This window comes from Pavona decussata, unplaced genomic scaffold (assembly GCF_977016875.1).
Source record: "Pavona decussata unplaced genomic scaffold, jaPavDecu1.1 SCAFFOLD_59, whole genome shotgun sequence".
NCBI classification, from domain to species: Eukaryota; Metazoa; Cnidaria; class Anthozoa; order Scleractinia; family Agariciidae; genus Pavona; species Pavona decussata.
In genome coordinates, this window is record NW_028145481.1 from 287411 (window position 1) to 430904 (window position 143494).

The 143494-nt window shown below is 38.4% G+C and overlaps 11 protein-coding genes and 3 long non-coding RNA genes across 17 annotated transcripts in view; 6 read left to right on the forward strand and 8 right to left on the reverse strand.

Annotated features, from left to right (window-relative positions):
- LOC146479271 (transmembrane protein 117-like) overlaps positions 1–8006 on the forward strand; it is an 8990-nt gene extending 984 nt beyond the window's left edge. Inside the window, exons 2-5 of the mRNA XM_085110900.1 lie at positions 604–812; positions 3168–3528; positions 4904–5140; positions 6889–8006. Coding sequence (XP_084967026.1) covers positions 604–812; positions 3168–3528; positions 4904–5140; positions 6889–7602 — 1521 coding nt within the window. The 3' untranslated portion in view covers positions 7603–8006. The remainder of the gene's footprint in view (positions 1–603; positions 813–3167; positions 3529–4903; positions 5141–6888) is intronic.
- Positions 8007–15576: 7570 nt separating this feature from the next.
- On the forward strand, positions 15577–31370 carry LOC146479272 (calmodulin-like). 3 transcript variants are annotated; one of them, XM_085110909.1, is made up of 5 exons: positions 15577–15768; positions 25295–25322; positions 28205–28348; positions 28934–29176; positions 30149–31370. In XM_085110909.1, the coding sequence occupies exons 1-5, from the start codon at positions 15766–15768 to the stop codon at positions 30178–30180; spliced, it is 450 nt and encodes a 149-aa protein (XP_084967035.1). In that variant the 5' UTR covers positions 15577–15765; the 3' UTR covers positions 30181–31370. The 3 variants fall into 3 exon arrangements, with proteins under 3 accessions (XP_084967035.1, XP_084967034.1, XP_084967033.1); XM_085110908.1 differs by lacking the exon at positions 15577–15768 and adding an exon at positions 17014–17179; XM_085110907.1 differs by lacking the exon at positions 15577–15768 and adding an exon at positions 24320–25007.
- A 125-nt stretch (positions 31371–31495) lies between these two features.
- LOC146479273 (neuronal acetylcholine receptor subunit beta-3-like) lies at positions 31496–44780 on the forward strand. The gene is made up of 10 exons (XM_085110906.1): positions 31496–32011; positions 34414–34559; positions 35611–35655; positions 36661–36770; positions 37232–37407; positions 38135–38251; positions 39233–39456; positions 40860–41015; positions 41867–41957; positions 42430–44780. Exons 1-10 carry the CDS (start codon positions 31957–31959, stop codon positions 42642–42644), a joined length of 1335 nt encoding a protein of 444 aa, XP_084967032.1. The 5' UTR covers positions 31496–31956; the 3' UTR covers positions 42645–44780.
- On the reverse strand, positions 39280–47072 carry LOC146479274 (neo-calmodulin-like). Its single transcript, XM_085110910.1, has 5 exons — positions 46613–47072; positions 45930–46073; positions 44984–45226; positions 42934–43018; positions 39280–39394 (listed from the first exon to the last, which is right to left on the reverse strand). The coding sequence occupies exons 2-5, from the start codon at positions 45997–45999 to the stop codon at positions 39367–39369; spliced, it is 426 nt and encodes a 141-aa protein (XP_084967036.1). The 5' UTR covers positions 46000–46073; positions 46613–47072; the 3' UTR covers positions 39280–39366.
- A 5143-nt stretch (positions 47073–52215) lies between these two features.
- Positions 52216–52911, forward strand: LOC146479275 (uncharacterized). Its single transcript, XM_085110868.1, has one exon. The coding sequence runs from the start codon at positions 52216–52218 to the stop codon at positions 52909–52911; it is 696 nt and encodes a 231-aa protein (XP_084966994.1).
- A 4765-nt stretch (positions 52912–57676) lies between these two features.
- Positions 57677–69871, reverse strand: LOC146479276 (uncharacterized). Its single transcript, XM_085110911.1, has 4 exons — positions 69205–69871; positions 67370–68093; positions 61380–62500; positions 57677–57855 (listed from the first exon to the last, which is right to left on the reverse strand). The coding sequence occupies exons 1-4, from the start codon at positions 69509–69511 to the stop codon at positions 57827–57829; spliced, it is 2181 nt and encodes a 726-aa protein (XP_084967037.1). The 5' UTR covers positions 69512–69871; the 3' UTR covers positions 57677–57826.
- Positions 62495–67356, reverse strand: LOC146479277 (uncharacterized). Its single transcript, XM_085110912.1, has one exon. The coding sequence runs from the start codon at positions 66962–66964 to the stop codon at positions 65894–65896; it is 1071 nt and encodes a 356-aa protein (XP_084967038.1). The 5' UTR covers positions 66965–67356; the 3' UTR covers positions 62495–65893.
- A 29063-nt stretch (positions 69872–98934) lies between the features above and the next one.
- LOC146479278 (uncharacterized) lies at positions 98935–112570 on the forward strand. 2 transcript variants are annotated; one of them, XR_014864940.1, is made up of 2 exons: positions 98935–99386; positions 112384–112570. It is a non-coding gene; the product is annotated as an uncharacterized LOC146479278 (long non-coding RNA). The 2 variants fall into 2 exon arrangements; XR_014864939.1 differs by lacking the exon at positions 98935–99386 and adding an exon at positions 109188–109612.
- LOC146479279 (uncharacterized) lies at positions 103405–108984 on the reverse strand. Its single transcript, XR_014864941.1, has 2 exons — positions 108592–108984; positions 103405–103596 (listed from the first exon to the last, which is right to left on the reverse strand). It is a non-coding gene; the product is annotated as an uncharacterized LOC146479279 (long non-coding RNA).
- A 140-nt stretch (positions 112571–112710) lies between the features above and the next one.
- Positions 112711–116341, reverse strand: LOC146479280 (uncharacterized). Its single transcript, XM_085110913.1, has 2 exons — positions 115823–116341; positions 112711–112949 (listed from the first exon to the last, which is right to left on the reverse strand). Exons 1-2 carry the CDS (start codon positions 115946–115948, stop codon positions 112731–112733), a joined length of 345 nt encoding a protein of 114 aa, XP_084967039.1. The 5' UTR covers positions 115949–116341; the 3' UTR covers positions 112711–112730.
- Positions 116342–122158: 5817 nt separating this feature from the next.
- Positions 122159–124757, forward strand: LOC146479281 (uncharacterized). Its single transcript, XM_085110869.1, has 3 exons — positions 122159–123597; positions 124102–124214; positions 124493–124757. The coding sequence occupies exons 1-3, from the start codon at positions 122206–122208 to the stop codon at positions 124755–124757; spliced, it is 1770 nt and encodes a 589-aa protein (XP_084966995.1). The 5' UTR covers positions 122159–122205.
- Positions 124758–125811: 1054 nt separating this feature from the next.
- Positions 125812–127735, reverse strand: LOC146479282 (uncharacterized). The gene is made up of 3 exons (XR_014864933.1): positions 127170–127735; positions 126261–126398; positions 125812–125974 (listed from the first exon to the last, which is right to left on the reverse strand). It is a non-coding gene; the product is annotated as an uncharacterized LOC146479282 (long non-coding RNA).
- Positions 127736–133171: 5436 nt separating this feature from the next.
- On the reverse strand, positions 133172–139518 carry LOC146479283 (neo-calmodulin-like). The gene is made up of 5 exons (XM_085110824.1): positions 139406–139518; positions 137270–137297; positions 136241–136384; positions 134149–134391; positions 133172–133374 (listed from the first exon to the last, which is right to left on the reverse strand). Exons 1-5 carry the CDS (start codon positions 139406–139408, stop codon positions 133265–133267), a joined length of 528 nt encoding a protein of 175 aa, XP_084966950.1. The 5' UTR covers positions 139409–139518; the 3' UTR covers positions 133172–133264.
- Positions 139519–141562: 2044 nt separating this feature from the next.
- The window catches only part of LOC146479284 (uncharacterized), an 8436-nt gene continuing 6504 nt past the window's right edge, over positions 141563–143494 (reverse strand). The window contains exons 9-10 of the mRNA XM_085110825.1: positions 142409–143355; positions 141563–142257 (exon numbers count right to left, since the gene is read on the reverse strand). Coding sequence (XP_084966951.1) covers positions 143294–143355 — 62 coding nt within the window. The 3' untranslated portion in view covers positions 141563–142257; positions 142409–143293. The remainder of the gene's footprint in view (positions 142258–142408; positions 143356–143494) is intronic.

Here is a 143494-nt window from a genome sequence, read left to right on the forward strand (position 1 = left end):
CGATAATTTAAATTCTTCAAGATTACTTAAATTTGTAATACTTGCTTTCACTTTGACCACCTTTCATTTTGGTGAATTCCACTGCAACAGTTTTTTCACTTTCCGTGTTCGTATGTAAGACTAATCATCTAGGAGACTAAAATTATTATTTTAATACGGTTGTACCAATTTTAAAAGCCTAATAATATTATTTATGTGTAAATTTAAGGAGTCCATATTAAAGCAAAAACAAGAAAGAAAAAAAAGGAAGATTGAAGAAGCAATTTGAAACAAAACAAAAACTTATAAGAATAGGACTGCAATCGTAATAATTGAAATATTGATTTAAAATAAAAATGAGAAATTTTAAAAAAATATTGACTACAAATAAATAACCAACAAGTAAAAGCAAATGTTATACACGTATGATGGATCTGGTAATTGGCCTAATTACTTATATATTAAACAAGAATCACCATCTAAATTACCCAAACAATCAGTTTTTAACGACTTCTCTAAAATACACAAGAAGAACTTGACTTTTTGTTGTCATGTGGGTCATACATGTATGTACCCACTCTCTTTTCATGTTCCAAATGGCTTTTTTTTATTTCCTTTTTTTAGACAGATCATGGTGACATTGTAAAGCACAAAGTCCGCATTCAGAAGAAGAATGGAAGATACTATTTCCAGCATCCCTATGCTAGACTATTTGTGGCATATTTTGTGATTTTCTGTAACTTTTTAATCTATGCTGAGGATCCAGTATCACACAGCAGAGCAAACTGCACCATTCCTGTTGTGGGGAATGACTTTGCCTTTGTAACGTACAGGTAAGAATAATTAATAGGCTGTTTCTGATAGCTGAATTAGTTACTGTAAGTTGCGTTGCATTAGATAGCTCAAGTGCCAAAAGTTCAAGTCATGATTAGAAATGGATAAGGGGTTAGCATAATAGCCTGACGAAGGGCTAACGCTTGAAATGTCAACACTCAAATCTCTTTACGGTGGCCAATTTACCTTTAGTTATCAACTCTGTTAATAAAACAAACATTAAGGAGAAGAAAGATCCTTGCAGTTAGTACGCAACTTAAGTAGTTGCGAAAAGAAAGCCTGAAAAAAAAATTCAGGCTTGAACAGGATTTGAACCCATGACCTCTGCGATGCCGGTGCAGTGCTCTACCAACTGAGCTATCAAGCCAACTGGGAGTTGGTCATATTGTGAGTCCGTAAAATACCATTAAAGGATGAATAAATAAACGTAAATATATGTTTATATATGAAACAAACAAAGAAACAATACAATGATTGCTTCACTCAGTCGCAGGAGTGCTCGATGCAAAAACATGCAGAGCGAAATATAAATTTAAGATAGAAAATGTAACACAGTTACTCGAGTTTCACGCACTAAGCGATCATCAGACTGTACCGTTGGAGTTTGTAGAGTTTTAATTTAAGGAGGGCGGTTGGAGCGATCTTGCTTCTGATTGGCTGCATAGAATTTATTTTCATGCCTGCATTTTGTAATTAACTCAGATCGTTTATTGAGGAGGGTAGATTTGTCAGCAGATAGGATGCAGAGCTTCTCAGATAAGCACAAATTGCAGCACGAGGGATGTCCGTGATATGGATTTGCTCGTTTGATAATGGACCATTTGATCGTGTAAGCGGTGCCATTATCCTTCTGGTCCCAGATGTATTTGGAGAGAACAGTGTCATGTGAATGTTTGCGGTGGTTGAAGGAAAGCTTGCGGTTGTTATATTGCGTTTTGAAAGTATGCTCCGTCATTCCTATATAAATCTTATTATCGCCGGATGTGGTGGTGACGTCTGCCCTGTAAACGATACAAATCCATATCACGGACATCCCTCGCGCTGCAATTTGTGCTCATCTGAGAAGCTCTGCATCCTATCTGCTGACAAATCTACCCTCCTCAATAAATGATCTGAGTTAATTACAAAATGCAGGCATGAAAATAAATCCTACGCAGCCAATCAGAAGCAAGATCGCTCCAACCGCCCTCCTTAAATTAAAACTCTAGAAACTCCAACGGTACAGTCTGATGATCGCTTAGTGCGTGAAACTCGAGTAACTGTGTTACATTTTCTATCTTAAATTTATATGTTTATATATGAAACATATATTTTGAACTGCGGATGAAAGATCAAATAGAAGAAAGACCCTTCTTCTATCTTTCATTCGCAGTTCAAAATATATATGTTATATGTTTCATATATTTACATTCATTTAAACCAAACATCGTGATTAGAAATACTTGATTCATTTTGGTTTCTATACTTGAGCTTGTAGGCAATTAAGCTGTGTTATAACTTAGTTAATGCCAGTATATAATTATTATTCTTCAAAACTATGAATGAGTAATTTGGCAAAAAAATACAAACAGACAAAAAAGATGTCAGTAATCCATCTTTCCTATCACAAATAACCAAGCAAACAGAATGCACCAAACTCCCTAGCTGTGCAAAAAGGCAGGCAAGTTTTGTGTTTGTCTGTGTCTTCTTGTCACTTGAATATCCATGAGCAGATACAAAAATGGCATGTTGATCTTAATCTGCAGGATTGTATTCCTGTAAAAGATATAAGACAGTATATTAAATAAAGTTGTTGTTGTTGTGATTGTTGGGTAGCACAGTTGAATGGCTAGGAGCATAACTGTCATGTTTAATTTTAGGTCAAGTTTTTGTTTCACTCAAAAGACTAGTGCTTGAATTTTTACATGATGTGGCCTTCGCTCCAAACTGTCTGTTTTCCACTTGTTTGTTTGCTTTTGGCCTTGTTTTCTCAAAAAATAAGCATAAACCTTCAATTACACCACTCAAACCAAAGAGAAAATGAGTTTGATTGTGCAGTTCCAGAAAATATCCATACTCCCCCCACAGGAGGTTTTTTGTTTTGCACCCCCCTCCCCCCCAGGAAACTCCAGTTTAGCTTCATACTTTGCTTCTAAAATTTTGACTTTTAAGATCCCCCTCCCCCTAGGAATTTCCAATTACCTTCCATGGGGTGGGTATGGATTTTTTCTGGAACTGCTCATTGTAACGCTTCTGACGGCCAGTCATTCCTTTTCAGGATAAATAATATTTAATTACCTACAATAACAGTGAGGCTTGCCTTTGAGTTTTCACAGAGAAAACCGAGTGAGCAATATTATGTTTGTGTTGTACAGGTATCCTCCCGGGGGCTGGTCTGTTCTCAAAGTACTCTTGTGGCTCATAGCAATTGTAGTTGGGTTGCTGGTGGGAAAGTTTTTCTTCCACAAACTTGTTTTCAACCGATGGATGAAGCTGTCGATGTTCTACCGTGACAGTGGATCCTGGATGGTGATGTTCCTGACCACATTGGTATCCCTGTTTATTTTCTCCTTCATCTACAATGGATTCCTGAGCGCTGGAGGTGACGACCTGTCTTTGTACAAAATCACCACCTACCTGGGCCTGCAGAATGATAGCTTTATGAAAGCGGCTGCATTAGGAACATGGATGGGTGATTTTGTCACAGCTTGGATGGTCACAGACATGATGCTTCAGGTACAAAAGACACAAAAAGTTAAATGGTTCATGCTTTAAAAGTAATCTCGATAATATTCAGTGTTGTTTCCTCGTTTGCATAAAAATTAAAACAAGACAGTTTTATCATACAATTGCAAACAGACAAACTGAATTGGTGACAAGAGTCATTCATTTGAACTAGCACGCGTCTTGGTTTCTCGCAGGATAATTTGCCATAATTAATTCCAAAATTTCCATGTTAGTGACTCTCACGACTCTCAACTCTCAAGACAAGAGTCACGTTTCTCAAGAAGAGAGTCGCGTCTATCAAGACGAGAATCTCGTCTCTTGAGAAATGAGACAACTGACTGGTAACTTACCTTTGAGCAGTGCTGTAAACTATGAAAATTGTAGGTTTTCAAAGGTCACCCCTTCAAATCTCAAAGAACAGTCAGCATAAATTATTTCCAACATCAATAAAGGATAAAGCTAAAAAAAGTGTCCATGTTGCTTTATAAAATGAAGCACTTGAAAAATGCCAACTTGATTGAGTTTAAGGCAACTTAGGCAATACTTTGTTGATTTTTTGTCGTAGAACAACAACGGTTTAGTTTCTAAAGAAACTGTGGTGCTGTATTGATGGGTGAATGGAAACAAATATTTGGTTTTATCAACTCAGATGATAACTTAGGTAATTTTGCCACCAGAAAGTGATTCAAGGGCTGATGTTTTGAGTGCTAGACTAGTCTGTCAGAGTGGAGGGCTAGTGCTTGAGCAAAGGGCAAGCTTTCTGACAAAGGGCTAGCACTGAAAAATAATGTCAGCTCTTGAATCTCTTTACAGTGGCCAAATTACCTTTAGTTATCAACCCAGTTGATTAAACCAAATATAAAGATTTTTTTGTTCTTAACCTGATACATCTGCGAGGAAGAATGGCTTGTTACAAGGGAAATTGTTTATCAGACAAGTCTTTTTCAAGAGGCTAAACTGACCAAACAGGTCCAGTAAGGACTATTTTTAAATTGATCAGTAAATGGAACGATCAGTAAATGGAACGAATCAGTGAAATAAATAAATAAATAAGTGGGGGATTTCATTAGCTTCCACAGAGTGGCTCTTTCATCCGCTGTTTCCAAGTCGAATTGGAATTTGGGAATGTTGTTTTTTATGGAGAGAGCAAAACCAGAGAACCTGGAGAAAAACCCTTGAGCACGGACAAGAACCAACAACAAACTCAATGCACATATGACATCAATTCACCGGGAATTGAACCCAGGTCACGTTGGTGGGAGGTGAGTGCTCTCACCACTGCACCATCCTGGCTCCTCAAAATGCTGTTGTAAGTCCATGAATAATTGCCTTTAAATTTATCATTCCAAAACTTCTAAAATTTAATTATTAAAACTTGTTTTAGGACAAGCTCTACCCACAGTGGAATGTTCGTTTGAGAAAGCTTTGGAAAACTGGCTGGACTCGCATATACCTGTTCTGGATAGTACTGGTCATCGCCACGGCAATTGTTGCTACTGGGATAGTAACTAACTTTGTCAAATGGGACACAATGAACAGGGACTTTGTCTCAACCAATGAATTGTCTCGAGCCTTTCTAGCATCAGCTATTCTTGTTATGGACTTGCTGATTGTTATGCAGGTGAGTAGAGAGTAATTTTAAGGGTGAGTCTTTCATGCTTAGTGGCTAAGAAAAGCCCCAGTATCAATGTACATAATTTCACCACATTTTTATTTATTTTGTATGGTATTGCTTGGGAGAATTTGTTTAAATATCAAGGCACTTTATCTTTGGTGATCATTTCTTTTATTCTCATACCTGTATATTTGATTAAAATAGCAATATTGTAAGGAGAACTTTTATGTTGATCACTATAGAGCTTAAAGGGTAAAATCTGACTTTGATGGCTCCATGAAGCAACCAGAAAAGGTTACTACTACCCACAGATGAGATACCCACCCCACCCCCCTCCTCACTCCAATCTCTTAATTTCCCCTGCAGTTTTTCCATTACAGTATATCTCATGTTTGTTCCCTGGCAAAGAAAGGAACACATAATTACAGTCAGTCTACAGTATGTCACGCATGACCAGTATTTCTGAGAATGAAATGAACATTTGAATTCCTCTGTGTAATGTCCGGCATTTGAATGGAATCTTGAAGATTTATCTGAAAATCTTTCCGAAAAGGTGCATTAACTGAAAAAAAATTCAAAATACTTGGGAAACAATTGTTATTTTTGTAATACTCAATGCTGAAGTGTATAAAAGAAAAATTCACAGGTTTATACTGTCAATGAAATTTTGATGGGAACTCTGAAATCTCACCCCAGGGTGATGGTCAAAACTGACATGTTAATTGCAAACCTCTGTTCAAATTTCAAAAATACTGGTCGTCGCATGATGTAGATGTAGGTTGACTGTACATGTAACAGGGACACCCAACGACAACAGTTTTCTCTCAAATCCTTTGAAACGCAATTTTAGGCTATCTGGAGTGTCTTTAAAGCTCTGTAGGTTCATTTCAGGCCGCGCTATAATATTTTTATCTGTTCGGTCATTCTAGGGGAACTTGAGTATTTTCGAAATTACTAGGCCATTTTTGTCCATTTCTCGAAAACCTTAGGTCTTATTTCCTTTCCGAAAATCTTAGCTGACCTTTCTTCGGTACCCGAAACCAAATTTTTATCAATCCGAAAACACTAGGCCTTAAATTTCCCATATCACGAACGTTCGAGTTGAAAATTCCCTTTAGAAAATTGTAGGGGATTAAGGGCCTTCCGAACAGATAATTTACCGAAACGATCCGTTGGGTGCCCCTGATGTAAGTCTCATTTGGGTGGACAATTATACATGTCTATCAGAGGTGACCTCCTTATAGAGAGCACTTCTTTAGAGAGTCATCCATCTTAGTATGGTGTCCATCTTGGAAACATATCCAACATCGAGGAGATGACCGCCCTAGAGAGGCATCCACAAGGTTATAGGCAGAAGGCTGTGTTTCTTAAAGTACATTGTAGCCCACTGTTAATTACATTTTAGGAAAATTCACCTAATTATCCCATCAAAAGCCTTCTTAGGGCAAAACTCCGCTGTCCTCTTGGAGAAGTTTCTAGTGAACAGGGCCCAGTTGTTCGAAAGCCAATTAACGCTAATCCCCAATTAAAAATTAACCGAGGTTCTTATCTCGCTCATTAAAAAATGTTTTTAAAAACTAACTTTGGGCTAATGGTAAAGAAAAGTCGTAAGTGACAACTTACAAACAAAAATCTTTTTTTTTAAATTGAGTCAAAGTTCACTTTAATCCGGGATTCAGTTAATCGGGCCTTGAACAACCGGGTCCAGGAGGTTCTTGTACTTCTTTATTTTTAACATTTTGTCTTTTTTTCAGGATTGGGAATTCCCCAGCTTCCAAGGTAACCTGGATGTCAAACTTCCGGGAGTGGACACTGCGTCCTTCTACTTCCGGTTGCCTCGCTTCTGTAAGAAAGAGAACTGGCAAGTTCACATCACAGGGAAGTGGTTCAACTATGGTATCATTATGCTGGTTATTATTCTTGACCTGAACATGTGGAAAAACCAAATTTTTTACGACCCTTTCACGTTCGGCCAGTATACCGATTCTGAAGGATACATCTTCTCTGTTTTTGATCTGAACTTTTTGAGCACTGCAAACCAGAGCATGCTGTCTTACGAATGGAGATCCCAGAATATCAACCCAGTTACTAACCAAAGCTTCACGGAAACAGATCCTCGTATGAACTCAAAATACCTCGGTTTTCCTTTATCTGTGAAAGGAATCGCCTTCATTCCTTCAATCGTCGCGTTCTTGACTTTTGGTGGTCTTATCTGGCGATACGGGAGAGAGGAATTTGTTGTGGAAAAAGTCGTTGAAGACGTCGATAAAATTGACGACGTGGATGGCTGCATCATTGAAGATATTGAAGTGCATGAAAACCCAGATCAAGTTTGTTCTGGCCAAAAAGATGGAGCCGCGTCTGCAGATTCCTTCCAAGAAGACGGAGGCCACAGGTCAGAGCTACCAATAGACAACGACGAGGGGACACCAGTTCTGAAGAAGATTCACCACGTGTCCTATGTATGAAGAGTTACGAATTGCTGCAGGTTAAATAAGGTAAAGAACACAGTTTGTACTCTGGAAGACGTTAACCCGAAGAGAGCATTTAGCATCAGAATGTGGGTTGTCATGTCTTTGAGTATTTTCTGTTAGGAAAAAAGCTGGTTAACAATAAGTAAAGTGTTGTTAATGGAAAAATAAGCTAACGCAAGGCAAGAGTACATCAGGTAATCGATACAAAGTGAAATATCGCTAAACAGTTACTCTAACTTACAGTTTAGAATCATTCTCACTTATAACAAATACATGATAATGCAATTCTGCAAACCCTGGAACCTGCAAAAAATGTTATCGTCATGTTTCACTCGCGTCAAACATAATTAAAGTCACGGCTAAGAATCCAATCTGCCCTCTGTTGGGCATTTAGTTCATTTACGTCTAAAAGGTCTGCAGTGTACTGTTGTGTTTTAGACTGAGCGTTTTCTAGTTGAATGCCGAAAACTGCGAGAAGTGTCGAAAGTAATTTTGCTTTGGCTTTACTGCTCTCTGTGATTGGCTGTCAAAACTCGCGCCACTTTCTTAGCCAATGAGAAACAAACTTAAACCAATCGTGGCACGCGCGCACGCGTTTTCCCGCGCTTGGCGCCGGTGCCATGTGTTTTTTCCGAATTCTGATTGGTTCATTATGTTATTTACGTTTGTTGTATTGGTTTTGGTTTACGGCACTCAATTGTAAACTGTGCTATTGCATTCATTAACTGCGACTTTGCCAGTTATTTTTTCTGGCCTTGGATTGCGTTTTGACAAGACTACACTGCGACGAACTTAACAACAAACAAAAACGTGTTATCTGTTCTGAACTTTTAACGCTTGTTTTTAGCTAAGGTTTATACACTGTGTGAGTGCGTTTAATTTTCAGAAATAAGACCCTGCTCCACACCTATCGATCCGTTTTTGATCCTTTCTATTTGAAAACTGGGCCTGGAGATTTCAAAAACGGGGCAGTGTAAGCCGATTAACGCTAATTCACGATTAAAAGTTAACCGAGGTTTTCATCTCACTCATTAAAGATGATTTTAAAGGCTCATTTTAAGCTAATGGTAAAGAAAAGTCTAAGGCAAAACTGAGGGGCAAAAATCTTTTGGACTAATCCTTATGGATTAGTAAATATACCCCAATCAAAGTTCACGTTAACCCAAGATTAGCTTAATCGGGCTTTGAACAACTGGGTCCAGGTTTTTAAGGCCAAACCGTTTTCAAAAATGTTTGTTTGTTTGTTTGTTTGTTTGTTTTCAAATAGACTAATTACGATCGAAACTGGATACTTTGGTACGGTGTAGATCAAAGACTAAGATTCAGCATGTATGGAGCTCCATCATGAAAATAGAAGTGTTTTAAGTTTTTCGAAAATTGAGCGTTTTTATCAGGATTAAGCCACAGTTGTAGCAATTTTTTAGGCTTTTACTGGCTGTCAATTTTTTTTACTTATTAGACAAGTTGAAACTTGGCAAGTTTTAAATTCCTAAATTTGTTTAATTGTCTTTAAAGTAGCCGTTAAAATAGTAATATTAAGGTCTGGTGGTCGCATCTCTGATAGATTTTGTTTAGTGGCCTTGTGTTACAAGATGCTCAGAGATATGAATCACCATTTGGTACTGGTTTTGTACCACACTTATTTCATAAGGTATTCCACCAAGATCTTTAAAATTTAGTTCATGAAAATTTGTCCAAGTTTTATTTTTCCTTGTCGCCATTAATATTGTAATTTTGCTACATTAAGACTTAATTTAATATTTTACTTCTTTAAGACTCAATTGGATACACTTGTTTATCACAGTTAAACTATGTGAGTAACATTGTAATTGGACTATTAAACTCCTGAATGACATACTGTTTCAGTGCGAATGACTTTGAATCAGCAATAAACCTGCTGCCCCTAGCAGAACCTTCAACCCGAAGTACCAAACTGCTTTGAAACTGGGGACGAGTTTATGATTATGTGGGATCTTAGCAAGGATTATTGAAATCCAAAAAGGAAATTGGGGGTAGCCAAACATTTTTCAGAGATAATTAAGCTTCAATTTGGAAAGATATGCCCTACGTTGATACGCATTTAAGGGGGGACTTAACCTAAATAATGAAATTTGAAGAGGTTTTAAGAAGGGATAGAAGAAAGAAAATGATTTTTGGAACGCTAACAGACAGTTGATACCCACGCAAGAGCACCCCAGGTTGCTAGTGGACTAACTTGGTGTCCGTCTATTAATTATTAACTACAAATTCTAATTTTAAAACTTCACTAATTCTTCAATATTTCTTATTTCTCTTAATTTAACCAATCCTTCTAGAAAAACTATCTCCTCCCAAATATACCCAAAATTCACAAAACACCCCACAACATAGATTCACGGAATGAACAAAGAGTTTTTGGATTGCTTGAAACGTGAACGAGATATTTTCATTAAAGCCATGTCAAGTGCGGTAAAATGGTGTTTACGTTAAGTCCCCCCTTAACAGCGGTTACTCGTAATTTAATTTTAGGATTCCAATAGCCTTTGGTGAGATCTGCTTTTCCCACAGTCGTAAGCTGTGCAAAGATATCTTTGAATTTGAAGGCACCGTCCTTCAGCAACCACGACAGAGATGGCCCCGAGAACGTTACAAACAAGAGATTGTGGTAGGAATAACGGCTCCGCAAGTGTCTTACACATTTCTTTGCCGCTCTGTTCCGACACATTAAGAACGTGAAATGGTCAAATTCCACATTTAAGTAGGGGCAGATCAAGCACTTTCTTTTTTTGTAAGAAGGGGGTTTTCAGTCGCCACGAGCTTTCATAGGGAGTGAGAGGGCATGCCACACCAGAAATTTTAGAAAAAATGAGTTTTAAAATAAAGCAAATCTTGTTAACTCCTGGTAGTGGTGGATCAAGGGAAACGTGGATAAATCACAATGGATTTTCCTTTATCTGTTTGATCTGGAAAGCCATAAGAAAACTTATTCAGCTCCTAGATATTTTAACCACAATGAACAAATTAACCGCCGACCGGTTAGCTCAGTTGGTAGAGCACTGGACTACCGTGCGGGAGGTCGTGGGCTCAAACCCTGGCCGGACCACCACTCAGGGTCTTTAAATAACTGAGAAGAAGGTGCTGCCTTTGCTCTGACATCTGCAAATGGTTACACTTTCTAGCCTTCTCGGATAAGGACGATAAACCGTAGGCCCCGTCTCACAAACCTTGTTTGTAAATAACTCTGTCGGATGTTAAAAAACCCACTCACTGTTTGCACAGAGTAGGGGACGTAGTTCCCGGTGTTGTGGTCTGGTCTTTGCGCGTATATTCTGTACATCCCGGGTCCGCAATAATTGGCCTTAGCTGTTGCGGTATCCCTGTCCATGTCTATTGGACAAAGCTAATAAACGTAAAAATGTAAATGCAAATTGAACGCGGAGTTGGAATACTGATCTCACTCTATGAGTGCACATTACTAACTGAACGACTGGTATCACCAGAGTTTGCAAGATTTCAGTCGAGGTCAGTCGGAAGTCCTCTTGAATTTAGTTTTTCTATGCGTGCCAGCCCGAACACGCATATATTTCGACGACGTGTCTGACCTACATAGACTGCGAGCAATCTCCGTTTTGCTTGAGAATGCGTGGGAAGGACGCAAGATATTCCTGGGGCTAATTGCGCGCACGAGCGGCAAAGCCGCGAGTAGCGTGGGCGCTGGAAGGCGAGCGAAAGAGTGACTGTTTGTAGTCTACGACATACACCAAACATATCAAAATTTGAGATTAGCTTTTAACTTATTTGTTCTAGAAATAAACAATTCTATCACTTTGTCCTCATATTCAGAATCACGAATTCATTTAGTTGCACACTAATTAAGATGTTTACACTCTTCTAGAAAGCCGCAAAATTAGAATTAGAGCTAAGGAACTTACTATTTGTCCAAAGACACAATACATTCTGATTAACTTACAGCTGGAATACTGGCCCCAGTTGTTCAAAGAGTGGATAACTTTATCCACTGGATAAGTCGCTATCCAGCGGAGCAGATGTACTCCAACTAATGCTTTTGGCAAGTTTTCCACATAAGCCCATACTTAAATTTGACATATGCTTCTACTCTATCGACAAATTATGGGACTATCCGGGAAATCTTGCACACATTTCATCTGCCAGATAGCGACCTATCCAGTGGATAAAATTATCCACTCTTTGAACAACTGGGACCTGGCTTACTTTTTTGTTTGTTCTTTACTCAATTCAGGTTAGTGTTTGGCAAACTGCATAATCCGAGATTTAATGTCGGCAGATCCACTCGCTTATGAAATCTCCACAGAAACCCGTGCAAACAAGTTTTCTTAACCATCGTGACAGAATTTCTTTCTCCTTTGAACAAAAGGTCCTTGTAGAAGGACGATCAGAGGACATGAAATGATCATAAATTGACACGCAGGTGAACGCTTTGTTGACAAATGCGAGAAAGTATTCAAGCAGATACATTCCTTAAATATTGTAAGCCTATGTCTGGTAAACACACCTGCCAGAATGAGCTTGAAAACAGTTCCTTATCAGTAAGACTCGAGCAATATCTTGGTACTAAAAGTTGTACTGATAAAGAGTTTTTTGAAGCCACTAATGGAATTTTCCGTCTGTTCAACAAGGACGATAAAAAAATGAATAAAAACTAAGGAAGTTAATATTTTATGAGCTCATTTCAATGAAGGAGAAAAGCTGACCAAAGAAGGTCGAAATATTAATTTAATTGCTATTTCTGCCTGTTATGTATTGTATTTAAAGTCTAAAGTTGAATAAAAACCACGGAAGCTGTATGTAAAATATCACAATGACGATAGCCGGTAACATGGGATAAAGTGTTGCTATCAAAACATAAGAGAGAGGCACAGCTTTTTTTAATTTGTACCGAAACAAATTTAAAAAAAAAGCTTACCAACAGTTTTGCTTTCTTTGCGTTAACTTGGAGCAGTCTTTTTTTTTTCTTTCATAATAAGAAGTATCACGGGAATTCTGACCTTTTGTGGTGAACTGGTGCGACAACACTTTAACTTAGTTACAAAATTGTTCTAGAACTGAACATGGAGAAAAAAAATCAACTGAATTTATGTAATGTTTAAAACACGAGCAGCAGTGTTTAATCGGAATTTAAAACCTCGAGGCGCAGCCGAGCGGTTTAAGACCCGATAAAACACGTGCTGCGAGTTTTTTGAACGGCTTCAAATACATTCCTGGAAAAGCGTGTCAAGAAAGTTCATAACAATGATGCTTTTGTGAACGTTGGAAATTAGCATCCGAAAAAAACATTAAACACCGCATAGTAAGGAGGAGGTTTTATCGGATATAAAACCACTGCACGTGATGTTTTATTAATCATTTGACAGGTCAATTGGGCTTATGAATTATTAATGAGTTTTTGAAGAAGGAGCAACTCCAGACCTGTTGTAATGCATTTTGGAAACGAAAATGCGAGAACAGTCAGCCTAACGTTTTTCAAGTTGTAGTCCATTCTAACCCAAGCACTCATCAATAGTCATACTGCTAAGATCGGAATGTCAATGTGTGGCATATGCACAATGGAAATAATGTGATGGAATATGTTAAGCCTGGTGAATAAATGAGTAGTGAGCAGTATGCAGGATGTTTGTCCCATGAACCTAGTTTAATGGCCTTAGCTCCCACGAGTCTCCTGTAGCTCAGTGGTAGAGCATCCGAACTAGTAATCGGAAGGTCTTAGGTTTGACTCCTGATAGGAGCACTCGGATTTTCTTTTTCCGATGATGCCTGTGTCATTTACTGATTAATACATCATTCTCATTTTTTCACCAGGCTTAACATATTCCATCACATTATTTCCAAGAACAAACACCTTTATAAAATATCATATCAGTTGATATGCACTCCTGTTGGCAGTGTTGTGTTGTAATCTTAAACTGGTCTGCAGATGAAATATTTAATAGGTGAAAGATCGTTTACAGAGAAATCATACTAGTAATTAAAGTCAATGGTTATGAAGCCTGACAAACTTCTTTGTTATATGTTTTTGTTAGCATTTTTGGCCTTGAACGTGCACAAATCACAATAGATTTTGAAATGTGTTGGAGCAACTGACCCATAGAAACGTTCCTGTTAAGATATTCGACTGTAGTGTGAACGTTAAAACAAAGGATTGTGCACGGTCGCGGCCCTTCCAACATAAATTGCAGCACCATTGTTTTCATGGCAAGGTTTCATAACCAGTCCCTCAATTAACTATGGAGAAATACACCAAGATGTAAAACGCAGGTGTGAAGCCATTGTTTTCCGACGTTCCCGTTTTCGCTTCGTGACCGTTGCCCCTAGTTAATTCCAAATGTTTCTGTAACAATGCTCCCAGTTTCGTTTCCTAGCACTTTCAAAGGCCTCATGTGACACGGGCATTTAAACCGAGCTAGGGCGTATGCGCCTAGTTCCCTAGCTGGTCACCTTGGCAGTGGGTAGAGCGTCGGATTTGTTTCGATATATCGATCGACTGGAATGTCACTAGCCCGATACTGTTTCGATATATCGATCGACTGGAATGTCACTGGCCCGATACTGTTTCGATTATCATTCGACTGGAATGTCACTGGCCCGATACTGTTTCGATATATCAATCGACTGTAAAGTCACTGGCCCGATACTGTTTCGATATATCAATCGACTGGAATGCCACTGGCCTTATACTGTTTCTGTATTGTGTTGTTTTATTGCACAACTGAAAACTAATCTACATTGTCTCCCTCTGACCAGGCTACAGGTCAAATGTTAGGGAAGAAACATAAAATGTTTGAGGTGTCTTTACCATCAGGGACTAGCTTTCCATTTATAGTTGCTTCTCTTGCAGAAGCCGTACTACCGGTAGTACTTTTGACTAAAGTATCTTGTTTGTCCGCTGGACTGAACGACCTCTCGTATGGATGGCCTAATTTCCCTAGTCGCGCTTCAAATATAAACTCTATTGTTACATCTAATTGACGAATTACTCAATTATTGCTCTCGGAGCAAGATGGAGGGCACTTATATTGGCATCACACTGAGTGGGCATGATTAACGCTAATTGAGGCAAATATACCGTGCGGTGTTGGCAAACAACGGAAGAAACCTGATCAGGGTCAGGCTATTGATAAGAACATGTTACGCAATGTCGCATTTCAAATCAGTTTAACTCTTTACTTCATCGCATATTTTGGCATCACACTGAGTGATTAACGCTAATCGAGACAAATATACTTCGTGGTCATAAATGAGAATAACTGAAAAATAGAATCACAATAGAATAAATAATTAACGAAGAAACGATTCGATTTAATTTTAATAGTGTTTGTGGTTTCTGAAGGTGATAATTTGTGGTATCTAATGTTGAAAAAATCTGTTCGTACAAAATCCTCTGTTTACAACTGGATTGTGATTTCAAATCAGAATCAAACGATGAATATTGCGTCGTATCAAAGAAAAACGATGACAACATAGTACTCTAAAACTAGAAAATAAGATTAGCATAAACATAATCAAATTTTAAAAGCATTTTAACACAAAGGAGCCCATTAGATACAATCAACAGCAAATCTTGAGCCTCATGTTGAGTTTAGATATTGACACAAAAACGTTACAGCACTTAAAAATTCTTGGCTTATTTGAAATTCATATTTTCTTTTTTTTACACTGAAAACGCCTGCCTTATTTGAGTTTCCGCTGTCTTAGATGTCATTTGCAGGCAAGCAATGAGTGTTGCTAATACAGCCTCATAAAATAAAACTTTTTTTCTTTTTCCATTGAGCCGGTTCAGATCACTGATAACAGTGTATTCAATCGGGAAATCGCTAGTATCTTAAACTACTCAGACGTCGGTTCTGAACGAGAATTCAAAATATAAATTATGAAATTTTAATCGTAATGAAATAAGAAATAACTCCCTACTGCCGCGATTGGTCACAAGAAAACTATTGTTTCCAGAGAATAGGATTTATGTACACAGACAGCGCGAGTAATCGAATAAACGGTGTTACACCGCAAGCATTGACGTTATCGGAAAGCGTTAAATATCTGGTGCAACCGAAATATATTTTTTTCATGCTGATCGTCTAGCGAAAACACATCGACGAAACAGCCAGGGATTTTTTCTTCGGGGAATTTCAGGCAATTGTCACGATGGTAAGTTGTGATTGAATATTACTGAGAGCGGGATGTACGTTGGCGGTAGGTTTTCCGTGTTTAATTTAGCACTGCACTGCAGATTATAGAAAAGGCTGGCGGCATTTTTATTAACAATTAACATGAGCAGAAAAACCAAACTTACAGAATTAGCGATTTTTTTTATATGACAAATCAATACTGTTTCATCTGTTGTTTTGGTGCAGACTTCTTTATCATATGTAGCTTTTGTGATCGGCGAAATATTCAGAAAAATAGCGAAATTTAAAGAGAGCTCTCGGGCTGTTTCACTTCGGCTGTTTCCAGCTTTTTATTAAATATGGAGATTGCACACTCAACTTCAATTTCTCCTGTCGGAAGTCAATGTACATACTCTGGAGATATGAATATTCATTTTTAATTTGGAAGAAATATTCACTTGGAGCCCCAGCCGGATACAGACCTCGAAGTCGGTGAATTACATGATGTGGGCAACATCTAATTTAACGCGCTTTGAGAAAAGTGAAATCATTAATGCCTAGCTTCGGTAGTTTCCGAATTAAAGCTTAAAGTATCTGTGACGTTAATCATCGGTCCTTAAAACAGTAGGTAAAAGTGATTTCCCTGAATATTTACAGTTGTAAAGCTCCCACAGAGGATTGTCCGAATTTATGAGCCGGAAATATTATTTGAGTATTAAAATTCAAAGCGGACTAATTTCCCTTTAAACGCGCTTCCCAGAGCTTGCTGGCAAAAGCAAGATATTTAATTTGCAGGACTGTAAAGAATAATTGCGCCGCCTGCGGTGTCATCCTCATTTTGTAACAATAAACAGGACGATGTTGTGTCCGTCAAAGATTGAATTGATTTGAAAATGCACTGATCTATCCTGTGAGCATTTTATACAACAAATATTGACCAGAACACGAATGGCTCTTAGCTTCTGATGTCACAAAACCCTTTTTATGTTCAATTGACAGACGCAATAAATTTGACAAGAGCTACCTAACAGAAATCAAACAATATCGCAGGCAAATATAACGATTTAAATCCATGAAATCTTTGCTTTTTCTCGGCGAAAGAGCGAAAATGGCATTCAACGGATAGAAATTTAGTTACGTCGTTGTTTTTTTCTGTTAGTGATGATTTTATTCGACTGGTTACGATTTCGCATCAACTGACTGTTCTAAGTAAATTGATATCCATTTATTTACATTTTGCGGCTGTTTTTTTAAAAGAAAAGGTACTAAAAATATTCAGGAATTAATTAAGTTTACATCTTTTAAAAATCGGAGTAGGCATTTAGCGTGTTTCTCCTCAAACCTCGGTTCTCGACAGCTTTTCCGCCTTGGTATATTTTACAGCATCGACGTTATGTCGCGAAAACATGTCTACTAAAAGACGAGAGAGGCTGGAAATCGAAAAACTCGAGGTACAATTTGAATTCATTGTTTTTCAGTACGTAATGTGAGTTTCGTAAAAAAAAAACTGTCGATCTGTAAAATTTAAATGACCTGAAAGTGCTTCTGTGATCGACAGAAAACTGATTTAAAGTGTAAACCATTTATAGGAAAGGAAATATCTTAAATTGAAAACAGAAAATTTCAGCTTCTACGAATGGGAAGAGAATTTCAGTTCAGTCCAGTGTAGAGCTCTTGCATGGAAATATTTTAGCATATTATAAATTTTCTTGAACTGTCGTTTCGTATCGCCTCCAGTGCTAATGGCAAGCCGCAGAGGTGGATGATTCTCGGTTTTTTAAACCAATCCTATCTGTTTGGATTCACAAAAATTCAATGGTAAAATTACGTCCGTAATTGCTTCGTCGTGATTGAAAGCTTAGGCTAACTTATTTGCGAGCACTTGAGTGGTGGGAATTGTACAAAAACAAAGCCGGCTAATGTTTCCTGGTCGACATGAAAGGTTTTACGAGAAGAACCGAAACGACTACGTACAGTTAATTCAAAATTATTTTGAATATATTTACTGAAAAGTAAATTAAATTTGAGTTTCGAAAACAAACAACATTATTTTTTCAAATGCCTGAAAGGGAAACCTGGAATAAATAATAAAAAACACAAAAATGAAACAGTAATCAAATTTCAAAAATCGACAAAGAAAAACACAAGTTAAATGGCACGGATTGGCGATTCCTGTACTCGAAATGAAATGCGTTTATTCTAGGGAGCTCGCAGCCGACAAAATCAAACAAGGCAACCTAATTTTCATTGAAAAACAAACAGCATGAAATGAAAGTACTTTTCGTGAATAGTGTTCATTAAAATAGCCACACGTCCGTGTTTCATGATCTTTCATCCACGGAATCAAAATTCAGAATCAGATTACGTGCGCGTATGTTTACCCTATCTGGGACGAAAAAGATTTGAAAATAAATGGTCTATAGCTTGCTTTTGTTCTCTTAAATTTGGAGTTATTTTGTAACCGACAAAATTGAACTATTGTTAAGTTCACGCATTTACAGTTAACAGTGGATTTCCATCTTAAAATTAAAACTGCGAGAAAACTCATCTTGATAAGCCAAGTTTTAAAATCTCTTTAAGTGCAATTTTAAATCTGTACTTGTGTTTATTCTAGGTGATTAACTTCTACACCAACAATATTCAGCTTATTAGCAAGTTGGTGATTTCCAATTAGTTTTGCCCTGTGCATATTAAAGCATCATTTTTCAGCGGAAATACATTAACTATTCATGAAGTTTTTTCCGTACAGAGGTAAAATGACTAGTGCGGATAATGTTTGAAGCTAAAACTTTCTTCCAGATGATGTACAGAGAGCAAATTGAAGCTTAAAACATAGAATCTTGAAAACTTCAGCTACATAAAGAGCATAATTCTTCCACCAGATTTGGCTCAAGAGAAAACTTGTCTTTTTCCCTTTTTTTTTTTGTTTCGCTTCCACTTATTTAAGCGAACGTTTTCCAAATCGGTGTGTTCTCTTTGCACAGATTGTTCAAACCTTGGTGTTGGTTTGGTTTTTTAAAAAGACCTGTTTTTCTAACTTCCTTAACATGTGCCATCAAAAAGTGCAAATCTTTGATTTTGTTTTTAAACATCTTCATTTTTAAGAGCGATTGTGGGTTCATCGTTTTCTTGGAAACTATTTTCCTCTGTTATCTTAACGCGTGGACGGAACTTCCAAAACAGAGATAAAAAATATCAATTTCTCAATTTTTAATAAAACATAGTAATCGAAATGGTATTCGAACTTATGGTTGTCTTTCGGAAAAGTTATTTCCCCTAACAGCCGTTTCTTCGCGTTGCTTTGCGTTAATAGACTGCTGAAAATCTTGATGTGCTTGCCGCAAAGCAACACAGCACCATAAAAAGTCAACCTCATGGCGGTCAAATGGTTAAGCATGCGCGCAACTTAGCAATGTCCAGTCACCTTCCAGTTCGAGGCGCTTGGAGTGAAGGCTGCATCGATTTTTGAATCAAATATCCTTGACAATCAGACTATACATTATTAGTTCTGGAAATCTGACTTTTCGCCGTCATGTAAACAAATAATTGAAATGAAAAAGGCAAAACAAGCAGATAACAGAATACACAGAGGCCATTCAACATTGAATCATGATAGTCAGTACTTCCATCGCGCCTTAAAAATATACTTTATACTGTAAAAACAGTATAAACATGAAAGTAAAATCTGCACAACAATCCAACACATTAAATGCCAATTTAAAAAGATAAGCTTTAAGAGAGGATTTCAAATGTTCGAGGGTTCCTCGCTCAGTACGTATTGTGACCGAAACGCCATTCCACAATCAAGGAACCGCGCCAAAAACGATCAGGACTGTTGTGAACATGCAACCAAGTTAGCGACAACAGAGTAAGTTAGAAAAGTATTACGTAACACTAAAAAAGAAGATTTTATTGCCTCTCGTTTAACTTACTGATTCCTCTGTCATCTGAATACAGTTGAAAGGTTGCATTAGAGTTTATAACCGGCTTTTACTGGAAATTCTGGAGTTTTGAATCCTTGTGGAAACAATTCATACGAGATTCATTACGTAACACTAGAAAGATGGTTTTATGGCCTCTCTTTATGACTTACTGACTGATTCCTCTGTCATCTGAGTACAGTTGACAGCTGGTCGCATTATAGTTTATACCTGGCTTTTACTGGAAATTCTGGAGTTTTGAATCCTTGTGGGAACAATTCATACAAGATTCATTACGTAACACTAAAGACGATTTTATGGCCTCTCTTTGTGACTTACTGACTGATTCCTCTGCCATCTGAATACACTTGACAGCTCGTCACATTATAGTTTATACCTGGCTTTTACTGGAAATTCTGAAGTTTTGAATCCTTTTGGGGACAATTCATACGAGATTCATTACGTAACACAAGAAAGACGATTTTATGACCTCTCTTTGTGGCTTACTGACTGATTCCTCTGTCATCTGAGTACAGTTGACAGCTGGTCGCATTATAGTTTATACCTGGCTTTTAATGGAAAAAAAAAAAAAAGTTTATGCCCCCATCTTGAAGAATTAAGAGCGGCGGTCAGAAAATATCAAGCATTTGGTGGCAGAACTCGAGAAATCAATTTCGCTCATTTTCTGGCTACAAAAAGCCTTTAAGTAGAGAACAAATTTGCCGCCTTCAGTTTTCTCTAGGAGCGCTTAACGTTCTAGAAAACTGAGATAAACAAATTTGACCCGCGAGGATCCCGAAAGTACCCGCACGGCGGTGTGAAATTAATATTCTGAACTGACTCTTCATCTGGAAGGAAAGAAGATCCATGGTATTTTTATACTCGGTATTGACAGAGGAAGCACCACACGTTTATAGCAAAGTTTGAACTAGACTTAACCATTATTAATAAAAGCAAACAGACCTTAGGAAAATGTCCCTTTTCTAAACAGGAAAAATCCCGCAAAAACCGATAAATTTTAAAGATAGTTTTTGCTATGTGGTATAAGGCCGATTTTTCTTAAACTTTGCCTTTTAAGTAATGTAACGTTGTTCTTGATAATGTATTAAAGTCAGCCTGGGTTTTGAATTAAGCACTTCACACGACCGTTTTGAAGTCACCATAATTCGTTTAAAATTCCGACAACGGCTAAATAAACAACCGTTGCTGCGTTACCGTGACAATAAACAGACTCATTTTACATATACCAAAAAAGCGTAATGAAAACGAATTTCTTTTAATCTTTAATTACAATAAGGAAAAGTCCGGTCTGGGAACCGATTTTTCTCATTTGCGTTGTGAGATTTTTGCTTATAAAACCATATCTAGTAAGGAGCAGTAAGCGTCTCGATGTCCATTTCTTGAGTTCGCTCAGGTGTCAGATTGCCAATGAAACCGCATCAAAGGGAAATCTGTGGTGTTGAAGTTCTCCCCTATGACTATGGTAAAATGCTCGCTGAAATAAAAATTGGAGACCGGTCAAACTTTCCTATTCTGTTTTTAATTCGCTAAATAGTTAGGGCTGCGTTTTACAAATTCCGAAATCACCAATAATCAGTGAATATTAATAATATCACGCATTGGTGTTTACCAAAGTAAATTGAATTAGTAAATTAAATGTAAGATAAATTCAATTACGGAAACTGGAAAATTTGTCTCTTTAAATTTGGTTTGATATTCTTGTGCTGTCATGGAAGCATGGAGGTGGTCTTTTAGCTCCTTGGTCGGAGGTCCTTGCTCTTACGACCCCAGAGACAGGAGCAGATCAACTGAAGTAAACTAGTGCAAAAGGAACATCGCCGGTCACAAGTCTTCCTTGTCAATAGCCGATGTAGAAACCGAAATTGAACTTATTCTGACAAGAATGTTTATCTCCTTCACCACGAATGTTTATCTCCTTCACCTTTCGGAATTGACGATTTGTCTTCGACACCGTTCGTCTCTGGGCATTGGCTGGCGTCGAGGTCAGTTCAAATAAGTGTCAAATTTCTCCGCCGGTATCAAGCCATGACAGCCAGGCGCAAAAAGTCGCAAAACTAGAACGAGGACTTGGAAAAAATTCGTGCCATTTGCTATGGAAGAAACTAGGACTGTTTATCCCAGTTGGTTCAGGTATGCGTTTACATAATTTCCATTACCTTTTATGTATAATAAACGGTAAAAACGTCTGATGTAACACTTTACTTTTTTGCACATTCGGTCTTTTCCAGTACAAAATATTAGTATTCAGATGTATTTTCAGTTCATCAGATGCGGAGAAAGCCGTTAATTAGAATAAACGTGAAGTTTTCAGTGTTATTTATTTATTTATTTATTATTTTTATTTTTCTGTGCTTGGAACCCTAGTCCTAGTGCTACTGACTGTGGTGGACAACTTTTTGTTCACTACCTCGTAAAAAGGTCCTTCTCTTGAGGAAAGTAAGACATCATAGTTACAGCTTTTCAGGCTTGTGTAACGCCCATGCTAAAGACTTATTATCCCTATTAAAGGAAAGTATTGAAAACTTTTCAATTGAAGGAAAAGAAGCCTGGTCCCAGCTCTTAAAAGTGTGAAGTTTGTGTCTTCACCACGCCCTAATGCTACGATTTTTAGGTGTGCATGCACCTTCCTTTAATCTTTAGAACAAGGGAAGCAGCTTATGACGGTCTAAGTGAAATGAAAAAGCTGAAATTAAAAGAAATAAGGTTATGTATTTAATTAAGCCACCCCCACCCCCCTTCCCCCTCTATCTTAGGGAGAAGTAAAATTTCGCTCTACACTTCAATCAGTGATTGTAGGTTTTTAGGTCTGTTCCTCTGGTGTATCTTTCGCATTGACGGTTTTTGTTGCTGGTCGCTACGAAAAAGAAAATCCAATAAAGAACTACGGGTACTAGTCATTTGCGCAAAAGTTGTCACAAAGAGTTCGTTTTTCCAGATAAGCAGCTGGTATATAAAGCCATACTGTTAAACGCGTCCGTAACAAGGGGAGGGGCAGGGGGGGGGGGGACTCAAGCCCCGACCCCCCCCCCCAGAATTTTAAGAAGCGTAAAAAAACAATGTGTCAAAAAATAAATAATTAAAAAACAGTCATAATGTACAACAATCAATCTGGAATTCTGACGCTGCAAGTGCCTTTTCACAACCCTTCATAAATTGTTTATTATGTACCTGACAGTTTCCTCCGCTAACATTTGGCTTTTATACAACAGCAGCAAAGGTTGTCCTTCCTTGTGAATCGGAAATAAGAACCAAAATCCTCATGACCGATTTGTGTTTGTTAGTAGGGAGTTAAAGATAACATGACGGTGATGGTAGCGAATTCGAAAACATAAAGAGAATTCGCGTTCTTTTAAACTTCATCGCGATAATTCCATTTTTTTTTTATTTCAGGCAAATCTTCCTGCGGACGGATTCTTACTGCCTGATTCCAAGTTCACTGGAAAAAGAGAAAGGGAAATTTGTCGTCGTCTTTTTACGTCCTCCTTTAAACGTGAACAAGTTTGGCAATTTCACGTGGTAGTCCGTACAGTGACGGCAAAGGGTCGAAAAGAAATTTAATATACCAAAAAGTGTGATGCAAGTGCAAAGTTATTGTTTTGCTTACTATATCTGCCCCTTTTTTGATGTTTCCAATTTGCTTTCCCCATCTCAGTTGTTTTAGCCTGACTACGGGCCTGTTAAAGCAATTCTTCCCACCCCCGCCCCTACTGCCATATCTCAGTGACGATCTAACGAATTTGCATATTTGCTGTCACGCAACATTGTTAGACATGTCTGAATCTTTTCGATTTCTTCTCTTCCCGTCGATAATGGTTAAAAGGAAGCGAGGGGAAAACAGAAATCTTTCTGATAAAGCAAGATAGGAGCATTATTGAAGGCCTTGAAGCTGTAATTAGCAGTTTGCCCGTCGCGTCGGTTTGTTTTCACTGGCAGTCATTTGGCCGCCAAACGATGTCGTGGTCGAAATAAGCCAACTTTAACGACCTTTTGTGAAAATCTCAATGGAGAACCCAGCCTGATATTTAGGTATGAAGTACATCAAGGCAATTGTTACTGAAAGCCAAAGTGTGAGAATATTTCGAGTTATACCACATACTGAAATGTGTGCTTGACCTTTGGCACTACATTGCAGAGTAAACCAGCTGTAAAAATATGCCGCTGGTTTTAAATTGTTTAAATTTGCCAGATATCATAACAAACACAAATTCATCGGTTATCATATCAGAAAGAGATTGTCCTTCGATATAAGAAATCCAGATTTTCGCACGCTTCTTCTAGAACAAACGCGGAGACAATTAAAAGTGGCGATTTTCCGGTTTTAAATTCAATCATTTTTCAGTTCGCAAGGCTTCGATCGATTTTCCTGATTTTCTCAAAACGCAAATGTTTCTGGCCAATTTAAGCCACACCATGATTCTTACTTTAGTAAAACCTTATTATGGACAAAAGATGAAAGAAATCGACTCTGCTAAGTTTCGCCAGAAAATTCAGATTTTGCTCGATTTTTCCTGACCGCCGCTCTTAAGTTAATAATCGTTTGCAGGTCGCATGGCTTATGATTCTGAAGGTTAGCTAATAGCTGACACCACTTGGAAAGTCAAGTCAACTTTTAACGATGCAGCTTTCGTAGTAGTTTTAGTTTGAACAGTCTCCCTTCAATATTTCATGATCATTCACAGCTCAGAATGAAAAGTTTGCTCTTTTTCGGTTTATCCAAAACCATTGTTTAACATTTTATGAATATACCATAAAACGACTGACTTAGAAAGTTAGCATTATTTTGTTTCATCAAAGTAGCGCAGGAAACTATTGCTCAACTCACCTTTTAGTAGAAAGGTCACGTGAGTCCGACTGAGTTTGCGTTCGGTCAGTGAGCTTATTCCGGAATAAGAATAAGCGGAATAGCTGTTTAATTTCTCTTTTTAAGAAATTTGGGAGGCCAATTCTGCAAACTATCGCTGACACATGAGAATTTTAAAATTCTTAAAAGAGCCGTCTCGTACTCCAATAACTCCTAAAACCTTTTACTGATGAGGGATTTCGTGTCATCGTTGTATGAATTTCTATTCCGGAATAAGGTCAATCGAACGCAACCTGAAAGTGAGCCATCTGCTGTTTTACAAGTACAAAACAACCAGTCTATAAATAGGTTACTTAAAATGCACCAGGCATAGGTTTCTAGCAATCACTTCCTTTGGCATTCGACAACTGATCAGTGACAGCGGAGAAGAACGCGCAATACAACAGTCTGGCCGCTTGATTAAAACTTATATTTGCGATGCACGCAAATAGATTGAGAAATTGTCACCACGAATCGGACTCCAATATGGATATTGAGGTAATGTTGCGAAAAATAAAAGTTGTAAGAAGGCTTGGACGATGTTCTCAAATGAAATGCAATGTAATTTAGGTGAATTTTGTAAGGGGAATGGTATGTTACATATTATATTAATTAGCAGTACAATACATTCTATAAATCGGATAGAACTAGATTTCTTTGATTTAGAAATAAACCATTCATGACCCCATTAAGATGATTTTTCAAATGTGTAACTCCTTTGGCGTTATTTTAGAATCTTGATTTGCGTTGAAGTAATGGAGGCTCTGTTTTTCCCTTTTTCACAGGACAAACTCACAGAGGAACAGATTGAAGGTATTGTTCAACTCCGTCTTAACTGCTTAAACCTTTGCCATGTTTATTAAAAACGACTGAAAAAACAAACAAACGAAAAACAACATAGATCGTCATCTAAAAAGCGGCACACTTGACTTAAATGTACAGCTGAAAAGGTTTTATACTTTGAGATTACATCCACAGACTCAAAAGCAGCAACCACGTTCTACAATATTAATTGATTCTGATTGGTTTTAATTCGGAATTTCATCCTGGCAATGAAGCCGAGTTTCTAAACATGTCAACTCTTTGTCTGTAAATTTGTACAATTGCCCGAAGCTGTAATAAAAAGTGCCTGGAAAGGGAAACAGAAACCTTTTAATGAATCGTGACCGTGAAATAAATTTCATTAATAAGAAAAAAAAAAAAAAACCCGATCAAGATCGAAATGTTTTCAAGTTCTGTCGTCGACTTGATTCATTGTCTAAAAATGCTTCCTTTAAGTAATGTGAAAGTTTAAACTACACGAACGGATGCAGTATAAGGAATAATATAACTAATAAATGTCCACACATAAAATTTCCGTCATAACATCTGCACATCCACTTATTACAGGAGTCGCTTTCGACAAACTAGAATTTAAAATAGTACGGATAATTTATCGTGAAAACTTTTAGTCAATTTTAAAAGGTATTGAGTGTCGCGAACATTTGACGAAGGAGCAGAGAGCATTATTTATCGTTAAAAAACTGCTGAAAATATTCGTTATTGTAAGACATTTTGTAATAACGATTGCGGCATTTTGTAATAACGTGAAAATTGGGCAATGAATGGTGCAGCATTTTGTAATAAATCCATGCAACCTACGCATTTTGTAATATTTGTAAGTATACGCAAATTTTAATAACGTCTGCTCCAAACTGTAATGAGGTGTTGTGAAAGATTGTTTTGTGAGAAGTTAATTTGCATGACATTTCCTCCTCCTCCTTCTCCTCATCATCATAAAAAAATATTCTTCAAGTTTTCCGAAACTTTGAAATTTTCCGTAGCTAAAGAAGTAACTCGACGAGGAGCTGAAACTGGGATCGGAATAGCCATTTGGGGAAAAGAATAAGGAAGCTGTATCTGGCAATGAAGATCCAGTGCACTTTAAACCTGAATAGAACATAATAGGGGAAATAAACATAAAAAAGGCCTTGATTAGAGCGATAATGAATAACCTTTATGATGAAGATTGTAGTTTTAATACAGCCACAGGCTACTGCACCCTGGGGTCCGCGGCCCATGGCCCACGCCTAATTTAAAACCCGCCATATTGAATATCGATAAACCCTGGGATCGAAGTCGAGTACCAAAGGATACTTTTTTTGCTGCCTGTATATCAGGAAATTGCAAAACAATACGTGGCATTAACTGTACAAACATTTTTTTTTAACATTTTAAATATTCATTTCATACTAACAATCAACAGTCATGAAGATCAGCGGTGTCGGTTACCGACATTTAAACAACATTTGAAATAACTCATTACAACTGATAGGCCATTTCCGAGTTGCTGTGAACCTCACTATAAAAGCGAGGCTAAGTGCAAAACTTTTCATATGAAACTTAGTTTTGTTTGCATATGAATGAAAACTAATTTTCATAACAAAAACTTTAAAACTTTGCACTAAGCCTCGCTTTCATAATGAGGTTCAAAGCAACTCGGAAATGGTCTATTTGTGTCAGACGTTGTTACAATTTGCGTATATACTTACAAATCGGGTTGAAAAATGCTGCATCCCTTATTACACAATGTGCACATTATTACAAATTATTAGAAAATGCCGCAGAGCCCCCGTTACTTTCGGATTTAGCAGGCCAGTGGGGCTGCTACTTTCGGATGGTTAAAAATCGTTTGTAATTTATTAAAGGGTCATTCCGTTTACGATGTTATTTATTCTCTCCACATGAACAAAGCAAACAATAACAAAAAAGGGCCCAAATTCGTACTGTATAGCGCAAATAATCTTCATATGATATGCTGCAACTAATTACTGTATCATTTGACTCCGCTGACACATACAGCTTTTAAATGATAGTTTCCAGTAGGATTCAGCTAAGTTTGCAACAAAATCACAAATGATTCTGCACGTTGTTTAGTCTTTCGTTCAGGCTGTTCCATCGGCATAATTACGTTTGAGAGCAGAGAGTTTCTCTTTCAGTGGCCGCTCAACGTTATCTAATGCAATGTTGATACAAATTGAACGGTAATTACGATCGACGGCACGAGCCTATTGGTGATTTTCACCGCTGTAAGAAAGAAGAGACATTTTTCGTGTTCCAGTTACTTATGCTACGCGAAATACTTTGACCGCATTGTAAGTCGATCGAAATTGACACAATTTATTCGTAGGATGGTGTTATAGAGTCAAAAAGTACTACTTGGAACGATACAATGTGGCATTTTTTTGTCGTTGAGTTGTTATTCATCGAAGGGCCGCTACTTTCGAGTGGGCAGTTACTTTCGGAGTCTGTTTTTGAGGAGGCCTGGGAGGGGTTGAGCAAATATCAAAACCAAAATCGTGCAAAGCTTTTGCAGAAGAAAGCCTTCACATCGTAACAAAGGAAACAAATGTTTTGCAACACAAGGAAAGAAATTTGAGACAAATCTTTTAGTCACAGAAAAATCTGGCGGAAAAATTACCGAGCCTGCTCCCTCCCCCTCCCGGTCCCCTCCCCGCCTCTGAAATATATGGTCCGTCTCTCTGAGGATTAAAATTTAACGAAGTCTGTTTCTCTTGGTTTAAAAGGTTTCCTTTGCTAAGTAAAATGCCAGTTCAGTTAAACGAGGACAGGAATGTTTTCAAGAAATCTTCAAACGGAAGTAAAGGCCTGAATTAATTTGATCTTTTTATACTTATTCTGTTTACTTCCAACAGAATATCGCGATGCGTTCAAGTTTTTTGACAAAGATGGCAACGGGTTTATAACAACCCGCGAGTTGGGTGCCATAATGAGGTCACTGGGGCAAAATCCCACGGAAATTGAACTACAAGATATGGTCAATGAAGTGGATTATGATGGTAAAAATGAATATATGTCTGACAGCAATGTCATATTCTGAAATTGAACCACCTTACACATCACAGTAAACACAGTCCTGCTCAGTAGCTTTTATTTGAGGGGCTAGAATTTCATCGCGGATGCCGACAGGGTGAAAAGATAGAACTAGCTCTAACATAATAAAGAGCATTATAAATTATAGATTTGAATCGTCGCTAGCTCAGCTCTAGGATATTTCCGGCATCTACAGGACCACCACGTGCATCAGGATTTTATCTACAGACTCAAATGTTAGTACGAAAAAATAGGGAATAGCAAACAAATTACCACAAGTACAACTTACTGCTCAGTAGCTTTCATTTGAATGGTATTACCAAGGAATTTTAGGTCGCGTATAAGCGGTATAGCTGTTAGATTTCTCTATTAAGTACATTTGGGAAGACGTTTCTGCACACCCTTATTTTAGAGCCACTTAAGCATTAAATCACAGGAAAGTACTTCTCAACATCTCTCATGTACATGATAGCAACAATGCAGTAGTTCAGTAGCTTGACCTCTTGACTTTTTTCACTGAAAAGTTAAATACTTACTTTCATCTCACACAGGGAACGGTGTGGTGGATTTTGGTGAATTTGTGAACATGATGATAAATCAGAACAATAATACACTTGATCAGGAAGAACTCTTGGAGGCTTTCAGAACGTTTGATGGCGACGACAAAGGTTACATATTCTCCAACGAAATTCGATATGTGATGCGTCACATGGGAGAAAGCATTCCAGAACAAGACATCAACGAAATTTTACAGGATCATCAAGAAAGCAGAAAGAGAAAGATAACATTTGAAGGTGAGAACGCTAGTTTAATGGCCTTAGCTCCCACGAGTCTCCTGTAGCTCAGTGGTAGAGCATCCGAACTAGTAATCGGAAGGTCTTAGGTTCGACTCCTGATAGGAGTACTCGGATTTTTTTACCGAGTTTGCCGGTGTCATTTAGTGATTAATACATCATTCGCTTTTGGTTTAGTTCGCCATTTCATGCGCAGGTTTTCACATTGTACCACAAGGTCGAAACGAGCTTGTGAACTTTATGATGCTTATCATATTCTCAGTGAGTTTTGCTCCACCTCCTCTCCTCCTCCGGTATTTCCTTCGTTTTCAATGGATAGATGGATGGATGGATAGCCTTTATTTAAACACGCTAAGTCTTACAAGTAAAGCTAAAAAGCTTGTTGGGCCGTGTATAAGGTAAAGAAAGACTTACTAATAACAGCGTAACAATGCCTAGAACAAGTTAAATACTACTGACCTAATATATACAGTGTATACATGTAAAAACTTTCAAATATAAATGAAATTGTCATCTCGATGTCTCGCTGTTGAGGCGGAAACTAAATTAAATTTAAAATCATGAAAATGGTAGGATGAATCATTCTAATGCACCTAAAAGATCCATGCATACGCAGCTTCACGAACGACTTAATCAAAATCAAGAGTAAGGCCATACCAAAAACAGTCTTGGCTCTAATTGGCTACACATTTTTACATCCTTTCAACTTCTTTGGTCAGTTGCATAATTAAACAGTTCATTCCAATAGATCATTTCCCAGTTGCTTTGAGCCTCATTACGAAAGCGAGGCTAAGTGCAAAACTTTTCAACTGACAATTAGTTTTGTTTGCATATGAATGAAAACTTAGTTTGATAATAAAAACTTTGCACGGAGCCTCGCTTTCATAGGTGTAATTACAATCTTAGGGAGTAATAATGATGAGAAAAGTAAAAAGCGAAATAATGTTCTGTTTTTTCCTTCTTTTCTTACAGAATTTGTTAAACTTGTCAAACCGGAAGTTTAAAGCTTGCATCTACATTCTCACACTGCATGGATTTACCTTCATGATCGCCCGGAGACGTTATTAAAACAAAGTGACACATTTCTACAAATGTCGCAAAGGCTCATTAGTACCTGAGCACCGGCCTTTGTGACAACACCATGGATACTCCCACGAATTCGCCGATAATTTTTATATAAGGAAGTTTACGCAATCGCTATTGAGACTTCGGTTAGTTGAAATTAATTTTGTTTTATTTTATATTGTTGCATGTTGTAAGTTACCTGGGAACTAGGGTTAGTTTTCGCGTATTGCTACATGAAGACTTTCCGATTAAAAACACACATGGCGACCAACTAACGCGATCTTTCGACGAAACTATTCAAAGTTGCATTTGTAAATTATGTGTTGAAAGTAAATGCCAATGAGGTTTTTCCTGATCAAGAAAATTTTTCTAGTTGTACAAGAAGTCCCGTATAAAGCATGTTGGAAAACCACGACAGATGTCAAGTGTGTAGCATAATTGAACCTCGTGCTTAGTAGCATTTTTTGCGTAAACTTTCTCAAGTCTGAATGGTCGTGCACGTAACTGAACAAGCAATAATTTCAGGTGAAGGTTTAGCGATTCGGGGAAAAGAAACCGGCTTCCACGTATTCATAGAAAGTCTCTCCTTTGGTTTCCAAAATATCCACTCATTTCTCAGTCTGTAAAACACTTTTCTTCATACTGAAACAAAAATAACAAAACTTATTAATGTATAAGTAAATATATAATACTGTTTGTGGGATCAATTGTTACAATATTATCGTAAAACTGTAAAAATGGGCGAAGCACTTTTAGAGGTAAGAAAGTGGTCATGTGTTGACTTGTGTTTCTCTTTTTGACGAGAGGAAATATAATAACACTGCATATTGTATAAAACATTAATCATCATTATTTTTTATTTAAAGCCGGTAACAAGTGAAAATATTTTTATAATATAATTCCGCTTAAGGTTAATTTGTCTCTATTTCGTTTAATCTTTCAAATTAAATCAAGGAGAAATTAATGTTAGGCCACATAAATGTTGCTTTCATTCGGATTGGTATTTTGTTGACCTGATGGGGTCCTTGATAGGAAAGAAAGACAAAGATTGCATCTGTTTGTTATCTGTAAGTTTGGAAATAAATACCCCACCAAGCCAGACAGATCATTAAAGAGATGAAAATTCGTATCTGTTGTCGTGTCGTGTTGTATTGAATTAACCCTTCTCCAAAATGGCGGCCGAAAATTAAAATACGTTAAAATTAAAAACGTATACCAGCACTAGAAAGAGCACTTTTACTTTAGTAACCCTGCAAAGTTTCAGCATATCAGGTGTAATATCAGCTTAGAAAATGTAAGTTGAAAACTGAAAAATTTACAGACGTTTGTATGACTGGGGGTATGACGTATGCCGCCATTTTAGAGAAGGGCCTATTAAGACCACTAGAGCAGGCGCATTTTCGAGCTTTTGTCTCTCCTGCCAAGGGAAGCAAGAAACAGAAAAGGCCTTTTACCTTAACAATCTCTACAGCTGTCAAGGGGGGAACTGCCAATATCAAAAACAGGTCTATGTTACAGGTTAACATGAATAATTGATTAAACATCGCGAAATTAAAAACAAGATATCTACAGTCGTCTTTATTGCGGCTAAAGCTTTGCATATTAAAAACATCAAACGCAATAGTACTATCCGCCTGTCTTTCAACCCGTCTGCTTAAATGCAAGTGTTGTGAGATATTTCAAACTGAAATTGTAGTTTTCCAACTCAAATACTCATGCCTTCTTCGTGGATTATCAAGGCAGCGTTTTTAATGGCAGTCTTCATTCAAGGTACGTAGCGAAACATCTTTTCCTTGTGAAGTTTACAAAACTAGAAATTCACCATTCATGCTGATCAGTTCCCCTAATTTACTCGGCCTGGTTGCCGACTCCACTCCAGTGAAGCGTAAATAGGGGCAAATAGCTTATAAGTAATTATAATAGTCTCATGAAACCTCACTACATCTTCGTTACGAGCTGCCAAAGTGAATTGTAGCAGCTCTAAATTTATTATAGTAAAATAATTTAATTTTGGGTTAAAATGAGGATGCTATAAGGTAGGGTTTTGCATTTTAATGTATGGCTTTATATTTCGGCATTTGCAATATTTGCTTTACATAAAGGAACGAAAATAAATTGTAAAAATTCCTTGCAAGTTCCAAACGGAAATTTAATCGTATTCTACAGTCCTTTGTATCGTGCGTTTAAGTGCATTTTATTATATTCTATGGTGACTTGAAAGGTATCACCGCCCAGAAAAAACTTGGTTAAAGTGATAAATATTACCATTCTTTGGAAATTAATCACTTTCTTTAATTTGCGTCAAAAAGAACCGCAAAATGGCAAACACCCGCAATCAGAAATTGCACCTGGAACACACGCTGACAAAACATAAACACTCAATAGTTTATACAACAGTGTACGTTAAAAATAATGAAAAAATGAAAACATGATTTTGTTTTTCGTTCTTTTAAAATTAAAATGTGTCGGAAAAACCTTGTTATAAAGAGATTTAATAAATACTCTTAAAATCAAATTAAATAGAAATGTGGTTGTTAGGTAATGTTTATTGTGATGGGGAATTTTAGCCGCAAACCGCGACAGGCAGCAATCATCATCTGGATTAAATCATTCAGAGTGGCTTCGGCTGCACGTGCGTTTTATATAGTAGCTCTACACGTGCGTTGTAAATCGCAGTGCAATTTTAAAATAAACTGCCAACGACTAAAACAACAGCAGCAGTCATCAACAAAAACCAACAACGTGAAATGACTCAAGAGTCAAAAATCTCGTTGTGTAATTATTCCTTCTTTTCCTCTGGAAACATTTCTGAATCACAGTATGAGCTTATTCGTATACCTTACAAAAGGCGGCCACTGGTCAACCAAACAAACCTATAGGTGGCTTGCATTGCCGCCATGTTGGTAGACAAAACAAAAGAAAATTTGCTCACAAAGTTTGCATAACAATGGCAGGTAACTCCCAGGGCTGAGTTGCTCGAAGCATGGTTAGCGCTAACCATTGGTTAAGAGGTATTAAAACCTATAGGTTGTCATGGCATTTAACCCGGGTTAGCGCTAACCATGCTTCGAGCAACTGGGCCCAGAGGAAAAAAATCTTATTGTTCTTGTCCACCAACATGGCCGCCATGACGTCACATGCAAACCACCAATAGGTATTTGTTATTTAATTAGTTAGAAAATTTAAGAGTTTTTTTTTTGTTTTCAACGCATAACCAACAGGAGTCCGTTTCTCTAAAGAACCGATACATATGGGGCCAAAATTAAAACTATTTCAAGAGCACGGTCCACTGTACTGAGATCGCGAGTCAATGCATGTTATTGGTTTTGAAAGCTAATTTGCTAAATCTTGCGCTGAAAACATCTTCCAACTGATATAAAATGGTTTTGAAAAAGAACTTATTGGACCCGGGATTTGTTTCTCAAGACTCCCGGAACCATTCTTGGGCCGGAAAATATTTTTCAAACTATTTTTTTCCAAGTGGTGGTAAATTTAAAGTTTTCCTGCAAACGTTTTGTCTTCCAAAATTATTAGAAAATAAACTATTTTCACGCAATTCGACTCGGAAAAAAACGTTTACGTTTACGTTAAATGATTTTTTGTATGAGCCCGAAATGTTTTTTTTTTTTCAGTTTGTTTAAGAAAGGCACGGAAAAAAGCACGGAACTAAATATGTTAAATGGAAAGGTAAAACAGACTGTGAACAGGAATTGTTTCTTCAAAGCAAGTGGGTACGCGTCGCAAGAGTCGAGATTTGAGCCGCCTGTCACCAAGGTTCATGCCATTTTCCGGAAGGCCAATTCTCTCTTGCTCACTTTCTTTAAGGTAACATAACAGCTGCAGCGCAACTTATCGAAAACGGTGAACTCGCAAACATCGAAAACATCAAGAACAAGTCCATTTAGGGCAACATATTTTCTTGTTGTTTTCGTTTTTGTTTTTGGACAACGGAGACGCAGAATGAAAACGCCTAAGTGTGTGTGAAAATGTTTGTCAAACTGATGCATTTTTACAGACGTTCCGTTACAAGATATAAAAATGAACAGAAACGTAAAAATGCGCTTGGAGACTATGCAGACTATAAACATTTTTTAAAGTTCTCTTTGCTTTGGATTTATAGCGCTGAAAAGTTTTTTGCCCTGCATTCATTTAAAATATGACCTGTGCCTCAGTTTCAGGCATGAAAAGCAATCATTTTGAGCGAATGCTGATAGAGAACCTGTTGATGGACTACAACACTGACGTGCGACCAGTTGAGAACGTATCACAAGTCTTGGAAGTAACGGTTGGTGTGCAACCGTACAGGCTGTTAAGGGTGGTAAGGCTCTTGTGATTTTGTTATTTTGAACTGTTAGAGAGGTTTTCGATTGTCAAAAGTAATTTCACGTCGGGTTTTAGATTTTAGTTTTACTGCACTCTGCGATTGGTTGAAAAAAAAATCGTGCACTTTATCAACCAATGAGAATGACCGTGATCTCTTGCACGCCTTTTCCCGCGCTGGGCGCCGGTTACATGCATTAATTTGCTTCGAATTCTGATTTGTTCATAGTGGTTTTTTTACGTTTCTTGTGACTGGCTTGTTAATAGGACGCTCAATAAAAAAAGAGGCAAAAGAGGGCAGAACAAGTGTTGTTTCACTGAGAAAAACGCAAACTTACCAAATTATTCACACGTCCACACGCATATAGTTAAATGTTTGGTCCACACAAAAACTTAAGGTGACGAAAACGAAAAACTTTTGAAAACGGTCTTCAAAACGGAACCATTTGCCAACGCTGAATGCAGTCATGTATACTGAAAACGGAAAGCTTTCTTCGCGTTTTAGATTCGTGCTCCGCTGAAACGATCACATTTCGAAAACGCAAACCTTACAGAAACACTCCGGTTGGGGTAAAATATTACCGAAAACAAATTCTGCAAAGTTATTAGGAGAAGAAAGAAAATTGTGCACAGCAAATTGAAGCAAAGACCTATCTTGCAAAGCTACAGGGTCGAGTTGTCGACTTCATCTAAAGACAGGAGGTTCGATCCTCCCATAACCACTAAAATAGTATTCAGTAGAATGTCACAAAATGCTTTCTTTTGAGAGGGAAAATGAAAGGAACCATGTGGATCTATTTTGTAGAAAAAATTCTTAGAATACATTCTTAGAATACACCTGGAATTTGAAAGGCTTCGTAAATATGGCCTTGCAGGTAACGAAGTTGGCAAAACTGACTGTCATTGAGGTGGAACGAAGTAAATAGTAATGATCCTTATTTTAGTTGACTACGTGTGATACGCTTCTAGTGCTTTAGATGCTGGTCTCAGTGAAATTATTATGTATTTATTTATCTGACGGGATGGTGCAATAATTGTTTTACATATAGGACGAGGTTGAGCAGCTTGTAAGAATGAGCCTGTGGTACAGATTGGTTAGTGGGTATTCTGTGTTGTTTAATTTTACTAAACAAGCTTATTTTTTAAAAACGCACGTAGAAATTACATACTCACTCAGTTGATCTATTAGCCTATGAACAGGCTCCCAAGTGGGGTACAGGGCGAAAAGAGCGTGGTCTTTCTTTTCTCCCTATACACCATTTGGGAGCCTGTTCACAGGCTATTCATCTATCAAAGTTGACACATTTGTTCTTTTATTCGGTCAGTCCACAGACCCACCCAACAAGTCATCAATAATTAATCCATCAATAATCAATCAAAGTAGCAAAAATGTAGTAGTAGTAGTAGTAGCTGTAGTAGCAAAAGTTGTTATTATTTTAATGTGGTATTTCCATTCAGGTGTAAATCAATCAATTAATCAATCAGTCAATCGGTCAATCAGCTAGTAAATCAATCAGTCGATCATTCAATGAATCCGTCAGTCAGTCAGTCAGTCAGTCAGTCAGTCAGTCAGTCATTCAGTCAGTCAATCACTCACTCACTCACTCACTCACTCACTCACTCACTCACTCACTCAATCAATCAATCAATCAATCAATCAATCAATCAATCAATCAATCAATCAATCAATCAATCAATCAATCAATCTATCAGACAGTGAGTCAGTCAGTCAGTCAGTCAGTCAGACAATCAGTCAGTCAGTCAATCAATCAATTAGTCAATCAGCCAGTCAGTGAATCAGTTAATCAATCAACCAATCAATCAATCAATCAATCAATCAATCAATCAATCAATCAATCAATCAACCAATCAATCAATCAATCAATCAATCAATCAATCAATCAATCGGTCAGTCTGTCAGCCAGCGAGTTAATAAATCAACCAGTCAATCAGTCAATAAGTCATTCAATCATCAATCAGCTAATCAGTCCATAGTCAAATAATGAATCAGTCAAGTAATTACAGAAGAAAGAAAATCTTTGAATGAATTACAATCTTCTGAATCGTTAACACATGCGCCAACTCTGTACCTGTTGCAGACCTGGGAAGATTTCTACCTTTCCTGGGATCCGGACCAATATGGAAACATCACTCGTATTAATTTACCAGTGGAAGCAATATGGACTCCACCTGTGGGGCTTCTCAACTCGTGAGTAATTCCTTTTTATTTTACTTTAAGTGCAATTCAATTTGCTATTTAATATGGCTGTTGTCCCAAGTCAAAAGTTTGGTCGAGTAAAATAGACGTGAGACTAGGAAGGTTCAAATTAGGAGGAAACTGTGGAGTTGACAGACCAAAACGACGGCTATATGCTTGCCTGTTGCATCCTCTGGAATGCCGATGATTACGGTGATGGCGATAATGATTATATGTTGATGATCATGATGATAGTGATAATGACCACGATGTCGATAATGGTGGTGTGCTGACGATTGACTGTGATTGTAAGAATGATGATGATGATGATGATGATAATGATGATGACGACGATGAATTTAATGATATGACTGATTGATGACGATGACGACTAGGTGACGACAATGATGATGATGATGGTAGTGATGATTATTGTAACGGCGACACCTTGTAATTATTATTATTACTCTCAGGTTAGATTCTGCCGGGGGTCCAATTTTTGGAGGTGGAGATAACGGTCTGGATAACTTAGCGGAGATCCAATATAATGGCCATATAAAAATCTCCCTGCCGGCAGTTCTCAGTATATCTTGCATCATGGACATGACAATGTATCCGTTTGACACTCAAAGATGTAACCTTCAGTTCGGTGGGTACATTATGTATTATAACATAGCGCGCGTGCTTCCTAATCTAATTCCTATTGTCGTCATCATGGTACATTTCTCAACATACGCACGGCCGTGCGTCCATCAGATGACGTGTGCAAATCAGATGGGGAAGCAAGCGCGCGCTATGTTATAAAAAAAACTTTTTATAGAGACAACACCATAAAAAATGTATATTTATAAGAGCTTGTCGAAGTTTAAAGAAACGTTAAGATTAAACCGATATGAGAAACCACTTTCACCTTTGTGTTTTTGTACAGCACATTTAGAGAATTTTTTAGTTAATCAGGAACAAAACCTGTTTTCAAGGAATTATTTACTTTATTTTCACTATGTTATAAAAGAATTGGTTCATGCCTTTAGCTGTGCGTATATCGAGTTATGGTTAATGCTTAGCGTGCGTATATCGAGCTGTATGCACGCGGGAAGTTTGCACTCAAGAAGCTAGAGTTGCTCTCGGCTACGAGAGCAACTCTTACGCTTCTCTCGTGCTCTCCAAACTTCCCGCGTGCATACAGCTCGATATACGCACAGCTAAAGGCATTAACCAATTCTTAAATGTTACGTTACGTCAGTTAACTGGAAGAAACCTTTCCCAGAATTTTGTTGAAATATATCCAAACTAAATCAATAAACCTAATCATAAAAAAGCAAATAATGCAATGAACATTTTAGAGCTGGAATAAATAAATTATCAAACCTTTTTAGGAACCTGGGCATACACGACTGACTACTTGGCGTTCAAGGCTGATGTGGAAACTTCTACACTCGCCGAGTCAAATGAGAAATTTAGTTCTGGTGGCTGGAATGTCCTGGAGTATCGAGGTATGTGGCTATCCCGTATTTTGTTTCTTTATTTTATTCTTTCTTTCTGACTAAGCTGTGCTCTGGTTTAGACCTAGTTTCTTGACGTTTTTGGCTCGTCTAGGCCTGGGCTCTACCTTCGCGTGGTGAAACGCTAGTAATGCCAAGAAAAAAATTCCAGATCCAGTTCCTTCCCAGGTTTTGCACGGACAGAGACATCTAGCTTCAGGATAATGAGACAAAAGAGAAGACCTACGTACTTTAAGCTGCGCTGGTGAAATCTAAATGGGATTTAACATGTGAATAGGTGCTGAGCGAGGGGCTACCTTGCAGTTGACAAGCATACCAGCTTGGGGAGTGGGATCACGGTGTGGTAGTAATAATCCCTCCAGCCTGATGCTGGGGAAACTGGTCGAAAGAACACATGCGTACATCACAATCCCTTGAAAGCGAATATTAAGGTCTGATTGGCGCTAGATTTAAAGCAGCAGAAACGTACCCACAAAAGTCATGTTAGGCAAACGGATTCATGTTGAACCAAGCTCTCCTCTAAATCCCAGTTTCACCGCCCTAAATATCACACGCACACAACTCATGACCACTCATGGTGTGGCTCGCTAAAAGCCAAGCGCTGCGCGTAATTATAACACCCAAGCCAAAAAGATCGATCTCTCAAGTGGAAAAAAGTCAGTAACGAGAAGCAGTTCAAGTTTAATGAGTCTGTAGAAGATTCGTTTGATTCTGCTATTGTTGCCATTGACAAGAACAAGTTTGACAAGGCTAAGAAAGAGCCTCAGGAAGTAACGAAGCTTTTACAAGAGCGTCAAAAGCTGATTAAATTGGCCGATCAGTTACTCTCACATACCAGCGCAAATACCAAACAAACATTAGATACCGATGAGAGCCAGCATATTTTCCTGCTAAGTCCAACGTCAATCGCAGGGAAATACATGTCTCTTCTTTATCAAATACTCATACACAGTTTTACTGGAACATCCACAGCTATCGAGGAGCATGGAAACAGTAGTCATGATCACGCCAGTCCTTCTGTGACATTTACCATGCAGCTTCAGCGTTTCACAACCTACTATATAGTGATTCTGTTCTTACCATGTTTCTCCAACGTCATTCTCACGCTACTCGTCTTTCTCTTGCCGCCGGAGACTGGGGAGAGAATTGGAGTCGGGATAAACACTCTTTTTACCATGTGGGTCAATTACTTAAGGGTGAGTATTACGTCAAATAAACATTATTATGTGTTATTAGTGACTTCTTTGTCAGTCTGAATTATTTTTAGATAGTCCTTATTTATTTATTTATTTTTTATTAACTATTCGACGCTTTTTAAACTATTGAAAGTGAGAATTGAGGTAGGAAATAGAGCAGAAGAGGACAGAAGAAAGAATATCGCGTTGTATTTTTATAAGCTTTGTATTTTTAGGCTGGATAATGCAATGTAAACTGAGAATGTCTTGAGTTGTTATCGATTTCACGATATAAATAGTGTGCAAAAATTGATTTCCAATTATGTTATTGAATTTTATTGCATGCAACCATACTTGTACAGTGCGCTTAGAGTCATGTTGATTGTAAAATTTATTTTATTATTCGTTGTTCAATAAAATAGATCATTATTATTAAAAATTATTATTATTATTATTATTATTATTATTATTATTATTATTATTTCAAATAGACCATTTATACTGCAAGGCTCACACTAAACAGCTCCGTGGTATGGCTAGTACCTTGCGCATGCGCACAGCTATATCACTAGTTTTTTCCACTACATTGGAGCCTCAATTTAACGAACCTCTATATAACGAAGTCCTCGGTATAACGAACGATAATCTCCAGCCCAGCCTTTTAAAATGTATGGAACAGAACCAATTCCCCTGGACCCTTGGCACTTCGTTAAATCAAGGTTGCACTGATGACTGCTAATGGTCTTAAAAGGTCCGATGCATTGTTTACGTTCTTGAGGTCAAATCCCTTGTTTGCTATTTCACGTGACGAGCTAGGCGAAATGTAATGTTAGATTGCAAATATTTTTGTCCCTTATCCCGCCACTCATCACTTACTCACTAGTTTAAAGAAACATACTGAAAAATACTTGTTTACGTTTCCCTCTATCTTCTTCCCTTACTTGTCCACCTTTTCCAATGTATTTAGTACATGTGAAAAATTATTCCCCAGGCTGTCACGGTTCATGGAACGATCTTTATAGATTAAGGTGGCCGATCAAAAGCATGCACAAATCAACTCGCATGAGAACAAGATGATACGCGTAATTAGAAAACCGATCATTCACAGAAATTCAAACTGGAACATCCACCATCCACAAAATGACAAGAAAACAACGTGTAATGACGTTTTGTCAACAAGAGATGTTGAATTTAGTTATCACGGTAACTGGAAATTACATGGTTTTTTGGGGGGGACATGTACGTCAGGGCGTAAGAGTCCCTTGGTCTGTTGCAGGTGCAATACGTGTACATGAGCCATATAACGTTCAATAAAGCGAAAGAGCTGTGGGATGGAGAATGGGATAAGTGTTTTCTATTTTTATTGTTGTTGTTGTTGTTGTTGTTTTTTTGTACTACACAACTGATCATTTTTATCTTTACAGGCTCTTAATGCCATGCCCAAGAGTCCTGAGCTGCCCGCATTCTGCAAGTTTTCTTACTTTGTGATGTTTCAATGCGTCTGTGCTATTGCTGTATCATGTCTGCTCATCTCATTCTTTCACATGAATGTTAACATCGATCAGCCTGAGTGGGTAAAGGTGAGACTCTTTACAAATCGTTTTTAAAGATTATCTTCCAAGTAACATTGAAATGAACTGCGTAGTATGCGTTGTGACAGACGTTGTGACACCAAAGAAAACCAAACTGTATGTAACTGATTATCCTAGCATTTTGGGCTCTTAGTCTTCATCTAACAAAACATTTGACAATATAGAGACGTTCGTAATAAATCTCAGCTTGGGTATGTTCTTAATGTAATACATGTAATAATGTAATATTTATTTCATACTTCTTATTAAAAAAAGGTTTAATGAAAAAAGAAAACAAAGAATGCAACTCACACCTCAGTACCTTAATTATGTAACTCTAATTCAGAGTATATTAAAAGTGCAGAAACGGTTACAGTATTTAAAACCACAAGATGAAAACATTTTTAGTCAAGAAATATTTTTATTAGTCAATATGATTATATCAAACACTATATTTGAACTGCGGGTGAAATATTAAATAGAAGGTATATTACGAACTCACAATATGAGCAGCTCCCAGTTGGCTTTGAATGCTCATTTGGTAGAGCACTACACCGGCATCGCAGAGGTCATGGTTTCGAATCCCGTTCAAGGCTAAATTTTTCAGGCTTTCTTTTCGCAACTGCTTAAGTTGCGTAATTAACTGCGAGGATCTTTCTTCTATTTAAATATTTTTAATTATTAGTCTTCACTATGTTTGTAAACATATCGGACTGTCAATCATGCAATGCGCACTGGAGCTATATTGCTTTATGTTATCATTATCATTATTATTATTATTATTATTATTGTTGTTGTTGTTGTTATTAGCTCTATAGTGAGAGACGCCATAATCTTCGTGGTATATTGTTTTTTAACAGACTCACATACTAGACAGGATGGCACGATTGGTCTTCCTCGGCAAGTCTATTAAATATCGACTTAAAACAGCTGAAAAATCCAGGAAGGAAGGTAATCTGGCCTCAATACCATGAGATAACTCGAAGCGTTTTATCCGTGACATTACAGACCGATAGCTTGCATCCTTTTTCAAAACCATATTCATCTAGTTCTTTATATACATGGCTTAGTGCTATCCAAGCTTGTGTAAAAACTCCGGCCTCAATGACGGTCCAACGACCGCCAATTTCAGGATAGAAAGAATGCCGAGCATGTCTTGATTTTCTGTTGGTGAATTCTTTCGACATTTCATCCAGGTAGAGCCAGGATTGATGATTCCACGGGCGAAATCAAGAAACTTTTTCTAGTCCCGATTTTTCCCGAGGGATCTTCGTCCCGTCCCGACTGCGCCTGGGTCTCCGCCTATTTGTTTGCTTTTTATGTGCTTAAAAGTCTGAAAGGGCCCCTATATCTTACCGGCAATTCTAAGTCGCTTTCGTCGAGTTTGAAATCTGCTAAAAATTTCTGTCTCGTTGTGTTTCAGCTGAGCAGTTTCGTTCAAGATTTGAAGGGAAGACCTATCACAAGATCACCATTGGATTAAACTTATTTGTTGATAAGTCGCTGAAGGATTTTGAGACATTTTGGCGCCAAGAGGAATGGAAACTAGTCTCGCTTGTCCTGGAAAGATTTTTTACTTATTTCTTTTTGTTTTCCGTTCTTATTTCTTTTTTCGTTTTCGCCGCAACTGTACGTTAACCTTTTAATTTCTAAAATCAACTTACAAATTATCCACTTTAGTCTCCATATACATGTATTTACAAATGTAATAAGGCACATTTGTTTACAAAACAAGACAAGCTATCTATCGGGTATGGATTCTAGTGACTAGATCTGAAAAAGGACACCGGAAAATTACATATAGGCTCAGGGCTTGGGAAATTAAACCGAGCTGTATTCTGCCGCCAAAACGTCCCAGGAATACCCTCCCCTCCTCCGAGAGGGGGAGGCGTTACAGACGTATATATGGTTTGGCATCGATGTTTACTTGCTCAAAGCGTGTGGTCGGTGCACGCAGTTCCTCGACTTACTCTCAGTATTAGAATTCTGTATTCTTGTCATCTTCTTAAATTCTGTGGACAAAATGAATTGTTGACTGATCAGTGTATTAAATGAGTGTAAATCAATGAATTTTATATTTTGAACTGCGGATGAAAGATCAAATAAAAGAAAGATCCTCGCAGTTGGTACGCAACTTAAGCAGTTGCGAAAAGAACTGAGCTATCAAGCCAACTGGGAACTCTCAGTTGGCTTGATAGCTCAGTTGGTAGAGCGCTGCACCGGCATCGCAGAGGTCAAAGTTTCGAATTCCGTTCAAGCCTGAATTTTTTTCAGTCTTTGTTTTCGCAACTGCCGCCTTAAGTTGCGTACTAACTGCGAGGATCTTTCTTCTATTTGATCAGTGTATGGACGTTTAGTGCACGATCACAATTTGTAAAATATATAAAGTGGCTATAAAAAATAGCAAATTACTCTTGAGAAAACACTTTTAAAACAATAAACTATTCTCCTGTCTGTCCTGTGTTACTCAAATGACCGGTCGACAAAAGAGCCCTATAAAAATGAGACATTCAGATATGCTCGTCGGGAATTTCAATCTCGTAGCCAGAGTCCTCAAGCTCTTTGGGCAGCGGTTAGTCGCCAAGAGAGACTCTGGGAAAATGGAATGTTATTACTGCAGGATTTCTGCGGTAACACAATGCAAGCCGTTACGGAGCAGCCAATCAAAAAATTTAAATTTTTTTGAAGTCTCCAGAGTCTCTCCTGGCGCCCACCGGCTGACCAAAAAGCCTGAGGACTCTGGGTACGAGATTGTGGGAATTTAGTGGAAAAGAACAACGTTCAACAACATTGAAAGTCCATCAACTCGAATGCCCCACACAGAAACCGTGAGAAGACTGGTGCGAGTAAGGGATTGTGGGATCGCTTGGGTAGACCGATGGACATCGCGCAGACGAATAAGTGCATTTTTCGACATTTTCCAGAGGTAGCGTAGTTCTTAGTAAATAGTTTTCACCCAAAAGAGTATTTCCTTTACAACTGACTGCCGAGAAATGCACTTATTCCTCGGTGTAATTTCCATCATTCTACCTAAGCGATCCCATAATCCATCACTCGTGCCAGTCTCCCCGTAGTTTCTGGACTGTGGGTAACACTTAACAACTATTCCACGAGCATCCATTGGATATGAGATGATAGCTAGATTGCCAACGAGACGCGTAGTGCCGAGTTGTTTATAATCATCTGATATCCAGCGAGAGTGAGTGCAATAATTGCTTTATTAAAAACAATCAAGAAATATTGCTACACTATATCTTGTAAATGGTCCCTGTTTCTCTCGGGGATGGCATAATGGCTCATATACCATGGCCGCTAAACCAATCAAATCCCTGGAATTGCATTATACAATGATCCAGTTTTTAATAATATTCACTTAATGTATAGTCCCGAGGGAAACAGTTAGTTTTTTTTTCCCGAGAGTCCTGATTTTTCCCGAGACGAAGTCGACTAGTTTAGAAACTAACTAGTTTCCCGAGTTTAGGGAAACTAGTCTAGTCTTCGACTAGTTCAGAAACTAACTAGTTTCCCGAGAGACCATAATGATTTAAATTTTCCCTTCAACAATAACAGCAAAACAAACAAACAAACAAACAACTGAGAGGGCAACAACTGCGGAATTGTATCCCGGTCGGGATACATTTGTATTTGATCAGGGGCACGTGACCAAGAATCAACCAATCACAGTGCTCGTTTTGTTGAGTGAAAGTCTAAGCGTCATATAACAATACTTATTATTCCTAAATTGCAATTCGTGCCTTTAATTGTGCCTTTAGTAGTGGCCTATCGAAATCTTTGCTACTTTGGATGCTAGCTACGCACTTTTCAAATGTAATGCATAATTCAACAAGGTATAAAGCTAGCTCTGTTTCTATTTTATTCTTACTTACCATTGTTGTTTCTATTGTAATTTGAATAAGTGTGAATAAATGAACTTCAACTTGAACTTGAACTTAATTCGCTACCAAGTGAGTTTATACCTTCAAAAGATACTTTTCTGTTTCCAGCTTGGCACTTGTCCTCCAAAATGTCGTCCAGTTCCCTCTCAGATATTTTCTCCTCCAGCCTTCCGAACGCCTGCCTAAGTTCGGAGGTGAGGACGTAGCCGCGGTCATCTGGATCGAATATTCGGAAAGCTTCTTTTGCCTCGTTTGCGTCCATTCCAAACTGAGTTTTCTTCGACATTAGCTGGACGAATTCCTGGAGATCCATCTTTCCATTTCCTGTTAAAAAGTCAAAACGAAAAGTATTTTGGCACTTAAGTGGATCAATTTTGCCACTGACAAGCAAATCGTTCGTTTAAGTCCATTTGGAGGAAACATTGCCCTAAAACAAGGGGAAAAGCCCCCGTAAAAACACGTATAGTTTACTTCCAATTTCGCCTGTCATTCTCAATAAATTCTGAAATGGGAATTTGGTGGCACATTCACAGAGTGGCTCTTCGTCCACTGTTTCCAGGTCGAATTGGAATTTGGAAATGCTGGTTTTTTTGGAGGGAGGAAAACCGGAGAACCCGGAGAAAAACCTCTTGGAAGAAGAACCAGAACCAACAACAAACTCAACCTATCTACCAACTCAAACACGGGCCACAGTGGTGGGAGGCGAGTGCTCTCACCACTGCGACATCCCTGCTACCCTCTTAATTACTCCTGTTATATATCCAAGCATTTCGTCGAAGTTAAGCAAGAAGATGACCGATAAACTTCCGCATGCTTGTCAACAAAACCGGCCAAAAGAGCGATATTTCAACTCGCAGGTGACAGGAAAAGGAGCGATTTCAAAGTATGAATATGCATTCCACTCCCGCACGCGCTTTCCAAACAAGTAACCTCCACGCACACGCATGACTATCAAGGTAGAACGCGCGTATGATTCCCGCGCACGCGCACTCAAACGAGCGACCCGCAGCGTGCTCTTGCGACTTACCATCGATATCCACCTCGTTAATGATCTCTTGCAGATAGTATTCTGTAGGATTCTCGCCGAGTGATCTCATAAGTTTCCCAAGCTCCTTGCTGGTAATAAAACCACTGTTGTCCCTATCATAATGTCGAAAAGCCTCGAAATACTCTACACGAGAGTACAAAAAAAAATTGATTTATGTTTTGCGATTAAAATATGTTACTGTAAAATGACTTCATGATTTATTCACAAAAACGGGTTGATGTCATCTTTTATCTTTTATCATTTTATTGCATAAATAAGTAATCGTTAAAATTGGATCACAACATGCCAACAATAGTTGATACAAACGCGAGCACAATTGTCAGAATTGTGCACTACTGACCTTAACGTTTAATTCTGCCTACTATGGGTTAACTTTTGAATTTGTGTATGACATTCCAAGTAGTAAAACCGTTTAAAAACATTTAGCCTGAACATTTTTCTATGGTGCTGTACAGGGAAGTTCTAGCTTTTAAATTTGTGAATTGAATCGGTGACAGTACGAAAGCTATTTATATATTGGTTATTACTTTACTGTACATGGTCCTATTTGTTATGCTGTACAAGGTGATTCTATTTTTTGGTTTTTTGGACGAAATCCTACGATGACCATTCAAATGAAAGCTACTGAAGTTGTTCATTCTTTGCTGTGTTTCAAAACCTACCTTCCAGCTGGAATTCGGTGAGTGATTCCTGTAAAAAAAAATAGTGCAAACATATCGATTGAGATCCCGGCCAATGACTAAGAAAAACTGCATCAGGGAACTGTGTCGGTTTTGAAATACGGAAGTATTCTTTAAATCTGGTACAAAAAGAAAACCAATCCTTAAAGACCGCATTTACTTTATCACAATGTTACATCACAGTCCTGTAGGGATTTATCGCATTTGTCACTCACAGAAACACGATCATGGAATAAAGGACTGAGAAAATTACATTCCTCAGCTCAGCATTAAAAGTCATGAATGAGACTAAATGCTTCCTTTTTTTCCCTTACTTTCTTTTTCTCCTTAATTTTTTTACTTCCTTTAATTTTACACAATGTAAGAAGAACTGTCATACAGATTGCAACTTTAATGTTAGTTGTAGCCTTTACAATCGGCTACGAAATATCGAAACTAGCAGATACTGTTAATATCACGGTTGCATTATAAGAGGACTTCTTTGTTCCGTCCGAGGTGGCAGTAGCTTTAAAGAGATATGCAATTTGTAGTCTGTCGTTTCCTTATTGATCAGTCGGTGAGAACTGACACGAAAGGAAAGGACAAAAGTAAAAAAAATAAAATTCACTCAACAACACACAAAAAGGTCTCACCATTATCAGCTAGCCTTGAATCAAATGCCCCTAGCACTCTACCTCGGTACAATCGCTCGTATACTGTTGAATGGTGTTTTGATCGTTGATGTTCTAAGACAAGCATAATTACCGACAAACTGATATAAAACCTCGGCGTTTCTCAATGGTGCAAATGTCTGGCCTATCGATGTTGCACCCCGCGGAGTTCCAATCAGAAATGTTATTCCGTTATCTTCTTTTTGACTAATTTATAACCTCATGTCTTTCACATTATGTTGTATTCCTCAGATAATATTGTTACTGATTCTCTCTTTTATTTAACGACGTACCATTATGGAGCACAAATTCCCACCACTAAAAGAAGGGTACAAATTAAGAGATTGTATTTTTACCCGCCTTGAGAACCTAAATGTGGAAAGAAACATGTAATTATTCAACAGAAAATTATAGAATAATATGGCTTGTTGTTTTGAGTCAGGCTGGCGCTTTACCACTAAGGCAAACGTGTTGCACAAATGTCCGTCGATTAACCTCCTTTGATAAGAAAGACTACAGGGAATCACCAAAGACAAGTTTCTTCTCACTGAATAGATACCGGTAGTGACTTTTCCATGCCTTGGTTACAAATTAAAAAGGTGAGATGAAAAGCCGTGTTTTTGTTTCGCTGACGAAGGTTCTGCGATAGTTAAGAAGCGAAAGCTCAGGATTTAAAACCTTTTTCTTGGTATTTATCACGGTCACAAGATGTTCTCCGGCACTATTCCAGAAAATGATCGAACATGTTCGGATAACGTTTAGACAATCTTTCGAATATCCACGGAAATTTTCAGATGATCTCGTTCTGTTAGGGTCCGTTTACTGTAATCGGTTTCAAGGCCACTCCACAATTTCAATAACAAAGGAAATGTTGCAAACGATCTTGAATGAAAGTTTTTAAAACCAATTTAAATTTGAATTCAACACGCTTTCAGCAAACTTTCAACATTTTTTTTGCACTTTCAACAATGTTGAACGACCTGTTCAAACGCCCCCGACATTTTTAAACGTCAGGGACGGCGGAGCCTATTTTCAACTAGGGGGATTGAAATCGAGCGCCGGGGTCGCGAGTTTGTAGGGGGATCTGGAGCCATCCTCTACCAGAAAATTTTGAAATCTAGAGGCTTGGAAATGGTATTTTCAACATTCTCCATGAGATATTTTCTGTCGAAAAGTTTCTGAGAGTTTTTGTATAAGGCTGTAGCTTTGTAAATTCTCGTCACAAAATAAGCAAGTACGATTCAAACACTACTTTCATCTAGTGAATAGTTTTATGTATTTTACCTCTTTTCTCAAATAACTTGTGAGCATGAATCGAATTAACGTTAACGGAAGTAGTTACGAGATACCATCCCTTGCCTAAAGATGACTCTGAAATGACAACAATAACTGTAATAAGAGTAACTAAATTTCATAACAAATATAAAACGGCGGTTTTACAACATATTATTACAAGTTTGGCTCCATATTTCAATATTATGAGTCGGTAGTTCAGTGTAGCAACGGCACTCTAACTTATGGCATCACTTATATCTCAAGACAACAGTTAATGAAAATCTGTCATCGTGAGTCCCCCCCCCCCCCCCCCCCCCAAAAAAAAAGAAAAAGTTGTCAGTCAACCATATTCGCATAAACGATCTGACTTTGTACCTCTGGTCACTTTTCTCTCTGTACTATTACCAACGCACTCATGTTTTGCTTTTCTAATATTACACTTATGTTGTTGCTTTATGTATCGTTGGGGGAAGAGGGGAGGTGTTACGAGGACATTCCTGTTCACATCTATTTTAGAAACGAGCAAATTTGCACGCTTTGTGGTGCAAAGGTGCTAAAATTGCATGGTTACGTGCGTCAGTGTAGCGAGGGTATTTAACAATAATATCACAATGACGTCAAACGTTACCTTTTGAAGTTAATCTGAGTGTTAAAGTTAACAGGAGTATGGTATTATTCATGAAACATTTACACATTCCTGTTTTAACTGAGCGAACAGCAGCACGCTTCAAACTGGTTGGTTTTCTAAAAACAGTATTTAGCCGCAAAGTTACGTTATCACTGTTATGGGCATTTGGGCCATGTCCCGTCTTTGCTATAAAAGATCTGAAATGACACCCAGAAACCTTTTTTATGATCAAGGCAAGCTATTGAAATATTTCAGGGCTCCTATCGATAGCAGGGTGCTTTTAAGCTCCTGAAGGGACTTGTCTGCGGGGAGCATCAAATAGGCTCGCAATGAGTGCAAAATGTATAATTTGTGAAGCGATATTAATAGAAATGTAATCATTATCATCGTAGCACCTGCTGGCGGTGGATAAGGCCAGCAATATAAATGTGATATTAAACAAGTGAAAATGATTGTAGATAGATTGTTAACGTCCGTTCTTAATCCAGTTTGTTGGCAGTAGTACTGAGAGAAAAGCGAGCCTAACTACACACTTTGGTTAATTGGTTGGATGAATTAACGATGGAAATATGGTTGATTCAAAAATCTGGATGCCGGAATATAAAAAAAATGGCGATCAATATTAAATCACCTTGTTATGAGTTTATCATTTTATTGGGTCCAAGACGCTTAGTTTACAACTTACAGAATTAGTTTCTCGCCCTAAGGCCTTCCAACGAATAATAATGAAAGAACCCTAGATAAGTTTGGGCACAGGAGATACAAGAAACCACGAATTTTGGTTAATAACTTAGTGTATAACAGATAAAATACATACAAAATTATTTTACCTGGCCAACGGCATATGAGTTACAATTGTTCAACTTTTATAACTTTTCTCACATTGTTCGGCCCTTTGTGCTATTATTTCAACACTGTTCAAAGCTTTGAAAAGAGATCTTCCCACAACTCTAAGGCAGTTTCCTCGTCCACATCCAGCGATCGAAGAGCGGCCTCGAACTGCTTGTATCCAGGGGGAGTTTTCTTCTTTAGCTCTTCCAGCCTCAACTTCTGTTTACCTTTGCTTTCAGAATCAGGCTGGACTGAATGCTGACTGTGTTCCAGTGACTCCGTCGACAAACCCTCTTTACGTTCATCGGCGATTTCAGCTTTTCCCCGCGAGGCATTTTCTTCTTTCGCTATGATCACACATAGATCTGTGTTGTAACAAGGGAGACTTCTTTCAAATCCACTCGACAGTTCCGTGGAAGCAAACATTTCTTCTGGGCAGGAGTATGGTAAACGTATCTCTGTCCAAGCTGGTTCTAAAGTTGCGTTTTCTGCGTTGAAATATTCTTCTCAGAATTTTAAACATGTTGAGGCGTGCTGCAGCTCGTTCAACTGATTGAGAGCAAATAGTGTACAGGTATTTATTTCAATTTATTATAGTATACTTTGATTTATCACTTAATACTCTGTTTACTGTGAAGCCAACGGTCTACGTCATCGCTGTTATGAACTGTTAATTCCTTTTTAACGATATAAGGTGTCCACGTCATACCTTAACACCTTACACACCTTACACACCGTCACACCTTAAGCTGATTATTACTAGAAATACCTGGCGCTAGAGTGCCAACGAGTAAAAACTGTGACATTTGCGTGCGCAATGAAAATTAAGAAGTAACCAGACTACAAAACACTTTTTCAAATTGAAAGATTGTTTAAAAAAGCATTGCAAAACTCACATGCTATTCTTTGTTGTTTAGAATGTCCGTAAGAACTAAACTTGTAAGGTAGATTAGAGCTGAAATGTATGTGGCCCTTGCATTACCTGAGACAAAGCTGAAAATGTAAAATTGTCGATAGAAATGAGCATGAATTCAAATGTGTCAAATGTCTTTTAAAGTGCCTCTGGGACGAAAATTTCATTTTCCATCTTTTTGCATTTTCGTGTAGAATATGACCTTCTTACTCATGTTACCAAATTTCGATCCTTTACGACGATTGGAAGTTTTTTTTTTTAGCCTTTTATTCGAGATTTCACGGCCGCCATTACTTGGCCTTGTTCCGGAAGTTAACAAGGCCGCTTGGCTCAAATTACAGGAAGTGACGTCATTGGCTCAACACGAAAAATTCCACACGGCTAATTTTCATAAACTATATTCTGCTGTTGCGAACTAAATAACAGCAGAATACAGTTTATGAAGTAGAATCCATATGAAAATTAGCCATGTGGAATTTTTCGTGTTGAGCCAATGACGTCACTTCCTGTAATTTGAGCCAAGCGGAAGTGATCTTTCTGTTCTGAAGTGATCTCTGCCAAATGAATAGCTATTTTCCTCAAACATGTTTGCAGCTTCCAAGTTATTTATGTTTCCATTTAATATGTGTGCTTCTTTATTAGAAATTGCAAAGGGATTAAAACTACCATTAGAAGGATATTTGTCTAGACAAATATCTTCCTCGGAATCTGAAAATGGTTACATTTTAATATCCACGTGAAAAATTGAAATTAGTCTCACCACTATGGCCCTGATAATGACTTATGACTAGTTACATACACAATAGACGAAGCATCATAAATTCTCGTGAGCTGTTACTTCAGTGCACGCACTTCAGCAAGTGGACTTTGGACCTGAGCAGTTCTGATTTCAAACGAAGCTAAGCCCCCTACAATTTTGGAATAAAAAGACTATCCAAACTGATTTGCTAAGCTCCCTCAAGCTTGACTGATAGTGGCTTCCCGGCTAACAGAGCTTAGACTGTTTTTCACTTTTGGACACGCTAATGGATCGCTAATGGATAAGCAGAAAAAACCGCACAACTAACAGCGACACGCCATGTGACTCGTAAGTCGTTGGTCGATCAAAATTTGTAATTTTGAGCACACTAGCTCGATTAAAAAGAGGCTTTATACCTCCTCTGATTGTGTTTATAGTGAATATATTCAAGTGGTTTTGTTTTTTTTCTTTAATTATGTATTATGGCACGCTGGTCGACTTTGTCAACACAATTGACTGTTGTTTTGGCAATTTCTCATCTCTCAAACCATGCTCCGTGGCTCCCTGGGTGACGTACAACGCGTTGTTACTGCGGTGGACACCTGGTCCCAAACCCAGCTGATGCAACTTAACGCTGACAAGTGCAAAGAGTTAATTATTGACTTTAAGGAAAATCCTCATAACTTTTCTCCACTTGTAGTAGATAGCAAAGCCCTTCCCGTCATCGATTGCGCCAAAATCCTAAGTGTTACCATATCTAGTGACCTCAAATGGAACAATCAAGTCGTAGATTGCATTAAGAAGGCAAACAAGCGAATACATTTCATTGTTCTCCTGAAAAGGGCTCGTGTACCTTGTAATGACATTGTTAATTTCTATTGTACAACAATCAGATCTGTCCTAGAATATTGCGCTCCCCTCTTCCATCACGCGCTCCCCGCTTATCTCAGTGAGGATATGGAGAAAATACAGAAAAGAGTTCTTCCCATAATTCTCCCAGATATGTCATATCAGGACTGCTTGGACAGCCTAGGCCTGCCAACGCTAAAAGAGAGACGCAATGAACTATGTAAACGTCTCTTTGATTCAATCGCCAACAACTCGGGGCATAAACTACACAACTTACTGCCTCCAAGAAATGAACAAAGCTACTGCCTGCGACAACAGAGAACATATAATCTACCACGCTCGCGCACAGACCGCTTTAGACAGTCCTTTGTGTATGCAATGTCAAAAGATGACTAGCAACAAACAACGCGTAGTATATAGCTAGTAACCAAACATATTTTAATCATTAGATACTTATATTTCTATATCATGTACATGTGTTTGTAACTAGTTTTAACTTTTACCTCCTTATATATTTTCTGTAAAATACGCAATTCAGTCTAATGACTGCAATGTATTTTGAATAAACAGTCCATTATTATTATTATTATTATTATTATTATTATTATTATTATTATTATTATTATTATTATTACGATTGATTGTTGTTTTGGCACGCTCGCCGTGACTGTCAAATTTGTAATTTTGAGCACACTAGCTCGATAAAAAAGAGGCTTTAGGCCCGGTTCATACGTCGAACTTTACATGAGCCGAACCTAATCGACCCAAATAATTAAGTTCGGCAGTTGATTCAGACGTCGAACCTAACTGAAGTCGAACTTAATTAAAGCTAAAGTGAGAAAGTAGATTTTCGTGGTCAGCGGCTGTTGTTTTTACTCAACAAGATTCAAAATGGCGGGAAAGATGAATTCTGACATGGAAGAGCTTGTTTGGTAAAATAATAAAGATAGGCCAAACACGGCTCCTACTGGTCGAGATAGGAAGAATATGACCTTCAAAGCTAATTTGCTCTTACGACTACGTCTTTCAAAGATCTCCCTTTTCTGTACGAAAGTAAGGAAGGGTCCGCTTTGAAGATCTTCCTTAGCGGAGGCTGATTTTCTATCAAGTGTCATTTACCAGGAGCCATAATCAGGGATCGAGACCGTAACGAGATGCCATTTTGACTTGTGGGCTTGTCCCCATGTGTTGTACCAAGAAATCTATTTTAAGAAAACAAATTGCGCCATACGTGCGTGCGCGCACGCGTGTAAACGACCTGAGGATCGCGCGTGGAGAAATTGAAACTTTTTTCTACCCGTTCAAAATTTAAAACTCTGCCAAAGAATATCTCTTTAGTGCCTACATTTAAGGAATTAGACTCTCACAAAGAAAAGGTAACAATTGAAAGAAGACGGGAAAAGTTGGAATACGCGGCCTATTGATCACATGACTCTCACAGTTAAGTCAAAAAGGCGCCAAAACGGTGCCGCTGCGTGCGTTGCTGCTGTTGAATGAATGAAAAAAGCTTACACTCTACGGACTTGTACTCAGACAGGTAAGGACTTTTTTATCTTTAGTGAATTTTTTCTCAGCTGCATTCCGTGTCACATATAAGGTAGTAGTCCCACGCAAATTTGCGTGTATTCACGCGGGCTTATGACGTGAAGGGGGGGGGGGGGGGGGGGCGCAATTTTTTCTAAAAATAGATTTTTTTGGTACAACTCATGGGAACGTGTTGACCCCACGCTTACGGTCTCCATCCCTGATTATGGCTCCTGTATTTACTCATCTGAATTGTTTTAGGTAAGGCACAGAAGGGCGATATTCCATGGCAAACGGGTTTTGAGTTTGTTTTGTAGTGCTGACATTCTTTCGCGGAGGTTGACATCTGAAAAAGTTTTATATATAAGGTTATCGAGGTAACCTCTGTTGCGTAATCTCTGTTTGAGTAGAGTAATGTTTTCTTCAAATGTTGTTTTTGAAGATTTTGTTCTGAGAAGTCTTGACGTTTCGCCTTTGATATAGCCTGTATTGGAAAGTTTCTGTCGGTTTGAAATGCGTGTGCACTTCAAGAATATATTCTTTTTTTTTTTTTAATCTTTTGCATCTCAGACAAGTATATCCAGTTGTTCAAAACAAGAGGAACAAGCACATTCCTCTCTTCCCGCCATCTTGTTCAGAATGAAGTCCTTTGCGCACATGCCAAGTCGATGGAAAGCACAAACCTCTGGGATAGATATAATTTATATAATTTATACGTAACGTATGCATTTGGTTCGGCACATGAAAAGTTCGACGTCTGAATCGAAGTCAAACTTCTGCCGTTCTATTCGACTGGCGCAGTCGAATAGAACGGCGGGTCGACCCAAATACAAATCTATCGATCCTAACTGATTCATACGTCGATGTTTACATGCGCCGAACCAAATGATTAGGTTCGGCTCATGTAAAGTTCGACGTATGAATCGGGCCTTATACGCCCTCAGGCCCGGTACAAAACGTGGTCCCCCCCCTTCCCCCCGCCCATTTGGACCCCATCTGGACCCTCAGTTTTCTATAGAAAATGGGTAAAAATGAAGTATAAAGTAAAAAAAAAAATCGAAAACAAGGGAGCCTATTTTTAAAGCCCTTTCAGCTCCCGCGTAGTTTTTTTTCCTTCAAATTTTTTCAGGGCCACAATTGATTGACTAACTACCGGGATTCTAAATGGGATGGTCATTGAAAAACTGTGACATTATCTTCTATAAGCCCAAACTTGAGTAAACATTGAAGATTTTTAGCGTTTTGGCTGAGTTTGTGCTTTGGGAATTTTCTATTGTTTCGAGTCTGTCATGATACATCATTCTTGTTAAGCACGCGTTAAATGTCCAATGAGTGCATTCGGAAGTCAGACAAGCGTGGTCATTGCACGTGTGCTGACCAAGAATGCTGTATCATGACAGACTCGAAACATTAGAAAACTCCCAAAGCACAATCTCAGCCAAAACGTTAAAAATCTTCAATGTTTACTCAAGTTTGGGCTTACAGAAGATAATGTCACAGTTTTTCAATGACCATGAAATTCAGAATCCGGGTGGTTAGTTAATTAATTGTAGCCCTGAAAAAATTTGAAGGAAAAAAAACTACGAATTTTTAAAATGCTTTTTTTGTGAGGAGGACTCTGAAACGTTGACAAGCGTCAACAAATAGCTAAAACTATAATTTCTATATGTTTGCATTGCTCGAAATCGCGCACATTTACAAGACCCTAAAGCTTTCTGCTGACTTGCAAGGGCCCACCTGTTATAAAGATCCCCAAAATAAAGGAATAAATCTTATAGTTTATAAGATATAATCGTTTAAAGTTTGGTTATCATTTTTACATAAATTATGACCTAAATTTGGAAAGCGCTAAATTTCTCGAATTGGGTCTTTGTGATTTTGTTGAAACTCTGTTCCGCGCAAGGCACTAATGCGCACTATGTGGAGCCGAGAGATTTCTACGAAAAAAAGCCGGCAACAGCAGAATTTCGACTCAGACCTCAAAGGGGCGTGGCACTATAACAACGTGACATTTACTCCGATCGCCAATTTTTTTTTGCTATCTTGTAGATTGATCTATATGTTATCCATTCTATGTGTTACATTTACGATAAAAGTAAAGGTGGGGATACCAGAGAGCTTCAAAATAGGGTGGTACCGCCAAAAAATAACTGGGTCGAGTCACCTTAAAGCACCAACCAATATTATAGAAACTTACACCCTCCATAATATTATTACATGATGAACTGAAGCTGGCAAACTCCAAAACATTGGTGTGTTTTCACACAACAAACATCCAGAAATTTCACATTATCACTAAGCCTTAGTTTGATGACAGTTCTACGTAAATTCATCTCTTAGGTTTTGCAAGTTAACAACACATTTGGCAAGTATTCTCCCATCAAAAGTGAGTTTGTGAACCCAAAGACATTCTTGATAGAGTGAGCAGGATTAGAAACTATTTCTTATAGTCACCAACATCCTTGCCAACTGTTGTCATCGCGTTCACAAACACCAACTAGCATTTGCCAACTCGCACATGAAAGCACCTTTACACTTTTGCAGTCCTGTCCCAAATTGGATGGGATTACATGTTTGTCCTTCATTTGGAAACCCTTGAATTAAAAAAAATCTTCTGACTGCCAGATAAAATTTGGTTGCTGGAAGTCCAATAACAACCAATTATTTCAAAATAGGACAACGTGAAGTTAACTGTTTTAAAAAATTTTTGTGCAGTAAATGGCTAATATTTATCCTAAATAAGTAGGATTATACAAAAGAAAATGGCTTATGTTATCAGCAAAAGGGTTTAGTCAAACCCATTAGCCAACTGTATTCACGACATGCTGAGAATTCTTACTTAATTTAATGGTGAATGAATGACAATAAATGGAAGATTCAAATTTAATAGCTGTTCAGGGCTGCCATTAATTAGTAGAAGACAGTGAAGATACCTAGCCACTTAATCCTTTAATTTAAAGAGGTAGTATCACACAAATTTGATGGCATTTAAAAACCCAAAAATGTTTGTCTGTCAACAGAAACAAACAAAAAATGTCTAGTTTTGTTATAAATTATCACCCCAGTGCAATAAAACTGTTGATTAGTGCCTAGAGACGGAGTAGGTCGGAATGGACTGAAACTTGAAAAATGTGAGGCTAACGTTTCTGGTGGAGACAGCTTCTCCAAAGCTTAATGAAAGCCCTGTGGTTAATTTAGCTCAGTACTACTTATGATTCAAGGCTTTGCCCTTCTTTACATTTAAAACAATGCAAATATTATTATACTTTGGGAAGTGAAACATCAGAGTCGTGACGTGCTGTTTGCATTGACGAATTTGGAAGAAAATTGTTTACACTAGAGCTGGCACTACCATAATTAGTCTCACTATTCATTTCCCGGTTGTGGGGTGCTGGGACGTAGCTGTCAGGCTTCTCATCAACTGAAGAGCGGTATCGCCTTTGTCGCCAAATCATCAACAGTGGAATACAGATGGCAGTGGTCACAAATGCGCACCAGTTGATCCACTTCAATCCGAAATTAGGAATCATTGGGAAGATGTAAAACACAATTTGCAAAAAATTATTGGAGAAGGTTAGAAATCCTGATGTGATTCCCTCAGCAACAGGATATGTAGATTCCATAGCCAATTCAAAGAACAACGGGATAGTTCCATTGACAAAGAATCCCCCTAAGATACTTGTGAGGTAGAGGACAACTTTTGAGTATGGAAGAACACCAGCACAGATCAGAGTGAATATTGTAAGTGATGCTGTCGCACCAACCAGGAGTGCTATCACAATAAGCTTCATGTAACTCGCAAAGTGGTCGGCAAATCTGTGACAAAAAACAATCGAGATGACTTTCAATAATTTTTAAATTTTTTTTGTACAGGAAACAACCCTCTCAAAATGTAATAGCAGCTGGCAACATTGCTGCCGTAAGACAATAATAAATCATTGTCTTTTTAAGTTCTCTTACTTTTAGTTAATTAATTTTATGCTTCAATTTCCCCCACAGAAGGGCAGGCCCAATCGGAATGCAATAAGTGCTGTGCTCTGTTCGTAAAGGCAATACAAACAACTTAATGGAGAAAAAATGGCTATGTGAAATTTATCACATAGCTGCTTTATTAAGTTCCAAATATCCAATATAAATAAGAATATAAACTTTTGTTAAATATGTATTGCCTACAAAGGTGAGGGCAATAAACCGCTAATATATATGATAATTATCTTAGTACAAAGAAGAGGCAGGAATGGGGAGGAGGAGGGTCGATGAAAAAGTTGTGTGTCAACGAGATCATGAACGCGCCAGCCATTATACGACGCTCCTTAACTACGACATTAGTAGTAAACGCCATCTTGGATTCAAATTTCAAATCAATACCCTCGATTCCATGTTCCCAACCTCAATCAACATTATGAAGGAATTAAAATAGAGTTTCAATTGCTGCATAAAATTTTATTTGCAAGCAAATAATGTATTTATGCTTCAATTTCCCCCACAGAAGGGCAGGCCTAATCGGAATGCAATAAGTGCTGTGCTCTGTTCGTAAAGGCAATACAAACAACTTAATGGAGAAAAAATGGCTATGTGAAATTTATCACATAGCCGCTTTATTAAGTTCCAAATATCCAATATAAATAAGAATATAAACTTTTGTTAAATATGTATTGCCTACGAAGGTGAGGGCAATAAACCGCCAAAGCCCCTGCAAAGGAAGGGGCACGCCCCACCCCAGCACAAATTGCATTCCGACAAAATTAATAAGAGGTATTACCAGAAATATATGGCAAAAGTACCCTTAATGATACGTGTGGGGTCAAGGTTGTGCCGCCCCTGCAAGCAACAACATCAAACCCCCTAGCAAATAGAGTTAAGAAACAGATTGCAGGGAAGATATCCTGATATATTTTTTAAAAGCATCAGATTTCCATCTACCCATTTGTCTAATTTGGGCATCAGAAATTCCTTGCTCAGCTGCATAAGTAGCTGCACCTATTCTAAAGCTGTGTCCTTTATACCTCTTTGGGTCTAAATGGCACAACTGAAGAATCGAACAAAGCATCTTACTGAACTCACTTCTCAAAACTGGGGACCCATCTGGATTAATAAAAAGGGGGCCGCTTGCGATGCCCCGAACAGAAAAATAATCCAATAATGATTGAACAGGACAAGCATGAAGTTGCCTCCTCAAAACAATAGAAAAAGGATTTTGATTGTAATTATGTTTATAGTTTGTGAATGTAATTACCAAGGAAAGTTCATTGCCGCTTTCACAGCATTGCCTAGAGACTTGTCCTAGCTGTAAAAGGTTGTTATTGACACCTTGTCGATTTGACACTGTGATTTCGCCAATGCGAAGGAATGCAAAAAATGCTAAAGAACACATCGCTTTAAACATAGATGATTGATAATGAGAAACACAAAAACTATTGGAAGCTTGTATAATGCGAACTAAAATGGGAAGTGTAATTGGTAATCTTGAGTCCAGCTCGGGACTAATTTTACCATACCCTTTAAGCATCTCTATGATGTAAAAAGTTTTAGTGGGATCCTGAACACCAGCTAAACGATGGTAATACCCAAGGGCAGAAACGTAAGTATTTACAGTAGAAGAAGCATATTTATTGTCAAATAAATATGCAACAAACAAGGCCAATGTCGCTGGCAAAATGGGTAATGAAATATATGAGTTGTTATAGACACTTAATTGAAATTCTTCATAAAGTTTCCATGCCCTAGGTATGTCGGAACCGAAGACTTCTGCAAACTAGCTGATAGAAGCTCATGGACTACAGATGCCAATTTACAGGGAGAAGATGCGATGGAATGATTGTTGGCGCTGAATCCATGTAAGCTGGGGCTAGTGTCTTGAAACGTGAGATCTGCAGACGAGACAGTGCATCGGGAAGAACGTTCTTAAAACCTGGAATGTGTTGGGCTTTGAATAAAATATTCTGCCTCAAACAAACTAGCACAAGTTTACGAACAAAAGTCATTAAATATTTATCCTTGCAAGTGGACTTATTTATCACGTGAACTAAAGCCTCGTTATCAGTAAAAAATGTGATACGCTTGTTCCGAATATGGCCACCCCACAAAATTAAACTCAGAACAATTGGATAAAACTCAAGGATTGCAATATTCAGACCAATCCATGTTTTTGGCCATTCACCATAGCACCAGTGTGTACCAAATACAGCTCCAAAACCATGTGCACCTGCTGCATCAGTAAATAACTGCAGGCTCTCACTATCTTCCCATTGCTCATTAAGAAAAAACGATTTACCATTGTAATCCTTAAAAAATTGTTGCCATGTGAATAAATCAGCCTTAACCTCCTTCGAAACACGAACAAAATGACTTGGTTTTTTGAGCCCAATTGTTAAATCAATGAGTCGTCTTAAAAATGAACGACCTGGTACAACAACTGAACAAGCAAAATTAAGTAATCCAATAAGTGTCTGCAACTCTCTCAGTGTTGCCTTCTTCTTTCCTAGAAAGTTGTCAATCAACTGTTGGCATTTTAATAACTTATCTTCAGGTAGGCGTGATTCACAGCAAATAGTGTCCAGTTCAACACCAGCAAAAGTCAAAATAGTAGAAGGGCCAAATGTTTTCTCTGGTGCCATGGGAATGCCCAAAAAATCACATAAATCCAAGAACAGGCGAAGACTTAACGAACATTGATCTTCTGTTGGCTGAATGAGGAGAAAGTCATCCAACAAGTGAATGAGGTTAGCTATACTAAGCTTATCCTGTGCAATCCACTCTATAGCGGTACTAAAAGTCTCAAATGTTTTGCAAGAACTGGCACACCCCATAGGCATGCATTTGTCATAATAATATTGACCATTCCACTTTATACCCAACAGATGATAATCTTGAGGGTTGACAGGTAGAATTCTGAAAGCACTTTTGATATCTGTTTTTGCCAAATAGGAACCAACACCTGACTGTTTTATTCGTGTGATAGCCATGTCAATATTAGCATAGTGAACACTGGAATGTTCATGTGAAATGCCATCATTTACTGATTTACCTCTCGGATATGACAAATGATGGATCATGCGAAAATCCCCTGGGGTTTTCTTGGGTACAAGACCCAAGGGCGATACTCTGAAAATAGGGAAAGGTGGTGTATCGAAGAGTCCAGCAAACCTATGGGTGGCCAGCTCTTTAGCTAATTTTTGATCAACTACAAGAGGCTGTTGTTTAGCAGATAACAAATTAGGGGATTCATAAGGTTTACTTTGACCAACAGAAAAAAGGTGAAAACCATATTTAAATCCGTCAAGTATAAAATTTCTCTTTTGAAAATCGTATCCTTTAAGCAAAAACTCAAGTCTGTTTACCTTTACTGGTGTTGAGAGCAGCGGGATTGGCAACAACAGGTTTTCCCTTGGAGAGACGAAAATTGTGGCAGCTCATCATTTGGTGATTCTTTTCACACAATGGACAGGAATGTTTAAAATTACACCCAACACATTTTTGGCCTTTATGGTATTTCCAACAGTAACCCTTTGGTACTCTGAATCCTGTTTTGGACTCATCAATCTTCCTTATCGGGGGGAAAATGTTTCTGGGTGGTTGCGAACTAATCCACAACTCCCAATGCACAGTACCCCAAGGATATGCTTTGGGTTCTTTTTGTCGCAGATAGCGAAAGTTTTCATCATAATAACGCCAATTGTATCCTCTTGCTGCCAAATCCTGAACAATGTCACCATATTTCATTAAAGCAGGGGCTTCTAAAGGATATTTCTGGGTGTAGACACCCACAAAAATTTGGTAAGCGGTAATCCACATATCAATTGAATTGATGTGCTTGGACTTTTGATTTGGCTCCAATGTAATGATAGGTTGGCCTGTTGATGATGCTGTGTCATTGGAAAGACAGAGATGAAAACTGGAATGCTCTTTTTTATTATTTAAGAGCAAGCCAAACTCAACATATTCTTGGGACCATATTTTGGTCTTGAGTCTATCAGAAACATTCATGTTGATGGGGATGTCTGACGACACAAAAATATCCTGTGGCTGAGAGATTGCGCTAGTCTTACCTGCCAAGTTATCCAACACAGCAGTAATTGACCCCTGTACAGTTGCTGCTGGTGTTGTACCCTGCTCTAATGAACTACTAGCAGTACCTGGATTATTCTCAGTCCTATTTTGGCTATGAGTTGGATTACATACCGCTTCAACAACAACTGACCCCTGTACAGCTGGTGCTGTTGCAGGTAATGAAAGGCTACCATTACCTGTGGTATTATTTACATTTTGGGTTTGTAATTTTGCCAAAACTGCATTAGTTACTCTCTCAACCAGCTCCTCTACACGTACACCTGGTTCCTGGTGTGGAGCAGGACCCTCATGTGGCTCAGCTACTCGCCTCCGGCGACTTGCAGTTTGGTATGCTGAGTCATCCAAAATGGAGGACTTTCGCTTCACCCTGGAGGACACTCGACGAGACATGCTGGAATAAACAAAGAACTAAAACCAGTATAAAGTTGAAAGTGATAAAATTAAATTATCCGATAAAAATCATTTTCTAACCAAAAGGATGTGACAATACAGTATAATACAATATACGGAAACAGGAACACATAGAAGTGTCAACAATGCTCCACAATATCATACAATAATCAAAATGAACAGCATCTTCAGGGTAGAAAATCAGGAAAGACCAAATCATACTGGTGGATTGGTCAGTGGTATTAGACAAGTGCACAATGGCATGATATGTTCAACAAAACAACAATGAGCAACAATGTAAATCCTTTACATGAACCAAACAACAGGAACAGAAAACATGAACTATGGCAGGGATGGCTTGGCTGACCACACATGTCGCCGATACATATTAAAATTGCCTGTCCCTATTATGCCATCAAAATCGTTCCAACAAACTCTGGTTGGAAACAAAAACACAGACCAAACCAGTAGATCGGTCTATAGAAATACATACACAAACAAAGAACATGAACTATGGCAGGGATGGCTTGGCTGTCCTCACATGTCGCCAAACATTATAAAAATTGCCTTTCCCTGTTACGCCATCAAAATCATTCCAACAAACTCTGGTTGGAGCCAAAAAGACCAAATCAGTAGATTGGTCAATATACATCCATGCACAGAAAGCTCAGGCATACAATAAGTAAATGATAGCACTAGACTTGACAACAGGAAAATGGCCTGGCAGATACTATGTGGTTGAAACATAATATGCCAGTCCCTATTAAATGTCATCAAAGCCATTCCAACTATCTCTGGTAAGAATAATAAAGAAGACCATACCAGTAGATTGATTACAACATAATATGCACACAACTTTTTTTTGGACAGGAAAAGACATTAATTTTACAAACAAGTTCATTTATTAGCATCAAGTATATCAGAGGTAGTGTAAATATTAATTGTGCACCGTATCAAACAAAGCAGTAGATAGCAAATTGAAGGACCGTCAGTGTCACACAAGTAACATTGTTCATTCCAACTGATTCAAAATTTTTAAAGCCTTTAAAACTGCACCTCTGTAACTTCTATAAAGAAGGTACTGCCCATGGGGATTCAAATGAACCCCATCATCGGACAGCACCGAATGCCCGGGTGCATATAAACGCTTATAACGCCATGTAAAAACCCTTGGATTGTCAACCACAACACTTAAATACCGATTCAACAATTCTGCCTTGTCACTAAAATTTTGGTCCGCCCGCGGAATCACACTGCATATGCCGACAACTCTAACGGAAAAGTCGTTGATCAATTTAACTGCCAAATTGTCAATTTCGGATCCGACCGTTTCTGGTGGTTTTTTGCTGAGATCGTTGGTGCCTATTTCCAGAATCACCACATCTGGCGAGAAACGGGCGACAGTTTTCAGGTCGAAATTGTTAATTTTCGCCACCGTTCTTCCTCCTGTACCAAACAGCCGGACATTGACTGTGCTGAGATCGAAATCTTTTTTGGCTCGGCCATCAAATTGCCTCTCCAAGTCACAATGGAGTCGTCTTACAAAAGAATGACCAAGGATCATTGCCTTGGGGACACACAAAGCCATTTGGACTGAAAGGAAATAATTTTTTATAAGCTCAACCCGTCGAGCCAAATCAACCTCAAAGCGCTGTGACTCTGGCAAAGAATTTTTGCCAAAAGACGACATGTAAACAACAACATATATCGAACACTGAAAAGGTATGCATTGTAATGGTGGGCTTGATGCGAATAAACGATTGACTCAGCACAATTCAGAGGTTAAATAACCAAAAAACATGAAGAGAAAAACTTACCTGTGACAAAGTCGATGAAAAAGTTGTGTGTCGACGAGATCATGAACGCGCCAGCCATTATACGACGCTCCTTAACTACGACATTAGTAGTAAACGCCATCTTGGATTCAAATGTCAAATCAATACCCTCGATTCCATGTTCCCAACCTCAATCAACATTACGAAGGAATTAAAATAGAGTTTCAATTGCTGCATAAAATTTTATTTGCAAGCGAATAATGTATTTTTTGTCACTTTGTTCACAGTAAATTTTTCCCAAGACCCCTTTGGACTAAGCTCATTATGTTACCTATAAGTACATGTTGAGAGGGCTGCAGGGAAGATAAACCAAATAATTTGGAGGTTATACTATTTTACAGTAAATCTTGAGTTCAACCTTTCTGAGTTACAGTGGAATCTTGATTGTTCAAAACTCCCAATTCTTCAAACCAAAAGTTGTTTCGCTTCGATTTGCTTTGGTCAGATTTTTACCTCCGACCTTTGGAACTGCTGATTGTTCAAACCAAATTAAGTTTCCCTAACAAATTCAAAAAAATCATTATTCCATTGAACTTCAACTCAACAGCCAGCAAGAATTGTATCTATCAAAGGGTGGCTACTACAGGGACATTCAACCTAAATTGGGTTTTGCACTAGTCAGTGGTTAACAGTAAACTTGCAGTGTCACAATTCAATACCAGACTTGCCCACTAGTCAAGCTTATGATTTTCCTCTGGGGAAGGGAAAAAAACAAGGCATGATACACTTTGGGGAGCAAAAAAGTGTATTACCCAAGGTCCGGTTGCATAAAGCATCTTAAAAGATAACTGGGTGTTTTCCACAGTTGTTGCTTCATTCTCAATAAACCTCCTTCAGCTGAGTGATCCATTAAGCACTCAAGAAAATCCTTCACAATGCAGGAAAGGTCTGCAGAAAACTAACACTTATCTTATTAAGATGCTTTATCTAATCGGCCATAGGGCCTCTGAGACTTGAAATGAGCAGCAAAGGACTTTGAGAAAATCCTGCTACAGCTGTACATGATTGAATGTGTGATCATGTAATTCACCTCATTTCTGTCACACAGAATTTAATCAAATATGACTGTCTATACGAAGGGATCCCAAGCTTATTGATATAGGGACATCTGTTTCAATCAGATCTGTCGTTACTAGACAGAAACTGGCTATTAAAGATGGTAATGACCATGAAGATGATCTGCTACTCAAAGTTTGAAAGTGAACAAGACGATGGCAGGCACAGAAGACTGCCAATTCCACTGTGAATCAAACTTCGCTACAGCTTAATTAATGGCACCCTTGACAAAAGGGTAATTTATTAAAGGAGCTCATTTGGGAGGATGGGAGGGTAGTGTGCCTATCAAAAGCGGCCGCCTCAAAATTGATACACTGCTACAGTATGCACATTAAAAACTGGTATTGGTACTCACATTAGACAAGTAAAGATAAACGATAAAAAGGAACAACGTTTCGGGGTCGTCATGACGCCATTATCAAGTTCGAAGTGATAGAAATAGTTGAAGTCAATGTCAGAAATAGTTCACCAAAAAAATTAACATAATGTCTGAATATATAATGTCACGTAAATAGTTTAGCTTGAATTGAGTCCGATTGGATATTGAGAGATGGTGTTAACTCTCTAATTAGCAACATTTCGTAAACTAAGCAATCGAACTTATTCATGCACTTCTTAAGGACAGAAAAATTTCTGTCAAGGTCTTTGGGGACATTACGGTGTTCATTAAGAAGGTGCTTGCCAATGGAAGAAGATTGGTATTTATGCTCTACCACGCGCTGGTGTAAATGCCGAAGTGTAAACCCTACATAACTTGCATCACACAAGTCACATTGATGTTTATAAACAACACAATTCTGATTTACAATAGATGGTTTTCTCTCCTTTATCTTTAGTTCTTGTTGGATTTTGTTACCACCAAAAATCGGTTGGATGACTGTGTCAATCTTCTGGCTAAGATCTTTGAGCTGTTTGTGTAACAGGTCAGCAGAAGCCTGATCTTTGAAAGGCAGGACTATTCGGACAGTTGGACTGTCTCTTGGGGCAGGTATTGGTTGAGCGCCTTCAGCCTTAGAGGCTACAAAACTCCTAACGGTGGTGTTGATAAGTTGTTGTGGGTATTTCAACCGGATGAACACAGCTTTCAAACGGTCACATTCTTCAGAGAAGTACGACCAACACGATGATAAGCGATACGCACGATCAAGCATGGTTCTCAAAAGCCCTCGTTTATAGCGCATATCAACGTGACTTTGGTAGTGAAGCAAAAGACTCGTGTTAGTAGGTTTTATGTAGACCTTGGTCTCAATTTGGGGAGCTCTGTTAAGGAGCTGCATTCCAAGAAAGGGTAGCAGACCATTAACCTCTGTTTCCATGGTGAACTTCACAGATGTGTGGCAATTGTTAAGAACCTGGAGAAAATTAGCCGCTGATTTTGTGTCCGGCATTATTGTCAGAGTATCGTCGACGTACCTCTTGTAAAAAGGAGGCATTTTTCCTGCAAGCTCTAGGGTTTCTTCAATGGATAAAAGATAAAGGAGAGAAAACCATCTATTGTAAATCAGAATTGTGTTGTTTATAAATATCAATGTGACTTGTGTGATGCAAGTTATGTAGGGTTTACACTTCGGCATTTACACCAGCGCGTGGTAGAGCATAAATACCAATCTTCTTCCATTGGCAAGCACCTTCTTAATGAACACCGTAATGTCCCCAAAGACCTTGACAGAAATTTTTCTGTCCTTAAGAAGTGCATGAATAAGTTCGATTGCTTAGTTTACGAAATGTTGCTAATTAGAGAGTTAACACCATCTCTCAATATCCAATCGGACTCAATTCAAGCTAAACTATTTACGTGACATTATATATTCAGACATTATGTTAATTTTTTTGGTGAACTATTTCTGACATTGACTTCAACTATTTCTATCACTTCGAACTTGATAATGGCGTCATGACGACCCCGAAACGTTGTTCCTTTTTATCGTTTATCTTTACTTGTCTATGTATAACCAAACCTTTACTTATAAGGTACTCACATTGATAAGGAAATTCCTGAGACAGATCCAGCTACCACAGCTCCAAAACCCAACCAACCAGCAGTATTCTGTGAAATTTTAAACTGTGACAGATTTAGATCTAAAATGGAACACCATCCACCATACACTCCTGTACCGATCCCATAAATGAAAACAAGCAGCCAAAATTGTGCGTTCTTCAGCAGGCTCTTGGCACCAACTTTGAACTCCAAACGACCAATGGCAGCTGTGACACTGGGAGGTAATTTAGGCTTCTCAGGAAAATGGACGATAACGCAGAGCATTGCTAAAGTAGTCACGGCAAGCTCAATGTTCATAAGATTCATTATTTTACTCTTAAAAAAGGCTCTTTCTGCCTGGTTGAAATATTGTCTCAGTTCTATGAAAGAGATCCCGTGTTCAGTAGTCGCATTTTTTAATTCAGTTTCATTAACATAATTTAACACATCTGGAACTAAAAGTGGTCCAATCACGAATGACAATGCTGTTCCACTGTAACACGCCAGAGAAGAGATCGCCGTGGCTGTAGTACGTTGCTCAGGAAGAAACCAAGCTGCGGAAACCATTGGAGCTGCTGCCATGGCGATGGGGCCTCCAATTCCAGTTATGAACTGTCCACAGTGAATAAACCAGGTTTCAAGTGATAGGTTGTTCAAAGGTATACAGCGGAGACCAGCTCCAATGAACTCAAAGAAAACAGCACTCAAGACTGCTATTCGTAAACCTGCAGATCAATAAAACAAGACAACAATTAAACATTTCCTTTGTTCTTTTGGCTTCCAAGGTGTAATAGAATTTACAAACGTTGCATCCATGACCAGGTGTACATTTCTCAAAGTCTTAAAGCTCCCGAAGAGCTTTCAGGCTGGAAAAGTAATTTTCTTATCACATTTCCATAGATTGCCAGCTGTCTTCTCTACGAACTGACTCAATGTGTTTCTTAATCTTGGAAACTTAATGGTTTCAACGTTTGCTTCGACATATATTCGACATTTTGTTGAACCAAACGTAGGGGGGCATTTAAACAGGTTGTTCAACATTGTTGAAAGTGTAAAAAATGTTGAAAACTTGTTGAAAGCATGTTGAATCAAATACATGTATAAATTGGTTTAAACTTTTATTCAACATCAATTCAACTTTTCCTTTGCTCTCGAAAATGTTGAATGGCGTTAAAGCCATTTGAACACTCCGGTCAATATTTGTCCAACCTTTGCCCAACATCTGTTCAACTTTTATTGAATGAATGTTGGTCAAATGGGGAACCGTTTACATGGGCCATTAAATGTAAAATGTTTACACTTTTAAAATATATTCAACTTTGATAATTTATCAAAAGTTGAATTTTTAGTAATGAATTTTGTGCATGTGTAAAATAGTTTTTTGGGTGCAAAGTGTTTTCAGGAGTTTAAGAAACACATGCCTGCTTCTTTTAATCTGGCTCATCTAGAAATCTTACTTTGTGCCTGAGACCTCTAACATATGCACAGAGAGCCGCTCACCCACCATTCACGTGAGCTTCGGTCGTGGTGTAGGGAGGGCGGAGTTGTGGGCCAACATTCTGTGTGTAATATTATAGAGTCTAGTTGCAGAAAACGAGTATTGTTGCAAAAATCAATCAAAAGAAGATATATTTTAACTAAGACCACAGTGAGTGAATTAACAACAGAAATTCACTGGTAAAAGGCGTGCTGAGGTTATAAAAGTTAACTTAACCAAGCGCGGACCTTTTGGCCTAATGTGCACACGGGACAGCTTTCCTGCACGCAACACAGGTAGCGAAATCAACCAGGAAAACGATTTAAAAACAGGATTTAAGAAGCCGTATTTATGCTTACCTTTCATGTCCATAAGCCAACACATCGGCACAACTGCGACAACAAATGAAATTGGGCCCCAATCGGCAAGGAGAGTGATAGTCGTGTTGTCCCAACCGAACACCACTTGCGCAGTACCCTGAATCGGTCCCCATGTATTCCAAATTAAATTGTTCAGCGAAGCAACGATTGAAAATATGATCAAAATGTACCATCGCCGTTTGTAGACCTTGCACTTATTCTGGTAAACTGAGCCAAGCGACTTATAGCGCCGATCTTCGGAACGAAGCAAGTTCTCTCTCTCCTCGAACGACTGCCCTCGTCTCATCTTTATTGTACTGTTCCTCGATTGTTTTCAAAACACTATGAAATCAAACTTGCAACGATAATTCCTCTCTGAAAAACTAGTTTGATTCCTGGGGTTCTTCAGTTTGAGTTAGAAGGCTTCGTTTACTCAAACAGGGCCTGATTCAAAGGTTTGAGTTTCAAAAGGCGCGACGATTCCACAACAGATCGATCCCGTTGACTTGTTCCTCGTTGTGGCTCCGTTTAAAAACATACACTTTACCCACTACAGGTCGAAAGTTGGAAAAGAACACAAAATGCGTGTAATACTTATAGTCGATCGACCTCTCCAGTAACAAAGACGGCGTTCCGGCGCGAAGAAATTTTTTTGCACTCTCGTCATGTGATCGGGGGAGGGGAGCATTGCGCATACATAAACAGCGGCCCTGTTTCTAGACTCGCTCGTTCGCTTCTCGCGCTGCGCGCTCTCTAAGCTCGACTTGTGAGCAAGTCTACCCTGTTTCATAAACCTTCTTCCAAATTACTACCATTTTTCAAATTAGCCTTTCCTGCCTTGTTCAAGGTAAATAGGAAATTTGCAGTATAAGCAATCTCGTTGCTTTTTCGGGTATTTTTTGCCATTGCCTAAGAAGACATGAAAAATACTTCGAGTCTACAGGTACAGCCTTAGCCTACGTGTAGCCGTACCCACCCCCCTCCCGAAGAAAAACGTTTTGGGTACGTACACGTGGGGTAAATTGTAGTACAGCCTGCGTTGTGTCCTTTCGCACAGTGATGAGCTTGTGACCTTAAGCAGGAAGAAGGAGGTTCCTTTGTAATGCTGTATTTGGATTTCCTCATGGTGAAGTATAGACGAAAAAAAAATCAAAGAGATAACCAAAAATACTTAATCCAAGGTTTTGGCAATAAGTTTGTGGATGTAAAGGCCGAACTGATTTATTGACCTTGGGCGAGTAGAAAAACGTGGTCCCCCCCTTCCCCCTCCCCCCACCCATTTGGACCCCGTCTGGACCCTCACTTTTATATAGAAAATGGGTAAAAATGAAGCATAAAGTAAAAAAAAAAAAAAAAAAAAAATCGAAAACAGGGGAGTCTATTTTCAAAGCCCTTTCAGCTCCCGCGCTACTTGTGACTCGCGGCTCGTACCCGATGTTTTTTTTCGTTTTTCCCCTCAGATTTTCCAGGATTTTCTAACAAAAGAGACACAGCTCGCAGCCCGGCTATACAGGTATGTGCGGCCCCAAAGGGTAAGGTTTTTCAGCCGTTTTGGTCATAAATAGGGTATCAATTTTAGCCATTTTGCTAATAAATAGGGTATCGATTTTTGCACTCTAGTCTTGAATTCGGGTTTTTTTTTTTAAAGAGGAAGCTACTTCTCCAGGTTCATCATGATGTTTACGGCAACTGTGTACGTGCCGCAACGGCTTGTAGACTGCAAGCAGTCCCTTTCTGGATAGTCGAGAGGTCGAGCGAAATAGCCGACCGCGAAAAAACTGTAACAAACGAGCGGAGGGGGGCTTGGGGAGAGGCAGGAAAAAGAGGAAAGGAAAAGAAACTATCCAGTGGAGGAAATGTACTCAAACCAATGCCTTTGCCAAGCTTTCCACATAATCCCATTCTTAAACTTGACATATGCTTCTACTCTATTGTCAAATAGGCCTTATCACGGTTTTCGACGCCATTTTGACTAGTAGGCAAACACGTCTATTAAAAATAACAGTGTTTGTATGGAAATCCGATGGCAAATAATTTTTATAAAACGCCGCTTCTACAAAATTCATGAATTGGAAACTATTAGCACTAGTAAAAGGATTTTAAGAAAAAAATTTGGAGGGATGTAGCTGTGCCAGAAAGCGACCAGTCGTGTTTTGAACTTTCCATACATTTCTCTGTATTTTTTCCCGCGAACTATTTTTAGTAGCAGTTCACGGCTGGTAGCAGTTCACGGCTGGTTCTATACAGACAAATGTATGGAAAGTTCAAAACACGACTGGACGCTTTCTAGCACAGCTACATCCCTCCAATTTGTTTTCTTAAGATCTTTAAACTGGTGCTAAAAGTTTCCAATTCATGAATTTTTCAGAAGCGATGTTTTATGAAAATTATTTGACATCGGATTTCCATACAAACACTGTTATTTCAGACGTGTTTGCCTACTCGTCAAAATGGCGTCGAAAACCGTGATAGGGCCTATTATAGGACTATCGGGAAAATCTTGGACATATATTAAAATTAATGTTATCTGCTGGATAGCGAACTATCCAGTGGACAAAATTATCCACCCTTTGAACTACTGCTCAAGCATGTTAAGGCATGGCTCAAGGTCCTATCTGGGTAAAAAACAGAATCAATCATAACTCTGCAGAAATTTACTGAAAGACCACCAAACTTGGCAGCGACACAGAAATTGATGACCTTAACTCACTTCTATCCTTCTATCCTCAAGTCTTGAAAAGATATGTCACGTGACCGGTTATGATTGTTTCTTTGCCCAAACAAAAAATAGAAAACGGGGTGCCGAGTTTACATATGATGGATATCGATTAGAACGTTTCTCTTACCGTCTGGTTATGCCTTACACCAATCTATCCTGAATGGTTGACCTCAACATTTAGTAAACGGATTATTTAACAAAATAGGTCACGTGACTTATTAAACTTCCTAATAATATTTTAATAAAGCCAAAATCTATTCCATTCAGGACAGATTCACTTACTATACAACAGAAGCTACAACTGCACATGCAAAGCTTCGAGTCACAATGAACCATTCTTACCCCATCTGACAATTAGTTTTAAGCGCGATTGTGACGTCATCAAAAACGTGACCACTATTCTTATGTCTTAAGGAACTTAAGATCGCTGTAATACGTCAATTACAAACTTATGGCCACCCTGGGGATTTAAAAAACATTGATTTCAAAGATAGGTAGTTTCAAATTCGTGGGGGGTTTTAAGTGAAGAATAAGCCATGCCTTAACATGCTTGAGTGAGGCCTGTATTCCAAGTATGCCAAGTAGTCTATTTCTATCATACATTCCTGGTGAAAACTTTTATTATTTTAATTAGTAAGTTGGAGGTTTATTTTTAAATTTTGCACTCACAGGTTCTGGAAGCTAAGTTTGCTTTGTGTCAGCACATTGCAAGAACAGTAGACTAACAGTCTCTTCTCGTTTATTTCTCCTCGCTCCAGTCTCGCTGCGCTGTGAGCGCACCATCCCGACTGACCAGAAAGGGACTGCTTGCAGTCTAAACGGCTTGTCACGCGCTCCTCTCACGCGCCGCGCTCCAGGAATTTTAAACTGAAGTTGACTGACGGCCTCAGCTGGCTGCAATATTTCTCATAATGCCATGTGCGGAAGTAATTATCTATTATAATTATTGATCCCCATCAAGAGAAAATGTCCCCATGAAATGCTATTGTTGTGTGTCTGTGTTGGATCTTCGATTTTAGTCCCACGTACGTGCGAGTTTAGTCACAGGTATGTGTGATAATTGTGATGGTCATTGCTATTGTTCCTTGTTTGTGATGAATATATCTTCGATTTTAATGCTGCCGAGGGTTGTTTTTGTAGCTCACTGTTATAGTTGTTCAAAACAATTTTAACGATGGAATTAATTCGTGCAAGGCGTGCATACATACTTGCATACATACATACATACAGACAGACAGACAGACAGACAGACAGACATGTATGCATGCATGCATGCATGCATGCATGCATGCATGCATGCATGCATACATACATACATACATACATACATACATACTTGCATACATACTTACTTACATACTTTGCCGACATACTTGCATACATACTTGCATATGCGTTGCATACTTTTTAGCCAGAGAATAGTCCTTTTCACGGTTGATTTTTCTCATTTACATTACAATGTTATCCAACGTGGATGCGAGGCAATTTCGGGCTAAAACTACAAAATAGCCCGAGATTGCCTCACATACATGCTAGATTTCATTGTAATTCAAATGAGTAGAGTTGACGGTGAAAACGGCTATTCAGTCATTTTACTCAGTGGCAACGTGGGTTAGAAAGACGATGGATTCGTCGGAAGAGGAAGGATTATTTATTACACAGAGCTCTACGAAAGGAGATATTTCTGCAGAAATCGAAGGTAATGTCGTGTAACGTTTGGACGTTTCTGCCAGTGCTTAAATTCTTTATCGACTTCTAAAGGCGGCGTTTTTTTTTTTTAAATAGAGCAAAGATTTAGAACGCCAATTACAGCTTTAGAATGCGAGAAGTGGCACTTCGAAACAAAAAATTAAGTTGCAATGAACGAGAGTTAAACGCAAACGGTACTGTTGACAATGTTGTAAGCTATCAGTTTTTGTGCACTTTATACATTAAATTTCCTAAAACAGGCTGCAATATTTTTAAATTGTAGCCTGCACACGGCAATATTTTTAATATTGCAGCCTGCACACTGCAATATTTCAGCATGCTTATTTAGCGCGTTTAATCATATTACCCCTGATATTTTCCCTGCTGACAAAAAGGTTTCCCCAGACAGTTGTTAGAGACTTCAAGCATCGACGACGGGAACGGCGACGTGAGATTGTGAGGGAAAACTCAAATGTCACATTGCGCATGTCTGGCGGGAAATATCTAGACGTTCTGTTCCGGGGCCCGACGTAGAAAGCTTCGTTTGGCGTTGCCCGAAAACGTGAGTAACATTTCACACATTTTACCTCCGTTTCGCCCCGAAAAAATGATATTTTTAATATCGCTTAGCAATAAGGATACCGTAGGAAAAGTACGCGTTGAGTTTTTGTTTTATTTTTTTCCGAAACTATAATAACTTCATCAGTCGGCTGTTTCAAAACAGAAAGCTAGTGACGAGATGCCTGCAAAATTAGAAATGACTTGCGAGTCTGACACTAAATATCGATGTTTCTCTCTAACATCAGTGTATTAAACATTACTTTTTCTTATTCAAAAAAAGACACACTGGAACTTTTAATTTACATTTAAGCTGGAGAAAAATAAACAGTCTATGTTGCTCAAAAATAACATCCAAACCACAAACCACTGTGTGATATCGTAGTCTTCAGTTCAAATTTTTAGATGTACAGATAACGAAATTCTGACGCGTGCTCGCACTGCTATAAAAGCGTTTGTTGAAATCCCAGCCTTCGATGCAGAACATTTGAAGTAAATTAATGTTAATCTAGTTGCTATTCCTAGTTATAGCGGTGATTTTTATCACGACCTAAAAATATATCTCGGATATATCAAATAGTCTGAATTGTTTACATCGGAAAACTTCCACTCCGACAAACACGTTCTCGAATGGAACGGGCTTATTCTCGGTCGGTTTCCACTTTTCGGAAACAGCTGAAAAGGTTGTCCTAAATTTTCGAAAATCTTTTCCGGAAAAGATGCTGTTCCATTCGATTCCCACCCGAAATTTTCAAAAATTTCGTCGAATTGAAAGCACCCATCAAGTCTTCGTTAAAAGAAGTCAGAAATTGATTTAAATAATGAAATAACCGATGAAGAATTTTTACTGCTGTTAACGAGACCGAAATTTCCGAAAATTCAAATGGAAAATTTTTGGTGAATGGTAAGCGCCCTCTCTATTTAATCCTCTTCGAGAAAAGTTGTCGTCGTATTGCGCCTGCTTAACTGCTTCCAATAGGCCATTTTCATGACGGCGTCGGTTTCTCCGTCGCCGTTGCCGTTGCCGTTCCCGTCGTCGATGCTTAAAGTCTCTGTTTTGTCATCTTAAATACTACAATCGTTGATCTACTCAGAGAGAGAACAATAGAATTTCATGGGGATTAGTAATAATATTAAAACTGAAGTAGTTAGTTAATAATCTGAGGAAATAAAGTGAAATATTTTCATTAACCGAACATGCATTGCATTACAGTGAAATCGAGAATAAAATAGTTGTTTAAAGGACAATGCTTAATGTACATGTCAACCCGGGCATGTTTATAACAATCGAATCACCGGAAAGTCGCTGCAAGCAGGTTTACTTTTAAAAGTTATAAAAATAATAACAGAAAAACATTACCTGAACTATAGGGATTTAATTATAAGGTAGGTCTGAAACAGGCTATTGATTAGGCCTTATCACGGTTTTCGACGCCATTTTGACGAGTAGGCAAACACGTCTGAAATATTAAACAGTGTTTGTATGGAAATCCGATGTCAAATAATTTTCATAAAACATCGCTTCTGAAAAATTCATGAATTGGAAACTTTTAGCACTAGTAAAAGGATTTTAAGAAAAAAATTTGGAGGGATGTAGCTGTGCCAGAAAGCGTCCAGTCGTGTTTTGAACTTTCCATACATTTTTCTGTATAGCGAACCAGCCGTGAACTGCTGCTAAATATAGTTCGCGGGAAAAAAATACAGACAAATGTATGGAAAGTTCAAAACACGACTGGACGCTTTCTGGCGCAGCTACATCCCTCCAAATTTTTTTCTTAAAATCCTTTTACTAGTGCTAAAAGTTTCCAATTCATGAATTTTTCAGACGCGATGTCTTATGAAAATTATTTGACATCGGATTTCCATACAAACACTGTTATTTCAGACGTGTTTGCCTACTCGTCAAAATGGCGTCGAAAACCGTGATAAGGCCTATAGGGTAGGGGAAATCGAAGATTTTGGTTATAAATAGGGTAAGGGTTTTGGGAAGCGGGCTGCACACCCCTACCCAATTTTTTTGAGAGTACCCCCCCTTCCCCCTCGGGCTCGTAGTCTACCTTTGAAACGGCTCCATCGGCCCATCCACAGTAGAAAATGGAGGATGAGCACACGAAAAGTCTGCGAAGGAGCGCTGTACCCAACGGAATAGTTCAGCTCGCTCACCAATGATTGATCATGATTCGTTTGCGCTGCCCCTAGTACCCTATTAGAGGTGAGCCAATGTTCGACAAAAAGTAAACGAAACGAAATGTAAGTAAGTGAACTTTATTTAAGACAGGGTGGCCCAATCAGCTATGGGGCTGTTATCCTGAGGGGCCCTGTATACACCTAAAATTATTATAGCAAAGTAATGAATTACAATGAACGCTTGTAGTCTAAAAAAATTGCAATATATATGATTCTAATAAACACTTTTGGGCTAAAATATTACAAGATAGAAAAAATGAATAAAACATTTGCAAACTAATAAAAATCTATGCAAAATCGTGTTTCATCATAAGTCGCTTAAAAGCCTCCAAGGACGCTGCCCGTTTGTGTGTTTCAGGTAACTGACGAGTTAAATAAAATCGCTCCGGAGTATCTAAAAGTTCTCTTTCCGAGGCTAAGTTTGGGTCTTGAAGGATGAATGTCTTCACGCCGACGTGTATTGTTGCTATGGAAACTGAAAGATACTGGGGCACTAAATCATTAAGACATTTGTAGACTAAGATAGATTTGTTCCTTTTCCTGAAAGTTTCTAAGTTAGGCCATATCCTAGTGTCTTGATAGCTTCGCTGGTGCTATCTCGTCTGACAATTATACGTGCAGCTCGATTTTGTAGGCGCTGTAATCTACTCTTGCACTCAACAGACAATTCACCCCAGGCCGTGTCGGTGTAGCACAGGACTGGTAATACGAGACAGTTGTATACGCATTTCGCTGTCTTAAGCGTTAAACATGATCGGATGCGGCCGAGTAGACCCAAGCGCTTGTTAACCTTGGTAAACACTTAACTAACATGCTCTTTCCATGAGAGGTATTCGTCAAGAGTGACCTCTAAATAGGAAAAATTTCTCACCCTTTCGATGTCACTGCCATGAAGCTGGGTCTTAAAAGAGGCATTTGCAAGTTTCTGTTTAGTACCAAAGAGCATACATTTGGTCTTTGTGAGATTTAGAACGAGCTTTCTGTTTTTCATCCACTGTTCAACTCTTTGGAGGTCTTCTTGGATCTCCGTCATGATGCAGTCTGACTCCGAGCCAGTGGTATATATGACGGTATTATCTGCATACATGCTGATATTGGATCGCAGTAAGCACTGTGGGAGGTCGTTGATATAAAGCACAAAGAGTCAGGGGCCTACTAGTGAACCCTGAGGTACACCATAATCCAGGGGGAGGCTAGATGATAATTCCTTCCCAAATTTTACTCTCTGTGAGCGGGTGCAGAGATAATCCAGGAACCAGTTATAGCTCAGTGGGCCTCGAACTCCATAATGTTCTAATTTATGAAGAAGGCACTTGTGATCCACTAGGCCGAAGGCCTTTCTTAGTTCTTCTTTTTTTAGAAATTGGATGAATGAATGAATAACAATTTATTGCAAAATTATTACAGTAAAGACTGAAGTTTCCCTTATTGCAGGTATTGTTTCTTTCCCCATTTTGCCGAGATCTCGTCATGTCGTTGCTACCATCTTGTTTCATGCTTTATTTGGCATGCTCGTAATTCGGCGACTTTTAGGAATTCTTACCTTCCTCCGCGTGCTATTGTTAACACAATTATTAAGGATATTCAACTTCGAATTCGCGGTGAGCCTATTGATCATGTTAGGTATTTCTGGTCGGTTAATAGTGTTTTTGTCAAGTTGGCACGAATGACAAGATTTCTTTTCTGTTTTAATTTTATTTCTATTTTTGATTTTTCGGCCTGGTCGCCTAAATTGGTTGTACTGGGTCGTTTCCCGTTTCCTGTTTCATTTGTAACTTTCCTTTTTCTTCACCTGGTCGCCTTCATTGGTTGTACTGGATCTCGACTAGTGTATATAGTGTATAAATGTGTTTGTTAGGGCGGGAGAGGCTTGGCTGTGGCCATGTCTCACGGGGCCTCTTTCGCTTGCTTTGTAATTAGTTCAGTTTGTTGTAGTTTTTGAATTTACTTGTCTTGTAACAATATTGTTTTTACCCTGCTTGTAAATAGCATTTTGCATCTTTGACTTTTGTATATAGTAATTCACTTTTATAATCTACTTTTTGTAATTTAACTCTGTACTTCTCGTAGTTTTTGTAGCTTCGTAATCTACTTCTCGTATAGAGATCATTAGCTTTTGTTATTTAGTTTCGCAGTTATTTCTCGTCATTGATTTTTCCTTGGTCATTAGCATTTTCCCGCTCTTTTTGCGTTTTGTATTTTGCATTCCGTTTCGCGCCTTTTTCGCTGTATGACTGTTTTTTGCATATTTTACATGCCTTTCTGTATATCTGTATTTTGCATATTATTCGCGTTTGATTTGTGCTTGCTCAAGTTTAGGCTCCCTTTTAACACTTGTAATCAGTATTGAAATAAGGGCTTAGTTTTCTTTTTCTTTACTTGTATTTGATTGTAATAGTTGATCTTTTTATCAGTGGGCCCTTTGGCTCACTGTGGAAATAAACTTCTATCACAAAAAAATATGGTCTAGGCGCCGACTTTTCCCTCCCTCACTGTCTTGTCGTGAGACAAGTTATCGGACGAAGCAGCAAGATTCATCTCCGCTGGAATAAGAGATCTGCGAGGTTTCTTTTGTCAGCTGTTGTATTATTTCAGAATAAAAAGTAGCGAGATTAAAACATGACGCTTCGGCGACGACATGTCACCATTATTTTGTTTTAAGTATGCCATGTGAAAGACAGGAACTACATTTTAGTAACAGGATGAGCACATTGACCTTAACCTGAAAACCTAGTTGGCTTTCGCTGATGACCGCGTTAGCCCTGAAACGAATTCGTTCAACCACGTGACCAAGTGACGAAGACAAAACCGACATTTCGGAGAAGCGAGCAAGTCAAGCGAGCGTATTCGAAGCTTTACCTTTTGGTTTTCTTTTTTGCTTGAAATATTTTTGGCCGTCTGGTGATGGAAGGGCATCATTAAGCCTGGAAATCTGCAAATCACTAGCATCCCTCAAAGAAGCGAGGCATGTTTTGCTTTTTGACTGATAAATAGTGCTTTTTTCAGCGCTAGAGGTGACAGTTTACAGTCGGAGGCAAGCCGAGCCAGACGGAAGTCTATTATTACCTCTTCTCTAAAAGCGGACGGTATCAATATCAAAATGGTACCAACGTGAGTTGTGGCTCATTTGCCAAAGCGTGCGGTGGTCGAAGTCCGCAAATGAAGAGGTGATTTTAGACTTATAATATTTTTGAATGAATTCGAGGTATGGCGTTCCCCGCAAAAAATTGTCAAAGCTATCCCATAATGCATTGCGATATCAGTATATAGTTTTTGAGATCAGGCAGAAACGAAGTGCAAAAGAAGGAAGGAATTAAAAGACAGCTAGCGAAAAGACGTAGGGTTCTTAACCTGTATAGAGAAAACAGTGTTTCAGGCCTTCTTTGCGAAGAGAGATAAGCGCGCGGTCAGTGGATCAGCGATTCAGGTGATCGACAGAACAATATCAGTTGTGACTTTGCTGGGGAGCGAATGGACCTGACAGGAAAACAACTTAAAGGTCTCAGTAAGTCTTGAACAATCATGTTTTATTTTATGTTGTTTCTTTTAATTTCACTGTCGTGTTTGCTTTAGAACGAGAACGAAATATTTTCGAATTAGCGATGTCATTGATTATGCTAGCTGTGAAGTTGTTCGTTTCAAGAACCATCGCTTAACTTATGTTGTTATTTTCGCACTTCTTTGTGAGAAAACTTTCTTTCAGTTAAATACCATAAGTTTACCTAGCTAATCAACACAATCAGACTTTCTGCGAATGCCTTAAGGTGGAGTTCCACTGTCGCGTAAATTTTACCTGCGTACAGACGTGAATTGAGCTGGCTTTACGTACGTAAATAAAATAAGACGCGATGAATGAGCGGCGTGCGTAAACGTAAAAAGTTGAACAGCATTCAACTTTTTACGTTTACGCACGCGACGCACTCAACTTTTTGCTCATACATCGCTTCTTATTCTATTTACGTACGTAAAAACCAGCTAAATTCACTTCTGTACGCACGTAAAATTTACGCGACAGTGGAAATCCACCTTTAGTTACTTTCTAGAATAGGCTTTATCACGGTTTTCGACGCCATTTTGACGGGTAGGCAAACGGGCTTGAAATAACAGTGTTTGTATGGAAATCCGATGTCAAATAATTTTTCATAAAACATCGCTTCTGAAGAATAACAGGCTTGAAATAACAGTGTTTGTATGGAAATCCGATGTCAAATAATTTCCATAAAACATCGCTTCTGAAAAATTCATGAATTGGAAACTTTTGGCACTAGAAAAAGGATTTTAAGAAAAAAATTGGAGGGATGTAACCGTGACCGAAAGCGTCCAGTCGTGTTTTGAACTTTCCATACATTTCCCTGTATTTAAGCGTTCACTTAGCCATTCCCCGGCCGAGGGTGACCGCTTAAGGTTACTCCAAACCTTTGAGGGGCTACTTTTTGCCGAATGTTTATTTTTCGATCAAATTAAAGTTAATTACTTAAACTTACATTTTCAAAAGCAAATTATTTAAAATCTTAAAACACGCGCGAGAACATTGAGAAAAAGGCATTTTCGTAAAAAAGTTAATAAGTTTTCAAGGTGACATAATCTCTGTAAGGCGTGGACTCCCCAGCGACCTTTTCGCGGCAACGGCTTCATTTCAACTTATTCGCATTTTTTGTTTACACTCGAGTTTGAGTGTTGTGATTTTGGAAATAGGCAAGTCAATTTCTTATCACTTTGCAGCACAGAAGGTGCTAAGTATCTTGAATCTTCCTAGACCATTGAGCAATGTTTCGTGGACTGCACATACGAAGGCTCCTGAGAAAGCTGTAAACGAGCTCCTCGAAAGAGAACTCAAAAACGCGATGCTACAACTGAAAATACACAGGCGTACTTCTTCCGTTCACTGATTCAACTTGAAAAGTGGGAAACTCCTATCCTTTTAATGCTATAAATGTAGTTTAATTGATATTGAAAGCCTTATATATTCTATTTTCAATCTTGTTTAATAGAATGTCGATTTGAACTTCATTTTCATTTGAAAAATTCAAGCGAGTTTTTTATTATCTTGCTCGCATGGAAATTATGCGTCAGTCACTAACGTATAACCAAAAGTTTGAAAATTCATATCAGTCTTTTGAACTATTGAACGGAAGAAAACCATGCTTTGAAACGTTGTTTGATAAACTATTTCAAAACGTACTACCGAAAGTAGCTACACGTTTAGTTTTTCTTACATCTCCAGTGCGCGTAACGGCCTCTCTGTTGATGCTTGTTATGTGATACTTAAGATGCAAAATGTTCAAAAATCTATAGCTCGGGTTTGAATCATCGTAAAATTCTCGTTCTTGCACCAAAATAAAGCTATTGAAATGTGCTATGAGATGCAATGAGATATTATTATGCGCGTTTGCTTTTTATTGAAAAATATTCGCATAAACTTTCGTTTCCGGTTTTGTTTACAAGTTCACGATTCACGGTGCGCACTTGTACTTTTTACTGATTTCACCTTGAAACTGTGCAACTCTTATGTTGTTATTGCTGTAAATGTACTTTCATCAAATTTTAAAGCCTTATATATTGTAGTTTCAATATTCTATAAAAGACTGTTCATAAGAACTTCATTTTCAATTGAAAAATGGAAGCGAGTTTTTATCATGTGGAACGCGTATGAAATTGTGCGTCACTCATTAACGTGTAACCCGGCAAAACGGTTTAAAAAGTCGTATCTCTCGACATATTCAACAAATAAAAAAAAAATAAAACCATGCTTTTAAACCTCATTTATTACATCGTCGAGCCTGGTTAAGTGTTGGAGATTGCCTTTGGGAGTTCTAGTATTCTTGCACATCTTGGTTTATAAACCAAAATACGCTCATCAATTCGAAGACTTGCAATGTCACTGAACACCGAACAAAACTTACCCGATAGCTTTCATGTCGGCCACTAGTGCCTCCCTTGGCGCTTGCCTGTCGGTTTATCTTCTTTTCTTTTCGTTTCTTTTTTTGTTAAACGTTTTTTCCCCTAGGTAATACCGAAAACGTGCTCGCAGAAGCTAACTGGGAAAAACATGACTGAAAAACTATAACTTTCCCGCGAAGCACCATTTTGCTTCCTGTGAGCGTCAGGGGTTCTACTATGTTATTGGCTGGCGGCTCACAGTGTGAGCCCGGTGTTGACATAATTCTCCGAGAAGGCGTGACATGCTTCTAAATCTTTAGAGGGCGAAAACTCGCAATACGATTTCTGCAAGATGCCTCCTCTTCAAATGAATTAATAGGGTATGTAGAATTGACGAAATTTCGTGAAATTTGGCCCGAAAGTTAACTGAACAACGAGGAACAAAAGGGTGTCGACATTTTTTTTTTAAATCAAATACTTCCCTCCTTCAGTATTACTGTGACACGTTGCATAGCTCTATAACACGCTAGAACGATTACTAGAGAACTAAAAAACCAAACAGCCGTGCCAAGAAACACAACTTCTTGTGACAAACACTAATCATTGCAGCAATTACAGAATGAAGCTCATTGCACGATACAAGCAATGATTAATTCCTGTCCTAACATTACACAAATCTCAACAAGAAAGGCAGTTAAAACTATCAAGCACTTAAAAGAGCCAAGCCAAACCCAGCTGAAATGCCCTATGTGGTATAAAAACAACGTCGTTGAACACACGGAATAAGAGGTCATATTCAAAACGAAGAGAATTCAAAAGAGGAAACTGAAAAATCATTAGGTGAAAATGACCTGTCGGATGATGAACATATGATGGTTAAATCCAAACCCGCTACAAATACTTGCGAGCAGCGCAGGCTTTTAAAACCAATTTATCCCTTAAAAAAAACCTACTTGTATAAGCTAGATTTAAAAAGGCTAAAACACGCGCCAGAAAGTGACTTATGCTTGTCAGTCTTTATTTACACACCGAATTCTAAACTATAGGCAGCCCAAACTGACAAAATCATTATTTTCATAAGAAAACTGGTTATTGGTACTGGCTTTTGCTTCAAAAGATTTTCCAAAATAGTTATTTGGAATTCACATTGAAGGAATATTTTTCAGTCAATTAGTCGATTTTCTTGTGATCAGCGTGATGTTAGAAACAAATTGAGTTTTCCTGAAGGGGGCAGCTCACCTGCCCCCTCTGCCCCCGCGCTATGTACGGTCCTGTAAAATCTCCACAGTACTTTTTATAAGAAAAGTAACGAGACAAGATAGGAGAATTAGTTCTTTGATATTAGAGGTCCTGTATTAAGCGGTCGACCTGTATTAAGCGGTATTAGCTAAGCAGTACTAGCTAACCTTCATGAATGGCTATATGTAAATTAAGCTCAGCCTGAATATTGCGAAAACGGAATTAATGTTAATAGGCTCACGGCAGAGACTGGCTAGTACTACGAGTGGCCATTCACTTACTGTACAAATTGAAGGTCACGAAATTGATAGAGTGCCCCACACCAAATCCTTAGGACTTTACATCGATCAAAATCTTTCGTGGTCCAAACATGTTAATAAGACTGCCAAGATTATCTCCTCTGGCATAGGTGCACTTAAAAAACTGAGGCCGTTCATTTGCGACGATACAGCAATATTTAACAATTAGATTATGAGCTCGAGATTTCTATCGCGTGATAGTTGATGAGGGCGAAGCCCGAATCAACTATCACGCATAGAAATCGAGAGCGAATAATCTAATTGTTTTAGTATAAATCTACTAGTCGTTCAAAACTAAACAAGTAAATTATCTATTTCCTCATCGCAGACACTTCGAAAACGCGAAGAAGCGGGCGCCATTTTGTTGAAAATCGCTACTCACTATCTATCACAGAATAGATAGCGAGGAGCGTAGCCAATCAGAGAACGGCATTCGTGATAGAACACTAGTAGATTATAGAGCCCTTATTGAACCATATTTTGATTATTGCTGTCCTGTGTGGGACGGTTTCAGCAACGAATTAGCTGACAAATTACAAAAACTACAAAATCGCGCCATTCGGGTCATAACAAAGTCAGATTACTATTCTAGCGCTACCGCCCTACGCGGTAAGCTGGAATGCGATAATCTCTGTACCAGAAGGAAGAAGCAAAAATTGAAAATCATGTTTAAAACTTTAAATGATCAGTCTCCGGAGTACCTGAAAGGCCTATTTAAGCCCTTCAGCACGGACTATGGACTTAGAAATAGTGACAACAAATTGGCTCTACCTAAGCCTCGTACCGATTTTTTGAAACGTAGTTTCTGCTACAGTGGAGCACATTTGTGGAATAGCCTTCCATCTAACGTCAGAGCCATTAGATCTTTTACTAATTCTAGAAATGAGATAGATCGCCAATTGTCCTCCTCGTACTCCCACACGGCAAACATGTAAATCAGTTTTAATTTTAAATTTTTGTCTTGTAACTGATGTTTTTACCATGTCTAAATAAAGTTTATGTATTTATGTATGTATGGGTTAGGGTTAGGGTTTATGTATGTATGTAAGCGGTCACTTAGCCATTCCCCGAGGGTGACCGCTTAATACAGATTCGACTGTATTTTAATAACTTCTCCACAGTACTTTTATAAGAAAAGTAACGGGACAAGATGGGAGAATTTGTTCTTTGATATTAGAGGTTAAAGGGTTAACTGAGATGAAAACTGAACTACAACGTCGATCTGTACGGATGCCAAGCCTTGGGTAGAATGAACAATCACAATCATACATTGAGCGTTTTTCTTTTATAAAACAAAATTAAAATAATGAAAAGATTCTCTTGTCGTTAAAGGGAGAGTTTCACGGTTCGGCGCATTCGCTTGGCGTCTCACTGTTGTACAATTTTTTCCATCCAAAGCAAAACACTGATGTTTGATGCTGTTTGTCCGTCGAATTCTCCGTTTTTGACAGTTGAATTCCATATGAACAAACAGTACGATTGAAATCTAGAAAATCCTCGCGAGTTCATCCAAAGCCAGTTGGTGACCTTTGCCATTTCCAGCGAAAGCAGATGTGCCGCGAAATCGTTGTCTATTTTAAACAGACTTATCCCTTTACCAATTTTCCAGGTTTGGTGGACGTATCTTGTTAACCGCACAGGATTTCTACATCCACTCCACTCTGTCCGCTTAACTTCTGTGCTTCCAGAGAGTCCACAGAACGTCCCGTCGCCGGTCGGCCGCGCCATCGACAAAAATGTCGTTTTCGGATGCTAAAACACTTTTAACCTTACAAAAATCGAACTTATATTTACAACAGGAAACAAAGATTATAAAAAGTGAAGAACGAATAGCGGATGATCCAAATTCGGGCGCGATTTCAACAGATTGTTCCACCACAAGGTCGCATCGAATTTAGTGTCGACCCGTACAATTCATTTTTGAGCCGGTCTGCTCGCGCATGCGCTTGACCGTGAACTAATCACAAGTGCGTTTTTCCCCCTAGCTTTTCATACTTTTGATCATTGCCTGATCATTTTGTTGAAATAAACAACGAGGTATTTCTCTATTCGTTTTGTGAGTTTTAGCATGTACCTCAAGACGTACCACTTGGAAGACAGCTGTTCATGTTATATGTAGATGCAACTCAATTTGAGACTGTCAGATGTGAGCGCTAGCCGAAAGGGATCTGCCTAGTATGGTCTAGGGGCCGGCTTTTCCCTCCCTCTTTGTCGGACTGAGCACAAGACCATCTCCGCTGGCATAAGAGACCTGCGGTGTCAGAGGTTTCTTTTGCCAGGACTGTTGTATTATCTCAGAATAAAAAGTAGCGAGATTAAAACATGACGTTTCGGCGACAACATGTAACATGATGATCACATTAACAGGATGATTAAATTGACTTTCAGGCCTTCTTTGCGAAGAGAGATAAGCGCGCGGTCAGTGGATCAGCGATTCAGGTGATCGACAGAACAGTGTCAGTTGTGACTTTGCTGGGGAGCGAATGGACCTGACAGGAAAACAACTTAAAGGTCTCAGTAAGTCTTGAACAGTCATGTTTTATTTTATGTTGTTTCTTTTAATTTCACTGTCGTGTTTGCTTTAGAACGAGAACGAAATATTTTCGAATTAGCGATGTCATTGATTATTCTAGCTGTGAAGTTGTTCGTTTCAAGAACCATCGCTTAACTTATGTTGTTATATTTTCGCACTTCTTTGTGAGAAAACTTCCTTTCAGTTAAATACCGTAAGTTTACCTAGCTAATCAACACAATCAGACTTTCTGCGAATGCCTTAAGGTGGAGTTCCACTGTCGCGTAAATTTTACCTGCGTACAGACGTGAATTGAGCTGGCTTTACGTACGTAAATAAAATAAGACGCGATGAATGAGCGGCGTGCGTAAACGTAAAAAGTTGAACAGCATTCAACTTTTTACGTTTACGCACGCGACGCACTCAACTTTTTGCTCATACATCGCTTCTTATTCTATTTACGTACGTAAAAACCAGCTAAATTCACTTCTGTACGCACGTAAAATTTACGCGACAGTGGAAATCCACCTTTAGTTACTTTCTAGAATAGGCTTTATCACGGTTTTCGACGCCATTTTGACGGGTAGGCAAACGGGCTTGAAATAACAGTGTTTGTATGGAAATCCGATGTCAAATAATTTTTCATAAAACATCGCTTCTGAAGAATAACAGGCTTGAAATAACAGTGTTTGTATGGAAATCCGATGTCAAATAATTTCCATAAAACATCGCTTCTGAAAAATTCATGAATTGGAAACTTTTGGCACTAGAAAAAGGATTTTAAGAAACAAATTGGAGGGATGTAACCGTGACGGAAAGCGTCCAGTCGTGTTTTGAACTTTCCATACATTTCCCTGTATTTAAGTGGTCACTTAGCCATTCCCCGGCCGAGGGTGACCGCTTAAGGTTACTCCAAACCTTTGAGGGGCTACTTTTTGCCGAATGTTTATTTTTCGATCAAATTAAAGTTAATTACTTAAACTTACATTTTCAAAAGCAAATTATTTAAAATCTTAAAACACGCGCGAGAACATTGAGAAAAAGGCATTTTCGTAAAAAAGTTAATAAGTTTTCAAGGTGACATAATCTCTGTAAGGCGTGGACTCCCCAGCGACCTTTTCGCGGCAACGGCTTCATTTCAACTTATTCGCATTTTTTGTTTACACTCGAGTTTGAGTGTTGTGATTTTGGAAATAGGCAAGTCAATTTCTTATCACTTTGCAGCACAGAAGGTGCTAAGTATCTTGAATCTTCCTAGACCATTGAGCAATGTTTCGTGGACTGCACATACGAAGGCTCCTGAGAAAGCTGTAAACGAGCTCCTCGAAAGAGAACTCAAAAACGCGATGCTACAACTGAAAATACACAGGCGTACTTCTTCCGTTCACTGATTCAACTTGAAAAGTGGGAAACTCCTATCCTTTTAATGCTATAAATGTAGTTTAATTGATATTGAAAGCCTTATATATTCTATTTTCAATCTTGTTTAATAGAATGTCGATTTGAACTTCATTTTCATTTGAAAAATTCAAGCGAGTTTTTTATTATCTTGCTCGCATGGAAATTATGCGTCAGTCACTAACGTATAACCAAAAGTTTGAAAATTCATATCTTTTGAACTATTGAACGGAAGAAAACCATGCTTTGAAACGTTGTTTGATAAACTATTTGAAAACGTACTACCGAAAGTAGCTACACGTTTAGTTTTTCTTACATCTCCAGTGCGCGTAACGGCCTCTCTGTTGATGCTTGTTATGTGATACTTAAGATGCAAAATGTTCAAAAATCTATAGCTCGGGTTTGAATCATCGTAAAATTCTCGTTCTTGCACCAAAATAAAGCTATTGAAATGTGCTATGAGATGCAATGAGATATTATTATGCACGTTTGCTTTTTATTGAAAAATATTCGCATAAACTTTCGTTTCCGGTTTTGTTTACAAGTTCACGATTCACGGTGCGCACTTGTACTTTTTACTGATTTCACCTTGAAACTGTGCAACTCTTATGTTGTTATTGCTGTAAATGTACTTTCATCAAATTTTAAAGCCTTATATATTGTAGTAAAGTTAACTGAACAGCGAGGAACAAAAGGGTGTCGACCTTTTGTTTTAAAATCAAATACTTCCCTCCTGGCGGCCTCGGAAAGCAACACGTTTGCAAATTCTTTTTTACTGGAACTTGACAGATATATTAAAAGAAAACCAATAGGAATACGGGCAAATGCTCACACCCTATTAGAGATTGATGATTTTTGATTAACACTGTGCAGCTACATTTCGTCAGAGATCACGTTTGATACCCGATTAATTCGGCGGAATGGCGCTCTGTCATTTTACTGTTTACCGGCTTCCTTCGCCTTAGCAGAGGAATAACCAAAATAGCTTATAATTTTATCAAATTTTGCATTAAATAAGCTTTTTATCGATATATAGATTGTGGTGGTTTTCTAAAAAACAACGCGCGTACGAATTTTTTTCGGCAAGGCACTCGCGAAGGTTTGGCAAAAAGTTGCCTCTAAGACGTTTACGGTCTTTTTATGGAGTTAACATCTTGTTTAGCTTGAAGCAAATATTTTCTCTCATTTTAAAACACAGTCTATGCACTGCTGCAAACAAAGGGAGAAAACTGAGTCAGCCTCCACAATTCAAAGGCACTATATCAGTGGAGCGAAGCATTTGCAAAAACACAGTCGTTATTTAAATACAATTCGAGCCTTTTCAGTATTACTGTGACACGTTGCATAGCTCTATAACACGCTCGAACGATTACTAGAGAACTAATAAACCAAATAGCCGTGCCAAGAAACACAACTTCTTGTGACAAACACTAATATCCGGACCCGGCATTGCAGCAATTACAGAATGAAGCTCATTGCACGATACAAGCAATGATTAATTCCTGTCCTAACATTACACAAATCTCAACAAGAAAGGCAGTTAAAACTATCAAGCACTTAAAAGAGCCAAGCCAAACCCAGCTGAAATGATCTATGTGGTATAAAAACAACGTCGTTGAACACACGGAATAAGTATTCAAAACGAAGAGAATTCAAAAGAGGAAACTGAAAAATCATTAGGTGAAAATGACCTGTCGGATGATGAACATATGATGGTTAAATCCAAACCCGCTACAAATACTTGCGAGCAGCGCAGGCTTTTAAAACCAATTTATCCCTTAAAAAAAAACCTACTTGTATAAGCTAGATTTAAAAAGGCTAAAACACGCGCCAGAAAGTGACTTATGCTTGTTAGTCTTTATTTACACACCGAATTCTAAACTGTAGGCAGCCCAAACTGACAAAATCATTATTTTCATAAGAAAACTGGTTATTGGTACTGGCTTTTGCTTCAAAGGATTTTCCAAAATAGTCATTTGGAATTCACATTGAAGGAATATTTTTTTTTTAGTCAATTAGTCGATTTTCTTGTGATCAGTGTGATGTTAGAAACAAACTAATTTTTTCATGAGGGGGCAGCTGCCCCCTCTGCCCTTGCGCTATATAGACCAATCAGTGTTCACGCCTACTGTGAGAAAATAGTTTTGTTTAAGTTTATAGATTGCTTGCTGTTAGTTGTACTTTGACTTTTTATAGCCCTGATCAACGTATTCTTTCTCGTATTTTGGATTTACAGTGAAAAAGGAGTTTTACTATCCGGGCAACTCGCCTTTTCAATAAAGCGTGTTAAGATTGTTTTCCGTGGAAAGCAATAGTTTAGTTTGTTGTAACACCTTTAAACTGAGGTGGCTGTAAAAGTAGATAAATATTGTTGTGCAAATTCTGTACTGAATTTGTAACCAGGGCCATCGTTCTTGCAGCACATCAGTAATTTATGGAAAGAAAGGTAATGTTTACCTTGCTGTTATCTAACAGTTAAACGTTATTGTATTTGCAAGATTATTATTAAGTATAGTTTTTATTCTACAAAAGTGCTGTTTACAATTTTTATATTTCTCATCTTGTTTTAATTTGACCAAATCCAAAGCAGAACTGTATTAGGATCAAAGGGAAAGTTATTTTGAAAAGAGCTTACATTGCAAAGGAAAATATGTTAACAGCTTAATCTCGTACCCAGACCTCCCACACATTTCGACATCCCCGAACGGACTGAGATCTGGGTACGAGACTAAATGCGGCTTCGTTTGATACGGTGATGGTGAGGGACGGTGACGGATTTCTTGTCATTGTTGGATGTATTCCTAGAATAAGGTCAATTGAATGTACCCTTATATAAGGAGAGGTCGGTCGTTTCCCGATTTTTCTTGCCACAGCACAAGCATGTATTGGTTGGGATTAGATTGATGTCTGGCCATTTGCCACACGTAATGTGTGAGTTAACGTTTTGATTGATAATCAATAGCTAAATAATACTTTGAACGAAAGTTGGGTTTATAGATAATTCGATTGCATTTGTATGTTTTTTAAACTGTAGGACACTCGAAAAAGACGATTTAGAATATATTAGACATTTGTAAAGAAATCTGTGATAAAATTTAAGGACCGGCAGGGCTTTCTAATAAAGAGGTATTTTTGTGCACTTTAAACTATGCCGAATAAAAGCAGATCTTAGCAAGCGCTAATGGAATCCAAAAAGAAAATTGGGTTACATGACACGCATTAACTTTTCAACAATAATTCTGAAATTAGAATTTTTTCCCAAATTGAAGCTTAATTATTTCTTATCATAAATGCGTTGTTACCCAGTTTCTTTTTGATGAGGTAGGTCTGCATGTGTCAACCTAAAGACAAAGATCTAAGCTCATGCTAAGACCATCCCAAGATGCACCGTCCTTAAGCCTCAACAGAAGTTAAGTTATGCGCTTAAAACATGGGTGGACTACTTTCCATCTGGAAAGATCTGGTTGAAGCGGAAATATACCGGTCAAAGTGGTTTATTGTAAAAGTTGGACCACTTTGACCTGTCGATGCGGTCGGACCGATTTTTTCGTTTCCCGACTGCTGGTCTAAGATAACGCGGACTCTGGGAACAAGATTGCCGTCATCTTGGGATACTAAATGCGCGTGCGTATCACTTTCTGCTTGCTTTTGCGTTGGAAGTGTGAACGTCGCTTGTGCTTGCGTTTGCGTCGCTCGTGAGAACCAGCCTTTTCATCACACTCCAGCCCTTGTCATCCCGTTTTCCGGCGTTTTTCAGTCTGCAGTACAGACGTCTGGCGTAACGGTAAGCACTCAATGTCGTATATTACACGTGAAAGAATACTTATGTAATCAGTTAAACTATGGGCTGATAAATGACCGATTTTCGTCAAATTAAGAACAAGTTATGCTGTGTTATGTAATCAAGAACACATCTCTGCACGTGCCTTGAGTCTTACAACTAGCATATAATAAATAAAATAAATAAATAAAATAAATGGGAATTTCAGTGGACTGAATCCACGGGGTGGCTCTTCTCTCCACTGTTTCCAGGTCGAATTGGAATTTGGAAATGTTGGTTTTTGTGGAGGGAGGAAAACCGGAGAACCCGGAGAAAAACCCTCGGAGCAGGGACGAGAACCAACAACAAACTCAACCCACATATGACGCCGAGTCCGGGAATCGAACCCGGGCCACATTAGTGGGAGGCGAGTGCTCTCACCACTGCGCCATCCCTGCTCCCTCCTGATTGCTCAAATGATATTTCATTTTCACTGTTGCGATCATTGAAGAGACAGCTCAGTTAGCTGCGAGAGATGCCGAACATTCTGAAAAAATATGCAAACGAAAAAAAGGCAACTATTTGAACAACGACATGCTTACCATACCCTTTCCAGAAGGAATGTTTGCTTCCACGGAACTGTCGAGTGGATTTGGACGAGGGCTCCCTTGTTACAGCACAGATCAATGTGTGATCATATTGAAAAAAGAAAATGCCTCGCGAGAAAAAGCTGAAATCACCGATGAGCGTAAAGAGGGTTTGTCGACGGAGTCACTGGAACCCAGTAAGCATTCAGTCCAGCCTGGTTCTGAAAGCAAAGATAAACAGAAGTTGAGGCTGGAAGAGCTAAAGAAGAAAGCTCCCCCTGGATACAAGCAGTTCGAGACCGCTCTTCGATCATTAGACGTGGTAAGATCTCTTGTCAAAGCTTTGAAGTGTTGAAATATCACAAAATGATAAAAAGAACTTTCTTGAAAAGTTGCTGCAGGGCTAGCTGAAAAATTGTAATTATAGCATAACCAAGTTTGTTTTCTAGTCCATTTTATTTATTGTTATGTACATTCACCGTATTAACCAAAGTTTGTCTTATTTCGTACCACCTTGATAAAGACGAGTTAACTGCGTTTTGTTTATCCAAGGCCTTCGAAAAATACCTGCAGCGACCCTGAGTAAACATGTAAACTCGGCTACATATTGAGCATCTTCAGAGGATGGCAAAATATTGTTCAAAACGAGGGCTAAAGTGTGCCTTTACCATGTCATTTTCACTAAAACCCGAGCGACACACTGAGCAAAGCAAAACAGCCAGTCGCAAATGGTTCAACTTGTAACCGTGCTGTGCTAAATAAACTTCTTAACTAGTAGTCGAAACTAAGGATTTTTTCAATAATTTCTTTTTTCCTTTATTGTACTGTGTTTGTACATTTTTAGGGCAGTTCAACAAGCACTCTTTGTGCTACATACATTTACCGAGCTAAAATGAAGTTCTGAACTTACCGGCCTTGTTAAGTTGTTTGTTCATATTTGAAAAATTGTTAGTCAACCATATTCGCATAAACGATCTGACTTTTTACCTCTGGTCACTTTTCCTTCTGTACTATTACCAACGCACTCATTTTTTTGCTTTTCTAATATTACACTTATGTTGTTGCTCTATGTATCGTTGGGGGAAGAGGGGAGGGGAGGTGCTATGAGGACGTCATGTTCACATCTATTTTATAAACGAGCAGATTTGTACGCTTTGCGGTGAAAAGGTGCTAAAATTGCATGGTTACGTGCGTCAGTGTAGCGAGGGTATTTAACAATAATATCACAATGACGTCAAACGTTAACTTCTGAAGTTAATCTGAGTGTTAAAGTTAACAGGAGTATGGTATTATTCATGCAACAATCACACATTCCTGTTTTACCTGAGCGAACAGCAGCACGCTTCAAAATGGTTGGTTTTCTAAAAACAGTATTTAGCCGCAAAGTAAGGTTGTTATGGACATTTAGGCCACGCCCCGTCTTTCTGCTAGAAAAGATCTGAAATGACACCCAGAAACCTTCTTCATGATCAAGGCAAGCTGTTGAAATATTTCAGGGCTCCTATTGCTAGCAGGGTGCTTTTAAGCTCCTAAAGGGACCACCCTGAGCTTCATGAATACCGTAAAATGATAAAGTATCCGTCTGTCCGGAGCATCGAATAGGCTCGCAAGGAGTGCAAAGTGTATAATTTGTGAAGAAATATAAATAGAAAAGTAATCATTACCATCGTAGCACCTGCTGGCGGTGGATAAGGCCAGCAATATAAATGTGATATTAAACAAGTGAAAATGATTGTAGATGGCTTGTTCACTTCCGTTCTTAATCAAGTTTGTTGATAGTCAGGTGCTGAGAGAAAAGCGAGCCTAACTACACACTTTGGTTGATTGGATGAATTAACGATGGAAATATGGTTGATTCAAAAATCTGGAATATGAAAAAAATAGCGTTCAAATGATTAAATCACCTTGTTACGAGTTTATCATTTTATCGGGTCCAAGACGCTTAGTTTACAACTTATAGAATTAGTTTCTCGCCCTAAGGCCTCCCAACGAATAATAATGAAAGAACCCTAGATAAGTTTTGGCACAGGAGATACAAGAAACCACGAATTTTGGTTAATAACTTGGTGTATAACAGATAAAATACATACAAAACTATTTTACGTGGCCAACGGAATATGAGTTACAATTCTTCAACTTTCATAACTTTTCTCACATTGTTCGGCCCTTTGTGCTATTTCAACACTGTTCAAAGCTTTGAAAAGAGATCTTCCCACAACTCTAAGGCAGTTTCCTGATCCACATCTAGTGATCGAAGAGCGGCCTCGAACTGCTTGTATCCAGGGGGAGCTTTCTTCTTTAGCTCTTCCAGACTCAACTTCTGTTTACTTTTGCTTTCAGAACCAGGCTGGACTGAATGCTGACTGTGTTCCAGTGACTCCGTCGACAAACCCTCTTTACGTACATCCGTGATTTCAGCTTTTCCCCGCGAGGCATTTTCTTCTTTCGCTATGATCACACATAGATCTGTATTGTAACAAGAGAGACTTCTTTCAAATCCACTTGGCAGTTCCGTGGAAGCAAACATTTCTTCTGGGCAGGGTATGGTAAACGTATCTCTGTCCAAGCTGGTTCTGAAGTTGCGTTTTTTGTGTTGAAATATTCTTCTCAGAATTTTAAACATGTTGAGGCGTGCTGTAGCTTGTTCAACTGATTGAGAGCAAATAGTGTACAGGTATTTATTTCAATTTATTATAGTATACTTTGATTTATCACTTAATACTATGTTTTACTTTGAAGCCAACGGTCTACGTCATCGCTGTTATGAACTGTCAATTCCTTTTTAACGATATAAGGTGTCCACGTCATACCTTAACACCTTACACACCTTACACCACCTTACACACTGATTATTATTATTATTATTATTATTATTATTATTAATAAATAATAATTCTTTATTAAAATATTCCACACAAATTGCTATTTACAAGTTAAACGTATATAAAAAGGAGCTATTAAAAACCTATTTTCATTTCATTTTGATTAAAAAAAGATAATATTTTCAAGCAATAATGTTTTTGTAAAGAAAAAGAAAAAAAAAATCAAATGTCATTAAGTTTTTTTAAAAAAATGAAATTCGGCATTTTAAAATCAGTTCCGCTTGATAAAAAGAAAAGAAAAAATAAGCAAAATACGCATCTCTCAAATGGCCCCTTCTGCAGTGTCAATGTCAATGTCCGCGTTCTTGATGTCACGTTGAATTCTTCGTAATGTCCTAGAACCTCTAAGACAGACGACTGCAGATCTTAACAGTGCGAATGAAATTCGGCTTCTGATCCATGACATGGTTTTGGCATATTGCTCCCCCTTCTTGATAGCAATCAGCTCCGCTAATCGACTATGGTATCTCAAGCATTCATTGCCCATTCGGCCGGTTGTAGTGAAGACCAAAGGTGTAAATGTTCATGCTCAATGTCGAGAACTCTCCTTGAGTACAGGCGCTTTTTCTCATTCTCATGCGTACGATAGATCTGTTGCGGCTCCAGGTCCTTATACGATTCAGCATTGGGGTGGCAAACCCTTACATCAAAGAATGCCGATGAAAATAATAGCTTGGGTGTCAAAAATGTAATGAAAAAGAATTGTTCCAGGATTTCTAAAATCAAACTAGTAAACGGCGATGTACACGTTGAGAAATATAAGAGTAAAATTGCCCCAAGGCACTACAAATCTTTTTCGACAACACAGCACTAACGGTGGGTTGGGCAGCCCTGACAGGATTAGCACACAAGACAGGAAAGCAGCCGTGCACAGCCGTCAGTTCGCCCTTGTTGGGGCCCGTCAGCACGGCGCAGTTCGCACAGTTGTCAGAAGCTGAAAATTACTAACGATACAAAATGTAATACGTATGTAAAAAAATGTAAGTTATGCTTGTTTTGGTGTTTGGAATTAAAAAGTGTACCGCAATTTTATTGTATGGAGTATTCGGGAAATTTTGAAAAATAAGTTGACCTTCTATTTTTTGTTAAGATCTCCTCTGGTTATATAAACCAATCAGTGGTCTCCCCTACTGTGAGAAAATAGTTTTGTTTTGTTTTGTCATAGATTGCTTAGTGTTACTTGTACTTTGACTTTTTATAGCTCTGATCAACGTATACTTTCTCTTATCATGGATTCGCAGTGAAACAGGTGTTTTATTACCCCTTCAACTCGCCTTTTCCATAAAGTGTGTTAAGATTGGTTTCCGTGGATAGCAATGGTTTAGTTTGTTGTAAAACCTTTAAACTGAGATGGCTGTAAAAGTAAATAAGTATTGTTGTGCAAATTCTGTACTGAGTTTGTAACCAGGGCCATCGTTTTTGCAGCACGTACTTCAGTAATTTATGGAAAAGGGTGTCCGTCCCTACTCCAAATGTAATGCTTGCCTTGTTGTTATGTAACAGTTTTTAAACGTTATTCTCTTTGTAAGATTGTTAAGTGTTCTTTAAATTTTTTATCTTCTCATCTTATTTTAATTTGACCAAATCCAAACCAGAACTGTATTAGAATCTACACGGAAAGTTATTTTGAAAAGAGCTAACATTGCGAAGGAAAATATGTTCATGCGGCTTCGCTTGATACGGTGTTAGATGATACATGATAGACGTGTCCTTGAGAGATCGGTTCTGGTCAGATTAAAAAGGGTTGAACGAGAGTTTCAGAAGAGCTGGAGATTGTTGAGAAGTTGAACAGTACAGAACAAAGAACGGTTAGAGAGTGTCGGAGTGGTTCTCTTCCCTAAGAATCCCTCTAACAGAAGGAGAGAAGAAGACTCAACGACACTTTATTTATCCCATATATACTGCTGGTCATTCTAGAAAAGAGCTACGAGTGCTCGTAACCATGTAATTATAACACCTTAGTCATGATCATGGAATCATGCGTTCATGAAACACCAGTGCATAAGAAGTGAAAGAAAGGATCGAATTGGCCTGCAAAGCGTGCAAATTAGCTCGTTTCTTCAATAGATGTGAAAACGAATGTCCTCGTAACACTTCCCCCCCCCCCCCTTCCCCTAAGAGCCACCACATAAGCGTAATATTAGAAAAGCAAAACTGAATTTAGACTGATTTTTCACTTCGTTCAAATGAGCGTGTTGATAATATTACAGAGAGAAAAGTGACCTGAGGTACAAGGTCAGATCGTTTATGCGAATATGGTTGACTGAAAACTTTTGAAATATGAACAAACAACTATAAACAAGGTAAGGTAAGAACTTTATCCCTCGTTTTGAACAATATTTTGCCATCCCCTGAAGATGCTTAACATGTAGCCGAGTTCACATGCTTACTCAGGGTTGCTGCAGTTTCTTTCGAAAGCCTTGGATAAACAAAACGATTAACCAACAAGGCGTTATGTATGAATTTAAAATTTTTAATGTAATTCGTGCGATGCGAATTATATAGGCTACACGAGCCGTCACCTCCATCTTCGCATTGAGGAGCACAAATATTCAGTCATCGGGTAAACAACAAACCAGCATAATAGAAGACCGAACAATCTTCACGAGCAATTAGCCATCCTAAAGAAATGCCGCGGAAAGTTTGAGTGCCTTATTTACGAGACGCTTCGAATTCTAATAAGAAGAAAGAGACCGACTCTTAACACTCAAAAAGATTCCATTCCAGCGAAACTGTTCATTTATATCTATCTTTCTCATTTTATTCAAATTTAGTTTCACACTTTCCTTTCTTTAACGTTACTGTACTTATAATAATTTACATTTGATAATGGTTACATGTCGTCGCCGAAACGTCATGTTTTAATCTCGCTACTTTCTATTCTGAAATGTTTTTCCAAATATATATCGTTCGTTATGAGAAGCTTATTTAACAACAATGATAATTTCTCTTTCTAAGCCCTTGGATTCGTTAGTAACTGTGAATGTTGTAACAACAGAGAAAATGGACATAGAAAACACAGTTGGTTTTGCTTGGTGACCGGTAAGAACACTGTTCAAAGCTTTGAAAAGAGATCTTCCCACAACTCTAAGGCAGTTTCCTCGTCCACATCTAATGATCGAAGAGCGGCCTCGAACTGCTTGTATCCAGGGGGAGCTTTCTTCTTTAGCTCTTCCAGTCTTAACTTCTGTTTACCTTTGCTTTCGGAATCAGGCTGGACTAAATGCTTACTGGGTTCCAGTGACTCCGTCAACAAACCCTCTTTACGCTCATCAGTGATTTCAGCTTTTCCCGGCGAGGAATTTTCTTCTTTCACTATGATCGCACATTGATCTGTGTTGTAACAAGGGAGCCTTCGTCCAAATCCACTCGACAATTCCGTGGAAGCAAAGATTTCTTCTGGACAGGGTATGGTAAGCATGTCGTTGTTTCAACAGTTACCTGTTTTTCGTTTGAATATTTTTTTCAGAATGTTGGGCATCTCTCGCAGCAAACTGAGCTGTTTCCTCACTGATCACAACGGTGAAAATGAAAGATTGAGCAATCAGGATGCGCTAGTTGTAAGACACCTGAGACACGTGCAGAGATGTGTTATTTATTACATAACACAACATTACTTGTTCTTCTTTTAATGAGAATCGGTCTTTTAATTTACCCATAGTTTAACTGATTACATAAGTATTCTTTCACGTGTCAAGGTTCAAGGTTCATTTATTTCACACTATTTACACAATATTAACATAGAAAGTAAAGTATTACAACAGACAATTACAAGATAAAAATAAATACAGTACAGATTATAAAATGTGTGTGGTGGTCAAAGTAGCAAAGGCTTTCTAGTTGACCACCTCCTACTTTAAAGTAAACAAGGAAATGACACTGAGCTTTATTGAATATTAGAAGATATAGGAGATGTTTATAGAGCCTTGGACAGGGGCGGGGCAGAAGACTCGTCAAATTTTCATATCTGAATCATCCAACAAAAGTTGACGTCACATCCGGTCAAATTGGCACTCAGCAGCTTGTCTCGGCGAAGTCGAATGATGGCGTCCGGGTCAGGCATGATTTCTTCGGATTTTCGAGCCATCCGTATCAGGAATTGTGAACTGTGGATATGAAAGATGTTGTAAAGATATTGCTTCGACTTCATGACCAAGGGTTTTCCAAAGAAGTGATTTTTTTCTCTTGTTTTGACGGAAAATACGAGACAGCCAAGCGTCGTGTCATGGCGAAAATTTCACACTCTCAAAACGAGTGGCGTTCACACTTTTAGTTCTTGTGGCTTCTGATCTTTCGAAAGCTGAAATGTTAATAGCCTATCCCGTGTGCAACATAATGGAGGAGACATCGTCAGTCATAGTTTGCAGTGTTAACATCGGGAACCTAATTATCACTCGACGTGAAGTGTTGGAAGCGTGTATCATTGAAGCTGTTCCAATTGTCTTCGTTGTAAGAGACTCGTAATCTTCCAGGTGAGTAAATGTGGTTATCTTTATTTCCAGTTCTTTTCTGCCGACGTGAGTACCTTTACATGTGGGCTTTAGAGTAATAAGTCGGTTTTGTGCTTTGTAGTTCTTTGATAAAGACGCAAGTGACGTTCAATTAATAAATAGCCATAGTAATGCGCCGATCAACTCGAAACTTCAACATCCCCCCCCCCCCCCGGGCAAACCCCGGGCATTTGAACTTTTGAAGATTGGATCGTTCAAATTCCCGCCCCCTCAGGCCAAAATGGTGTTCAAATGCCCCACCTTATCGTCGGATTTGTCTGTCAAATGCCCCTCCTAAAGAGCAAACGTTGTCGGCTCCTGTCATGAGTTACTACAAAAACCACAACGTTAACGAGTCGGACAATGTCAATCAGCAAGTGTAAGCTGTTCTAACTCTGAAACACGGCAAAGGTTGTTTAACGAGAAATACATAATAACATATTTAAAATGAGTTAGCCGCCTACGTAGCTGTCCGAGTGGCAGGGTATTCTGCAGTTTAAGCCAAAGCGGCGGTTTTTCATTCGACAATGTTTTTTTTTTCTTTAACTGTTCACTGCTGTTTTATGGCTATTCTAAAAACCTCTGCAGACACAAATGCGGGAGAAAGGCGCAGCTTGACTCAAAGCATAAAAAAACTACATCGTTTAAAGAACTAGAAATACATATTAACTAGTTTAATAGCCGGCTACGGCTAGCACTCTCACTTTTGAAGACCTTTTCTTGTAAGCTTTTCTTGTAATGCTCCATCTCGTCCAAACACGTGTTTATAGCTGTTAGCAACTTCGGCAACCCCCCCCCCCCCCCTAAAAAAAAGCGATTTGAAACCTGACACTTCCGGTTCAATTTTCCCCACCCCACCCAGGAAAGGTCAAATTCCCCACCCCCGGGAAGGCCTTACCCGGTCAAATTCCCCACTCCCGGGCACAGAAAATAGTCAAATGCCCGGGGTTTGCCCGGGGGGGGATGTTGAAGTTTCGATTTGATCGGCGCATAATTCTCTTATCTGAAATGCATTCATATCATGTTGTCCTGCCAGTGCAGGCTTGAGGAGGGGCTTGAGTCAGAAAATGTATCTGTGTGGCCTGGTTCATATTGCTAGTGTGAGGCTAGTAACTCCATGGGAAGGGAGGGAGGGGGGGGGGTCCTATGAGAAGCCCATTTAGAATACCAACACTACTACTTAATACTATAAGCGTTTCATGATCAGGGACCGCAGATAGAGGGTCTGTGCGGGCTTTTGCTACCCCCCCCCCCCCCCCAAAAAAAAAAAAATGTATGATGAATGACTTAGTAAGTAATGAAATAAATAAAGAACGGAAAAAATCGCAAAGGAAATGGAATTAATTTTTAAGGGAAAAAATTTACTGGCAAATATAGAGGCGCGGATAATTAAAGTAACAGACATTGTGATAAAAAGTTGCATGCAAGTGGCGATCCCTTTTGGCGATCCTTTCGTTCAACAATGACCCACGAATGCTCTATTAACCTGACGATACTTAAAACAGTTATAAAGATAAGACTGAACAGACAGACCTTCTCTTCTTGTCATTGCCAATGAATTTCCCGATCACAACAGATACGGAAAGCGAAATTTTAAATTTTTTAAACAATATGATGCACAGTAAATATCTGCCACTGCCTCATTACCCCTCATCATCTTCCTCTAATTTTTGGTATAATTTAACGGCAGCTCCGGGAAAATCCTTGGATTTCTGGATTATTTATAATTAAGGTTGATGACAGTAGTACTACAGTGGAGGATATTCCAATGTATTGATGGTGAATTTAAAGAACTGATAAAAGGAGCTCGTGAAGATGGTTGCAATTACTAATTAATGTAGGCACTAGATAAATCCCGGCCTGGGTTCCAGGTGAGCATGAGGGCATTATCGGTAGTGGTCCTGAGTTAAAACTTAGTCGTATAGTCATAATTTTTTCTGTCTTTAGCTATTTTGGTTTAGCACCTCAATGCTCATGGTTGGTCATTCTTCTTCTTTCAAAGCCTTAGCAGGATGGGCTGCTAAAATTGGCTAGAACACAGCTCATTGGTTCCCACCCAGATTTCATCTAACTTTTTCCACTTTCCGGTTGTATTAGTACTTGCTTGGTTGAGCATTAAGAGTACCTAAAGTAGTGCAAGCACCTAAAGTGGTGCAGGGACCTCAACTAGTGCAAGAACCTTTAGTAGTACAAGCGCTATAGCTGTTTATAGTCCTGTATAGCTGCCTTTACCGCTGTATAGCTATATATAGCACTGTATAGCTGCGTATAGCCCTGCATAGCTGTGTATAGCACTGTATAGGTGTATATGGCGCTGTATAGCTGCGTATATAGTGCTGTATAGCTGTGTATAGTGCTGTATAGGGGTGTATAGCTCTGTAAAGGTGTGTACAGCCCTGTTAAGGTGTGTATAGCCCTGTATAGCGCTGTATAGGTGTGCATAGCCCTGTAAAGGTGTGTATATCTCTTTATAGGTGTGTATAGCCCTGTATAGCTGTGTATAGCGCTGTATAGGTGTGTATAGCCTGATAAAGGTGTGTATATCTCTTTATAGGTGTGTATGGCCCTTAAAGGTATGTAATATATTATACCGGTGCATCCATGGCATTCTCCTATATAAGTGTGTTCTCATATATAAAAGTGTATAGCCCTGTAAAGGTGTGTATAGTATGGAATATATTATAATATATTATATATACCGGTGCAGCCATGGCATTCTCCCATGGAGTATATACCCAGGCTTACATGCATTTAAAAATCTATTGCCCACTTATCCATTGTTTGTCCTTGTAATCGTATTTGGCAACAGCTGCCCAATAATGTAGCTTTTTCTTGTACATAGTTCCACTTTCTTCTTGTCAATGATGCAGATTAGTGGTCCGTTGGTAAAGTTGTAAAAAAAATTATCTAGAAGTCCTATGGTTTATTGAAAATCAAAAAGTCAAAATAATATTATAACCATAGCAATAGTTCAAAAAAAAAAACATCAGTTCAGGGACAGTAGACCTATGTAAGAAAAACTATAGGTGATGTGTTTTCAACTTTCTCTTCTTCATGCTTGTCAAGGATGCAAATGAGAGGCCTGCTTGTAAATTTCATATTAGTTCAATTCAAAGAAGGCTTAAAAATCCAATCACCACACCAAAACAACAAACCTCCCACCCCTCCCCCCCCCCCCCCGCCCTGCCAAAAAAGGGGGGATTATATAAATGTATATATTTGTTAACCACCTGGGTGATAGCAGACCTCAAAATTAAGAAAATTTACTGGTGTGGGTGTCTTTAGTTCAATGGGTCTTGCAGGTAGGGAAAGGGAAGGAAGTGGACAAATATGTTTGCATTATATTAAAAGGGTTTATAAGTTATATTACCGTAGTTTAGAATTTTCCTTACCTACATGAATTTTTAGGGATTTAATGTTTTTAATTTTTCTTTCCAATTATTTTATTTTTAGAGCTTTAAACAAAAACTCAAAAGGAAAGAGACCGGCAAACCCCCCTAAAACGGCTAGAAAGGAAACAGACAGCGAACGGAAGAAAGCAACAAGACTGGAAGAAACTGCGATGGCCATACAGTTAGCAGAAGCAGGGTTCTCATTAGAAGGTGGGACCCGGGTACCAGTACCAGGATACACAAGAGTCAGTACCTGCCTACTTTCAAACTGAACATAAAGAAATTCACTTCAAGTGTAATTTTCTGCCCAGCTACTCTCCTGTAGGTGCCCCCCTACTTCAAAACTTAATGTAACCCCTGCTGAGAAGACAAGGAGGAGCTTGTAAAAAGGGAAACAGGGATTGTGGCACTTGAGAGAAGAGTCAAGAGACAAGAAGAGTCAGTTAAAAAGTAAAGCGAACAAATTAAAAAAAAAAAAACAGTAATGGAGGCCCAGTGGGTGGCCGCCCAGCTAAGGCATATGGCTGGTCAGCTTGACAGCTTGGCTGACCAAATTTTGGATCATAGGAATACGTCAATGTAATCAAACATGATGCTGTACACCAATGTGAAAATTATTGTCAGCAGACATTTATTAGACTTTGACACAGTATATTATAAAAAATCATATACACTGTAGCTAAGTGGCCATTGCAGTTACTCCCGGTCTTGTCGCATTCTTCCTTTTGCTGTCTGTTTCCTTTCTTGCCATCTCAGGGAGATTTGCTGGTCTCTTTCTTTTTGAGTTTTTGTTTAAATCTCTAAAAATAAAATAATTAAAACGAAAAATTAAAAACATTAAATCCCTAAACATTTCATGAAGGTAAGGAAAATTCTAAACTATGGTAATATAACTTATAACCCCTATTAATATAATGCAAACATATTTGTTTGGAATTGGAATTTTATATAAACTTAGATACTATGTCTCTATGAATACACTTAAACAACTATACTATACGCTCATATATCCATATCGAAATTACGGGTCAATGAGCTGGGGTACTGCATGCCAAACAAAATATAAAAAGATAAAAATAAGCCATATTACTGCCTTCACTGCATCTTCTTTGCACACAAAAGAGATAATGCAACATTTTACTCTATTAGGAATCCTTAAGCTAGAGAACATTTTTAAGTTGAAAATTGGTTTCCTTGTGCATAAATTACAATACAATAAAAAAAAAAAAACACCCCCTGCACTCCATGATCTTGTTTCCCTAGCTTCTGATATCCATAAATATAATACCAGATTTGCCACTAGTCAAAACCTGCACAGACCATTTTCTAGAACTAATTACATGTGTATGAAAGAAATGTGATGGTATATTTCCGGCCTGGTGAATGAATGAGAATGATGATTATTCTAGTAAGTGACGCAGGCATACTCGGAATAAAGAAATCCGAGTGCTCCTATCAGGAGTCGAACCTAAGACCTTCCGATTACTAGTTCGGATGCTCTACCACTGAGCTACAGGAGACTCGTGGGAGCTAAGGCCATTAAACTAGGTTCATGGGACAAACATCCTGCATACTGCTAGGATTTGAATGTCAAACGTGTGGTATATATCGTCAAACGTGTGGTATATATCATCATTCTCATTCATTCACCAGGCCGGAAATATACCATCACATTTCTTTCATATACCACACGTTTGACATTCAAATCCTAGCAGTATGCAGGATGTTTGTCCCATGAACCTAGTTTAATGGCCTTAGCTCCCACGAGTCTCCTGTAGCTCAGTGGTAGAGCATCCGAACTAGTAATCGGAAGGTCTTAGGTTCGACTCCTGATAGGAGCACTCGGATTTCTTTATTCCGAGTATGCCTGCGTCACTTACTAGAATAATCATCATTCTCATTCATTCACCAGGCCGGAAATATACCATCACATTTCTTTCATATACCACACGTTTGACATTCAAATCCTAGCAGTATGCAGGATGTTTGTCCCATGAACCTAGTCTAATGGCCTTAGCTCCCACGAGTCTCCTGTAGCTCAGTGGTAGAGCATCCGAACTAGTAATCGGAAGGTCTTAGGTTCGACTCCTGATAGGAGCACTCGGATTTCTTTATTCCGAGTATGCCTGCGTCACTTACTAGAATAATCATCATTCTCATTCATTCACCAGGCCGGAAATATACCATCACATTTCTTTCATATACCACACGTTTGACATTCAAATCCTAGCAGTATGCAGGATGTTTGTCCCATGAACCTAGTTTAATGGCCTTAGCTCCCACGAGTCTCCTGTAGCTCAGTGGTAGAGCATCCGAACTAGTAATCGGAAGGTCTTAGGTTCGACTCCTGATAGGAGCACTCGGATTTCTTTATTCCGAGTATGCCTGCGTCACTTACTAGAATAATCATCATTCTAATTACATGTGGTTTAGCACGGTTTAGAGTAGTGGCATCACAAACCTGGGAAACAATTCCAATGGAAGGTAAGTGTCTGCGCCACCATGTTTTTAAGAAGAAATACAAACTTTTTCTACTTGATAGCGAAACATTAAATATAAAATTAAAAAAAATTTAACGTATACTATATACTTATATATTTGTTGTAAACACTTTTTTCCTTACTGTTGTATTTTCATCTCCCAAGCCTAATTTAACTAGCAGAGCTTTTCAACCAGTATTATAAATTCTACTTTCCCCATTTTATTTAATTGCACAGAGGTATTTTACAATAACTGTCCAAATTCCGGTGCGCTGATTGGCTCATAGCTATTGTCTATAAAAGTACAGACAATAAAGATGACGTCAGATGTAACGCGCGTGCTTTTTCAATGAAAAAAATTGCCAATTCCGCTCGTACTTTTTCCATGTTATTGTAAAATACAAATTGGCAGCAGTTTTCTATGGTCTATACTCTTTTAGCATACCTCAGTGACTGACTATCGCATAACACGCAATCTGATTGGCTACACAGGTGCCGTCTATCGATAGACGGCAGTTTGTCAGAGCGTGCGCGATTTAGCATGCATCATTGCACAAATAGATCAAAATTTATGAAATAAAAATATTTTTTTGCTTCATAGATCGATCACTGAGGTATGCTAAAACAATTATTAGACGGCTCGCTCTCGGTTTCTATCGCCTTTGATAGTTGGCTCGGGGCGATAGAAACCTCAAGCTCGCCGTCTAATTTACAGTCGAACCAGGTCAAGCGTACCCCCCTAGATTCTATTAATGAATCTATTATTTGAAAATTGAAGCCGTTAGTCGTTTCAAGTATTCAAATCAAAATTCGATTTCTGATTGGATTATACGAACAATGCATGAAACCACAAAACCAGTAAGCCCGCCGGAAAAAAAACCCTTTTCAACATATTCAGAGCGGAAATTCTTGATTTGTATAAAAGCGGATTTTCCAAAAAGCATTCTCGTAGTTTGCAGCAGTCAACGCGTACTGTCAGAGAGAAAATTCGCCATTTTCACCCAGGCACGGTGAAAATGGGTCCTGTCGGGTAAGTTAAATGATCACTAAATCAGTGGACATTTTACGTTTATACACTGGCGTTTATTCCGTTAGTTGTTAAAAAAATGAGAAAAAAAATTGGAAGCGTTTTATCATAATAAGCAGTTCTCTTTTTGAGGTATATGCAAATTAATTCAGCGAAAAGTATGCGAACTTACAGTGAAAGATGTTCATTTCAGTTGACCTTCGACAATGGCAATGACCTTCGGCACATGTGTTGCGCTATTTTTCGCGGTATAATGGACAGTCTGATGAGATATATACCATACTTTTCATGCAACAAGGTGGGTAATGCTATTCATGAAAGATAAATTGGAATTTTCAGCCCGACTCATTTCAGCAAGCGCTTGACTTTGTGCTCTTGCCATGACCAAATTTGCATAATGGCTTTAATATATGAACGTGTCAACAACATGCGGGAACAGTTTGAACGAACGAGCTGTTTCAAATGTACTATAGTTTAAATTTTACAGGCTATTGCTTTTACTGTTAGCGCGGATCAATGTTCAAATTAAAAGCCAATAAGAATCGAATTTTAATTTGAGCATTGATCCGCGCTAACAATGAATGAATGAATGCATTCTTTGAAACGACTAATGGGTTCAATTTTCAAATAATCGATCCATTAATAGAGTCTAGGGGGGTACGCTTGACCTGGTTCGACTGTAATTTTTAATTGTTAAATAGACCATAAAATGACACCATAAAATGTCCAAAACTTGGCAGTGAAACCACTCGCCTGTGGCTCGTGGTTTTCCACTTGGGTTTTGAACATTGTTTGGCGTCATTTTATTGTCTATAAGAGTATAGACCATAGAAAACTGCTGTCGATTTGTTAAGTGGCCAACACGAAAGCCTTGCTCCTTTGACCACTACGCACTTCTTCCATAGAAGGTAAAATCATTCAATAAAGTGCTCTGCACGTTTATTGTTTTTCTTACTATAAAATATATTGTATTTCGTTGTTATAAGTGTGAATAAAATTGAATTGAATTCAATTGAATTGTCCACTTCCTTCCCTTTCCCTACCTGCAGGACCCATTGAACTAAAAATACCCACACCAGTAAATTTTCTTTATTTTGAGGTCTGCTATCACCCACGTGGTTAATAAATATATATCCATTTATATAACCCCCCCCCCCCCCCTTTTTTTGGCGGGGCGGGGGGTTTGTGGTTTTGGTGTGGTGATTGAATTTTTAAGCCTTCTTTGAATTGAACTAATTTGAAATTTACAAACAGGCCTCTCATTTGCATCCTTGACAAGCATGAAGGAGAGAAAATTGAAAACACATCACCTATAGTTTTTGTTACATTGGTCTACTGTCACTGAATTGATGTGTGGTTTTAGAACTGACTGTGTGGTTAGTGAACTTTTGTCTTTTCATTAAATGAACAGAACTCAATATTCCTTGTCAAAATGAACTTTGAATTTCATTGGTTCAAAGGAGACAGTGTTATTTGAACTTAATGTATGGGTCAATTACTGCTGCTAGATAACCTCCAGGAATTTGCAAATATATATATATATTTTTTTTTACTTTATGTTCTCTTCCCCAACCTTGGACACAGAGAAAAAGACAATTCCCCACCCTTAAATATTTGGCACCAACTAACATAACTGAAATAACTGGTAAATAATTATATGATGTACAAATGACATTGTCAGCCATAAAGAGTTTTCAAAGTCCATTTGGCCTTCCATGTGTCCTTTGATAACCCAAAGAGGACTTCAAAACAAGGTAAGAACATCAGTCATGCCACTTGTCTGTGGCTTGTGGCATACTGTTTGTTCTTACCACAATTTGATGTCACAGCTGCATAATTATAGTGCAAATAATATAGTGCAAATGTATAAAAAGCCTTAACCCATGAGCACCCAAGTGGTGAGAGTGCAGATGAGATAAAGGGTGAAGGGGTTGTTTCTTTCAATACTTGAGAAATAATGTCATTCGCAATAATGCTATTTAATTTATTGTTTAAGATGGCTTGACATCAATAACTTTAACAAGTGTCTCACACTAGCAATATGAACCAGGCCACACAGATACATTTTCTGACTCAAGCCCCTCCTCAAGCCTGCACTGGCAGGACAACATGATATGAATGCATTTCAGATAAGAGAATTACTATGGCTATTTATTAATTGAACGTCACTTGCGTCTTTATCAAAGAACTACAAAGCACAAAACCGACTTATTACTCTAAAGCCCACATGTAAAGGTACTCACGTCGGCAGAAAAGAACTGGAAATAAAGATAACCACATTTACTCACCTGGAAGATTACGAGTCTCTTACAACGAAGACAATTGGAACAGCTTCAATGATACACGCTTCCAACACTTCACGTCGAGTGATAATTAGGTTCCCGATGTTAACACTGCAAACTATGACTGACGATGTCTCCTCCATTATGTTGCACACGGGATAGGCTATTAAAATTTCAGCTTTCGAAAGATCAGAAGCCACAAGAACTAAAAGTGTGAACGCCACTCGTTTTGAGAGTGTGAAATTTTCGCCATGACACGACGCTTGGCTGTCTCGTATTTCCCGTCAAAACAATAGGGAAAAATCACTTCTTTGGAAAACCCTCGGTCATGAAGTCGAAGCAATATCTTTACGACATCTTTCATATCCACAGTTCACAATTCCTGATACGGATGGCTCAAAAATCGAAGAAATCATGCCTGACCCGGACGCCATCATTCGACTTCGCCGAGACAGGCTGCCCGGGCCCAAATTTGACCGGATGTGACGTCAAGTTTTGTTGGATGATTCCAGGGGCGGGGGAGAAGACTCGTCAAATTTTCGTATCAGAATCATCCAACAAAAGTTGACGTCACATCCGGTCAAATTGGCGCCCAGCGCGAAGTCGAATGATGGCGTCCGGGTCAGGCATGATTTCTTCGGATTTTTGAGCCATCAGTATCAGGAATTGTGAACTGCGGATATGAAAGATGTTGTCAAGATATTGCTTCGACTTCGTGAGTAAGGGTTTTCCAAAGAAGTGATTTTTTCTATTGTTTTGACGGAAAATACGAGACAGCTAAGCGTCGTGTCATGGCGAAAATTTCACACTCTCAAAACGAGTGGCGTTCAGACTTTTGGCTCTTGTGGCTTCTGATCGTTCGAAAGCTGAAATTTTAATACCCTATCCCGTGTGCAACATAATGGAGAAGACATCGTCAGTCATAGTTTGCAGTGTTAACATCGGGAACCTAATTATCTCTCGACGTGAAGTATTGGAAGCCTGTATCATTGAAGCTGTTCGTTGTAACGGACTCGTAATCTTCGAGGTGAGTAAATGTAGTTATCTTCATTTCCAGTTCTTTTCTGCCGACGTGAGTACCTTTACATGTGGGCTTTAGAGTAACAAGTCGGTTTTGTGCTTCGTAGCTCTTTAATAAAGACGCAAGTGAGGTTTAATTAATAAATAGTACAGTAATTCTCTTATCTGAAATGCATTCATATCATGTTGTCCTGCAAGTGCGGGCTTGAGGAGGGGCTTGAGTAAGAAAATGTATCTGCGTGGCCTGGTTCATATTTCTAGCGGAGACAGTTGTTAAAGTTATTGATGTCAAGCCATCTTAAACAATAAATTAAATAGCATTATTGCGAATGACATTTCTGAAGTATTGAAATAAACAACCCCTTCACCCTTTACTTTATCTGCACTCTCACCACTTGCATGGTGCTCATGGGTTAAGGCTTTTTATTAAAAACTGGATCATGGTAAAATGTGATTCAAACGATTTGATTGGCTTAGCTGCCATGGTATATGAGCCATTATACCATGCCCGAGGAATAGAGACCATTAATTGTCTTCTAATTGTTCTTGCAAAGCGAAATCAGCAAAATCTACCAATATTTCTTGATTGTTTTTAATAAAACAATCATTCCACTCACGCTTGTTGGATATGAAATGGTTAAAGCCAACTCGGCGCTATGCGCCTCGTTGGCTATCTATCATCTCATATCCAACGCGCTTGTGGAATAATTGTTAATTATACATTTGTACTATAACTATGCACATGTGACGTCAAATTGTAGTAAGAACAAACAGTATGCCACAAGCCACAGACAAGTGGCATGACTGATGTTCTTACCTTGTTTTGATGTCCTCTTTGGGTTATCAAAGGACACATGGAAAGCCAAATGGACTTTGAAAACTCTTTATGGCTGACAAATTATGTCATTATTTATTTATGGGTTATTTCAGTTATGTTAGTTGGTGCCAGATATTTAAGGGTGGGGAATTGTCTTTTTCTCTGTGTCCAAGGTTGGGAAGAGAACATAAAGTAAAAAAATATTGCGAAATATTCCTGGAGGTTATCTAGCAGCAGAAATTGACCCATATGTTAAGTTCTATTACAACCCACCCATCAATTTTCGCATGATTTTATTGGCTACTTTACGTCACATGGTGCAAATTCACAGGACGGTTATCACGCAATAACCTCCGCCTGCGTTGATATTTGCCCTCCTATTATTTCCATTGAAAAGAAACAAAGCCAGCGGAAAAAAGCCAGCTCAAGAGTTTCACCTTTTCATCTTTATTATTTTACATGGAAGAAAAAACAAACTCGTTTTGTAGATGTCCAGTCACGTTTACAGCAAAAAGCTGGTCGCAAATGCTGTTCCGTAAAGTACAAAAATGTCAACTAAACATGCTGTCAACTTCTTTGAGAGTGTAGAAAGTTACGAGTAGACTTGCAGATTTAGTCCTACGCATATTGAGTCAGTTTGTCAAGTTTTCATCCAATCACAGTGAAAATAAAGTTCCTGTAAACCAATCAAATGTAATTGTTTACGTCAATCACACGCATCTGCCATCAGATCAGCACTGGCTTTTTTACGAGCGGTTTTCGCATGATATAAAAATTAATGGGAGGATAAACCCCTTTCTGGCTTGCTGGTATGTCGGCTGATAATGTCCTTGGCTGAAAGATTGTCCTCAAAATTTCACATTTGCCCTCGAAGCTTCGCTTCTCGGCCAAATATTCATTTTTCGGACAATCTCTCAGCCTCGGACATTATCAGCCGACATACCAGCCGCCTGAAGGGGTTTATTTACTAAATAACATTGTCTCCTTTGAACCAATGAAATTCAAAGTTCATTTTGACAAGGAATATTGAGTTCTGTTCAATTCAATGAAAAATCAAAAGTTCAATAACCACACAACAGTTCAAAAACCACACATCAGTTCAGTGACAGTAGACCTCAATATTATTGAAAAAATAACTATAGGTGAAAGGTTTTTTTTATTCCAATGGGGCAGATAAAAGGAGAGGGGAGGGGAGAGGGTTTTATGGGAGCATGGTCCATATTTAGAGTAGGCAGAAAGTACAAGTGAAACTAATAAGTATCTATGTATTACAAATAATGGTAACAGGCTTGCATGCATTTAAATCTATTGCCCACTTATCCATTGTTTGTCTTTGTAATCATATTTGGCAACAGCTGCCCAATAATGTAGCTTTTTCTTGTACATAGTTCCACTTCCTTCTTGACAATGATGCAAATTAGTGACCCATTGGTAAATTTGACAGGGTAAAAATCTAGAAGTCCTATAGTCCATTGAAAATCAAAAAGTCAATAACCATAGCAACAGTTCAAAAAACACACACCAGTTCAGTGACAGTAGACCTTAAGTGTAAGAAAAACTATAGGTGATGTGTTTTTAACTTTCTCTCCTTCATGCTTGTCAAGGATGCAAATGAGATGCCTGCTTGTAAATTTCACATTAGTTCAATTCAAAGAATTCAATCATCACACCAAAACAACAAACCTCCCACCCCCCCCCCCCAAAAAAAAAGGTGGATTATTTAAATGTATATATATTTATTAACCACCTGGGTGATAGCAGACCTCAAAATTTTTAAAAATTTACTGGTGTGGGTGTTTTTATTTCAATGGATCTTGCAGGTAGGGAAAGGGAAGAAAGTGGACAAATATGTTTGCATTATATTAACGTTATATTACCATGGTTTATAATTTTCCTTACCTAGATGAAATTTTTAAGGATTTAATGTTTTTAATTTTTCTTTTTAATTATTTTATTTTTAGAGATTTAAACCAAAACTCAAAAGGAAAGAGACCGGCAAATCCCCCTGAGACGGTAAGAAAGGAAACAGACAGCGAAAGGAAGAATGCGACAAGACCGGAAGTAACTGCAGTGGCCGCTTAGCTATATGATTTATTATAATTTACTATGTGTCAAAGTCTAATAAATGTCTGTTGACAATAATTTTCACATTGGTGTACAGCATCGTGTTTGATTACATTGACGTATTCCTATGATCCAAAATTTGGTCAGCCAAGCTGTCAAGCTGACCAGCTATAAGCCTTAGCTGGGCAGCCACCCACTTGGCCTCCATTACTGTTTTATTATTATTTTTTTTAATTTGTTCGCTTTACTTTTTAATTGACTCTTCTTGTCTCTTGACTCTTCTCCCAAGTGCCACAATCCCTGTTTCCCTTTTTACAAGCTCCTCCTTGTCTTCTGCTAACTGTATGGCCATCGCAGTTTCTTCCGGGCTTGTTGCGTTCTTCCTTTCGCTGTCTGTTTCCTTTCTTGCCGTGTCTGGGGGGGATTTGCTGGTCTCTTTCCTTTTGAGTTTTTGTATAAATCTCTAAAATTAAAAGAATTGAAATTAAAAATTAAAAACATTAAATCCCTAAAAATTTCATCTAGGTAAGGAAAATTCTAAACCATGGTAACATAATGTATAAACCTATTAATATAATGCAAACATGTTTGTCCACTTCCCTTCCCTTTCCCCCTGCAAGACCCATTGAAATAAAACACCCACACCAGTAAATGTTCTTAATTTTGAGGTCTGCTATCACCCAGGTGGTTAATATATTTATATAATTTAGGGCTGTCATTAAGTTTTCAGCCACATGTTGCATTAAGCTTCTCACCCATAACAGTTTTGTTAATTTCTGAGTAAAATAACCCTTCAACCATCAAGATCAGCTGTAACATCAAGGTTCTGTCAAGGGTATTCAGCCGTAACAGGTGTTACGGGTTACGGCTCTTAATGACAGCTCTGTATATATACATTTATATAATCTCCTGTTGTTTTTTTTTTTTTTTTTGGGGGGGGGGGGGGGTGGGAGGTTTGTTGTTTTGGTGTGGTGATTGAATTTTCAAGTCTTCTTTGAATTGAACTAATATGAAATTTACCAGCGAGCCTCTCATTTGGATCCTTGACAAGCATGAAGGAGAGAAAGTTTACAACACATCACCTATAGTTTTTCTTACATTTAAGGTCTACCCTCCCTGAACTGGTGTGTGTTTTTTGAACTGTTGCTATGGTTATTTGACTTGTTGATTTTCAATGAACCATAGGACTTATAGATTTTTACAAATTTACCAATGGGCCACTAATCTGCATCATTGACAAGAAGGAAGTGGAAATATGTACAAGAAAAAGCTACATTATTGGGCAGCTGTTGCCAAATATGATTACAAAGACAAACAATGGATAAGTGGGCAATAGATTTAAATGCATGCAAGCCTGTTACCATTATTTGTAATACATAGATACTTATTAGTTTCACTTGTACTTTCTGCCTACTCTAAATATGGACCATGCTCCCATAAAACCCTCTCCCCTCCCCTCTTATCTGTCCCATTGGAATAAAAAAACCTTTCACCTATAGTTATTCTTTCAATAATTTTTGAGGTCTACTGTCACTGAACTGATGTGTGGTTTGTGAACTGATTGTGTGGTTATTGAACTTTTGATTGTTCATTGAATTGAACAGACTTCAATATTCGTTGTCAAAATGAACTTTGAATTTCATTGGTTCAAAGGAGACAATGTCATTAGAACTTAATGTATGGGTCAATTTCTGCTGCTAGATAACCTCCAGGAATTAGCAATATTTTTTTATTTTATGTTCTCTTCCCCAACCTTGGACACAGAGAAAAAGACAATTCCCCACCCTTAAATATTTGGCACCAACTAACATATCTGAAATAACTGGTAAATAAATAATGACATTGTCAGCCATAAAGAGTTTTCAAAGTCCATTTGGCCTTCCATGTGTCCTTTGATAACCCAAAGAGGACATCAAAACAAGGTAAGAACATCAGTCATGCCACTTGTCTGTGGCTCGTGGCATACTGTTTGTTCTTTTGACGTCACGTGCACAATTATAGTACAAATGTATAAAAAGCCTTAACCCATGAGCACCATACAAGTGATGAGAGTGCAGATGAAGTAAAGGGTGAAGGGGTTGTTTCTTTCAATACTTCAGAAATGTCATTCGCAATTTGCTATTTAACTTACTGTTTAAGATGGTTTGACATCAATAACTTTAACAACTGTCTCACGCTAGCAATATGAACCAGGCGACATAGATACATTTTCTTACTCAAGCCCCTCATCAAGCCAGCACTTGCAGGACAACATGATATGAATGCATTTCAGATAAGAGAACAAGATGCCCTTAATCAGCATTACACGGAATGCTTAATGTAGCCTCATTTATTCCCCATGATATGTTTCGCAGATATTTAAAAACTATCTTCCCTTCTAATAAGATTAAATTTAAAGATACAGTTTTTTCGCTTATTTTTATAGTCAACTGTATCCTCCCTTCGCAACTGAAATAATTGAATGGTTTTATTCAGAAAGATTGCCTGATATTTTATAGTTGTGTTACTGGGAATCATACCGGGAATAACTCTGCAATGATGTCATGACCCCGCTGAAGTGGTCTGGCTTACTTCGCTTTGAATTATTTGATCTGTGTGTAAAAGCATAGTTTCTTCGCTGTGAACTCTCCCAATTTCCACCGTTTCAACTTTCGAGTACTACCTAGAAGTTATTATTTCGATTTACCGCTCGAAAAACGTTTGTTTTCTTTCTGAAAACGGCAGATCAGAGTCTTAAATTCAGACATGTGGCTGCCATTGAACAAAAACAACTTTTCCAAATGATGATTTGCTTTGACGTCACACAAGTAGAGATGAGTGGGTCCCCTCCCTCATGATATATGCACCGATAATGGATTTTGATTGGGCCGCTTTTGTCCAATACAATCAAAACAATAGATCCCTTCTGGGAGAGGGAAGAATTTAATCTAGGTTTAATGAATAAAGCAAATGATGATTTGACGTCACCCAGGAACTGAGGAAGGAATGAGTGGGTCCCCTCTCTCGTGATATGTGCATGAAAAATAGATTTTTATTGGGCCGCTTCTGTTGAAGACAATCAGAATAATACATCCCGACTAGGGGAGGACATATTTTAATGCATAAATTAATGTGCACATTTGTGGCTAACGACGAAGATACCCGACTCAAACCTAGACACGGCCTGCCCTGCGGGCATTCCGTGTAATTACTGTACTATTTATTAATTAAACCTCACTTGCGTCTTTATTAAAGAACTACGAAGCACAAAACCGACTAACTACTCTAAAGCCCACATGTAAAGGTACTCACGTCGGCAGAAAAGAACTGGAAATGAAGATAACTACATTTACTCACCTCGAAGGTTACGAGTCCGCTACAACGAACAGCTTCAATGATACAGGCTTCCAATACTTCACGTCGAGAGATAATTAGGTTCCCGATGTTAACACTGCAAACTATGACTGACGATGTTTCCTCCATTATGTTGCACACGGGATAGGGTATTAAAATTTCAGCTTTCGAACGATCAGAAGCCACAAGAGCCAAAAGTCTGAACGCCACTCGTTTTGAGAGTGTGAAATTTCCGCCATGACACGACGCTTAGCTGTCTCGTATTTTCCGTCAAAACAATAGAAAAAATTACTCCTTTGGAAAACCTTTGCTCATGAAGTCGTAGCAATATCTTTACAACATCTTTCATATCCGCAGTTCACAATTCCTGATACTGATGGCTCAAAAATCCGAAGAAATCATGCCTGACCAGGACGCCATCATTCGACTTCGCGGAGACAGGCTGCTGGGCGCCAATTTGACCGGATGTGACGTCAACTTTTGTTGGATGATTCTGATACAAAAAAAGTGCCAGGCTGTATGGAGTGTTCCCCCCCGCCCCTGGATGATTCAGATACAAAAAAAGTGCCAGGCGCTATGGAGTGTTCCCCCCCGCCCCTGGCCTTGGATTAATGTACAGGAGAGAATTATATTTGTGTAAATTAAGGTATGTTAAAGATATACTGAACCGAGCAAGAGATCTAAACAGGACAAGCTTAATAAAAGAAGAACAAAGCGAAAAATAAATAATAATAAAAAAATAATTTAAAAAAAGCACACACAAAAAAGCAAGCAACATACAAACAAAAGGTAAGGAAAAGGACAACACATCATCATCAGCAACAGCAGCGACAACAACAAACATCAAAATATAAGCAGACAATTATTATTATTATTATTATTATTATTATTATTATTATTATTATTATTATTATTATTATTATTATTATTATTATTATTATTATTATTATTATTATTATTATTATTATTATTATTATTATTATATACTGCACATGGGTGCTTATCATTATGCCAGACCGACCGGTCAGAGGCCAGTCGGACGAATCACCGAAAATGGACTAACTGAAATGCCACAGACTGACGAGGGCTGGAGCGTGATAAAAAGGCTGCACGTGCTTGATATTCGTCAGTTGCCTCAAAAATTGTCTTGTGAGTTGCCCATAGTTTTGAAAACAAATTTTAAATATTTAATTTTCACTTCATATGAGAAACATTCCATTCGTAGTGTCCATAATTATGTACATTATGAGACTGGATGTTTTTCTTTTGGAACAAAACTGGTTTGATTTTAAAAACAAGGTCACCATAACGTGTAGTGCTAGGCGCCAAAAACGCGGCCCGGGAGCTGCGAAACTAAGATCATCGCCTCACATCTAAAATAATTATCGGATCGAGGTAAAACATGTCTTTCTTGGGGCGTCATTAAAACGCGGACTCGGGGTCGGGGCCAGTGGTCCGTTTCTCGAAAAACCCGGTAGCTTACCGGGCCCGATAGGTATATTTTAAAATGTTTTTTCGCCGATTACACAGTGATTACAGCCATGGTACTTGGCCAATGTTTTCATAGAATTGTAAGATTTTAAAATTTAGTATTCAAAGATAACAAAAATTGACTTCTGTTTAGAAACATTTATCACCAAAATCACTTATCGGGCCCGGTAAGTTACCGGGACCTTCAAGAAACGGGCCCCAAGGCCGGGGTCTCTTTTTTATAATTTTTTTTTTTTCCAATGTTTTTTTTTTATGTTTTTTTTTCTTTTCTTTTTCCTTTTTTTTAACCCAAACGCAGATTTCTCGCGATTTGCATCAGCAGTGCATCATTGCTATATCTTTGAATACCAAGGAAATGAAATGCAGTGGAGGTCATTTGTCAGGGACATCACTGCAAACGATCCGCGTCACATTTCAGTCAAGACAGTCGAGCAAAAGATAGAACGAATACATAAAACAAAGTAGATTTTGCTTGGTGACCGGTATAATTACAATTTTTCAACTAGTCAGCAACTTTCAGGAAAGTTCTTAATCGTTCTTTTTCATTATTTTGCGGTATTCCAACACTGTTCAAAACTCATGAAAAGAGATTCTTCCCTCAACTGTTAGGCAGTTTCCTCGTCCACATCTAGTTATCGAAGAGCGCGTATCCAAGGGGATCTTTCTTCTTTAGCTCTTCCGGCCCCAACCTATGTTTACCTTTGCTCTTAGTACCGGTCTGGAATGAATCATGAATACTCTTAGAAAGAGTTGTTGGAATCCAAAAAGAAAATTTGGAGCAACCACGCATTTTTCAGAAATAACTAAGCTTCAATTGGCTGGTTAAAAGATGCCAAAATGTTTATTATGTATTTTATAGCTTTTCAGCATTACTGTTGTGTAAATTGTCTCTGAAAAAAAAGCGAGAGTCTCCCTCCCCCCCCCCCCCCCCATTTTTTCTTCTGTTTACTTTTTGAGGCAACGTCTTTAACATAAGGGATTAAATGCTGTTCCCTCAGTTAAAACAGAAATATGTAACTGTTTCATGCTCCTATTAACTTCAACACCCAGATTAACTTTGAAAATTAACGTTTGACGTGATGCGGTATTATAGTTTAATACCCTAGCTACACGGACGCATGTAACCAAGCAATTTTAACACCTTGGTCAGGGAGTCATGCGTTCGTAAATCACTGACGCACGTGAAATTGTCTGCAATGTCGGGAAAATCCGGGCGATTGGGGGACTCACTGTTACCCGACCGTCCCAGATATTGCCGAGATATCGGGAAATCGCCAGACGCCTGTCCCAGATTTGAGGTGTTCATACATACATACATACATACATACATACATACATACATACATACATACATACATACATACATACATACATACATACATACATACATACATACATACATACATACATACATACATACATACATACATACATACATACATACATACATACATACATACATACATACACAATTGTAGTTTTTTGTAATTTGTCGGCTAACTCGTTGCTGAGACCGTCCCACACAGGACAGCAATAATCAGAATATGGTTCAATAAGAGTTCTATATAGTAATATTGCTGTATCTTCGCAAATGAACGGCCTCAATCTTTCAAGTGCACCTATGCCAGAGGAGATAATCTTGGGAGCCTCATTAACATGTTTGGACCACGACAGATTTTGATCGATGTAAACTCCTAAGGATTTAGTGTGGGGCACTCTATCAATTTCGTGACCTTCAATTTGTACAGTAAGTGAATGGCCAATTGTACTAGCCAGTCTCTGCTGTAAACCTATTAACATTACAGTCGAACCTGTATATAACGGCCCTGTATTAAGCGGCCACCCTCTATTAAGCGGCCAGTTGTCAAAGTCCCGATTGTTCGCTCATATAAACGCTGCATTTGTTACCTGTATTGGGCAGCCACCTCTATTAAGCGGCCGCGGCCACCCTGTAGCAGTCCTATGTTTGTCTTTCGTTGTTATTTTTAGCTGTATTAAGCGGCCACCCTTAAGGTATTCCTGGAGGCTATTTTTCGCATTTTTCCCTGAAATTTTATGCTTTGTTTAAAAAAAAAAACTAGCTCCACCTCTGTCAAATTACCATTAGTGAAAAGCCATGCTGTGTACTTTCTGAAAAAAAAATTTATTTGCAACAAGAATTTAAAGTATTCCAGGAATTTGACTTTTTTATTGGTGTGGTCATTATCATGTCACATCACATTTTTTGAAAAAACTCGAGCAAAATTTATTCTTTGACCATTATCTTTGGCCACACGATTACTTTCAACATTTTCTACCAAACTTTGGCAGTGCGTCAAAATTTACACAAACGGGAATATTTTACATTGCAAAATATAATTTACCTTGTCAGTAATTTTTATGATGTCGTCACGAGTCGTATATTCAAGAAATATTGACGCGGTGCCACAGAACGATTCTTGTATGTGTGTTTGTCATATCCTCCAAGTTTCATGCCTTTCCAATAAATCCACGCCAAAAAGTTAAATTTAGTATAAATCTTCTCTAAATCTGCAGGCCTTTTGTGACCGAAAATCGACTGATAATTACGAAAATATCCCACGAAAGGTCCCTATCCCAATCTGTGGTTGATGGCGGCCATCTTACTGAACAGTTCGATAATTGTTTACAGCGGTAAAACGCCAAAAGTACTCTATATATGCACTGTTATGCCCTCACAAAGGCTTCTATTTTTCCCGCGAAACCAATCAGAGAAAGCGATAGAAAACATTGACGTCTCCCCATAGCAACGGCACCTTGAATGCCTGTGTTGACAGCTCAGAACCCCGCTGCCTGACACTTCTAGCTACTTCTGTGTCGCGTGTTGTAGACTGCAGAATGCCTAAAAGAAAAGCCTCGAAGGCCAGAAAAGAAGCGTCAAAAAAGGCTCACGAAGCCCGTGGTTCTGGATCAAAATCGAGAATATCTCTTGATTTTGAAAAACTAAAGAATGCCGGATGGACGATTGAAGAGCGTCCGCAGTCGTCTTGTAGAAAATCGTTGCAGTTCAGTTATAGGAATCCCGAGGGCAAATCTCTCAAAAGCGCCGAAGAAGTAAAGCGGCAATTACATGCTGAAGGAATACTTGAAAAATTCGTATCCAATGCAACAGAGAACCGAAACCAGGTGCAAGAGCTTCGGTTTCGACGGTCGAATGATTTACTGTCCTCTGATGAAACCGACGACTCTGATTATGAGCCTCCAATGGAAAAACAAACGCTGAAAGAAATCAAGCACGATAAAGGGTGAGTTTTGATATGTATATAATATTTACTGGCTTATACTGAAACACTGAGACCAACAGTCATCGCTTTACTGGTCTCTAATTGCGTGGAACCATTGCGTGAATACCGATTGCTTCGCGACTCATTCTTGTGAATTTTGCCTCTTTCGCTCCTTTCTCTTACGCGGAAAAACCTCTGGGATCAGAGGATTCGCAGATTCTCTGGGATCAGTAGGATTCGCAGTTTACGATCTCTGTATGTTAGCACAACAACGTTCCTTGAAGTGTGTTTCACAATCTCCGTGCAAGAGAGTGAAAAATGTATAAATCTGCCTGTCCGAGGGAGTTACATCGAGTGCTCACGAGCGTGAAGTTGAAATTGACATTTCCCTCTGGGTTTATATTTTTTGTAGAGTTGAAGTTCCAGAAGGACTGTTCATAGCGACAACCTCCAGCATTGTTGATTTTGTCGGCGAAGTAAATAAATATTTCAAGTGCACATCAAACAATGGAAGATGTAGAGGTGAGATATAAATATATACGGTCTACAATATATTATTAGAATAATAGGTGGCTCAGTGACAGGGATTTTGTGTGAAAAATACAGAGTTTGTCTGTGAACTGAGAGCCAGGGTAAATAAAATTAGACTCAAACTCTCCCTTTTTACATTGGGATTTCATCCTTTCATTGAGGGACAGACATTGATGCTAGTGCCTAACATCAGCCAAAGTTTTAAGACTACCAACAAATGGCATCAATTTTTGAGTTGAAGCAGGTTTGATTGTTGATCATATATGGCTAGATTAGGTAATGTTGCACATAACATTCAAATTGCTTGGAGAAATTTATGTTATTCAACACAAACTTTTTAAGTATTTACCAAATCAGTGAATAGCAATTTTTGCGCGTTTTGATTGGCTCCCGTAACTCGAAATATCCTTTGCTATTCACTGTTTTGCGACCGAAGCCAAGATGGCAATTCGTATCGAGACATTTATTTGAGCTATAAGTGGAGCAGTCATACAAACAAATACCAAGAAAGTTACGAACTTTGGCTTGTAGGTGTGTACTGGTAGGTAGAAAATTATTTTCTTGCTGAATTTGCAACAAAATCATAAAAAATGACCCCAGCAACGATGTCAATTGAAACATAAACAAACTCTTATCTAAGTGACATGTTCTTTCACAAAAGATACTTTTTTAAAATTTTTATTTAACTGATTTGGTAAATACTAAAACAACTATACCCCTCAGGGTCAGTTCGTAACGCTAGAAATATACCTGGACACTTCGCGTCTTGGCATATCCACCACTATTCACCTCCCCTTTGGGGGATAGTTGTATCGTATTTTGTCTAAGCCACTTGTGGTTAGAAAGATAAGGTACCTCAATTCTGAAAACGCAAAGTGTTCACATGCCTCTTTGTTTGACAATACTCAATTTGACATAGTGAAAAATGATTGATACGACTACTGATGTTTTGCCAGAGGTTGTGGCCTTCACAGTCATAAGTGCTCTCACAATTTGATAAAGTTGTAGGAGTTCATACCATAATTTTTCTAACACAGTTACCTTACATGATTTTCCACTCAAACTTATTTCACAGGCCAACTCGTTCTTACAGCATATGGCAAAAAAGGATTTGGAGGAGCAATGGTCTTTTCCTTCAAGTGTTGTGGTTGCTGGATTGTTGAGATCGATTATAAGAGTAGTTACCTTGCCCAAGAATCCAGACGACAATTAGTGTCCTTGGCCATCTCCTTAGCCTTTTTTATTAGTGGGCATGGTTATGCTGGGTACAGAAAGACCTTAGGAAGAGGTTTAGGATTGGGAATTGTTTCAGAGAAGCCTTTCTTAGAAGTTGTGGATCTAGCCCTCCCCTATATTAAGTCTATGTTGGATGAGATGTGTGAAGATGGAAAGGAGAAGATGAAGGAACTCCCAGCTGACCAGATAGGCAGCTGGTCTAGAGCTGTTACTTGTTGTGATGGGTGTTGGTTGATTAGAGGGCATTTCAGTCAAAACTGCACATTCGTGATCAAGAATTATATTACTGGTGCCCTTCTTTATTATGGGCATCTCTGTATGAGAGGAGCTGACACCATTTGTGATGAGGAACTCTGGCAGGGGACAGCCAAGTCAGCTGAGGGGCATCTCAGTGAAGTGCTATGGGCCAAAGCCAAAGAAGAGGGGCTAAAAGTGGAAGTCAACTGGCAGGATGCTGACTCTTCCTCAGCCAAGGGGTTTCGCCAGTCATACTCAAATGAACAAGAGAGTAGAATCATGTTGTGTGGGGGCCATGTTGGAAGGGCCCATGGGAAGAAGCTTGAGGAGCTTAAAACAAAGTCATCATTCTCATCTGCTTTTATTGCCTTACACAAAAGAGAATTTCCTTCAATTGGATCTGTCAAATGTTGTTGTGTTGGCAAAAATCATACATTTGTTGCCACTAGAAACAAACCTGTTTGTGGGTGTATTGGTCCGGGTTTTATCCAAAATGCAAAGCGAAACCACTATTGTGCCCTGGTCCATGCTGGAAACAGTCCAGATAAATACAGACAAACTATGTTGGCCCTTGGAAAGTACCACTGTAGAGATATTCATGAATGGCAGGGGGGTTCCTGCAGCTTTCATCCACTCACTAAATGTAGCTGTAAAAAGTGTGAAGCGGATGTTGATGGATTTTATGCAGAACTCGAATGTTCCGGTGAGGAATATCACTCAGCTCACATTCTGCGATGTGAATTTCATGCGCTGGCGTATGAAATAGAATGCAGTGAAAGAGCCAAAGATGCTGAGAAGGTCATCGAGCCAGACTTGGGAAAAGGGCACTCAAATCTCCCTGAGTCGACATTTAGTGTTCTCACTAAATTCCGCGCCAAGGACACTAACTTGCACATGAAGCATTACCATGCTGCAACAAACTTAGGATTACTCCAGGCCAACATGACTTGGTGCTACAAGAACAGAGGACCGGAGTACCATTGGATCCCTGACCTCTATTCACGAATGGGTCTTCCAATCCTTGATGGTATTCAAGAAATGGTATGCATAGTTCTATCTACTTTGTATGTGATTTGTTTTATTTGCTATTTATAAAATAACTAAGATAGTACACGTGCTCTGATTGGTTAAAAACCTATGGTTTATTGTGCCGGTAAACTCAGAGAAAACTTAAAGTTATTTTATAACAGCAATAGACCACACTTTCGATGGGTTTAGTGCCATGATAACCCACTTTTACAATGTACAAGCTTTCATCATGTTCTCCCAACATCCCACGTGGGTTATTGTGCCGGTAAACACATAGAAAGTGTTGCCTATTGCTTAAATATTGTATCTATGTAAGCCTATCTGAGCATGTTTTCTGCAAAAAATTTATTTCTGTGACAAGTATGTAATGTATTACTGGTGTTTCACCTATTTTGACGATCACTGGTCATTGTTGATCACAGGAAAATATGTTGATAACTGGGCATTGAAATTGATGTTACACTACTATGAACATAAAGAGCTAATATTATTGTAACTATGGCCATTTTATTACAGTGTCAACACGACAATGAGGGGAGATACAAGAGACTGGAGCGCTACAAAACTGCGGAAGGGAAGAGAAAAAGAGTTCAGCGAAAAATTGACCGTGCAGAGGAGCAGAAGCTAAGGTACTTTCTCTTACCTCAGTAGAGTCATGTTCCATTGTCTTCTATTTAGATATTAATGTGTAAACTTTAGGCTAGAGGTAGTTGATTTTCTTAGCTATAATTAAAGGGACTACTGTACATTGTGGAGATATTTACTAATTGCTTTTACTTAGACACAAAATGTTCTGATAAACTGGGAAGGATAAGAAATGCATTTTATTAGAAAAGACAAGCTATAACAGATTTTCAGTTTTTATGTTGTTGTTGATATCAATCTTTGTCTGTTTTCTTTCCTTCAGAAAGAAATATGTCAAAAATTGCCGAATACAGCACACCTATGGTGAGGATGCCGAGGATGACCTGGTTGAAGAGGAAGCAGTGTTGCTCACTGAGTCTGCAGTCCGTGATGGAAGTGCGACTGGCATCACTCTACCTGATACTGCTATGCCAGCACCCCACGGAGCAGTTGTAGAAGTGGGAGGGAAAAAGTGCAAATGGTGTGGTAGCAACACTCACTCCCGCAAGAGTCACAAAGACTGCCCATATAATAAGTCAAAGGTGTAGGGCCTTTGCTCAAATAAGACTTTCTTTTTTTGATAACAGTTACAGTGACCAAAATAATCTGGCTGAAGAATTTTTGTGACAATGCTTTTCTGTAAGCCCTTTCATGGAATATTTATTCTTGCTTTGTTATCATCATTTACAGTAATCTTACCATTCTAAATTGGATCAACTGTGGCAAAACAATTCATTTTTGACTAAGATAGCCAGTGTCCAAGAACTTTTAAAGGCCCAATTAACTGAGATAATTTTGAAACAATAAAATGTTCAATCTAAATGTATTTCAGCAGCCGTCAGTGGAAAGTACAGACTGCAGACTATTGTTTTCACCATGCAAATGAGTACATGACAACGATACCCCCATTGTTTTTCAACCCTAAAGACAATAGTCCACAGTCAGTCAGCAGTCTGCATTTTACACTGCCCTATTTTCAGCAGTCATTTGAACACAGCATAGGTAACTGAGAATGTTGCAGTTTGTGAAAAGGTGTTAAACCAGTATCTATGGACAGTAATGAAGTCTTTTATTTTGTTGTTACAATCCTGAAGAGGATCTAGTGGAAGCTTTCTAAACCACTCTGTCATCAGGGCAACTTTGTTTCTTTGATTTCATTTGTTTTCTTCATAAACAAATTGCATGGTGATTATAATTTTATTTGTAGACCTGATAGGCTACATTGGTGGCTGATATTGGAATAATAGTAATTTGTTTTGACAATATCAGGCAAGTGATAACTTTAGAATCATTTTTTTTTTTGCTCCATTATCAAAGACACTCTTTTGTTAGTGATATGATGCACATGCATTTTGAGTAGATACAGTTCTCTTTCATGGTCTCAAAGGGCAATTTTACTGCATCACTTGAATTGAAATGTAAGGTTGACCATTGTCACCACAAAGGAGTGCCTTTTGAAAGTGAACATTAGAAAAACGGATGTATTTTCAAGACCAATTACGTGGATAAAGAAAGATTGATTACTGTTAATTGGAAAAAGCATAATAATTATACCAGGAATTTTACAAGCACATGTTTATTTCCAAATATATATCCTGATTAGTCACATTTTGTAGAAAAGATAAGCGGAAATGCACTAGATTATTGAATACAATTTTAGAATAAAATAAATAAAAAAATAAGTGTAATAGAAAAAAAAAGTTTAAGTTCATTTATCTCCAGGCCATTTCGCTGTGAATAGGTCTGACATCGTGACCGTGTAGACCTGAAATTCAAAAAAAGTGCAATGTTAGTTTGGTGGTGGGAATTCAAAACCTTTTTATATGAATAATGACATTCCATCAAAAAACCCTGAAGAGAGATATAAGGAGGCATGAGATAATGTGACTATTTTTTTTTTCAATGCCTGAAACTGAAAAATCAAAATGGGAAGCTTTTTTTTTAATACAACCTGCTTTTGAGAAGCAAAGATGTAACAGTGAACTTTACAGATGGAAGGTATGGGGGGCCAGGTACTAACATTTATTTCTCAACATAACAATAATTCTTACCGCAGGAGTTTCAGGATTTGGGTATTCCCTCAGCTCTTCGGACAGTTTTTCCCTTATGATGTTTTTCAAACATTCAGGATACACATACGTGGGTAGGGACTTTCCCCTGAACTGGCCCTTGCCAACTTTGTTACCAAACTATTAAAAAACAAAAAACAAAGAAAAAATATTATGACCCTGTAAAGGCTATGCAATGGATAAGAATGTAGTTTATTATATGGATTATTGTGCAAGTGGGTCACATGCAGAGGCGGATCTGGGGGAAGTGTGCAGGGGATGTACCCCCTCCTCTAAAATGACACGGCTTTCTTATACAACCGGTTTTCTGCAAAAGAAAGAAGTGTGGTTTATTGGTGTCGAAGTACACCAGACAAGGTTGAATAACCAAAAATGGTAGTTTGGCACTGAAGTCTGGAGAATTAGCTCTCTTATTGGTCAGAGCAGACATTTTGCATGCCTCATCACATGTCCTATTCATGGGTATCCTGTAGACTTGATGCTGCACCGTCCCTGAGAAAAATCATGGATCCACCCCTGAGATGAATCAAGTCATATTCTTTAGGGCTGACTACTGGCCTCATTCGTTTTTGCTTGTATTATTAGTCGGAAGAAAATTTACGGAGAAGGAATGTCTCCAATAACCAGCAATCCTAACGTGACACTTCATGTATATTTACTCAAAGGAATGAAAAACGAACAAACAGATGATCCGTAATACGCAAGGTGACATTTATTTGCTGGTATTTTACTGAATAACTTCGAGGCATGCACGTGAAATTTTGCTGCGCATCAATGAGCTGGCTTGCGTGGCATGCGGCGTGGCGATAAGCGCTCATAAGATGTTGCCGGAAAACTACGATATTTTTTTATCAAATCTGAAAGAACAATCAAATTGAAACTGAAATATACCCATAAAATGCCAAAAATGCGTCTATAGAACCTCCTCCTTGCCTCCTCGTCGCTTTCCTGAGGCTTTTTATGGAATCCTCGAACCAGCCTTGAAAGGCCCGCAGGACTTCCCTGAAAACTAATCGACAAACAGATATTTTGTTAACCAAACCAAATCAATGCAAAACACAGAAAGAACAACTTTCTTTTAAAAATGAAATTCATTTACCCGTTATTGCGGAACGCCGCATCCAAATCATCCAGAGCTGTCTCGTTGTTCCTTGCAGCCATGACTTTTTCCGATCAAAGAGAGACTTGCATATCAGATGACAAGGTTTTATGTCAACGAGCTGTCAACGACAACATCCTTTGGGATTTCCAAATCAAGTAAATGGTGTTTGGAGCGCGGTAGGGCGTCTTACTTTTCCCGGCAAACTGGCCTTAGAAACAAAACTTTGCTCGCGTATATCTCGGTATAGTTTGGGTATCTCAACCTGAAATTTTGCATGCCAGTTCCTGATGACATTGCCTTTACACCGCTAAAAAATTATGGCAATCCGAAACAGTCACTTTAGCCTCCAGGAATACCTTAAATATAAACTAAGCCATATGTTATTTTATGCGGTATTTATTGTGTTTAAAATGCGATCCAGCATCACTATAAAGAAATAACATGTACAACTACTGTCAGCTGATACTCGGGCGTTTAATACGCTTTTCAGATGTCCACAATGTGCTGGAGTACAATACCATATCACAAACGCTTAAAGAAATTTGTTTTGAATATGGTTCACTCTTTAGCAAGAACTAGTTCCTCTTTAATTAGCTTGTTCTTCAGCCATGTGACATTGAACATTGAGCGTAACAACTATGAAATGACTGAATGAGATATTTTGTTGTGAACTGTAAGTCATAGAAATAGAGTACTGCATACCGTAGAAGGGTAGAGGACAATTTATTGCATAGTACTTTTACACAATGTTACGTATATTATACCGTTAAGTTACAAGTTGGCACTGAACTTTGTTGAAAGAATTGGTCGCTTGAAAGAGTGTTGATTGTCCTATAATTGTTTCCTTTCATGAACTGTTTTTTTATGATATGCCTTTAATATTGACATTAGACAACGCCCAGTGAGTATTTTTAGTGATCCTGTATTAAGCGGCCAGTTCCTCAAGTCCCGAGGGTGGCCGTTATATGCAGGTTCGACTGTTATTCAGTTTTGGCAATATTCAGGCTGAGCTTATTTACATTGAGGCATACATGAAGGTTAGCTAGTTCAGTGTTTAGTACTGATTCAAGCTCTGGTAAGCTACTGCTGATACTTGTATCGTTGGCGTATATTCGTGGCCTTAACGCCTTACTTTGACAGTTCGGCAAGTCGTTAATATAGATCAGGAAAAGGAGGGGACCAATGAGGCTTCCCTGTGGGACACCACAGGTAACAGCACGCGCGCCAGACAGCTCACCATTAACTACACACTTTTGTTGCAATCGCTTAGATAGGAGTCAAACCACTTTAGGGCCCTATGATCAATGCCATAACTAGCTAGCCGGTGTCAAAAGCCTTTTTCAAGTCTATGAAGATTACACCATTTATAAGACCATTGTCAATATTGACAGCCCAACTGTTAGAAGCTTCAAGCAAGGACGTTAGTGCGCTATGAAGTGATCTAAACCCAGATTGACAGTTAACTAAAAGATCGTACGTTATCGTTAAGATACTTGAAAAATTGGTCGTAAATTATTCTCATTGGTGACAGCGGCCATTTTCATTTCTCGGGGGTATTAAGTGGGGAACTGGAGCGAAATTAAGCAATTTAGAGGATTGGTAACGAGCTAAAACTGTCGCCAGCGCGTCCCCGACGGTACAAAATTGAGTTTTCATTGTCGGGAATGATCACCGACCATCTCAGGCGATCGGGGATGTCTACGATTCGATTTCCAGTTTTCATAAATAGTCGGAAAAGTTGGGGACGGTCGGAAAACAGTGAAATCCCCGATCGTCTGGGAATTTCCCCCCCCCCCCCCCCCCCTATCCTCCTCCTTCGCCGGCGATACATAGGGCATATTACGCAAGCAAAAATGAATGTAGACTGATTTTTCGCTTCCCTAAAACGAGCCGGTGGTAACAGTATAGAGAAACAAAGCGACGAGAGGTACAAAGTTACATCGTTTATTGGGAATATGGTTGACTGAAAACGCTTGAAATATGAACAACAGCTAAATAACGTGATCGGGATAAAATTCCGTAGTTACAAGAAGTAATATACGTTTATTTAGCACAAGGTGCTTATTTTCTTATTTTTAAAAAGCAACAATGGTAATTTTTTCTTTCTAAGGCCTTGGATAAACAAAGCGCTCTATCAAGACAAATTTTGGTTAATAACTGTGAATATTATAATAGTAGATAAAATGGACAAGAACCGTGACAAACTTGGTTTTGCATTGTGACCGGTATAATTACAATCTTTCAACTGACTCAGTAGCCAGCAACTTTCAAGAAAAGTTCTTAATCGATCTTTTTCATCATTTTGCGATATCTCAACACCGTTCAAGGCTTGGCAAAGAGATCTTCCCACAACTCTAAGGCAGTTTCCTCGTCCACATCTAATGATCGAAGAGCGGCCTCGAACTGCTTGTATCCAGGGGGAGCTTTCTTCTTTAGCTCCTCCAGCCTCAACTTCTGTTTACCTTTGCTTTCAGAATCAGGCTGGACTGAATGCTGACTGGGTTCCAGTGACTTCGTCGACAAACCCTCTTTACGCTCATCGGTGATTTCAGCTTTTTCCGGCGAGGCATTTTCTTCTTTCACTATGATCACACATTGATCTGTGTTGTAACAAGGGAGCCTTCGTCCAAATCCACTTGACAATTCCGTGGAAGCAAGCATTTCGTCTGGACAGGGTATGGTAAGCATGTCATTGTTCCAATAGTTACCTGTTTTTCGTTTGAATATTTTTTTCAGAATGTTCGGCATCTCTCGCAGCTAACTGAGCTGTCTCTTCACTGATCACAACGGTGAAAATGAAAGAAGAGCAATCAGGATACGTTAGTTGTAAGACTCGAGGCACGTGCACGTGCACGTGTTCTTGATTACATAACACAGCATTACTTGCTTTACTTAAAGTGCCCCTGGGACGAAGATTTCATTTTCCATCTTTTTGCATTTTCGTGTAGAATATGACCTTCTTACTCATGTTACCAAATTTTAATCCTTTACGGCGATTGGAAGTATTTTTTTTTAGCTTTTTATTCGAGATTTCACGGCCGCCATTACTTGGCCTTGTTCCGGAAGTTAAGGCTCAAATTACAGGAAGTGACGTCATTGGCTCAACACGAAAAATTCCACATGGCTAATTTTCATATGGATTCTACTTCATAAACTGTATTCTGCTGTTATTTAGTTCGCAACAGAGAAGGATTGCAGTGATGGTGAGAAGGATGAAAAAGGCTACCATCTCGATTTCTCTCAACATAGTGAGAACTTTCAAAGCTAGCGTCCCTGAGGAAATAGCATAGGAAACAGCACTTTATTCCACAAAGCAATTCATGGTCATGGCGGCCTGGCTTTCCCAGACTATGTTAGAAAGCGCAGAAGACATCTAAGGATTTCTAGCCAGAACAAGTTTATGAACTCTTACCAAATACTGAGAACTGTCAAGGACTAGAATGCGTTGCCAAGCGAAATTGTTGATATTTAGTCTGCAGGCCAATTTAAAAAAGTCTTGTTTGGATATTTTAGTCAATGATGAATTTTTTTTTTATTTTCTTACAATGATTGATGCTATGATATTTTTATCCTTTTTATCTTTTGTAGGTGATTTCATTGAGGCTATCATTTTTAACTTTATTTCATGTTATTTAGTTAGACGTCTTTCGTGATGGCACCCCCTTTGCAGGACTAGAAATTTTTGAATGAAGGTTAAGGTTGAATAGGATTTCAAGATAGTTTTAATATCAGAAATCAAGATTGTTTTCGACTTTCTTGGAGGTTACCATGAGGAGTTAAGGAAAGGACTAAGCTCAATAACGAACACTGACAAAGAGCTGTCCTTCCTTATTGAACGCTGTCAGAAATGGATTATCTGCCAGAACGCAAATATAGTTAAGAGCCGTTGTCTGAGAAAACCGGGTAGACGTCACGGATGGGGTCGACCGATTTCCTTCATTTTTTAGCTGTTTTCTACTTTCGGTCAGTGATGTTGAAAGGCAATATTTTTATATTCAAACACCTTATAGTTTTCGAGATCCGACCACCTCACAAAAATCGGCCGTTACGGACGAGAAATCCGGTAAAATTCAAATGCTTAACTTCGGTAACGCGTTGACAAATAACTCGCTACTCGAATTTTACCAACTTCGAGAATCTCTTATTTGGATAGTTTTTCTCTTATTCTAAGTCAAGCGTCATTTTACCTCTTTAACAGTCAGCATTTTTGATCTTTTAGAGCAGCAAGATAAATCCGCTTTCAAAACAGCTATTAATAATCATATGCTAGGTGCCATCATTCCCAATGAAAAAGAACCAGTATATTACTTGCGTAGGAGGTGTCACCTTCCTAAGATAAAAACGGAGAGATTCAAGAAAACTTTTGCAAATAGACCTATTTTTAAATATAATTTAGTATAGTATTTTTCTATCCTGTATTAGTATAAATCTACTAGTGTTCTATCACGAATGCCGTTCTCTGATTGGCTACGCTACTCGCTATCTATTTAACCATTAGATTATGAGCTCGAGATTTCTATCGCGTGATAGCTGATGAGGGCGCAGCCCGAATCAGCTATCACGCATAGAAATCGAGAGCGAATAATCTAATTGTTTTAGTATAAATCTACTAGTCGTGCAAAACTAAGCAAGTAAATTATCTATATCCTCGTCGCAGACACTACGAAAACGCGACGAAGTGGCCGCCATTTTGTTTAAAATCGCTACTCACTATCTATCACAGAATAGATAGCGAGTAGCGTAGCCAATCAGAGAACGGCATTCGTGATAGAACACTAGTAGATTTATACTAATCTGTGATAGATAGTGAGTAGCGGTCTTCAACAAAATGGCGCCCGCTTCTTCGCGTTTTCGAAGTGTCTGCGATGAGGATTTAGATAATTTACTGTTTAGTTTTGAACGACTAGTAGATTTATACTAAAACAATTAGATTATTCGCTCTCGATTTCTATCGCGTGATAGCTGATTCGGGCTGCGCCCTCATCAGCTATCACGCGATAGAAATCTCGAGCTCATAATTAGTATTTTTACTTTTTCACTGTAACTTAGAATATGTATTTTTATCCTTTGGTTAAAAAAAGACTATCTTTTCAGAATTATTGTTTAAAAATTAATGCGTGTCATGTAACCCAATTTTCTTTTTGGATTCCAGTAGCGCTTGCTAAGATCTGCTTTTTCGCATAGTTTAAACTGCACAAAAATACCTCTTTTTTAGGAGGCCCTGTCCTTAAATTTCTTTTCAAATTTCTTCACAAATGTCTAACATATTTTAAATCGTCTTGTTTGAGTGTGCTACAGTTTAAAATACAAACAAAAACAATCGAGTCAGTTATCTATCAATCTGTAAACCCAACTTTAGTTTAAAGTATTATTTAGCTATTACATAATACATTTCAACAATGAAATCAGCATATATGACTCAGCGGTGTGATTTAATTTTTTTTTGTTCTCTTCCCCTTTTGGCTGTGTTCAGCAGTAAATCAAAGCAGCCCAGTTTGGATGTAGTTAAATACTGCCCGTAGAAGTTATTCAGTCGAAGCTAAATTTTCATATTAGGGCTACTTTTCTGGATTTCAGAATCAAGAGGGTGATAATGAACCTAGTTTACTGGCCTTAGCTCCCAGGAGTATCCTGTAGCTCAGTGGTAGAGCATCCGAACTAGTAATCGGAAGGTCTTAGGTTCGACTCCTGATAGGAGCACTAGGATTTCCTTTTTCCGAGTATGCCTGTGTCACTTACTTGAATAATACATCATTCGCAAGAGGGGGATAGATACGAGGTGACAACTTAGGCCTTTTTTAAGGTTTTATTTACAGCATGCGGTTTCAGGATGCATGTAATGTTATCGCTTGAACAGTTCTTTTCGTAAATGTCAAACAAAAATCTAACTGTAAATATAGAACTTTTGCCTCCTTCGTGCATATTTAGGGCGCGACGGTTCCTTCTGTTTCGATTCCTTTGGGCAAACTCCTTCCTTGGTCATTTGGAAAAAATCTAAAACAAAAGATAGAAAATAGAGAATGAATATTTTATTTATTTCCCAGTCCAACAGTAAGCGTTCTATCGTATCGTTGGTAGCGCGAAGCTTAGGACGAGTGTTATTCAGTCGTAACATACCGCTCAAGGTTCAACGCGGACTCCTTTATTAGCACGGAAAGTAAATTACCTGAGATCTTTGACGGAAGGAAAAAAAAAGAAAGAATTCCCACACCCCTACCCCATAAATTAGTGATAAATTCACAGTGCATGAAATACAAAGGGCCCATTTTTCATCGAAATTGGGGGAGGGGTGGGCTTAATATTTCATTTAAAGTGATCAAGATATGGGAAATTGTTTCAGACGTGGGATTACATTTAATCTAATCAAAGTTAATTACCGAAACTCCACCGCTACTGTAACTTTAGAGGAACTAGGAATGAACGTTCTTTATTGCTTTTACAAAACCAGCTGCGATGCTAAAATACTTTCCACCGAGGATCCACCGCTCGGTTGCAAAAAAAAAACAAAATTTAAGATAGGTTTGAATTTTCCATAACGATTCTCTGCGTTCTCTAATCGAGCATTATCATGGTAAACGCTTTGAAACCGTATCGTTCCCGATGCGGTTTCAAGGGCATGAAACCGTGACGATTTGAAACCGCATTCGTGTAAACACTGCCTAAAACGCTAAAGGGGTTCTGAACCCTTCGGGGGGGGGGGGGGGGGGTGCTCCCCTTATGAAACTTTACTACGTACCCAGCCCCCCTCCCAACATCGTATATTCTTACCATCAAACGTAATTTTTCTGTTGAATTGGTGTTTCTGATCTTGCAGCATTTCATTGATATCATGTTCGGAAATCTTCTCCTCCAGAGATTGGAAGATTTTCCTCAGTTCAGTGGACATGATGTAGCCGCGGTCATCGCGGTCAAAAATCCTGAATGCTTCCATTGCTTCATCTTCGTTGAAGGAAAACTGATTCTTTGAAACCATCAGTTTAACAAATTCTTCAAAATCCATCTGTCCGTTTCCTTAAGAAAGGGAAACTTGGCGGTCAGATATTTGTTAGTAAAAAATGACAAGCTGGTGTGTTCTCCGTAGTGTGAGAACTTTAGAGTAGATATTTACCTACTGCTCGGTCACCCATCAAGGTGTTACACAATTGTTATTTCAGTAGTTATTCGCGTGGGCTTTTATATATTATAATAATTTCATCGGGCATTGCGGCGTATTTTGCGGGCTAAAATGGAAAATTCAGCGGGCTAAAATATATTTTAGCCCGCTGCTCTAAGCCAATGAGAAACAAGAACATAACGTAACCAGCCAATCAGAACTGGAAACCATTCAACTGTTCGCGCCGTTTTCTTGCTTGTTTGACTGGAAGCGCTGCCGTCTGCAAAAAAATTGTTTTGAGCTACAAAATGGCTGAAAAACCTAACGAAGAAGCAAATTCCCAGTAGTTTCAGCTAGCTAGAGAAAAGGACTTCCAGAAACTGGTGGGCGATGGTGGAAATAATGCCTGTAGTAGTTCCATGGCCGGCAGCGAGGTGAAGGTAAACAGTTTGTCTTCGTCGAGCGAAAGCACTTGCACAATTAATTTTAACACTTGCAAGTGACCATGTCTTCGCTGCTCACAAAATTCTGTTATTTTCCCTTTGAAAACTTAGAAGCAATACTCTCTCGACAAATTTTGCGGTGTTCTGTCGAAGTTTAAAGGTTATGCGACAATGAATATTTTTGTACAATGAAACAACTGTAAAATAAACGCCGACGCGACGCTGGCAGCGTTCAAGATATCTCTTACTGTACTGTCTTTGATTTCTTTTCTGAATGCCCTCTGAAATTATTATAATAGTAATAGAGTTGATGTTCTTGGGCGTAAATATGTTTTTGGCCCTTCTCAGAACTCATTTTAGCCCTCGCCGCAAAAAGAGCCTGAGTCGGGCCAAAAACATATTTACGCCCGCGAACATCAACTCTATTGTTATATTTTGCTGTTTTTGGGAATCCTTCACTTCATCGCTTGCTGGCTATAACGCAATTCTGCAATTCTACACTCAATACTTTTTCAGTTTAATGCGCTGATCAAAAGTCCGTACTCGATCACTCTCATTAAACTTTAAAAAAGAAAATGGGGAAAATAAAAGACGAATTGTTTACAAAAACTTAGTGAATCCGTTATTCTTCGTGTGTTCAGATATACCCTGCGGTTGAACTCCCATACGACAACTAACTACACGATGTTTTGGATTTTGATTCACGTTTAACGAAAGTTTCTGTTACACGATAAAACTCTATTTTTTGGACTTGAAGCTTATAAACTTTTTTTTGTAGTCTTTATCTCGTGGTTGTTATGGAAACTACGAGATCTGCGGACAACCGGCGTCATGTGGGCATATTACTTGGGCTCGTTCCGTGTATTTTCATTTGGTTTCATTAATGCCCAACTGATCTCACCATCAGCAAACCCTTTTGTTGAAACAGGCAAACAACAGTGTCTGGGAGGTATGAGTCATAAATGTTTTCATTCTTTAAGGATTTCAATTTCAGCAAAAATAAAGAAATAAAATGTTGCATTGTGAAATACTAACATATTTCTGCGACTAAATTTCACCATCATCATTGTGCCGATTTGAGTCATTAAATTGTTCGTTTATCGTCTAAGGAATTAGATAGCGAGGTCTCGGTAAAGTAACTTGACGTTTTATCTTAAATCCAAATAGACCGTATTCCTATTCTCCGTATTGAGTTGGAGCTAGCTTGCACACGAGGCTTAAGTGGGGGAAATTTTTTTTTACTTAATATATTTCCCCGCAAGAGCCTGAATTGCAAGCTTGATCCAGTTCAATCTATTCCTTCATTGTTAGGTGTTTTACTTGCCGTCAATGTCCACGCTGTTGATCATCATCTGTAAGTCCTCCTCGCGAGGATTCTCGCCAAGGGACCTCATGACATTTCCAAGCTCTTTTGTGGTGATGAAACCACTGCAGTCCTTGTCAAAGTGCAGGAATGCTTCCCTGTATTCTGAGAGTAAGAAGAAAGTTCGCTGTAATTTTGAAAACGTCTTCTTCTTTATAATCACACAAGAAATTTTACTAAAATGAATACCATGAAATTGTTGAGGAAACCTACAGGAAAACCTACCAATATCCCGGGGGGGAGGAAACTCTCATGTGAAAGGGGCGGCGAGGCTCGTCGTCTCGCTTAATGGCACTTAGGGTCATCTGGGCAAAACGCCATGATATTTAGCCGTGAAGGTCTCGTTTAGTGTTGTACGCGAAGAAATAATAAAAATTTATTTATCTGTGTTTTAAAATGGTCTCTTTTAGCGGTCAAAAAAAGCTCGGGCTACGCCCAGATTGGTCTCCTTTAGGGGTTTAATTTGAAATTTCTGACGAGCATCCCCAACCCTTTCATATGAGAGTCCCCCCTCCCCCCCAGGGCCAACATCTATGGGAAAAGAAAGGGAGAGGAGAAAACGCGGCTGAGGAAGGGTAATGTGCGATGAACAGGCGCTGTATACAAAGGCAATTAGAGCAATACTTTTAGTGAAGTAATGTTTTGGAAGCCAAACTCTTTTGTTGGGTCGGATTGAAGAGTACTCTACACTAAACAGACTATATAAGTAAAACAGACTCCCTGGAGTGTATTAATGAAGCGTCCCCATTGTTGAAAGTTTGTAAACGAATAAGCTAGGCCACAAACAACTCGCAATGATAAGTGTAAACCAACAGGGCATTTTCGGGTACAAATTTCCAAACACTGTATAGTATAGAAAGATATCGAAGATCGATGTTTTTCCTATTTCGTAGTTACTAAAGAGTAGATTCCGTACTGTGTTGTAAATAAGCTGTTTTCATTGGTAATTGAAGTGGGTCAAAAAATTTTAACCTGTCATTTTCCACTTACCTTGGATTTGATCTTGGGTTAGCTTCTCCTGATAAGACGAAACAAAAAGCTATCACTGCACAATCACGGATTTTGTTTTGCTTCAAAACGGTAAATAGAAAGTTCGAATGATTCTAATTGGATAAAAACGCTTGAAGTACCCAGACCTTCTCACCTTTTCTCTTTGGAAAAAAACATCTTGGTGAAGAGATTAAAAAAAAAGCTATGTTTTATCTGTTTTAATTAGAAAGGGTACAGAGCATAAAAGAGAGTGTTCCATTGCTTTATTAATCTGTAGTGTTAAGAAAGCGCTTTTGATTGAATGAAAAGGAGAATTGATTCTCTACAGACTTTTTTCTGTTGAATATTCCTTGACTGGAGACGATTGAAATTAATGTTAAAAAGCGTGGCAGGCCAGCACAGACTCCCTACTGTGGATTTCGGTTTTGCGATGTGTAGGTAATTATGCCTTCAAAGTTTCGCTTTGACTAGCATGTCTTTAAGCAATTCATTTGCCTCTTTTATAAGATATAATGGGAGGCTTTTTTGAAAATGGTCCTCACCAATGGTTGATTTTGAATTAAACCCCATTTGTGCATCAATATTTTGTTAAGGTTATTCACCCCTTGGTGATATGTCGTGACAAATGGTAATATTTTCTTGTGAGTCTTTTTTCAGTTTGTTGTAAAGCCGACTGTCTTCCGGCGAAAGGGACTTCAGATGATGTTCTCTCCAACAAATGTTTCGGGTATTCCCGCGCGTAAAGGTGCATTTGGAAATTAGGTTTCCATCATTTTCCAGCACTTATACTTTAACGGGTCAATACTACCACTCTTTATCAGTTGATTTTTGAAGATTTAAGGTGGCTCTGAACTCCTTCCCAAGAATGTTTTATACTTTGCAAAAAGTTGAATCTAAACATGTTTATTACAGTTCAATAAATTATACAAAAATATGGCTATCACCGAGCTCGTTTTTGAGTTACAACTACTTCAAGGTAAAATAAGGGGTGTTTTTAACAGGTTATACTGTTGCTATAGTAACCTATTATGTCAAGAAAATGACCATAACTTGTTTGCCAATGTTAAGGCATTCGTTTGGCGCCAATTGTTGTTGTATCAACCTACAGAGTGGTAGTGTTGATCCAGTGTCAAGGTATAAGTGCTGTAAAATGATGGAAACCAGTGCCAGCCACCTTAAAAAAAGAGAATCAAGCAAAGTAGGAGTATCGTTTGAGAACTCGTTTTAGTTTTTCCTTTAAATTCCATATAATAAATCTTATAAGACTAGGCACAATCATTGCAATTCCTTGTTATTTAATTGAAACTGGGTCCAGAGAGGCGATCCGTGAGGATAACGTGTGGCTTATGCCCATTTGACAACAAACTAAAAGAGAACAACAGTGTTGTCTAAAATCCTGTGAAATCACTAAGCCCAAGAACCTAGTTTAACGACCTTAGATTCCACGAGTCTCCTGTGGCTCAGTGGTAGAGCATCCGAGCTAGTAATCGGAAGGTCTTAGGCTCGACTCCTGACAGGATCACTCGATGCTTGTGTGAATAATATACCATTCTCACTAAGTCCGCCATGTTCGCAGCAATTTCGCTTATTATATTGTATTTCTTTCTTAACTCATTCTTTATTTCCAATGATATAACTGGTAAGTATTAACTCTAAAAAACCTACGCATCCGTCGATTGTTTCGGTGGCAAAAGAAATCTTTTTTAAAAGACCAACTTATTTTTACTTTAAATAGACTTCGCAACCCTGGAGACAAATAAAATAGTATAAGAATGAACTCAAATATTTTCTCAAAAGTCAAAATGTGTAAATAATTAATTGCATTGTATTCATTGCTTTTCTTCATTTCTCTTCGAATTCGAAGGTGACTCGAAGCTAAACATCCTAACTTTTTGAACTAAAATGATAAATTTCTTCCATCTCAACGATGAACAAAAAACAGGCGCTTTTTTACTCAGTTCCCTCAGTTTATCAAGTTATTCCGCTTGTTGACAATTTGCATGATCAATACAACCGAACATTTGCCAATTCTTTGTGTGAAATATCTTAAGCCAGCCTCTGGGTGAGAATTTGTTAACGGTCCACATTTTGGCCGTGACCAGCAAGCAAATAGGAAAAAAAATCAGGTTTACATACCATGATTTTGTTCTGTATCGGCCTCTAGCAACTGAAAGAAAGCACCTTCGGATAAAATTTTCATAAATTACTTAGTCTTGGGAAATTTAAAACATATTATTTTGCATTACCGCCAGGGGATTTTGGTTTTTTGATGGAATCTTGTGGTTTTCACGTCCGCGATTTTGATATGCCGATTTTTTAATTCTTATACACCTGGTGTTCCTTCTTTAGATTAAAATTTGTAAAGTTTTGAAAATTCTTATTTTTTCTTTCAGCTAAACTCGAAAACGAAACTTATTAAACACATTTGAGACCGTGTGATGGCGCTTTGCAAGCGTAAAAAGGGAGGACAGAATTTTTTTATTAAAGAAAAACCTTGTATGAAATATTTAATGGAACCGGCAGTAACAATCAATAACGATCTCAATTAAAATGGAAAAAGATTGGAAAGGTGCATGCTTTTCAGTTCGTTATCAGGTTTTTACGTAGAATCTGTGTACATTCGTGGTAAATAGTTAAAAGGTGTTGATTCTAAGGCTGGAGTTAAAATTGAAATTATTGGAATGTAAAATAAATAGCTAATTTTAAACGAGTAGAAACTTTTCTATTTGTAACAGTTAAGTTTATTTTTAGACTAACAATATTATGCATCGGAACGACTTAATTCTTATTGGCTAAAAAGCAGCAGTAGTTTAGATTTAACAAGGCGTAGAGAAGCTGGATAACGTGGGCGTAAAACGGCTTAGATGGTATTGACTCTGATTGGCTGAGATTATTACTCTATAATTTAAAATTGTGGATTCTTTCAAAAATTATTAATCAACTGTCTTCCTTTCTTACACTTTTTGACCTACCCCAAAATTCACAGTCTGTGTTCACACGCGAAAAGCTAGCTAAGTTCCGGTTTCCCAGTACAAAGTTTGCGAGCCTTAAGCTCGTATAAAACATGGCAAAGGCACCACGAAAGCCGATAAATTTCACGCCCAGAAAACTGATGGCCAACAGTTACTACGTTTTAACTCATTTCCAACGTAAAAAAATTAAGATTTCAGAAAATTAGTCTTTGTTTTACAGTGATCAACGACTTCGCATCTGTCTGTAAAGCATCAAGAACTCAGTTAACTTAGAGTCGAGGCAGTTGTGTATTGACTTCAAATTCTCTTCTCTTGTCCTCAGGCCCTTCGCATTCAAAACACCGTATTCGCTCGGTTGAACTGCCACAAGCTTTCACGCGAGGGAGTGCAATCATGAAAAACGTTTTCATTTAAGAGATTCCATATATGACGCTTCCTCATAAAATAACCTGAGTCCCAGTTGAACAACCAGAATAAAGCGCTTCTTTTAAGATCTTCGCAAAAAAAAAAAACTTTGTTAGGAGACATTTAATTTGTGAACTTTTTTGTTTTTCACAGTTTTTCATCAGTGATTGATCACACACGTTCAAATATGAGTTTGGTTAATCAGTTCTTGTATTGTCTGGTGGGAACAGAAATTACTTTGATAAAGCTGAACTTAGAAAAACGTTATACATAGAATGCAGAAAGCATAAGCGGCAAATGGAATAGCTAATTCAAAATAACGAGATAGAAAGATAGATCACGATGACCATTTAGGAGAAAATAAACATTTAGCAAATGGTTGGGAATCAAGAAAAATCTTTTGTTTCCAACGTGCGCGCACGATAATGGCGCTAAAATTATGTACGCAGTAAAAATGCGCAATGCAATTCAGTGGAATCACCTTAGGACGGTGCCTGCTATTGTTACTGCGCATATGCTCTGCGCATCTCGAGATACTCGGGTTTCCTATGGGTGGTGCCTAATAATACAGGGATATTTTTGCGCGGTTTAACACTAGACGGAGAAAATAGAACTTAGCAAGTGCTCTTGGTATCTCGAAAGAAAACTGGGGGTAACCATGCATTTTTCAGAGATAATTAAGCTTCAATTTAGGAAAAAATTCCCATACATTGCTTTATATTTTGGCGCTTTTTAGAAATATTATTGCTTAATTATCTCTGAAAAATGCGTGGCTACCCCCAGTTTTCGTTGTGGATTCCAGTAGCCCTTGCTAAGATCTGCTTTTCCCGCATAGTCATGAACCACACAAAAATACTTCGGTATTAGTAGGCACCGTCTTTAAAGAATGCGCTTCGCAAGTCGACATTGTGCCGTCAAGAAGGACATCTCTTTCTTGCTATATGAGCCCGGCATGACACAGATACAAGTTTTTCAGACCAGAAAGTTTAGTTTATTCATTTATACAGATATATACACTACTTCACATCCCCGGAGACCCAGGGGCAGACAGTACGGTCAGGAGGAAGCCAAAACTGGTACGTTTACAAGAACGAACGAACGAGCGACTATCTGCTCCTGGATCTCCGGGGATGGCTACTTTACTGTCATTACAAGGATATTTTACATCTTTACAAGGCTAAACTGGTTTTAACTTAGTTCTTATCTACCTACTGGAGGGCTGGATTATCATTATGATTCTAATTTACACCGCTCCCATTTCGGTCGAGTCAAATAAAAATTCAACTGAGTTCCAGTACAAACCTGCTAAATCTGAGTAAATTAAATTAGCCCAACAACCACAGGAATAAATCAAATTACACACTTATATGAGAGTTAAATGGCCTAAAAGTCAAATAGGGTGCAGTTTTAATGCTTATCTGTACAGTTGAAAAGATTGAAATAGGTAAAATCGCACTTCGAGCCTAAACTGATTTCATGTATATAGTTTTTATCATGTAAATAGTTTTTCTTACATTTTGTTTCATTTTATTCTTTTATATGTCCCCTTTTATTAGAAGGATTATTTCTTGGGCCAGTCTTTTATGTCTGACACAGAAATAACGTTACTTACTTACTTACTTACTTTTGAGCATGTAAACAACTATCAATGCTACTCACCTCGAATAGCCCTTGCTAATTGTGGATAACTAATATTGTAAAAAGTGTCTTCTCTTATAATAAATTGTTGTTGTTGTTGTTGTTGTTGTTAAGTGGCCCACACAGCCGAAGCTTAGCCTGGTTCTTGTAGCATTTAGCAACTAAGAGTATTGCTATCCTATGCACCTGGTTTGTGGAGGGTGGGGGGGGGGGGGGTAGGGGGGTGCTACCAATACTCCAATGGTAATAGTGAACTAGCATGGTAAAGATACGGCCATTTTCAAATATTAACAATGGTTATTGAACTGAGTGGAGTGCAATTTGGTCGGAAATCATACGCGTGATTTCAAAATCGAACGAGCGCGCAGCGCGAGTTTGATTTGAAATCACAAGTATGATTTCAGACCAAAATTGCACGACACAAAGTTCAATCACCACTTTATTACACCTATTTTGAAATCACAGAGTTTTATTGTCAATTTTAATATTCTATTCTTGTTACTTCATTTCCATTTTGATGGCCTAAAGACTGAGGATGTGATTTAGAGCCAAAAATGGTACAATTTGGGAATAAATCGCACTGTTGAGAGCCAATGAGATTGCAAGGATCACCAGTGATTTCAAAATGGGTGTAATAAACTTTAGCAATCACCAACAAGAGGTAATGAAAGTAGAAAAATTAATAGATTTGCCACAATGCGACAATGTTGGCTTTACTTTGAACTAGAAATCTTTGAAATACGTCAATGAGGCATGGAACGCCTCTAATAGAGGGAGGATCTACAGGATTCCAGCTTCTATTCTGCTTAAAGGACGATGATGAGTCTGGTCAGAAGACTCAATGGTTTTTGAATATTGTTACACTTGCTGTTTCAGATTGAAGAGAGCATTGGCCTTGCCTATAAGAGTCTCAGTGGTGTAACGTTTACGTGCTCCATTAATCGTTTATACATTCAGCTTAAGTAAACTGTCTATGTCTAAGTGTAGTGTTGATTACCAAATGATTCCTTTAGACTGTGTCATGTTTTGAACTAAATTCCAAGGATGCGTGTCTCCTATTCTTGATGTGCCCTGCAACCAAGAAACAAGCTCAGCATTGAGGTGACATTTTAAATTTCAGCTCGACTAAATTCCCAACTGCTTCCTTGACTAAGAGCGGTTGTCGTAAAAACCAAACCCAAGATATCACTCTAACCAATCACAACGGATG

Excerpts from the sequence above, each read along its gene's own strand:
- LOC146479272 (XM_085110907.1), top strand. The coding sequence starts at position 24,948 with ATGCACGCAAATAGATTGAGAAATTGTCACCACGAATCGGACTCCAAT. Across the intron at positions 25,008-25,294 it reads ACTCCAATATGGATATTGAG|GACAAACTCACAGAGGAACA; the intron begins GTAATGTTGCGA and ends CCTTTTTCACAG. Across the intron at positions 25,323-28,204 it reads CACAGAGGAACAGATTGAAG|AATATCGCGATGCGTTCAAG; the intron begins GTATTGTTCAAC and ends TACTTCCAACAG.
- LOC146479273 (XM_085110906.1), top strand. The coding sequence starts at position 31,957 with ATGCCTTCTTCGTGGATTATCAAGGCAGCGTTTTTAATGGCAGTCTTC. Across the intron at positions 32,012-34,413 it reads AATGGCAGTCTTCATTCAAG|TTTCAGGCATGAAAAGCAAT; the intron begins GTACGTAGCGAA and ends CCTGTGCCTCAG. Across the intron at positions 38,252-39,232 it reads GAATGTCCTGGAGTATCGAG|CTATCGAGGAGCATGGAAAC; the intron begins GTATGTGGCTAT and ends GAACATCCACAG.
- LOC146479274 (XM_085110910.1), bottom strand. The coding sequence starts at position 45,999 with ATGAGATCACTCGGCGAGAATCCTACAGAATACTATCTGCAAGAGATC. Across the intron at positions 45,227-45,929 it reads TAACGAGGTGGATATCGATG|GAAATGGAAAGATGGATCTC; the intron begins GTAAGTCGCAAG and ends ACTTTTTAACAG. Across the intron at positions 39,395-42,933 it reads CGACCACACGCTTTGAGCAA|TCTCCGGCGGCAAGAGAAAG; the intron begins GTAAACATCGAT and ends TTCTCTCCCCAG.
- LOC146479275 (XM_085110868.1), top strand. The coding sequence starts at position 52,216 with ATGCTCCGTGGCTCCCTGGGTGACGTACAACGCGTTGTTACTGCGGTG.
- LOC146479277 (XM_085110912.1), bottom strand. The coding sequence starts at position 66,964 with ATGCCGAAGTGTAAACCCTACATAACTTGCATCACACAAGTCACATTG.
- LOC146479276 (XM_085110911.1), bottom strand. The coding sequence starts at position 69,511 with ATGAGACGAGGGCAGTCGTTCGAGGAGAGAGAGAACTTGCTTCGTTCC. Across the intron at positions 68,094-69,204 it reads TTGGCTTATGGACATGAAAG|GTTTACGAATAGCAGTCTTG; the intron begins GTAAGCATAAAT and ends ATTGATCTGCAG. Across the intron at positions 62,501-67,369 it reads TCAGGAATTTCCTTATCAAT|CATGTCTCGTCGAGTGTCCT; the intron begins GTGAGTACCTTA and ends TGTTTATTCCAG.
- LOC146479280 (XM_085110913.1), bottom strand. The coding sequence starts at position 115,948 with ATGGAGGAAACATCGTCAGTCATAGTTTGCAGTGTTAACATCGGGAAC. Across the intron at positions 112,950-115,822 it reads GCGGACTCGTAACCTTCGAG|AGATTTATACAAAAACTCAA; the intron begins GTGAGTAAATGT and ends TTTTAATTTTAG.
- LOC146479281 (XM_085110869.1), top strand. The coding sequence starts at position 122,206 with ATGGTCTTTTCCTTCAAGTGTTGTGGTTGCTGGATTGTTGAGATCGAT. Across the intron at positions 123,598-124,101 it reads TTGATGGTATTCAAGAAATG|TGTCAACACGACAATGAGGG; the intron begins GTATGCATAGTT and ends ATTTTATTACAG. Across the intron at positions 124,215-124,492 it reads GCAGAGGAGCAGAAGCTAAG|AAAGAAATATGTCAAAAATT; the intron begins GTACTTTCTCTT and ends TCTTTCCTTCAG.
- LOC146479283 (XM_085110824.1), bottom strand. Across the intron at positions 134,392-136,240 it reads CAACAGCGTGGACATTGACG|GAAACGGACAGATGGATTTT; the intron begins GCAAGTAAAACA and ends CCCTTTCTTAAG. Across the intron at positions 133,375-134,148 it reads CAGAAAAATTACGTTTGATG|ATTTTTTCCAAATGACCAAG; the intron begins GTAAGAATATAC and ends CTTTTGTTTTAG.